The 144,179-nt window shown below is 44.4% G+C and overlaps 1 protein-coding gene across 1 annotated transcript; it reads left to right on the top strand.

Moving 5' to 3' along the window:
* The first annotated feature begins 77,314 nt into the window (after nucleotides 1-77,314).
* On the top strand, nucleotides 77,315-136,042 carry LOC141091145 (serotransferrin-A-like). Its single transcript, XM_073576542.1, has 17 exons — nucleotides 77,315-77,470; nucleotides 87,062-87,222; nucleotides 90,349-90,457; nucleotides 90,938-91,129; nucleotides 97,186-97,327; nucleotides 98,077-98,129; nucleotides 98,619-98,782; nucleotides 101,290-101,443; nucleotides 102,165-102,313; nucleotides 105,923-106,016; nucleotides 109,076-109,111; nucleotides 109,401-109,559; nucleotides 118,954-119,104; nucleotides 126,658-126,722; nucleotides 129,392-129,570; nucleotides 135,068-135,257; nucleotides 135,856-136,042. Exons 1-17 carry the CDS (start codon nucleotides 77,428-77,430, stop codon nucleotides 135,894-135,896), a joined length of 2,082 nt encoding a protein of 693 aa, XP_073432643.1. The 5' UTR covers nucleotides 77,315-77,427; the 3' UTR covers nucleotides 135,897-136,042.
* Nucleotides 136,043-144,179: the final 8,137 nt, after the last annotated feature.

Here is a 144,179-nt window from a genome sequence, read left to right as displayed (position 1 = left end):
GGTCGCGTAGGGTAATGTCAATGGGTTCTACCCCTACGCCGTCTTTCCGCTTGATGGCCGTGTATAACTCTTGGAGGACATTCATATACTGGGTGATAGTCTCCCCCTCTCCCTGCATTCGACTGAACAACCGGGTCCTCAACTCTCCCACATCTGTCGGATCCCCATGGGTCTCTTCCAGTATCTGCAAGACCCTAGCAAAGGTGTTGCGGTGTCCCAGGGGCCTCAACATTACTGAATCCCGGGCCTCCCCTTCTAGCGCCATGAGAGCTACCTCGGCTTCCAGGTCAGGGGTTATCGGATGAATTCAGAAGAGGCCTAGCATCTGTTCTGCCCAGCTCCACAGCATGGTGTTGGAGCCTGAAAACCTGGGCAGGTTGTTTAGCATAGCCCCCAGAGAAATGCTGGACCGTGGGCCCTGGTTGTTTGCTTGGTCTCCGGCCCCGCTCTGGCCTGGGGTGCCGCTGTCCGCTCTCAGAGACTGTATCCTGCCAACTACGCCAAACGTGGTAATAGCACGTACGCAGGATGCAGTGACGAGACGCGAGACAGATAAGACTTTCAACAGTAACTTTTATAGATAAATGCCATTAGGGCTATTTCAAGCAAACGATAGAATAACATTAGTTGTCCTCGCAGGGAGCCAATACACATAAACAAGGGTCGGGAGAACACGACTACTCCGGCATAGACCGGTCACTATCGGGCCGCGGAATGGCCGACTACGGGTCCTTAGTTACTATGCGTCACTTATCCGTCCTGACATCCCCCGGCGTCCTGTTCAACGGTGTGTCAGCATCGCAGCCACTGGGCCCAGCCGCTGAGGATCTGGCATAGTCTTTGGGCATTCCGACACCCAGGGAAAGTAGGGGCACAACAGGCCCGTGGAGAGTTCTTTGGCGGGATGTCCTCCAGCGGAGGCAGTGGGATACCGCCTAGGAGTGGGAGAGTGAAGGTCGCAACTCCCTCACAGGAGCTGGCAGCAGCAGTGATAAGTGGTGGTTGGTAGGCCACAGGCGCCGCACTGGACGATCTGCGGCAGGTGCCGGCCCAGCCTCTACCACGGACTGGAGCCGGGTGATGGCGGCTGCGGGCGGCAAAGGTAAAGTCACCGCCGTGGTCGGGAGTGAACCGGCAATGGCTGTGGGCAGCAGCGAGGAGGCTGCAGCCATGAGCTGGAGTGAGGTGGCTTCGGCCGCGGGCGGCTGAGGATAGGCCGTGGCCGAGAGCTGGCGTGAGGCAGCAGTCTTCTTGTGTCGGTAAGCTCGGCGCCGTCTCCCTGCGGTCCACTGAGAGTCTCCCTCCTGTTGCTGTGCTCCCCTCAGGAAGCTGCTCGTGGCTCCCGCTTTCTCGCCCTCCCCAAGTCTCCACCTCCTTTTCTCTCGTCCTGTCGACTCCCCTGGACTTGCCCTCTCCACCCCTCTTATCTGGACTCCTCTCCCAACTGCCCTGTCAGTCTCAGCGGTCCATCCCCTAGCTCTGCTCCCTGGAAACAGATACCCCAGGAACCTAGAAGACGGTCCCCTCGGTTCCGGCCCGGGTACCCGGTGGAGGCCTCTCCTCCTACACACGTAAGGGGTGAATCTCAAAGTTTGGTCGCCGGGTACCATCAGGGCTTTTGAAAGATTAAAAGAGTGTTTTATGTCCGCACCCATTCTGACCCAACCTGATCTCCAAGAACCATTCATTGTGGAGGTGGATGTTTCGGACATCGGAGTGGGGGCAGTCTTATCACAGGGGCCCAAAACTCTGACTAACCTGTGCTATTCTTTCTAAAAAAAAATTCACCAGTGGAGAGAAATTATGATGTTGGGAATTGGCCTTTGAGGAATTAAGGCATTTTTTGGAGGGGGCAGTTCATCCAGTTACAGTTATCACGGATCACAAGAATTTAGCTTACATTGAATCAGCTAAAAGGTTAACTCCTAGACAGGCAAGATGGTCCTTCTTTTTCTCTCAGTTTAATTTTTCTATTACATTGAGGCCAGGGTCTACGAATGTGAAAGCTGATGTTGTATCTCGGAGTTTAGATTCCATTTCTCCTCCAGAACCCCCATCCTCCATTATTCCTCAGGGTATGGTGGTGTCCAAATTATTTGTGCCTGTGTACCTAAGATTGCTGGTGTTGCAGTAATTTCATGATTCCATTTTAAGTGGTCATCCTGGGGTTACTGCCACAAGGAAAGTCATTGCTAGACTCTTTTGGTGGCTGTCCATGCACAATGATATTAAAGATTTTGTATATGCTTGTGAAGATTTTGTATCTGCACATACGCCAATGTCAGTTGCAGACTCCATTGCCTATTCCAGAAAGACCATGGACTTATTTGTCCATGGATTTCATTACAAATTTGCCTCTGTCTGATGGTAAGACTGCTATATGGGTGGTAGTTGATCGATTCAGGAAACAAGCTCATTTTGTTCCTTTGTCAGGATTACCTAATGCAGAAACATTATGAAGTGAGCTGGGACAGCTCAGGAAACACGTAGGCACCAATAAAGTTCCTTGAATTATACCTACAGCAGCGCAGTGTATCATTGCACCTTAAAGCCATTTTCATAAACTAGGGATTGTCATTTTCATCTGCTTATCAGCCTGAAACTAATGGTCAGACTGAGAGGACAATTCAATTATTGGAACAAAATTTAAGATGCTTTGTGGCAGCGCAACAGGAGAACTGGTCTTCGTTTAATAATAATAATAATAATCTTTATTTATATAGCGCCAACATATTCCGCAGCGCTTTACAGTTGAACAGTTTCAAACACAACAGTCATAAGTAACAACGTTAACAATACAATAATTAAAGAGAAATAAGACGACCCTGCTCGTGGGGCTTACAATCTACAATGAGGTGGGGGAGATACAAAGCACAAGTTTGTACAGTCATATGTAAAAGTTTGGGCACCCCTATTAATGTTAACCTTTTTTCTTTATAACAATTTTGGTTTTTGCAACAGCTATTTCAGTTTCATATATCTAATAACTGATGGGCTCAGTTATATTTCTGGATTCAAATGAGGTTTATTGTACTAACAGAAAATGTGCAATCTGCATTTAAACAAAATTTGACCGGTGCAAAAGTATGGGCACCCTTATCATTTTCTTGATTTGAACACTCCTAACTACTTTTTACTGACTTCCTGAAGCACTAAATTGGTTTTGTAACCTCATTGAGCTTTGAACTTCATAGCCAGGTGTATCAAATCATGAGAAAAGGTATTTAAGGTGGCCACTTGCAAGTAGTTCTCCTATTTGATTCTCCTATGAAGAGTGGCATCATGGGCTCCTCAAAACAACTCTCAAATGATCTGAAAACAAAGATTATTCAACATAGCTTTTCAGGGGAAGGATACAAAAAGTTGTCTCAGAGATTTAACCTGTCAGTTTCCACTGTGAGGAACATAGTAAGGAAATGGAAGAACACAGGTACAGTTCTTGTTAAGCCCAGAAGTGGCAGGCCAAGAAAAATATCAGAAAGGCAGAAAAGAAGTATGGTGAGAACAGTCAAGGACAATCCACCGACCACCTCCAAAGACCTGCAGCATCATCTTGCTGCAGATGGTGTCACTGTGCATCGGTCAACAATACTACGCACATTGCACAAGGAGAAGCTGTATGGGAGAGTGATGCGAAAGAAGCCGTTTCTGCAAGCACGCCACAAACAGAGTCGCCTGACGTATGCAAAAGCACATTTGGACAAGCCAGTTACATTTTGGAAGAAGGTCCTGTGGACTGATGAAACAAAGATTGAGTTGTTTGGTCATACAAAAAGGCGTTATGCATGAGCTGTATTGTTGACCGATGCACAGTGACACCATCTGCAGCAAGATGATGCTGCCGGTCTTTGGAGGTGGTCTGTGGATTGTCCTTGACTGTTCTCACCATTCTTCTTCTCTGCCTTTCTGATATTTTTCTTGGCCTGCCACTTCTGGGCTTAACAAGAACTGTACCTGTGTTCTTCCATTTCCTTACTATGTTCCTCACAGTGGAATCTGACAGGTTAAATCTCTGAGACAACTTTTTGTATCCTTCCCCTGAAAAGCTATGTTGAATAATCTTTGTTTTCAGATCATTTGAGAGTTGATTTGAGGAGCCCATGATGCCACTCTTCATAGGAGAATCAAATAGGAGAACTACTTGCAAGTGGCCACTTTAAATACCTTTTCTCATGATTTAATACACCTGGCTATGAAGTTCAAAGCTCAATGAGGTTACAAAACCAATTTAGTGCTTCAGGAAGTCAGTAAAAAGTAGTTAGGAGTGTGCAAATCAAGAAAATGATAAGGGTGCCCATACTTTTGCACCGGTCAAATTTTAATGCAGATTGCACATTTTCTGTTAGTACAATAAACCTCATTTGAATCCAGAAATATAACTGAGTCCATCAGTTATTAGATATATGAAACGGAAATAGCTGTTGCAAAAAACAAAATTGTTATAAAGAAAAAAGGTTAACATTAATAGGGGTGCCCAAACTTTTACATATGACTGTATTTACAATGATGTATTTACAATGATGGTCCAGCCATCTTCAGGGGGTGGGGGTAGATGGAGATAGTGAATGGACTACACACACACAAACATAACATGACTTTGATTACTGAATGTGATAGGCCGCTCTGAACAAATGTGTTTTGAGCGAGCGCCTAAAACTATGCAAATTGTGGATGGTCCTAATATCTTGGGGTAGAGCATTCCAGAGGATTGGCGCAGCACGGGAGAAGTCTTGGAGTCGGGAGTGGGAGGTACGGATTAGGGCAGAGGTTAGTCGAAAGTTATATGCAGAGCGCAGCGGTCGGTTAGGCAGATAGACAGAAATGAGGGAGGAGATGTAAGGGGGTGCCGCACTGTGGAGAGCTTTGTGGGTGAGAACAAGTACTTTGAATTGTACCCTGTAATCAATTGGCAGCCAGTGTAACAACTGGCGAAGAGCGGACGTGTCTGAGTAACGATTAGCCAGATGGACAACCCTGGCTGCTGCATTAAGGATAGACTGGAGAGGGGAGAGTCGAGTGAGAGGGAGGCCAATTAATAGAGCATTACAGTAGTCCAGGCGGAAGTGGATCAGGGCGACAGTGAGAGTTTTTGTTGTTTCCAAGGTGAGAAAAGGGCGGATTCTAGAGATGTTCTTTAGGTGTAAGCGGCACGAGCGGGCAAGAGATTGTATATGGGAGGTGAAGGAGAGATCGGAGTCAAACATAACACCCAGACAGCGCGCCTGCTGTCGGGGTGTTATTATGGTGCCACCCACAGAGAGGGAAATGTCAGATTTAGGGAGGTTAGTAGATGGTGGGAGCAGAAGAAGTTCAGTTTTGGAGAGGTTGAGTTTCAGATAGAGAGCAGACATGATGTTGGAGACTGCAGACAGACAGTCAGTGGCGTTCTGTAGTACAGCGGAGGTAAGGTCAGGGGATGATGTGTACAGTTGTGTGTCATCAGCATAAAGATGGTACTGAAAGCCAAATCTGCTGATGGTCTGTCCAATTGGGGCCGTATAGAAAGAGAAGAGAAGGGGGCCAAGGACTGAGCCCTGAGGTACCCCAACAGTGAGAGGAAGAGGAGATGAAGTGGAGCCAGAAAACAACACTGAAGGAGCGGTCGGAAAGATAGGAGGAGAACCAGGAAAGAGCAGTGTCCTTAATGCCTAGTGACTGGAGCCTAGAGAGTAGGAGAGGATGGTCAACAGTGTCGAAAGCTGCAGAAAGGTCGAGAAGAATGAGCAGAGAGTGGTCACCATTACGTTTTGCTGTCAGGAGGTCATTGGTCACTTTGATGAGTGCAGTTTCTGTCGAATGTAGGGGGCGGAAACCGGACTGTGAAGGGTCTAGGAGGGAGTGAGTGGAGAGGTAACGGGTAAGGCGTGAGTATATCAGGCGCACCAAGAGTTTAGAGATGAAGGGGAGATTGGAGACTGGTCTGTAGTTGTTTGTGCAGGATGGGTCGAGGGTGGGTTTCTTTAGTAATGGAGTAATGATAGAGTGTTTGAAGGAGGAGGGGAAAATGCCAGAGAAGAGGGAGAGATTAAAAATTGTAGTTAGGTGAGTTGTGACGACTGGAGAGAGAGACTGGAGGAGATGTGAGGGAATGGGGTCGGTTGTGCATGTAGTCGGACGAGAAGAGGAGAGGAGCCTGGAGACTTCTTCTTCTGTGATGGGATCGAATGTGGAGAGTGAGCCAGGGGAAATGCAGGGAGGGATGGGAGTCACTGAACTTGGTGATTGGGAGCGGATTTCCTGACGGATATTGTCTATTTTCTCTATAAAGTGGGAGGCCAGGTCATCAGCGCAAATGTCTGTGATAGGGGCTTGTGCTTTTGGCCTGAGGAGGGAGTGAAAGGTGTCAAAAAGTTTATTGGGGTTGTTGGATAGTGAGGAGATCAGGGTGGTGAAGTAGGTCTGTTTGGCGAGGTGAAGGGCAGAGTTATATGTCCTTAACATAAATTTGAAGTGCATGAAGTCTTCTGGTGTGCATGTTTTCCTCCATAAGCGTTCAGCACACCTAGAGCATCGCTGAAGAAATCGGGTTTGCGATGTGAGCCAGGACTGTTTCACTCTGTGTTTGGAGGTTCTGAGGGTGAGGGGAGCTACTTGGTCAAGGGTGCTTCTAAGAGTGTCATTGAAGTGATGTACAGCCAGATCAGGACAGGACAAAGAAGAGATTGGGGACAATGATGAGTGTAGGGAGTCTGAAAGTGTATGAGGGTTAATGGCTTGTAGATTTCTGACTGAATGGTAGGTAGGAGGGTGCTGGGGTGAGCGATGATTTGTGAGTGTAAAGGAGAGAATGTTGTGGTCAGAGAGGGGAAGCGGTGAGTTATCTAGGTTGGAGATTGAGCAGAGCCGGGCGAAAACCAGGTCCAGGGTGTTACCGTCTTTGTGTGTTTCAGAGGTTGAGAGCTGAGAGAGGCCTAGAGAAGTGGTTAGTGATTAGTGTTGAGCGATACCGTCCGATACTTAAAAGTATCGTATCGGATGGTATCGGCCGATCTAAAAAAAATATCGGGTATCGCCGATTCCGATACCGGAAGTCCCATTCAAGTCTATGGGACTTCCAGTTTCGGAATAAGAAAAACCATATTTTTGCCTTGTACAGCCTCTCTGGGGTCTGTACGGGCCTTTCGGGGGGCTGTGCCGGCCTGCCGGGGGGTCTGTGCAGGCTCCGGTGGTCTGTGCCGGGCTGCCGGGGGGCTGTGCCGGCCTGCCGGGGGGTCTGTGCAGGCTCCGGTGGTCTGTGCCGGCCTGCCGGGGGGGGCTGTGCCGGCCTGCTGGTGGTCTGTGCAGGCTCCGGTGGTCTGTGCCGGCCTGCCGGGGGGCTGTGCCGGCCTGCCGGTGGTCTGTGCAGGCTCCGGTGGTCTGTGCCGGCCTGCCGGGGGGCTGTGCCGGCCTGCCGGTGGTCTGTGCAAGCTCCGGGGGTCTGTGCAGGCATCGTCCGATGGGACTACAAGTCCCATCGGGCGATGCCTGCTACCATGACAGTGATTGACACATTAGCCAATGATGGGACAGTAGTAGTCCCATCATCCGGCTAATGTGTTGAATGTAAAAAAAAAAAAAAAAATTTACATGCTACATACATACAACATGCATACTACATATATACTACATGTAACATACATACTACATACATGCTACATACTACATGCATGCTACATACATGCTACATACATAATACATATATACTACATATATACTACATGCATGCAACATACATACTACATATATACTACATGTAACATACATACTACATACATGCTACATACTACATGCATGCTACATACATACTACATACATAATACATATATACTACATACTTTAAAAAAAAAAAAAAGTCCCGAGTCTCACTTTATGCCATTGCTGCGTGGGAAATTCCCACGCAGCAATGGCATAAAGTGAGACTAGGGACTTTTTTTTTTTACAGTGGTGGAGGAATACAGTGCGGAAGGATACCTACCTTCCGTCATTGTATTCCTGGAGCTGGTAGAGAACGGTAGCATCAGCTGATGCTGCTGTTCTCCACGCAAGATGGACGTGGGACCCTCGTGGACTTCTGCGGATCAGGGTAAGTATATTGGTGTTTTTTTATTTTGATATTTATCCCTCAGGTGACAATGGCTTCGGGGATCAAAGTGACAAGTGACGGTAAGTATGTACTCTATGTTATATGTACTGTATGTCTATATGTATGTATTGTATGTAGTATATATGTATGTTGCATGCATGTAGTATATATACAGTATATATGTAGTATGCATGTTGCATGCATGTGGTATGTATGTAGTATGTATGTAGTATGTATGTAGTATGTATGTTGCATGTATGTAGTATGTATGTTGCATGTATGTTGCATGTATGTTGCATGTATGTTGCATGTATGTAGCATGTATGTAGCATGTATGTAGTATGTATGTTGCATGTATGTAGCATGTAGTGTGTATGTATGTAGCATGTATGTAGTATGTATGTTGCATGTATGTAGCATGTAGTGTGTATGTATGTAGCATGTATGTAGTATGTATGTTGCATGTATGTAGCATGTAGTGTGTATGTTGCATGTATGTAGCATGCAGTATATATGTAGTATGTATGTTACATGTAGTATATATAGTATATATGTAGTATGCATGTTGCATGCATGTAGTATATATGTTGTATGTATGTTGCGTGCATGTAGTATATATGTATTATGTATGTAGTATGTATGTAGCATGTATGTAGTATGTAGCATGCATGTAGTATGTAGCATGTATGTAGTATGTATGTTACATGTAGTATATATAGTATATATGTAGTATGCATGTTGCATGCATGTAGTATATATGTTGTATGTATGTTGCATGCATGTAGTATATATGTATTATGTATGTAGTATGTATGTAGCATGTATGTAGTATGTAGCATGCATGTAGTATGTAGCATGTATGTAGTATGTATGTTACATGTAGTATATATGTAGTATGTATGTTACATGTAGTATATATGTAGCATGTATGTAGCATGCAAGTAGTATGTAGCATGTATGTTGTATGCATGTTGCATGTAGTATATATGTAGTATGCATGTTGTAAGTATGTAGCATGTAAATTTTTTTTTTTTTTTTTTTTTTACATTCAACACATTAGCCGGATGATGGGACTACTACTGTCCCGTCATTGGCTAATGTGTCAATCACTGTCATGGTAGCAGGCATCGCCCGATGGGACTTGTAGTCCCATCGGACGATGCCTGCACAGACCACCGGAGCCTGCACAGACCACCGGCAGGCCGGCACAGCCCCCCGGCAGGCCGGCACAGACCACCGGAGCCTGCACAGACCACCGGCAGGCCGGCACAGCCCCCCGGCAGGCCGGCACAGACTCCCGGAGCCTGCACAGACCACCGGCAGGCCGGCACAGCCCCCCGGCAGGCCGGTACAGACCCCCGGACAGTCGGCACAGCCCCCCCGAAGGCCCGAACTGACGGCGCATCATGCGCACAGACAGCGCATCATGATGACGTCATTTCGGCAGCCGATCAGAGCCTCAAAAGTGGCTCATTGCATTTTGGACTTCCGATTCCGGTATCCGATATGAAAAAAGTATCGGTACTCGATATCGGAATTCCGATACGGCAAATATCGGCCGATACCCGATACTTGCGGTATCGGAAAGCTCAACACTATTAGTGATAGAAGCTGGGATGCAGATGTGGAAGTGGGGCTGTTAATGGGGATGTTGAAGTCTCCCAGGATAAGGGTTGGTAGTTCTGAGGACATGAAGTGCGGCAGCCAGGCAGAGAAATGGTCCAGGAAGTGGGTGGGTGAGCCTGGGGGCCGGTATATGACCGCTACTCTGAGGGAGAGGGGACGAAAGAGCCTGATGGTGTGGACTTCAAAAGAAGGGAATGAGAGTGATGGAACTGGGGGGACGACCTGTAAAGTGCATTGTGGGGACAGGAGTATGCCGACTCCACCACCAGGTCTGTTTGTCGGTCTCGGGGAATCGGAGAATTGTAAGCCACCATGGGAAATGGCAGCAGGAGAGACAGTGTCAGAATCCTGAATCCAGGTTTCCGTGAAGGCCAACAGATTCAGAGAGTTTTTCGGAAAGTAATTGTGTAGGAAAGGAAGCTTGTTGCATACAGACCGTGGATTCCAAAGGGCACAATTGAAAGAAGGAGATGAAGGAGTGCAAATGATATTAGTAAGATTATTAAGATTATTCGTTTTTACCTTTTGCTGAGTTTGCTTTTAACAGTCGAGTAAATCAATCTACGGTAACCTCACCATTCTTCTGTAATTATGGTTTTCATCACCATTTTGGTGAATTTTCTAGAATTAGTTCTGAATGTCGTGCAGAGAGTTGGGTTTATTGGTTTATATGAGATCCTTGAGGTGGTCAATCCTGTGGCATTTAGATTAAAGCTTCCTCTATCCTTTCGCATTCCTAACGTATTTCATAAATCCCTATTAAGGGAGTATGTCCCTTCTGCATTATCTCCCTCATCCCCGCCTGCTCCACTTTCAGTAGACGGTGGACTGGAGTATGATGTTCAGGGGGTTGTGGATTCTCAGAGGGTCTGTAATTCCCTCCAGTACCTCATCCACTGGAGGGGATACGGACCAAAGGAGAGATCCTGGGTCCCGTCTCAAGATGCCAAGGCAAATTGGTTAGTCAGGGCCTTTCATCCAAAATTTCCTGGGAAGCCTGGGGGTTGGGTGGCCCCCCCTAGAAGAGGAGGTATTATAACGGTTCCACCACTCAGTGTGTCTGGTATGCAGTTACTGACAGCTTGGCCGTCCAATCTGGTATAGGGGTGTGCTGAAGCTGTCGGTACTTTGATTGACAACACAGATTCTGCAATATATCAGAACTAGAGATGAGCGAACATCGTCGGCTCCCTCCTTATTTGGCAAGCTATAGTGCTTACCAAAGAAGCTGCATCAGGAACCCGGATACCTGGAGTGTTCCTGTGTGACAGTCAGAACACACAGGATCTCCATGCATGTGCTGTGACGGTCACACAGCCGAGACACATGCAGCTCCGGCGCCGAAAAGCAGATCATCAGGACTGATGCAGCTTCTTTGTTAAGGTATAGACCTTGCCGAATAAGGAGGGAGTCGATGATGTTCGCTCATCTCTAATCAGGACCACAATGTAATCAGAACAGTTCAGCACAGCACGATCAACATTACTTATCAATTAACAACTGACAAGGCACCAGCAAACTTAAATAATATAATTAGCTAACAAAAGCAAAGTAAAAGTAACAAAGAAGGAAAGAAGCCTGCAACAATAGAAGAACAAGAAAAGGTCAGCAATAGAAGCATAACATTGACGTTCCATTAACAGGCTGAGATACTAATGTTAAGGTGATTCTTCTTACATCTGTGTAACAAAGAAGACAAGCAGGAAATGACAGTGCGAAAACACCAGTGGGTATCCAACAATCACATAAATACATGCACCATGGGCACAAATCACATCCAACATGTCACCATTATCCAACTACATTCTGTTTCCCTGTTTAAAAAAATGGACTTTTTTTAAATAATCCAGGAAGAAAAATCCCTCAGAAAATTGCAGAGTAAATTAACGGTAAAGTGTTGATAGAAACCTGAGTAATCTGTATTCAATGACTTTAACATCCCCAAAGTCCTCCTAATGGCTGAACTATTGACCCGGCCTGGGATTTTCCCCGCTCACATTTACTGGAAAAATCCAGAATTTCATGAGAGGCTCTTTGTGTCATGAACACAAAATACCTCAAGCACAAAATAAATTTGGTCAGCAGATGAAGAGGCGACTCTAGCAGGAAACAAGACACTGCCAGGAACAAATACTCATTACTCACCTTCTGTATTTGCTCATGTCAGCTAGCACCACTCGCAAAGAAATCTTCAATCATGAAGCAATGTACCATATATTAAAAATGGGTCAGATGATAATTTATGTCACAGAATAAGTTCCAAGTCCCAAAACTTAATCTATGTTTAAAAAGGAACCTGACACCTGATACATGCTGCCTGATCCACACGCACCATGTACCAGACGTGCCTGCCTGATTTATGCTGTACATGCTTTTCTCTGAAACCCTTCAGCTGATCTGCAGTTGATTTAGCTCTATTATGTAACTTAGAAGATTATTTTAAAATGTTTCAGAAGGGGACTTTTTGTGAAATATTACACTGTGGTGAAGGATATTATTCTATTACATCAGATATTAAATAATTTGGGGTTACAAAAAATAGTTTGTGCTAGTTGATGTTGTTTCATCTGTGTCAGAATGTTTTGGGGTGGGGGGTGAGCATCCTAGGTGTAAGAACACTAGTTTCTGGAAATGTTTTACATGTATGTGAATGTACAGGGCGGGCCATTTATATGGATACACCTGGGTGGGCCATTTTATGGATACACCTAAATAAAATGGGAATGGTTGGTGATATCAACTTCCTGTTTGTGGCACATTAGTATATGGGAGGGGGGAAGCTTTTCAAGATGGCTGGTGACCATGGTGGCTATTTTAAGTCTGCCATTTTGGATCCAACTTTATTTTTTCCAATGGGAAGAGGGTCATGTGACATCATACTTACTAAGAATTTCACAAGAAAAAACAATGGTGTGCTTGGCTTTACATAACTTTATTCTTTCATGAGTTATTTACAAGTTTATGACCACTTATAAAATGTGTTCAAAGTGCTGCCCATTGTGTTGGATTGTCAATGCAACCCTCTTCACCCACTCTTGACACACTGATAGCAACACCGCAGAAAAAATGCTAGCCTAAGGGGCTCAGATTCCTTGTACGAATGCTCAGACCTGACACCCATAATGTGGTGGTGCGCCATCTTGCTGGAAAAACTCAGGGAACGTGCCATCTTCAGTGCATCAAGAGGGCAACACATCATCATGTAGCAATTTCAGATATCCAGTGGCATTGAGGTTTCCATTGATGAAGAATGGCCCCACTATCTTTGTACCCCATATACCACACCATACCATCAATTATGGGCATCACGTCCGAACATTCCTACATGAACAATTTCCTGGAAAGTGGATTGGTCATCATGGGCCAACTGATTGGCCACCAAGGTCTCCCGATCTGACCCCCTTAGACTTTTATCTTTGGGGTCATCTGAAGGCAATTGTCTATGCTGTGATGATAAGAGATGTGCAGCATCTGAAACAATGGATACTGGAAGCCTGTGCTAGCATTTCTTCTGTGGTGATGCTATCACACTTCCTAGATTCCCTGTGCCTCTCATTCTGTGCTAGACTTCCCGCTTTCATTGGCCCGGGAGGGTCGTATGCAAGCATGCAGGAGGTCATGGCATCATGACATCACAACGTGTGCCGTGAGCTTCTCTTGTGCATGTGCAGAACCCTCAAGGCATGATGAAAGCCAGAAGTCCTGACACAGCTTGATATGCCGAAGATTCCACTGCGAGCACCCGGGAATCCAAAGAGTTGGTGAGGACCGGACTGGCTGTAGTGAGTAGCAGAGGGTGCAGAGAGGTGACCAAAAAGATTAGTATAAGGATTATTTTAAAGGGAACCTGTCACATCGTTTTGCAGTTATTCTATAATGCTGTAGATAAGCCTCCGGTCCGACCTGAAAGAGAAGAAAAACAAGTTTTACTAACCCGGAGGCAGTCCGGTCTGATGGGTGTCGCAGGTCCTGAGTCCAGCGACTCCCATCTTCAAGCGATGTCATCCTTCTTGCTTCGTGCAGCACTCCTGCGCTGGCGTACTGATCTACCCTGTTGAGGGCAGAGCATAGTACTGCAGTGAGCAGGCACCAGGAAAGGTCAGAGAGGCCCAGCGCCTGGATGAAATTTTTGGGGATGGCATGTGCAGCAGATTTTGCAGTCTGATCTCGAGTAGGGGTCACGACGGCAAACTTCATAAAGTGGTCCACCATTGCTAAACAATGTTCAAATCCCTGATGGGCCGGTCCGATGGTCAAATAATCTATCATCAACAGTTCTAGCGGGGCAGATGACATGGTCATTTGAATGGGAACTCTCTGTTCTGGCGGTTTTGCTACTTCACAAGTTCTGCAGAGCCGGCAAACTTCTTCCACCACAGCCCTCACTTTAGGATGGTAAACAAACCGCTGTAGCCACAGAAAACTCTTCTCCAGATCGAAATGTGCTCCCCTTTCATGTGCCTCGGTGGCCACCTCATGTAGTAGGGTTTCTGGGATCACTACCTGCCAGGTGGCTTCTAACTCCTTCTGTAACTGGATTTTACGGTACAACAACCCATTGAGTTTCAGTGATCTTATTTATGGATACCTCTCCTCTCTGGACTTTCCCTACTGGGACTGTCACCCCCTGTTCTTGTTCCCGGGTGCGACCTTCGCTCCCTATCTCAGAAAAAGTCAGGTAAGGGCTCCCGTAGAGTCTGTTTGGTCAGCACATCCCGTAAGCCCATCACCAACTGATCCCGCAACATTACGTCAGTGGGGCCTACACTGTCCTTTCTAACATTAGCAGTGTGTAACTCCTGGAGAGCATTCACATACTGAGTCATCGTCTCCCCTTCCCTCTGCCTACCACTAAAGAGGCACATCCTAAGTTTCCCTACATCTGTGGGGTCACCATGGGTCTCTTCTAAGATTTGTAGCACCTTACTAAAGGTATCCCACTCTCTGGGGGTTCGTAACATGACTGAGTCTGTGGTCTCCTCATCTAATGCCATTATGGCCACTTTGATCTCCAAAGCAGGCGTCATGGGATGAATCCTCATCATCCCCCTAATACATTCAGTCCAGCTCCACAACATAGTATTGTTCCCCATGAACTTATGCAGGTTGTTCAGCATCGCTTCCAAGGAAATGCTGGACCTAGGGCCGACCCCAACCGCTCGATCCGCCGCCTCCATGCCATATAAGCGATCAACCTGCACAAAATAAGTGTCCCATAGTGGGACACAGTGTAAAAGTTAGAATGAAATAAAAAAAATTAAATAATTGTAAAAATATTTTTAAAAAATAATAAAAAAGAATCAATATTTATTTCATCATTAAATCAATATTGAAATAAAAAAATCTAAACAATAAAAGTACACATATTTAGCATTGCCGCGTCCATAACAACACACCCTATAAAACTGTCCCACTAGTTAACCCCTTTAGTGAACACCATTAAAAAAAAAGATGGCAAAAAAGCAATGCTTTTTCATCATACTGCCGAACAAAAGGTGGAATAACACACGATCAAAAAGATGGATATAAATAAACGTGGTATGGCTGAAAACGTCATCTTGTCCTGCAAAAAAACAAGCTGCCGTATAGCTCCATCACCGGAAAAAAAAAAAAGTTATAGCTCTCAGAATAAACCGATGCAAAAATAATTATCTTTTCTATAAAATAGTTTTTATTGTATAAAAGCGCCAAAACATAAAAAAAATATAAATGAGGTATCGCTGTCATCATACTGACCTGAAGAATAAATATACTTTATCAATTTTACCACACACGGAACGGTATAAGCGCCCCCCAAAGGAAATTCATGAATTGCTGGTTTTTGTTCATTCTGCCTTCCAAAAATCTGAATAAAAAGCGATCAGAAAATGTCATGTGCCCAAAAATGGTGCCAATAAAAACATCAACTCGTCCTGCAAAAAACAAGACCTTATTTGACTCTGTGGGCCAAAATATTGAAAAATTATTGCTCTCAAAATGTGGTGATGCAAAAACAATTTTTTTGCAACAAAACATGTTTTTTAGTGTGTGACAGCTGCCAAACATAAAAACCCACTATAAATAGTAAATCAAACCCCCCTTTATCCCCTGCTTAGTTAGGGAAAAATAATAAAATTAAAAAAAATGTATTTATTTCCATTTTCCCATTAGAGTTAGGGTTGGGGCTAAAGTTTGGGTTAGGGTTGGGGCTAAAGTTAGGGTTAGGGTTGGCTTTGGAATTAGGGATAGGGTTGGAATTAGGGTTAGGGGTGTGTTAGGGTTAGGTTTGTGGTTAGGGTTATGGTTAGGGTTGGAATTAGGGTTAGGGATGTGTTGGGGTTAGTGTTGGAGTTAGAATTGGGGGTTTCCACTGTTTAGGGACATCAGGGGCTCTCCAAACGTGACATGGCATCCGATCTCAATTGCAGGTAATTTTGCATTGAAAAGTCAAGCAGTGCTCCGTCCCTTCTGAGCTCTGCCGTGTGCCCAAAAAGTGGTTTACCTGCATACATGGGGTATCAATGTACTCAGGAGAAATTGTACAACTTTTGGGGTTCAAATTCTCCTGTTACCCTTGGTAAAATAAAACAAATTGGATCTGAAGTAAATTTTTAGTGAAAAAAAGGTAAATGTTCATTTTTTTAATCATTACAAAAATTTCTGTGGAGCACCTGAAGGGTTAACAAACTTCTTGAATGTGATTTTGAGCACCTCCATGGGTGCAGTTTTTAGAATGGTGTCACTTTGGGTATTTTCTATCATATAGACCCCTCAGAGTGACTTCAAATGTGATGTGGTCCCTAAAAAAATAATGGTGTTGTAAAAATGAGAAATCACTGGTCAAATTTTAACCGTTATAACTTCCTAACAAAAAAAAAGTGTGCTGATGTAAAGTGGACATATGGTAAATGTTATTTATTAACTATTTTGTGTGACATATTTCTCTGTTTTAATTGCATGAAAATTTAAATTTGGAAAATTTTCAAAATTTTTGCCAAAATTCCGTTTTTTGCCACAAATAAACACAAGTCATATCAAATATATTTTACCACTATCATGAAGTACAATATGTCACGAGAAAACAGAGTCGGAATTACCGGGATCCATGGAAATGTTCCAGAGTTACTACCTCATAAAGGGACAGCGGTCAGAATTGTAAAAATTGGCCTGGTCATTAACATGCGAATCACCCTTGGGGGTAAATAATATTAATAATAATAATTTTATTTCTATAGCGCCAATATATTCCGCAGCACTTTCCATTTCAGAGGGGACTTGTACAGACAACAGACATTACAGCATACCAATAAGCACATAGATCAAAACAGATACCAAGAGGAATGAGGGCCCTGCTTGCAAGCTTAAGGGCCTGTCACACTAAGCGATATCGCTAGCAATATCGCTATAATGTCACTGGTTTTGTGATGTAGCAGCGATATCGCTATGTGTGATACTTACCTGCGACTGGCTCCCCCGCTGGTTATCACTGATCGCGCGAGAACGGCCTGGGCCGTTTCTCGTCATCAGCTTCCTGCTGGGCTTCCTGCTGTGGTGACAAGCGACATGTGGACGCAGGCAGGAGGACATCTTCATCGCCTCGTCTGAAGGTAAGTAGCGACCGCCGACCGCTGCTATGTCGCTGGTGAGATCTGCCTGTTTGGCAGCTCACTAGCGACCACTTAGCGATGCACCAGCGATCCTGACCGGGTCATATCGTCGGGATCGCTGGTGCATCGCTAAGTGTGACAGTACCTTTACAATCTATAAAGAAAAAGGGGAGACACGAAAGGTGGATGGTAACAATTGCTTTTGTTGTTCAGACCAGCCATAGTGTAAGAATTGGGTGTTCCTGTAATGGTGCATGAACCAGTTAACAGTCTAAATATGTAACAGTACAGACACAGAGGGCTATTAAATGCATAAAGCCTGGGAGAACATGATGTGAGGAACCTGGTTATGGTAAAAATTTTGAATGGGCCACAAAGGGATAGTTAGGTTAATGTGTTGAGGCGGTAGGCCAGTCTAAACAAATGTGTTTTTAGGGCAAGCTTAAAACTGTGGGGATTGGGGATTAATCGTATTAACCTGGGTAGTGCATTCCAAAGAATTAGCGCAGAACATGAAAACTCTTGGATACGAGAGTGGGAGGTTCTGATTATTGAGGATGTTAACCTCAGGTCATTCACAAAATGGAGGGCACGGGTAGGGTGGTTATCTGAGAAGAGGGAGGAGATGTAGGGTGGTGCTGAGCCATGGCGTGCTTTGTTTGTGATGGTAATAAGTTTATACTGAATTTTGGAGTGGATAGGTAACCAGTGCAAGGATAGGCACAAGGTAGAGGCATCGGTATAACGATTGGTGAGCAATATGATCCTGGCTGCAGCATTCAGGACAGATTGGAGAGGGGAGAGTTTGATAAGAGGGAGACCGATTAGTAGAGAGTTACAATAGTCCAAACGAGAATGAAAAAGAGGAACAGTAAGAGTCTTTGCAGAGTCGAAAGTAAGAAAAAGTTGAATTCTAGAAATGTTTTTTAGGTGCAGATAACAAGAGTGAGCCAGTGATCGGATGTGAGCGGTGAATGGAAGCTCAGAATTAAGTATGATCCCAAGACAGCGGGCATGTTGCTGGGGAGTAATGGTGGAACCACACACAGAAATGTCAATGTCGGGCATAGGTAGGTTAGCAGAGGGAGGAAACACAAGGAGTTCAGTTTTTGACAGGTTCAGTTTCAGATAGAGGGAGGACATAATGTTAGAGACAGCGGTAAGACAATCACTTGTGTTTTCTAAAAAGGCAGGCATGATATCAGGAGAAGTGTATAATTGGGTGTTGTCAGCATAGAGATGGTACTGGAACTCAAATCTGATTGCTTGACCAATAGGGGCAGTATACAAAGAGAAGAGGAGGGGGCCTAGAACCGATCCTTGAGGATCCCCATTAGTAAGGGGAAGATGAGAGGTGGAGAAGCCAGCAAAAGATACAGTGAAGGAGTGGTCAGAGAGATAGGAGGAGAACCAGGAGAGAACGATGTCCTTGAGGCCGATGGAGCCATAGTGAGGAGGAGCTGATGATCCACAGTGTCGAATGATGCGGAGAGATCCAAGAGAATTAGCATGGAGTAGTGACCATTAGATTAAGCTGTTAGAAGATCATTAGAGACTTTAGTGAGGACAGTTTCAGTAGAGAGCGGAAGCCGGATTGTAAAAGGTCGAGAAGAGGGTTATCTGAGAGATAGCGGATAAGTCGGGTGTGGATCAGGCATTCTGGGAGTTTAGAGATGAAGGAAAGATTAGAGACAGGTCTATAGATAGCAGCACATTTTTGGGTGAGGGATGATTTTTTAAGTAATGACTGTATGATGGCATGCTTAAATGAGGAAGGAAAGATACCGGAAGAGAGAGAGAGGTTGAATATTTTTGTTAGGTGAGTGGTGACAGCAAGGGAAAGGAACTGTAGGAGATGTGATGGAATGGGGTCACTGTTGCAAGTGGTAGTGCGAGAAGATGCAAGGAGCCTGATTACTTCTTCTTCTTAAAGGGGTTAATCTGATAAGCTTTTATGAAGAGGTAAGTACCGGACTGTACCAAGGGAATGCAGTGGACGTGGTGTACATGGACTTTTCAAAAGCTTTTGCTACGGTGCCACACAAAAGGTTGATACATAAAATGAGAACAATGGGGATAGGAGAAAATATGTGTAAGTGGGTTAAGAGCTGGCTCAGGAAACAAAGGGTGGTTATTAATGGAGCACACTCGGACTGGGTTACGGTTAGGAGTGGGGTACCATAGGGGTCAGTATTTGTCCCGCTTCTTTTTAACATATTTATTAATGACCTTGTAGGGGGCATAGAGAGTAGAATTTCAACATTTGCAGATGACACTAAACTCTGCAGGGTAATCAATGCAGAGGAGGACAATTTTATATTACAGGAGGATTTATGTAAACTAAAAGCTTGGACTGATAAATGGCAAATGAGCTTTAATGGGGATAAATGTAAGGTCATGCACTTGAGTAGAACAAACAAGATGTATAATTATGTGCTTAATTGTAAAACACTGGGAAAAACTGTTACTGAAAAAGACCTGGGTGTATGGGTGGATGACAAACTCACATTTAGTGGCCAGTGTCAGGCAGCTGCTGCAAAGGCAAATAAAATAATGGGATGCATTAAAAGAGGCATAGATGCTCATGAGGAGAACATAATTTTACCTCTATATAAATCACTAGTGCGATCACACTTAGAATACTGTGTACAGTTCTGGTCTCCGGTGTATAAGAAAGACATAGCTGAACTGGAGCGGGTGCAGAGAAGAGCGACCAAGGTTATTAGGGAACTAGGGGGTCTGCAAAACCAAGACAGGTTATTACACTTGGGGTTATTTAGTTTGGAAAATCGAAGGCTTAGGGGTGATCTTATTACAATGTATAAATATTTGAGGGGACGGTACAAAGACCTTTCTAATGATCTTTTTACACTTAGACCTGTGACGGGGACAAGGGGGCATCCTCTACGTCTGGAGGAAAGAAGGTTTAAGCATATTCACAGATGCGGATTCTTTACTGTAAGAGCAGTGAGACTATGCCATATGATGTTGTAATGAGTGATTCCCTAATAAAATTTAAGAAGGGACTGGATGCCTTTCTTGAAAAGTATAATATTACAGGGTATATACACTAGTTTCCTTAATATTGCGTTGATCCAGGGAGCTAGCCTGATTGCCGTATATGGAGTCGGGAAGGAATTTTTTCCCCAATGTGAAGCTTACTGTTTGCCACATGGGGTTTTTTGCCTTCCTCTGGATCAACATGTTAGGGCAAGTTAGGATAGGATGTTATGAATGAGTCACCAGAGGAGGAAAAAACAAAAACACAAGCTAAGTCCAGAAAACCGGAGAGGTTGGTAGCTAGCGGATTGCAGACCACTGATCCTATTCACCAGAACTAACAGTAGCAGTGGGGGGTTCCTACGGTGCCCTAGACCCCTCGTCACAGCCGGAGAGCTAAATAAGCCTAAAGAAAGAAAGGGGAAATCTAAACTGCCCCAGAGCAGACCCCAAAGCAATAGACAGCCCCCAACATGTATTGTCGGTGAAAAACAGATGAAAACACAAACACAGACAGAAAGACAGGCTGAGCAAATGATGGGGCCCAACTAACTAGATAGGAAAGGATAGAAAAGATGCTGGCTGCAATCACGCAAAAAACACTGCCAAAAATAATGTCCAACACGTCTGATAGAAAAGGCCCTGAAGTCACTAGACTTCAAAATCACTATATCAGCACTCAGGTGTATTCTTAAGACAGAGCAAAGAGATCAACTGATCAGAGACAAAAATGGAGTTCAGCCCGTCCCAACCAGGGCCGGCTAAACACAAACACTAAGTAAACAGACAAAATCTCATGTAAAAATAGCAGAGCAAAAACTTAGCTTTTAGTAGACAGGAACTAAACTGGATGCCAGAGCTCAGAGCAGAAAGGATCACCAGCAGCCCTGCAGGGCGTCGGCTGCCTTATATCCACTCAGAAATTCCAGATGTCCAATCACACTCCACCTGTTCAGATGACAGGTTCTTCCCATCCAGATCAATTTCACTACCTCCTTTCACCAGCAGAGGGAGTTCATCAGACATCAGAGGTGAAGGAGAAAATGAACTCATAACAATAGGATATGGGTTGAACTAGATGGACTTAAAGTCTTCCTTCAACCTTAATAACTATGTTACTATGTATTACATATTTGGATAGGCTCATGGAGCTAGGAATACCCATTAACCCCTTAGTGACTAAGCCAATTTTGACCTTAATGACTAAGCTAAATTTTACAATTCTGACCACTGTCACTTTATGTGGTAATAACTATGGAACGCTCCAATGGATCCCACTGATTCTGAGAATTGTTTTTCCGTGACACATTGTAATTCATAATAGTTATAACATTTGTTGGATATGACGCATTTATTGGTAAAAAAAAAAAATGAAATTTGGCAATATTTGGTAAATTTTCCAATTTTCAAAATTTTTATTTTTATACCCTTAAAGCAGAGTGTTATGTGACACAAGTAGTTAATAAATAACATTTCCTACACGTCAACTTTACATCAGAACAATTTGGGAAAATAATCTTTTTTGTTAGGACATTATAAGGGTTTAAAGTTGACAAGCAATTTCTAATTTTTCCAACAAAATTTAGAAAACCATTTTTTTAGGAACCACAAAAATTTGAAGTCACTTTGAGGGGTCTATATTTATAGAAAATACCCAAAACTGACACCATTCTAAAAACTGCACCCCTCAAGGTGCTCAAAACCAAATTGAAGAAGTTTAATAACCCTTCAGTTGCTTCACAGGAACGGAAGCAATGTGGAAGGAAAAAAATGAACATTTAGGGTGTGTGTGCACATTGTAGAAGGTGCTGCGGATTTTTCTTCGTGGATTTGTAAAAATCTGCAGGTAAATCAGCAGGTCAAAAGACCTGTGGTTTACCTGTGCATTAGCCTGCGGTTTTCTCCTGCGGTTTGACACCTGTACAATGGAGCAGGTGTTAAACCGCTGCGGATCCTGCACAAAGAATTGACATGCTGTGGATTTGAAACCGCAGCAAATCCGCGTGGAAAAATCTGCAGCATGTGCACTGCGTTTTTTTTACTTTCCATTGATTTTAAAGGTACTGTATACCGCAGTAAAAACTGCTGCAGATCCGCAGAGCCAAAAATGCTGCAAATCCGCAGCAGAATCCGCAACGTGTGCACACAGCCTTAGCTTTTTTTTCACAAAAAATTTACTCTAAGCCCTAAGTTTTATTTATTTTCACAAGGGAAACAAGAGAAAATGGACCACAAAATTTGCTGTGCAATTTCTCCTGAGCATGCCTATTCCCCATATGTGGGGGAAATCTACTGTTTGGGTGCACAGCAGGGCTTGGAAGGGAAGGAGCACCGTTTTATTGTTTGAATGCAAAATTGGTTGGAATCGAGACCTGACGCCATGTCACGTTTGGAGACCCCCTGATGTGACTAAACAGTGGAATCATCCCCACAAGTGACCCCACTTTGGAAACCACACCCCTCAAGAATTTTATCCAGGGGTATAGTGAGCATTTTTAACCCAAAGGTACGTCACAGAATTTGATAATATTAGGTTGTCATATTGAATACGTCGTTATTAGTTTTAAGCAAAAATGCTCAGTACTCCAGTTTGCATCGGGTGCTCAGGTATGCACCAAAAATATCATGGGTGCTTGTCAAGTGACATGCTCGAGTTCCTGCCCCGAAATGTTTTATGGCTGTCAGACACCCAAAAAAATATGCAGGAATCCGTGGTACTCTGTGCATACCTGATCACCCGATGCAAACTCGAGTAGCGAGCACTTGTGCTCAACACAAGCTGTCATATTTTCACCATTTTTTCTTTTTTTTACTTCTGAAAAAAACTCAATTTTAACTCCAACCCTAACAGAAAGCTATCCCCAACCTTAACCTCAACCCTAACCCCAACGGGAAGCAATGTAAAAAATTAAAAAATGTTTATTTTATCTAGCTGAGGGGATTACAAAGGAGGATTTTATTTAATATGTATTTCTTTTGATCACTGTGATAGGGTCTATCACAGTAATCGAAAGGAACCAATATGAAAAATTTCCTATTGTTGACGGGTACCGTCCAGCAGATCTCGTACTTGGAGGGCTGAGGGATGGAGGATGAGGGACTGTTGGATGGCTTAGGTACTGGGGAGGGCTTGGGGGACCTCATTTCTCACTTCTCTGATATGTTAGATCATATCGCAGGAGAGAGAAATTAGTTTTAAATCAGACTTTTTTATTATGAGATCGACATTACTTCGTGAATAATGGCAATCACAAGACAGGGTACCTTAAAAACCAGCCCCGATCATGTTCTCCACGATCCCCAAGATTTTCTGACACTGGGAGGCGCTATACCCTTATTTCTCGGTGCCGTTAAAAAGTGGTGCTGAGGAATAAGTACCCTTAACTGCCGCCGTTAAAAGGCGTATCGGCAGTCGTTAAGGGGTTAAGCTTTAAAATATATCACAATATAGGATCAAAATTTTAACGCAATTGGAAACATTGGTCAAAAAGTCTAATTTACGTTTGATATTCAGTGTCCTGGAACTCTACATTGCACAATGACAAAGAGCACATTGAGTTTTTCCAGTAAAACAACATTACAATAAAACAAGCAGAAAGCACACAGTAGGTACTCACTAGATATATGATCTTGCACTCTAATCTGTCTGTCCAAACAATAATAAAAAGACTTTGGTATACAAGGAAGGTAAATAGCAAAGCCATTGAAGAAGACTCAGGTCTTCAAAAATTCATTTATAACAACAAGCAAAAAGGCAGCAACACTTACCTGCCCAGGTCTAGAACAAATGCACTGCAGGGTGCAGCCAGCCCATATAGCAAGATGTCAGCAACACAGGTGCAAAATACCAGATTAACAGCCACTCTCCACATACCCATTCCTGGAGGGGGTGACTGCCCAGTATACAATTGCACAATGAGGGTCCGCATAGGGTACCGTTCACACAAGGGAACTGCATGGTGTCTGGTTCACAGCCTATTAGTAACGCCCCTACTATTCGATTAGGCGGGCTGGCCAGCACCCTCTCAATGCATCCCAGTGTGAACACCCCTCATACGAGACCAAACGTGTCTGGGCTCGGCTGCACCCCGAATAATGTAGTGCAAAAAATTTTTTACCAATTAGTGAGGTATTAGCTGATATTTAGTTTAGTGTAGGGACCCGTAAGCGTGAGGAACTTTGGCGCAGTTTACGGGCTCAAGTATTTTGGCCAAAATATCAGCTAATACCTCACTAATTGGTAAAAAATTTTTTGCACTACATTATTCGGGGTGCAGCCGAGCCCAGACACGTTTGGTCTCGTATGAGGGGTGTTCACACTGGGATGCATTGAGAGGGTGCTGGCCAGCCCGCCTAATCGAATAGTAGGGGCGTTACTAATAGGCTGTGAACCAGACACCATGCAGTTCCCTTGTGTGAACGGTACCCTATGCGGACCCTCATTGTGCAATTGTATACTGGGCAGTCACCCCCTCCAGGAATGGGTATGTGGAGAGTGGCTGTTAATCTGGTATTTTGCACCTGTGTTGCTGACATCTTGCTATATGGGCTGGCTGCACCCTGCAGTGCATTTGTTCTAGACCTGGGCAGGTAAGTGTTGCTGCCTTTTTGCTTGTTGTGGTATACAAGGAAGGCATTTAAGTAAGATGATTAATGCATCTTGTTGAATTCATTTGGCATTTCTTGCCTGACTGGGGATTAGACAGTGGCATGATATTATTAAAATATATTTATTATATTCTGATATGAAATACGTGCAAACTATGGTATAAAGTAAAAGCATTTTCTGTCAAATGTTAAGTTGAACCCACACACACTCCATAAGGTACACGTGCAGTGAGCTGAGGAGTAATTTGTAGCGCTTCAATGTATATATACAGTGCTAAGGAAAAGTTTTGGGCAGGTGTGGAAAAAGTACTGCAATGTAAGGGTACCGTTACACATAGCGACGCACCAGCGATCCCAACAACAATACAACCTGGTAAGGATCGCTGGTGCATCGCTACATGGTCGCTAGTAAGATGTCAAACAGGCAGATCTACTCAACGATGCAGCATTGATCCGGCGATCCATATAATGACCTCGGCGGTCATTGGGACCTTGTCACACAGCAGCTATTCTGATGACTCAGATCTCGATAGGCGTGTTTCAGCATTGCCTTTTCCATGCCCTTCTGCTTTGATTTGTGGCCACTACTACACTATCACTACGCGGCTTGCTTCAGCGTCCCTGTCTGAGTCGCTAGTGCGCTATTTATTTGTGGATCCATAGTCACTGACACAGGGACACACGATTATTATAACTGTACATGTTAAATGTTATGATTGCATATAATTGATAGCTGACCTATAAAAGGAAATGCTACAAAGTGTTAGGAGCGGCGGAATGCACTAAATAAAAATATAAATAAAGTGCGTTCGCCGCTCGGGGTCCACCGTGCAGTAGGTGAAATAACCGCTGCTAGGTGGTGGCAGGAGCAATATGGCGGAATTGCACACGGGCTTAAACTCCACCCAGGTGTGCAGAGCAATCTCAGTTAAACTCACGGAGATGCCAAAAATACAAACACAAATAACTGAGCCTGTTGTAGTCACAGAACTCAGTAAAAAACGCACACACGGTATACGGTCACAGGAGTAGCCCAAGACGGTGGCACTACGTCCGTCTAGATCTACCATGTGTGCAGCGTTGCAACTGCAAATGCAAAGGAGGCTGCTACTGCAGCGCGGCGTGGACACTGCCGCCAAACGACAAAGGCAAGGCGCAATGTCGGACACTAGCAGCTGTGCGAGTTGAAGCAGAGGAGCGCTGGCGCTGAAACTAACTCAGTCCCTATTCACATGCATAATATCAGAGGGAAGGGGTTTCAAATGAGTCAGTCACCAGAATCATGCATCCGTCCTCATACACACAGCAGCAAATATGACTATACTAGCGCATGGCGGAACAGCCATGCCCGCCTTTTATAGGTTCCGGGACCTTCTGCACGCTTCCATATCTCTGAGATGGACCAATAAGAACTGGAGCGGGACCTGAGCACATGACTCTCGATTTCCAATGGGAGATCGTCCCATGAGCATACCCAGTCAGAGGACAGAAGGACTCGGGAGAGATTTGCTGCAAGGCAATTTCCTCTGCAATCTCCTCTGCAGTGGCGAAATAAGAGGAGAGTGCAGAATGTGAGGATCTGGATCCCTTCTGAGTAAACGCAGGAATCCAACTCCTAACACAAAGATCCTAATTTGAGACCACCAATCGGAGCTGAGGGGGCATTGAAAAGACAAAGCAAAATCACGCCTGCGTCCCTGAGTTCTGAGGTCGCTCGTCGTTGTTATGGCGTCAAACACAGTGATGCATGCTGGCCAGCGGGACACCAACGATCAAAAAATGGCCTAGGACATTCGAGCACGATCAGTGACATCGCAGCAGGGGGCCGGTCGCCGCTATGTGTCACACGTAGCGAGATCGCTGGTGAGGTCGGTGTTGCGTCACAAAACCTGTGACGTTACAGCGATCTCGCTAACGATCTCGCTATGTGTGAAGTACCCCTAAGAATACTTTCTTAAATAAGAGTGTTAATATATCTTGATCAATTAAGAATTAAGAAAATGCAACGTGAATGAACAAAATAGAAATATAAATCAAACTAATATTTGCATTCAAAATGTCATCAAAAGATCATTTCTTCTAGGTAAACTTGCACACAAGTTTATGAAGGAACTCAACAGGAAGGTTGTTTCAAACATCGTGGAGAACTAATCACAGATCGTCTGTGGATGTAGAGATCAGGGCTCTGTGGAGGCCATATCCATCATTACCGGGACTGAAAGTTCTTAATCACATTGGCTGTATTTTAAGTTTCAATGTCTTGTTGCAGAATAAATTTGGAGTCAATCCGATACCTTACTAAGGCTATTTGCACAGGTTTCAGATTTGTTGTGGATCTGCAGCGTTTTTTCTGCACGGAATTGCACCAAATCTGCAGAGGATTGCTCAAGCAATGTTAATCAATAGGAATCCAGAATTGGTGTGCAGCGTTTTATTTTCCGCAGCATGTCAATTCTTTTTGCTGATCTGCAGCATTTCTGCACCCATTGACTTAGGCTGGTTTCACATTAGCATTTTTTTTAGTGCAGCGCACCATGCGCGTCCATGCGCATGCGCCATGCACCCCTATGTTTAACATGGGGGCGCATGGTCTAGAGTTTGCACGCGTTCGTATGCGTTTTTGTGCGCAAGCTTGCGCACAAAATGCACCAAAATAACACATTACAGTCTATGGTAACGCAGGCGTGCGCATGCACATGCGCACACCTGCGTTTAAAATTGCATGCATTTTAAGAGTTAACATGTCTAGAAACTGGTTAAAACGCATGCGCCTAAATAAAGCAAACACATGCAAAGCGCATGATGCGTTTTTTGCATGCGTTTCTATTGCGCACAAAGCGCAGCGCTAAAAAATGCTAATGTGAAAGTAGCCTTACATTGAGTCAGCCATATCCGCAGCCTAACCATAGATGTAAAAAGGTTTGTGGATTTGCTGCAGATTTGCGTGCCAAAAATGCTGCAGAAAGGAAATGATGTCAGAAGGAAGAAGAGTGTGTGGGTGTAGAATGTGTGTGAGAAGAGAATATGTGTGTGTCTGTCTGTGTATATGATGGGCCCCATGGATGATGCTCCATTGTATGATGGGCCTATATAATGCTCTATATATATAATGGGCCCCATATGATGCTCTAGTATATGATGGACCCCATATGATGCTCTAGTATATGATGGGCCCCATATGATGCTCTAGTATATGATGGGCCCCATATGATACTCTAGTATATGATGGGCCCCATATGATGCTCTAGTATATGATGGGCCCCATATGATGCTCTAGTATATGATGGGCCCCATATGATGCTCCAGTATATGATGGGCCCCATGGATGATGCTCCATTGTATGATGGGCCTATATAATGGGCCCCATATGATGCTCTAGTATATGATGGACCCCATATGATGCTCTAGTATATGATGGGCCCCATATGATACTCTAGTATATGATGGGCCCCATATGATGCTCTAGTATATGATGGGCCCCATATGATGCTCTAGTATATGATGGACCCCATATGATGCTCTAGTATATGATGGGCCCCATATGATGCTCTAGTATATGATGGGCCCCATATGATGCTCCAGTATATGATGGGCCCCATGGATGATGCTCCATTGTATGATGGGCCTATATAATGGGCCCCATATGATGCTCTAGTATATGATGGACCCCATATGATGCTCTAGTATATGATGGGCCCCATATGATGCTCTAGTATATGATGGGCCCCATATGATGCTCCAGTATATGATGGGCCCCATATGATGCTCTAGTATATGATGGGCCCCATATGATGCTCTAGTATATGATGGGCCCCATATGATGCTCCAGTATATGATGGGCCCCATGGATGATGCTCCATTGTATGATGGGCCTATATAATGCTCCATATATAATGGGCCCCATATGATGCTCTAGTATATGATGGGCCCCATATGATGCTTTAGTATATGATGGGCCCCATATGATGCCCCAGTATATGATGGGCCCCATGCATGATGCTCCAGTGTATGATGGGCCCCATGGATGATGCTCCATTGTATGATAGGCCTATATAATGCTCCATATATAATGGGCCCCATATGATGCTCTAGTATATGATGGGCCCCATGGATGATGCTCCAGTGTATGATGAGCCTATACACTGTGTGCAGAATTATAAGGCAAATGAGTATTTTGATCACATCATCCTTTTTATACATGTCCTACTCCAAGCTGTATTGGCTTGAAAGCCAACTGGCAATTATGTAAATCAGGTGATTTGCATTTCTGTAATGAGGAGGGGTGTGGTCTAATGGCATCAACACCCTATATAAGGTGTTATTAATTATTAGGTCACTTCCTTTTTTTGGCAAAATTGGTCAGATGAGAGATTTGACAGACTCTGAAAAGTCAAAAATTGTGAGATGTCTTGCAGAGGGATGCAGCAGTCTTGAAATTGCCAAACTTTTGAAGCGTGATCACTGAACAATCAAGCGTTTCATGGCAAATAGCCAACAGGGTCGCAAGAAGCATGTTGATAAAAAAAGGCTCAAAATAACTGCCCATGAATTGCAGAAAATCAAGCGTGAAGCTGCCATTTGACACCAGTTTTGCCATATTTCAGAGCTGCAACGTTACTGGAGTATCAAAAAGCACAAGTTGTGTGCCATACTCAGGGACATGGCCAAGGTAAGGAAGGCTGGAAAATGACCACCTTTGAACAAGAAACATAAGATAAAGCGTCAAGACTGGTCCAAGAAATATGTTAAGACAGATTTTTGAAAGGTTTTATGGACTGATGAAATGAGAGTGACTCTTGATGGGACCGAGGCTGGATCAGTGAAGTCCAGAGAGCTCCACTCTGACTCAGATGCCAGCCTAGTGGAGATGGGGTACTGGTATGGGCTGGTATCATCAAAGATGAACTTGTGGGACCTTTTCGGGTTGCGGATGGAGTGAAGCTCAACTCCCAGACCCAGTGCCAGTTTCTGGAAGACACCTTCTTCAAGCAGTGGTGCAGGAAGAAGTCGGTATCGTTCAAGAAAAACATGATTTTCATGCAGGACAATGCTCCATCACATGCATCCAAATGCTCCACAGCGTGGCTGCCCAGTAAAGGTCTAAAGGAAGAAAAAAAAAGACATGGCCACCTTGTTCACGTGATCTGAACCCCATAGAGAACCTGTGGTCCCTCATAAAATGTGAGATCTACAGGGAGTGAAAACATTACACCTCTTGTAACACTGTCAGGGAGGCTGTGGTGGCTGCTGCACGCAATGTTGATCGAAAACAGATCAAGCAACTGACAGAATATATGGATGGAAGGCTTTTGAGTGTCATTGTAAAGAAAGGTGGCTATGTTGGTCCCTTTTTTGGGGGGCGTTGGAATGTCAGAAATGTTTATTTCTACATTTTGTGTTGTAATATTGGTTTACCTGGTGAAAATAAACAAGTGAGATGGGTATATATTTGGTTTTTATTAAGTTGCCTAATAATTCTGCAGAGTAATAGTTATCTCCACAAACAGATATCCTCCATCTAAATCGAAAAAATCCCCACTCCAACTTCCAAAAATATTAAGCTTTGATATTTATGAGTCTTTTCAGTTGATTGAGAACATATTTGTTGTTCACTAATAAGAAGAATCCTTTCAAATACAACTTGCCCAATAATAATTATGCAAACAGTGTGTAATGCTCCATATATAATGGGCCCCATTTATAATGTTCCAGTGTATAATGGGCCCCATATATAATTCTCCAGTGTATAATGCTCCCCAATCCCCATATATTGCTCCAAACATGATAAAAAATGAAATACCTCTCCTCGCTGGGCGCTGCTCCACTCTAGACTCCTCAGCATCGCCATATTCAAGCTCTCTGCACTTGGACTGTTCAGGCAGAGGGCATAAAGACTTGACGCCAGCGCGCTCTCTGACCTGAATGTCACTGTCAGGAAATGCGGAGGAGCAGGGAGAGGTAAGTATTGCAAGTGCTGGTGCCCTGAGCAAGCGGGGGGGCCCACTCGTGGGCGACGGCAGTGGCACAGGGACCCTCATAGTACGACGGTGTCTGTGATGGCAAGTGGGCCCCCCACCATCAGAGACACCAGCGTACTGTGAGGGGCCCTGTGCCAGTGCCGTTGCCCACAAGTGGGCCCCCCACCTGCTCAGGGCCCCGGCACTTACACGGGTGCGCTAGGTGCTGACGCCGGCCCTGGGGGTGTACAGCTCAGATAGGGAGGTGGAAAAAATGGCATATGTTGAGGTGTAGGCTGGACAGTCAGCAGCTGTAAATGGAGGAATTGCAGAAGTCTGAGGAAGAGGAGGACAAAGTGAGCCATTTTGCTGGCAACCTATGTGTCATCAGGGGAAGGTGGTACAAAATCCTTTAAAACCCATGCATGGTTCATTTTAATGAAGGTGAGATCACCAACATTTTGGGTCGACAGCCGGGTCCTTCTTTCTGTCAGGATTGATCCAGCAGCACTGAAGACTCTTTCTGATAGCACACTACCAGCATGGCAAGCGAGCTCCTGTAAGGCATATTGTGCCAATTCAGGCCAGGTGTCCAGTTTAGAGGCTCAGTAGTCAAAGGGGAATGAACTGTGAGGGAGAACATTGATAGGGGAGGAGAGGTAATTTTGAAGCATAGTTGACAACTGCTGTCTCCTGTCTGTTGCAATCGATTCATTATTAACAGTCGTGTGAACGGTCCTCGAGAAATCAGTCCACAACATGGTCATGAAACCCCTGTCTCCAACGCCAGTTCGGCTGTGTGCACCACGAACACCTCTTCTGTTTGGCCCAGTATGGCTCGTGGTAGAACCTGCACTGCTGCTGTGTGCTGGGAATGCCGCTAACAAATGGTTTACCAGAGTTGCTTGTTTGTTCGCCAATATTAGCTCTAGGTTCTCCTGTGGCATGATGTTCTGTAATTTGCCTTTATAGCGTGGATTGAGGATGCTGGCCAACCAGTAGGCGTCATCATTCATAATTTTGGCAATGCGGGGGTCCCTTTTTAGGATCCGCAATACATAATCACACATGTGGGCCAATGTTCCAGGTGTTAATGATGCACTGACAGTGGTGGGTGGAGGAGCACTTTCTGCCAAATCCACATCCCTTCAGTAATGCACAAACCCTGTACCTGACCCTGGCAAGCCAACATTTTCTCTTGCCCCCCGAGAAGCATCCTCCTCCCCAAAATATTCATCCCCCTCATCCTCCTCCTCTTCCTCTTCCTCCTCCACCTCATCCAGGACAGTTCCCTGGGCAGACAATGTCTGACTGTCATCAAGGCTTCCCTCCTCCTCCTCCGCTGCAGATACCTGATACTTAATGTGCGTCAAAGTTTGCATGAGCAGACGCATAAGTGGGATGCTCATGCTTATGATGGCGTCGTCTGCGCTTACCAGCCGTGTGCATTCCTCAAAACACTGAAGGACTTTACAGAGGTCTTTCAGCTTTGATCACTGCACACCCGACAACTCCATGTCTGCCCTCAAACTGCCTGCCCGTGTATCCTCCCACAAATGCATTACAGCCTGCCTCTGTTCACACAGCCTGTCAACTATGTGCATGGTTGAGTTACACCTTGTTGCAATGTCTATGATTAGGCGGTGCTTGGGGAGGTGGAGCGATCGCTGCAGCTTCTGCATACGACTGGAGTCTACAGGCGAGCGACGGATGTGCGAGCACAGTCTTCGCACCTTATCGAGCAGGGCTGTTAACTCCGGATAATCATTTAGGAAGCACTGCACCAGCAGGTTCAAGGTGTGAGCCAGGCAAGGTATGTATCTGAGTTTTGCAAGGGTTATGGCCGCCACAAAATTACGGCCGTTATTATTGACTACCTTGCCTGGCTCAAGATGTAGACTGCCCAGCCATGACTCAGTTTCTCGCTGCAAGTACTCGGCCAGTACCTCCGCGGTGTGTCTGTTGTCGTCCAAACACATCATCTTTAAAATAGCCTGCTGACGCTTACCACTAGCTGTTCGATAGTGGGACACCTCATGTGCAACACTGGCAGCTGCGGATGGTGTGCTCGTGCGACTGCGCTCTGTCTACGAGCTTTCGCTTCTGGAGGAGGATGAGGGTCGAACGCCTACAGCCAACTGTTTCCTATACCTTGGGCTAGGCAGCACTGTCCCACCGTCGCTGTCCCCTGTGGACCCTGCATCCACCACATTAACCCAGTGCACAGTGATGGACACGTAACGGCCCTGGCCATGCCTACTGGCCCATGCAGCTGTTGTGAGGTGCACCTTTCCACTCACTGATTGTTTGAGTGCATGGACAATGCGGTCTTTCACATGCAGGTGGAGGGCAGGGATGGCTTTTCTAGAAAAGAAGTGCCAACTGGGTAGGTCATAGCGTGGGACAGCGTAGGCCATGAGCTCTCGGAATGCTTTGCTTTCAACCAAACGGAAGGGCATCATCTCTAATTAGATCAGTTTGGCAATGTAGGCGTTCAAAGCCAATGTACGCAGATGAGAGGATGAGTACTTTCTTGTCCTACTCAGAGTGTCTGGTAGGGTGAGCTGGACTTGAGAGCTGCATATGGGGGAACTAGCGGTGGACCTGACGGACTGAGAGGGGGTTGGTGATGGTGGTGGTGGTGATGGCCTAGATTCAGTCTTTCATTGCAAAAACATTGTGATTCCCTGACTGATTTGGCCTTGCGACGACACCTCAATATTTCTTGCTGGTGGTGTGCTTACCGGTGGTCTTACAGTGGGGGAAGCGATGGAGCGTTGCTGGCTACCTTCAGTCGGAGCAGGTGTACATGTGCTACCTGAGGTTTTGTAGTCCATCCATGCTTGCAAGTGCATGGTGGTTAAATGTCTAAGCATGCAACTGGTATTCAAATTTCGGAGATTTTTCCCTCGGCTAAAGGTCCTTCCGCACTTCTTACAGATAACCTTTGCCTCATCAATAGGATTTTGGTAAAAAAAGTGCCACACTGCACTCTTCCTAATATGGTATAAATTTTCAGGGCTTGCATTGCACTTGTGCTAATTTGACCGTCTGGCCAATTTGTCCTGCAACTGTTTTTGTTTTTTTACCACATTTTTGGACAGCTATGGGCCTGCCAGATAACCGCTGCTGCGATGACAAGGCCTGCTGCGGATCCTTCTCCTCTTCTGAGCTATTGCCAGCGGCACCCTCTTCCCCCAAAGGATGCCAATCCGGGTCAACAACTGGGTCAGCCATCACCTCCTCTTCAATTTTATCTGCACCTTCCTCTGTGTCACCGTGTAAGGTGGTATAGTATACAGGAAGTGGCACCTGAGTTTCATCAGGGTCAGATTCTGGCTCAGTACACTACGAGGGCAATGTAGTGCTCTGGGTCAATGTACCAGCAGAATCATCTAGCAGTGGCTGTGCATCAGTGCACTCCATGTCAGATTCATCTTGGACTGGGGAATTCAGGATTTGACTTGATAACCCAGGCGTGGTATGTGAAAAGAGCTCCATGGAGTAATCTGAAATGTGGCCTGCCGCATCCTTCACTTTTGGTGGAGGTGAAGGACACAAGGAAAGGTGTTGTTCCTCACCAGAAGCCTGCACAGTGCTTGCAGTTTTTGAAACTTCAGAAGAGGAGGTGATAGAGCTGGAGGCTGTTTCAGCAATGTAAGCCAAAACCTGTTCCTGATGCTCCGGCTTTAAAAGCGGTTTAACTACTCCCAGAAAAGGGAACCTTACAGGCCTTCTTGAGCCAGACGATGATGCAGGCTCAACATCTCCTGCCTTAGCTGCTATTGTGCTTTTGGCATAACCAACAGATGCACCACCGCCACCATCAGTATGTTAGGAGTGGCGGAAGGCACTAAATAAAAATATAAAGTGCCTTCGTCACTCAGGGTCCACCGTGCGGAGGATGGAAAACCGCAGCTAAGTGACGACAGAGCAGTCTGGCGGTAGTGTGCACGGGGTTAAACTACACCCAAAGTGCACAGCACAGACTCTGTTGAACTCACAGTCGTATAGACAAATAATAAATATAAGTATGCTGAACCTGTTAGGTGCACAGGAATTCAGCAGCACACAGACGGTAAATCATCACCGGAGTAGTTAAAATATGACAGCACTACACCCGCAGAGACCTACTGTGGAGACAAGTGTGCACAGTGTTGCAACCGCAAACGCGCTAATAAGCTGCTACTGCAGCGTGGCGTGGATAGTGCCTCCTAGTGACACTGCTGGTAACGCAGGCGCGATGTCAGACGCTAAGCTGCTGAGGTAGATGGAGCAAATGCGAGCTGGCGCTAGCGCTGCTACTGGCAGAACTCAAACACTCACACTGACGTAGTATCAGAGGAATGGGGGTTTCAAATGAGTCATTCACCAGTCCAAGCATCCATCAACAAACATACAGCAGCAAGTATGAATATACTAGCGCATGGCGGAACAGCCATGCACGCTTTTTATAGCGAATGGGTCCTTCTGGAAATCTCCAAGGTTCCAGGAAGAGCCAATGGGATTCGACACAGGACCTGAGCACCTGACTCCCGGACTCCAATGGGAGTTCGTCCCATGAGCATGCTCAGATGAGGGAACAAAGGACTTAGCCTCTGGAGAGAGTTGCCGCAGGGCAATCTCCTCTGCAATCTCCTCTACAGCAGGAAAGGTGCAGGAGACTGCAGCATGTGAGGATCTAGATTTCAGCAAGGGAGAGGCAGAAATCTGACTCCTAACACAGTACCAGCTGCCCCCCCACCCACGTTTGTGGCCTCTTCCACCATACTTCCTCATGTTTGGGAAAATGTACCAAAAATACCAGCAGATATATGGTACTGTATGAGGAGCATACAGCTGTATAAGGTGTAAGGAATCATTTAAATCTCCGCATATATTTCCTTAGTCACAGACGCTCCCCCAGTATGTATTTGACCATAATCCAAACAGCATATATATGATCTTGTATCAGAAGCGGAGAGCTCTATATGGTGTGTGGGAAAATGTAAATGTCCGTATATATATTTCCAGAGTCACACACACACGCTGTCTCAGTATGGATTTGACCGTAATCCAAACAGCAGATATACGATACTGTATCGGAAGCGGACAGCTCTATATGGTGTATGGAAAAATGTAAATCTCCGTCTATTTTTTTCTGGAGTCACACACACGCTGTCTTAGTATGGATTTGACCGTAATCCAAACAGCAGATATACGATACTGTATCAGAAGCGGACAACTCTATACGGTGTATGGGAAAATGTAAATGTCCGTATATGTATTTCCAGAGTCACACACACACTGTCTCAGTATGGATTTGACCATAATCCAAACAGCAGATATACGATACTGCATCAGAAGCGGACAGCTCTATACGGTGTATGGGAAAATGTAAATGTCCATATATGTATTTCCAGAGTCTCACACACACGCTGTCTCAGTATGGATTTGACCGTCATCCAACCAGCAGATATACGGTACTGTATCAAAAGCGGACAGCTCTATATGGTGTACGTATGGAAAAATGTAAAATCTCCATCTATTTTTTTCCGGAGTCACACACAGACACTGTCTCAGTATGGATTTGACCATAATCTAAACAGCAGATATACGGTACTGTATCATAAGCGCACAGCTCTATACGGTGTATGTATGGAAAAATGTAAATCTCCGTCTATTTTTTTCCAGAGTCACACACAGACGCTGTCTCAGTATGGATTTGACCGTAATCCAACCAGCAGATATATGATACTGTATCAGAAGCGGACAGCTCTATACGGTGTATGTGTGGAAAAATGTAAATCTCCGTCTATTTTTTTCCTGAGTCACACACAGATAGCATGTATTTGTCTGTGATACCAGCTGGTACATGGTAGTGTGAGAGGAGCGTACACCTCTATACGGTGTGGGAAAAAATGAACGCTCAGTAACTGTGCAGAAAAAAAGAATAAAAGTAGGAGTGCTGTGTAAAAAGCAGTCTGCACAGCAGTGTGCACACAGCAATGCAGCTATCAGGTAGCCTAATAAGGCAGCCAAATACCCAGCACTGCTGCACACAAAAAAATCCTCCCCTGTCACTGCACATTAACTGTACAGCATAATTGCTATCAGCACAAGCACAGAATGTTTTTTCTTCCCTGCCTATCAGTTTTCTTTCCTGCCTAACACTTTCCCTATTGAGAAACAGCGGCAGCAACCTCTCCCTATGCTAAGATCGGCAGAAGTAAAATAGCGGTCGACGGCCAGGGCTTTTATAGCCACTGTGATGCCACACAAAGCAAGCCAATCACTGCAATGCCCTTCTCTAAGATGGTGGTGGCCGCTGCCCATGTCATCGCGTTGCCCACAGTGTGCGTCCTTGATCATTGCCTGAGAAAAGGCGCTGGAAGCATTATAGGAAACGCGACTTTGGCGCTTGGGTCGGCGACCGCATGGCCGACCTTACGCTATTGTCGAGTTTCGCTCGGCGAAACCCGACTTTGGCGAAAGTCGGCGACTTATGAATCTGGCCCACCCATTTCGCTCAACTCTACTCAATACATATAAATTCCCACAGTGGATTTATGTAGCCAACAACCTAAATCTGACCCGATCTTGCACTTCTTTACCCTGCCCATATTTTATATCAGGGAACCACTGGTCTTTTTCGTCTCTGGGCAATGGTCATTTTTCTTCCCCATCAACTCAATCTATTATGTGACTACTTTTAATATGTCTTGCTCCACTATGTGTCCCTTTTGTAATTAATACAATTTAAATACTTTTGGTAGTTTTCAACTTTGTTCCTCCTTCTTTTCTTGCTAATATTGTCAAGTCGGCACTTTGCTTATTTCCATGGGTATATTCAGCACATAGATACGTGACACTTAAATATGCATTATTGGAGTATATTTTTATATCTGCTCTCATATTGCATAGAAAAGCCTGCTGACAGATTACCATTAATGAGAAATGCTCCTCTAGCAGCGGCATCTTCCTGCCCCTAAAAGAAAGGATTGAGCCATTGAATTCTAATTACTAGAGTTGAGCGACTTTGGTCGGATCGGGTTTCGTGAAACCCGAATGAAACAAAATTTGATTCGGATGAAAGTGGTCCGACCAGGGCAAAATAAGTCAGAGTTTCGTCCGAAACCCGACCCCAATGCAAGTCAATGGGGAATAAAAGTTGGCATTGAGTGGCTGAATGTCATCCGCTCAATGCCGACTTTCACGAAACCCGATCCGACCAAAGTCGCTCAACTCTACTAATTACCCAATAACTTTTGTCCCCACAATTTGCAGTTTTAAATATAAAAATTATATATTAACCCCTTTCCTACTAGGAGATTTTTTTCATTTTTGTGCTCCACCCCCCCACCTTTTTCCAAATGTCATAACTTTTTATTTTACTATAGATATAGCTGTATGGAGACTTATTTTTTGCAAGACAAGTTTTGAATTTCACTGTTCATTTTACCAAACAATAATGTGGATGACTGAAAAAAATGTAAGTGTGGTGAAAAAAAAACAACAAAGCATGATTCCACTATTTTTTTTTCATTCATTTTTTTGGTAGAAATGGCCTGGCAATATGATTTTACAGTTAAATATTATTATGGAGATGCCTAATTTAGACAGTTTTTTGTTATTTTTTGTCACCATTTTCCAAGATCCGTAACTTTATTATAATTCTGTTGATTTAACTTTATGAGAGATTATATTTTGTGTGGTAAGTGGAAAAATGAAAAAACAAAACATAGTTCTTATGTATACCACTATGGGGTACAACAATTTGGACACTTTTCATTACATATTTTTAGGGAGGAAAGGAGACCAAAAAAAACACAATTTTTCCATTTTAATTTTTTTCTTTTTCTATGCCACATACTGTATGTATTAAGGCTAAGTTCACACTTGCGCATGGCTGTCCTGCGGATGGCTGCATAGGTCTTCCCTTAAGCTCCACCTACGCTCCGCCTACTTCCGCATGCATCCTGCGTTGTTCTGCGTACCTATCTTTAACATTGGGGAAGAAATCTCCAGCACTGGATGGATGTTTAAAATGCGAACATTTATTGAAAAATTTTTTCTTTAAAAATTAAAAAAATAAATCCAGAAATACATTGCATAGATGGATGCAAGTGGGGTCTTCAGGTGGTATGATCAACGCATTTCGACCTAGCCTGTCTTATTCTGCGTTTTGACATGCCCGCTGAACGCACAGAAATGCAGCATGTTGCGCACCCGTGTGGTCGGCAGTCACGTCAAAACGCCGCATGTGGGCGCATCCACATACAACACATGTCCCTGTGTACCCAATGTTAAAGATAGGCATGCAGGACACATGCGGAAGTAGGCAGAGCTTAAGGGAGGACGTATGCAGCCATCCGCAGGACAGCCATACGCAAGTGTGAATTTAGCCTAATTAATTTTATATTTTTTGATACATCAGACTTTAATGGACTCCATTATATCAAATGTTTTTTTTGCTATTTCTTTATTTTTAATGTGGATTCCATTTTTTACCTATTCTCCATTTTTTTTTAATATTTTTAGTCACCTTTGGGGACTTGAATTTCTAATTATTTAATACCTTGTTCTATCAACTGCAATACAACTGTATTAGAGTACATAGTCAAAACGACCTTCTCTTTGGGCTTCATTGGAGGACTAAGGCTGCGTTCACACGTGGCGTTTTTTTCGCGTTTCCGCGGCTGTTTTAACCGCGCGATTTTGCCGCGAAAACGCGAAAAATAAGCATCCCATGCATTCCTATGGGATTCCGCAATGCTGTGCTAATGCTGCGGTTTTTACCGCGGCGGAATCGCTTCGCGGTAAAAACCGCAGCATGCTCATTAATTTGCGGAATCGCGGCGATCCCGCACCCATAGGAATGCATTGTTCCGCTTACTTCCCGCATGTGGCTGTGCCCACCATGCGGAAAGTAAACAGAACAATGGCGGATGGTACCCACGGTCCGGAGGAGAGGAGACTGTCCTCCGGGCTTTGGGTACCATATCCCTGTAAAAAATAGAATTTAAAAATAAAAAATATTGTTATTCTTACCTTCCGGCGTCCCGCGCAGTCTTTCCGCTTCTCTTCACGCTCTCGTTCCCAGTAGTCCTTTGCGAAAATGCCCGCGATGGCATCCATTCTCGCGGGATCGCGAAGTCTCGCGGTCATTCGCGCGACGTCATCGTGAATTACCGCGAGACATCGCGATCCCGCGAGAACGGACGTCATGGCGGGCATTTTCGCAAAGGATTTCTGGGAACGGATGCGCGGGACGTCGGAGGGTGAGAATAACACCATTTTTTATTTTTTTTTACATTTTATCTTTTACTACTGATGCTGCATAGGCGGCCTCAGTAGTAAAAAGGTGGTCACACTTGTCAAACACTATGTTTGACGAGTGTGACCAATCTGTCAATCAGTTCTCCCAGCGATGCTACAGATCGCTTGGAAAACGCTAGCATTCTGCAAGCTAAATACGCTTGCAAAATGCTAGTTTTTCCGCGGGAAAATCGCGGGAATTTAAAATGCGGTTTTCCCGCGGACTGGAATTCCAGAATTCTCGCGGTAATTTCCGCGAGAGTTCCGGTACGTGTGCACTTAGCCTTAGATTTTGCAAGCCCCCAGCTGCCATGATAACCCTTTGACACCCCTTGATCATAATGGTGGTGGAAGGTTAGTGGGATCCGGTGCTTGGGTGCACAAGCAGCTGCGCCATTTAAATGCACCTGCTAGTGATAGACAACACTCTTTAAATAGCAGCGATTTCAGCAATCTCTGTTCGCTGCTGTTAAAGTAAGTTCTCGGCTGTGTAGTACAGCCAGTATCTGCCAGGTGTGGTGTAGGATCAGCTCCTGAGCCCGCTCCATACAGTGACCTTCTACATGTGATGCTTATGTACATGATGCGTCAGGAAGAGGTTAATGGAAAAAAATGCTAAAATGAGACCCGTGTATTCAGTATTGCAATGTCCATACAGACTTTACTATAAATTATTATTTACTTAACACAGTGACTGCATTTTAAAAAAAAGAAAAGAAAAACAATAGAAATAGAAACAAACTGTTTTAGTTGCATCTGCCTCCCAAAAAAGTAATGTACCAAAAAATGGTATCAATCCAAACTATAACTTGTATAACAAGTGATGGTAGTATGTGAATTCATAATACGGTAATAGGGCACTTCGTCTTTACATCTTCAAATATTGATGGAAGGACTGGGATTAAAACACAACATTTTATGCAATTAATTTTAAATCATTTTATGTTTCCCCAAAAAATGAAAAAAAAAAGTTCAAGCAAGACTTACTTTTGCTCTAAATAGAGTGCTAACATCATGTTCAGGTCATTTAGCACTGAATAGAAGATACCTGCCTAATTTCATTTGCCTTCTAATAAGTAGGCTGAGAGCCAAACCTCCTAAAGTCTATGCCTCAGTGCTGTCTGTAAGCAGGTTCACCACTCTAAAAAGGGTAACCCCTTACCAACTGTCACTCCTAGTCCCTATTCAGAGCCTCTAACTATACAGTCATATGTAAAAGTTTGGGCACCCCTATTAATGTTAACCTTTTTTCTTTATAACAATTTTGGTTTTTGCAACAGCTATTTCAGTTTCATATATCTAATAACTGATGGACTCAGTTATATTTCTGGATTCAAATGAGGTTTATTGTACTAACAGAAAATGTGCAATCTGCATTTAAACAAAATTTGACCGGTGCAAAAGTATGGGCACCCTTATCATTTTCTTGATTTGAACACTCCTAACTACTTTTTACTGACTTCCTGAAGCACTAAATTGGTTTTGTAACCTCATTGAGCTTTGAACTTCATAGCCAGGTGTATCAAATCATGAGAAAAGGTATTTAAGGTGGCCACTTGCAAGTAGTTCTCCTATTTGATTCTCCTATGAAGAGTGGCATCATGGGCTCCTCAAAACAACTCTCAAATGATCTGAAAACAAAGATTATTCAACATAGCTTTTCAGGGGAAGGATACAAAAAGTTGTCTCAGAGATTTAACCTGTCAGTTTCCACTGTGAGGAACATAGTAAGGAAATGGAAGAACACAGGTACAGTTCTTGTTAAGCCCAGAAGTGGCAGGCCAAGAAAAATATCAGAAAGGCAGAGAAGTATGGTGAGAACAGTCAAGGACAATCCACCGACCACCTCCAAAGACCTGCAGCATCATCTTGCTACAGATGGTGTCACTGTGCATCGGTCAACAATACAGCGCACATTGCACAAGGAGAAGCTGTATGGGAGAGTGATGCGAAAGAAGCCGTTTCTGCAAGCACGCCACAAACAGAGTCGCCTGAGATATGCAAAAGCACATTTGGACAAGCCAGTTACATTTTGGAAGAAGGTCCTGTGGACTGATGAAACAAAGATTGAGTTGTTTGGTCATACAAAAAGGCGTTATGCATGCGCTGTATTGTTGACCGATGCACAGTGACACCATCTGCAGCAAGATGATGCTGCCGGTCTTTGGAGGTGGTCTGTGGATTGTCCTTGACTGTTCTCACCATTCTTCTTCTCTGCCTTTCTGATATTTTTCTTGGCCTGCCACTTCTGGGCTTAACAAGAACTGTACCTGTGTTCTTCCATTTCCTTACTATGTTCCTCACAGTGGAATCTGACAGGTTAAATCTCTGAGACAACTTTTTGTATCCTTCCCCTGAAAAGCTATGTTGAATAATCTTTGTTTTCAGATCATTTGAGAGTTGATTTGAGGAGCCCATGATGCCACTCTTCATAGGAGAATCAAATAGGAGAACTACTTGCAAGTGGCCACTTTAAATACCTTTTCTCATGATTTGATACACCTGGCTATGAAGTTCAAAGCTCAATGAGGTTACAAAACCAATTTAGTGCTTCAGGAAGTCAGTAAAAAGTAGTTAGGAGTGTTCAAATCAAGAAAATGATAAGGGTGCCCATACTTTTGCACCGGTCAAATTTTGTTTAAATGCAGATTGCACATTTTCTGTTAGTACAATAAACCTCATTTGAATCCAGAAATATAACTGAGTCCATCAGTTATTAGATATATGAAACGGAAATAGCTGTTGCAAAAAACAAAATTGTTATAAAGAAAAAAGGTTAACATTAATAGGGGTGCCCAAACTTTTACATATGACTGTATACTGAAGATGTCCTTTGCCTCCAACACATTTTCCCCACGCATAGTTCTTCAGCGAGACCATTTTGTAGGACATCACCTGTCAGATGTTAGCTGGGCACTGACTCAAATTATTATTATTATTATTTATTGTTATAGCGCCATTTATTCCATGGTGCTTTACATGTAGGGAGGGGTATACATAAAAACAAGTACAATAATGTTAAACAATACAAGTCATAACTGGTACAGGAGGAGAGAGGACCCTGCCCGCGAAGGCTCACAATCTACAAGGGATGGGTGAAAATACAGTAGGCGAGGGTAGAGCTGGTCATGCAGCGGTTTGGTCAATCGGTGGTTACTGCAAGTTATAGGGTTGTCGGAAGAGGTGGGTCTTCAGTGACCATTTTCTTATTCCACCCCATAAAGTTTTAATGAAAGTAACATAATGCATTGTATGCTCCCCAAAATATCGACTTTGAAGCTTACAACTTGGCCCACGAAAAAATAACCATTGTAGCAACATTGATGAAAAAATAATATAGTTATGGATATTGGAGATATTAAAATATGATGGAAAAAAAATCAATTGTGCTACATACGCAAAATAGGATCAGTATTGAATAAATCAGAGAGATTGTCCAAGATAAGTAAAAGATTATGCAGAAACAGCAACACTCTTATCCATTGGCCGATATTACAGTTCATCCATTCAATGAATGGGAGTGAACTCCACTGTGTTGCTGGGTGAGGGAGAAGTAAGGTGCACTAAACATCCCTAAATAGATTCCGCACCTATCGCCGAGCAGGAACCTAATACCTGCCTGACCCTAGCGATAGACCCTGGATAGGGAGGGGAGAGCGGTATAGACTAGTCAGCCCCCACTACAACTAAAGACAGTGAGGGTGGACCAAAGGGGGGATACACTTAGCTTGAGAAGACCACTGATATATCACGCCAGAAATCCTCCAAGGGAACTCCAACTAGATAGAGGGAAATTAATCTGACACCAGCACTCTGCTGAAGAAACTGAATGTATTTAAACCTTCAGCAAAGGTGAGTTAATTAGCGGCAGAAGGTGGAGGTAACTGTTGGATCCCCACGGCAGGAGAGGCCCCCATCCGGGAGCGATATCAGCAAATACCACCGCAGCTATACCAGAAAATGTAAACTCTATTAGCCCAAATGCTCCGGAAGGGGGTTATACGAGAAAGCCAGAGCCCTTGGGTGGCCCCTATTGTCCTGGTTCGAAAAAAAGATGGCACTCTGCGCTTTTGCGTGGATTATCGGAAGTTGAACGCCTGCACCATCAAGGATTCGTATCCATTGCCCCGCATAGAAGAGTCTCTGTCCGCCCTGGGGAACGCGACGTACTTCTCAACCCTAGACCTGGCCAGTGGGTACTGGCAGGTGCCGATGTCGGAGGGAGACAGAGCCAAGACAGCATTCATCCTTCCCATAGGACTGTTCGAGTTCAATCGAATGCCGTTTGGGCTGGCCAACGCCCCAGGAACTTTTCAGCGGTTGATGGAGCGGTGTCTAGGAGACCTCATCTTTGAAGCCACGTTGATATACCTGGACGATATTATCATCTATTCCGCCACGTTCGAGGACTACCTGAGGCGGTTGGGGCAGGTTCTCGGCCGGCTGCAGAAGTACGGGTTAAAGGTAAGACCCCAGAAATGTCACCTGTTCCGCACCCAGATCGAATACCTGGGGCATAACATCTCGGCAGAGGGCGTCCGACCATCCCTGGAAAAGATCGCTGCCATCCAGGGGTGGCCTACCCCCGAAACGGTGAAGGACGTGCGGGCCTTCTTGGTGTTGGCCGGCTACTACCGTCGGTTCGTGAAGAATTTTGCACGCCGAGCTCGAACCCTGCAAGACCTGCTGAAGGGGGCTCCCGCCGGGGCGAATGGACGGAAGATCCAGTGGCAGCAACCACAAGAGGATGCGTTTCAAGATCTCAAAGCTGCTCTCTCGGATGCCCCGGTATTGGCATATGCGGATTTCTCGCAACCGTTCAACCTGCATACCGACGGGAGCCTCCAGGGACTAGGAGCTGTGTTGTCACAGGTGCAGGACGGCCGGGAGAAAGTGATCGCCTACGGTAGCCGGTCGCTGCACGACTCAGAACGCAACCCGGACAATTACAAATCTTTTAAGCTCGAGCTCCTCGCGGTAGTGTGGGCAATGACGGAGTGATTCACAGAATACCTGGCGGGCTCCGAAGTAGTAGTGCGGACCGATAACAACCCATTTGCCCATTAGGAGAATGCCAAACTGGGCGCCCTAGAGCAGCGGTGGGTGGCTCGAATGGCCAAATTCAATTATAAGATCATCTACAAGCGGGGTGCTGAAAACGTGCACGCCGACGTGCTCTCCAGAATCTGACACACCACCCCAGGAAGAAGTCGAGACGACGAATTAGAAGCAGACGAGATGCCGTTCGCCCTCACCACCGCCGCGCTTACAGTCAACACGCAAGATGCGCCTCATCCGGGACTCCTAGGAGGGATTCTGGAACAGCCCCGTGACAAATGGATTCAACAGCAACAGGAAGACACAGAAGTTGGACTCCTACGCCGATGGATGGCCACCGGTAAATTGCCCACAGGCTCACAGAGACAGACTTTGACCCAAGATATGTTGCTAATGTTGCGCCAGTGGGAAAAACTAATCATCAAAAAGGGACTTTTATATCGAAAAACCATGTCACGAACCACGTCAGCTACGATATGGCAGGTGATCGTGCCCGGAGCCCATCTCAACCAACTGGCCCGGGAAGCCCATGAAAAGGGAGCTCATTTTGGTGCTCAAAAGACTTTACAATGGTTGCAGCAGATAGCGTACCACCCACGCTTGCACGCTGCTGTAGAAGAAGTTTGCCGAACCTGCCGCTCGTGCGAGCTTGCTAAACTCCCCCCCGCGCAACGAGCCCCGGTGCAAACTATTGTGACATCAGCCCCTCTGGAGCTTCTTATGGTGGACTATCTGACCATAGGTCCTGCCTATCAGGGATATGAACATTGTCTCATTATGGTGGACCATTTCACCATGTTCGCTGTGGTCACCCCCACTCGAGACCAAACAGCAGAGTCGTCCGCCTATGCGATTTGTAAGAACTTTATTCAAGTGTATGGCTGTCCACAGCGAATACATTCGGACCAAGGAGCGTACTTCCTAGGAAAAGTCATGGAAGAGCTACACCATCTTTACGGTATCGGTAAATTGCGGACTACGCCGTACCACCCGCAGGGAAACGGAGCCTGCGAACGATTCAATCGTACGCTAATCCAAATGCTGCGCACCCTGGAGAGCGACCACAAGGCCCGCTGGCCTGAATATATACCCGAGCTGGTGTGGGTATATAACAATCGGGTGCATCGAGTGACAGGTTACACCCCCTACTCATTGTTGTTCGGACGGAATGGCAAAGGAATTACGGAGGTGGAATTGAACCCGGAGGAGCCCCATCCTTGGACTGGGGTATCTTCGTGGGTCCGTAACCACCGGCACCGTCTGCAGACCCTCCACCGTATCGTCCATCTGAAGCTCCAGGATCTAGAACACCAAGGGGGAGCACTGCCCCCACCCATTGACTTTCAGACTGGGGATCGGGTACTCGTACTTGATCAACTTCCCCAAAACAAGTTAGAACTACAGTGGGAGGTGAACCCATACCGAGTGTTGCGCCGAATAAGCCCGACGGGCCTGTGTATGAAATACAATCTGAAGGAAACAATGTGCCCCTCACTCGGGTTGTGCACCGTAACATGTTACAGTCTTGTACGTCTACCGTTCCCCCCGCGGCTCGAACCAACCCTCCAGGTCCCCGACCCCCCGTCCATGGTCTGGGACCTGGATGACGAAGAGGACTTCCCCGTCGCAGATGCGGGTCACCCCAGTAGTGGCACTACAGTAGACCTGGGAATCCCACCAGAACCAACTATTTGAGCACCCTCCACCACCCCAGAAGACTCCACTACACCCGAGCTTCGACGCTCCGTGCAGTCAACAGCTGGCAAACCCCCTGAACGTTACGAACAGGACCCGTTCATATGGCGACAAGGACTGTCATCCCAAAAAACTAACCTGAGTCTACGAAAACCCTCACCCGATGACTGGCAAGCATACAGGGCGGGGGAGTGTGGGAGGAACGGCCCCCGTCAAGTGTCTGGGCCGGAACCAAGGGAGCCGTCATCTGGGTTCCGGGGGAAACTGAGTTTGGGGACGGACCGTTGTGACAGACAGATGGGCTGGGGGAGGGACCAGTATAAAGGAGGCGGGGAATTCCCAGGATGATGAGTCAGCAGACCAGGACAGAGGCAGCAGGAGACCGTGGGAGCGACTGAAAGCTAGAGCGACTTACCAGCAGGGCTGTGGAGTCGGTAAGCCACAGTTGTGACTCCGACTCCAACTCCGACTCCTGGATTTTATCAGGCTCCGACTCGACTCCGGCTCCGACTCCTTCATAAATGGCCAATTCATAACAACAAATTTACTGTTGTAAAATATTAAACATCGTGCTTATTCAGTTTCTCACCATCATATAAGTAATCAGACCACTTAGAGCAAAAACTACATTTATTAGAATACAATTAGAATATAGCAAATAACTTTTATAAACTTTTCTAAACTGTAAGTAAATATGCAATAAACACTTTTATGCAGTTAATAAGAAGAAATCTATAAATTTGTCCTCAGAAAAAGTATTGCCTCTGTCAGATCCTCCTTCATGGATGCCCTCAAATCTGATCTAATTATTTTGAGAGCAGAGAACAACCTCTCTACACTAACTTGTGTTGGTGGCAAAGCAGTAACCACTCGGGCAACATCTCTGACAATGTCAGGATACAGAGGAATCGCTTGTTGCACTGTTATTTTTGATGAACGGTCAAATTTCTCAATTTCTTTTAGTGCACATGAAAAATTCTGCTGAAATGTACTGGCTGTGTTCCTTGATGGGGATGACTCTTCTTCTAAGCGCTGAATCATTAAGTAAGTACTGCCCCATCGTGTGGCTTGATCAATAATTGCCCCTTTTCCAGCACGTCTCTTCAAAATTGAGTCAACTTTAGGGGTTCTGGCAACAGTAGCCAATTTTCTCACCTTGCCAATCAGTGCAGCAGCATGTCCTTCTTGCAGACTGTCTCTTATAGCCAGCTGTAGCGTATGCACAACACAGCACATGTGATGAATGAAAGAACATATTGACACAGTTTCAACAAGATCATCTAAACTATCATGTTGCTGTTCATCTGAAGCAACTTCAGTTTGCTCCTCAGTTACAATACTGTGTTCCTCTATTTCAAACATTTCTGTGTCTGTGGACCCAGAATGTTCTTCTAGCTGCTGGTCACCATCATTACTCTCATTCATTAGCTTAATAGTACTTATCATATTTGAAGCATTGTCAGTTACGACAGAAAGAACTTGCTCTTTTTTAAGTTCATAGTCTTGCAGAACCTTTTCCACCAAGACCTGGAGAAACTCACTGGTGTGATGAGCTTTGGTGTCTTTTACTGCCAATGTCTTGGTAACTATTTCATTTTTGTCACAAACAAATCGGACATTGATGGCAAAATAGTTCACTCTGTGACGTGTGCAGGCATCCATTTTAAGAAACAGAAAGCGTCCCTTGAGAGTTTTTTTAAGTTCTTCCTTTTGTTTAAAAGCTTCTTCGATTACTAATTTTCTAATACTCTCTCTCTCCAGAGAAACACCAAGCTTGCGGGCCATTTCCCCATTCAGACACATAAAAGCTGGTCGTGAAAATAATGAAATAGGCACACTATCCTTTACAACAAGCTCTATGATCTGTTTTTTAAATGTATCTACTGTCATTGTCACAGTAACTTTGTCACTGACAAAATATCTTGCAACTGATGGCTGCAAAGTTCTCTGCTCCTTTGTTTGGCTGGAAGAGCTGGGCACTGGTTCATTGGTTTGGATGCAGTCTTTCTCATCCACTGCTTTCAGTACTTCTGGATGAAAGCGCTGTAAATGTCTCTTTAGATTAGAAGCTCTGGTAGGAGCATTTTTATCTTTGCCTGAATATGCACTCATCTTGGCTTCACAGCATTTGTTTTTGTCTGGATCATTTGTCATACACTGACAGACATAATGTTTTCTATCTTGAGTGATGGTGAAATGTTCAAATACAGCTGATTTAATGTGATGCTTCTTTGACATTCTCAGGTTTTTAATTCTGCATTCACAATCCAAATGACAATTGTTTTTCCTAAAAACAATTGTACAAAATTATTGCCAGGTCGTACAACTGATATAGTGGTCAGTAATACTGTTATTATTCCTCATGTACTCACAGTTAACTGATGCAAAGTTTGTTGAAAGGATAATACTTCTTACAGTCTTCCTCTTCTGAGTAGCAGGCAGCTGTGAGATGCTTGGAAGACGCACACCTAGTATGATCTAGTCTAGAGGAGGAGCTTTACTACTAAGAATTTGCAACACATTTTCACTTTCAGTTTCATACATTGTAAGTAGGGGGGTTGGGGCAGCATGAGGTTAACCAAGTATAAGATTAGATAAGGGCAGAGGAGAACAGTGACACACAAGAAGTAAGAAATGTCTCTATCTCCAGCAGAACTGCTTATCACTGTTGTTCATAGTTTGATAGAACATATATATTTGAGTAACATTTATAAAATTCATATGAAAGTTCAATTATGAAATATTAATACATTTTTTTAAAGCTGGAGTCGGAGTCGGTACATTTCTACCAACTCCGACTCCGACTCCAACCAAAACTAACTCCGACTCCGACTCCACGACTCCGACTCCGACTCCACAGCCCTGCTTACCAGTGCCAGGGAAGACGCTCACTGAGGACTCCAGAGGGATGGCGCCAAGGCGATCATCCAAGATTTGCTGCCCCGCTCCAGCCCGTGGCCACTGCGGTCCCAGTTCGACCCGCGGCCGCTGCCGCCTCACCTCAGCCCGCAGCTGCGGCCTACCCGCGGTCGCCCACGGCCGCTGCCATCTCGCTCCAGCCCGCAGCTGCGGCCTGTTCCCTGCCACCCGCAGCCGCCTTGCTCTCACCAGTCCGCAGCAGGAGCCTAGCCTCTGCTGGCCGCGGACTCCCCGTCGCAGCCGTTAGCTGCGCAGGTGGCCTGTGATTCTCCACCCTACATCACTGCCGCTTTCCCCAGTATGGGGACTGTGGCCCATCCGTCCAAGGACTCCGTCGGGGCCTGTGGGGCTCCAGCGTCATCAGCGCGCCGGAGCGCGCGAAGACTTCGTCGACGCCTCAGCAACTGGGACCAGCGACTACTACTCCAAAAGACCACCATCCCAAACAGCGAGGGACATCTGGACGGCTAAGTTGCCTATATAATTAAGGACACGTAGTCGGCCATACCACGGCCCTATAGTGACCGACTATTGCCGGAAGTAGTCGTGATCTACCCTTTTGTGTTTGCTTGTATAGAGCCCCTGTGAGGGCAACCCGTGTTACCCCTTTTTGTTGATCAGGCCGTGACTGAGGAAAGTTCCCTCTAGTCTTATAAGCGTTAATATAGAAAGCACCAAATTATCTCGCGACTCGTCACTGCATCCTGCGTACCTGCAAACACCACACCTTCACAGCACAGAAAAGATAGGGAAGATGTGATTGAAATCTGCCACTGCTGTCTGTGCCAATGCGGCGACAATGTTGAAGGTTGGAGAACCACAAAACCATTCACAACAAAGGAGCCAGCAGAAGGTAAACATGGGGTCTCAGGTAAGGCAACTATATGTGCACAATTTATAGTGACTCTTCAGTGCCAACGTGGAGGGTTTACAGTGCTCACTTTGAAATTTAAATATGCTGTCAAGTATCTGCCGTAAGACCTATACTAAACCCTTAGAAGTTGCATAGACCAAATCTTTCTTCATGTGTGGCACTTAACGATGATCATGGTGAGAGATTTTACCCAGATATTTCAAATATGGAAATAATTCTACCAAGTAATATTTTCGGTAATTAATTACACTTAGAATTTTAATATGCATGTATTTTTTTCTTGGTGTTTTAAAGCATGCTTCCTCTTATAATTTGGCATGTAAATTCAAAAGCAGAATTAAATTCAGTTTGAAACATACTAATTGGATCACCTTCTTGAAATGACCGAAATTTTAGTTGCAGATGAATGTTAGCCTATAACCTTGGTATATGACAAATTATTTCATTGCAGAGATAAAGAAATATGTTATCCACTTAAACTCTAGAAGCAAAGGGAAAAGATAATTCTATAAATGTCATGCTAATCCTGAGCAATGAAGGAGTCCGCTCGGTATAGTTATAGTGTTTTCTGTTGATTTTTCTATATGAAATAAGGGACTTATGTGATTAACGTCCATCGATCCAACATTAGAGCTGAAGAAACACAAATGTTTCTGCTCATTCACACTGATGCCCGAAGCTGTTAATGTTCTTTTGTATTCTGTTACAGACAAGTTACTCACGCTGTGCAACCTCTCATCTCCCAGGTGCACACAACTGGATTCATGTTTTATACAAATAAATAATTTTAGGAAAGTTTCAGAGCATTCAATTTTGTGTCGAAAACAAGCCTAAGATTCGCAAAACAGGCCATAAAGAGTGTGCGAAAAAAGTGAAATGTATTTTTTTTTAGCATGGTAGCCTATTGGTGGCTAGTGGTTGACTGATTGCCAACTTTATCTTTTCGAGGCATCTTTCAAAGTCTTCTAGTAGAAAATGTGTATATATATCAAACGTAGACTTTCTTTTAAACCTGAGAAAACCTGGGTGACAGTTGGCCGGCGGATGGCATATGTTCAAGCATCTGTTAGAATTTTTTTTCTCATATTTATTTGACATCTTGGAATATGTTTGGCTTAGAGACAAGTTAAAGAAGATACATTTATAGGAGCAGTGTTGGACTGGAGTGCCAAGTTCCCACCAGTATTAAACTCCAGGGCTCCACTTTTCGGCTACGTGCAAATGTGACATTATCCTCAATCACAAATTTATATAACAATGAACTGGTAGATGGTTAAATTAATATGATGCTGCCTTTGTCTGTTCATAGGGATTCAAGTATATTGTGCCAAGAACTCATATAAGAGGGTGGTGGCCCACTCCCACACAGGGACCCATCAGAGGATTCCCCTGTTCTCCTGTTAGCCAGTCCAAGTCTGTATAGCAGGCACAACTGGCCTGGATTGATATCTATATCTGCGTACTATGACTAGTTCATAATATTAATTTCTGAAATTGATAAAGAATAGATTGCTGATTATTTTCAAGTGAAGATTAGTGTTATTGATTGCTACAGCAGGGAAATGAAGTACTGAGTCGAGCTAACAGTACAAAATGCTGGCGCTACTAATTAAGATTTACACATTAAAAAGCTTTGCTATAAGAAATTCTATAGTTTTGATAAAGCAATATTTTTAATTGCCACCGCTGTGCTTTTCCTCTCATTGGTAAGCTCGTCCTGTGTAATCTTCATTAGAGTTGAGTGAAACGGGTCGGTCATTTTCAAAAGTCGCCGACTTTTGCTGAAGTCGGGTTTCATGAAACGAAACCCGACCATAGCGTGAGGTCGGCCACGAGGTCGACCAGAGCGCCAAAGTCGCGTTTCAAAAGATGCTTCCAGCGCCCTTTTTCAGCCAATGATGGAGGACACACACTGGGCAACGCGATGACATAGGCATTAGTCACCGCCATCTTTGAGAAGGGCATGCAAGTGATTGGCTGGCTTTGTGTGGCGTCACAGGGGCTAGAAAAGGGCATGAATGCCGACCGCCATCTTATTTATAGCGATCTTAGCATAGGGAGAGCTGCTGATGATGATTCTGTAGGGAGAGCGTTAGGCAGGAAAGAAGAACCAAAAAACTGCTTCTGCTGTTAGCGATTTCCACTTACAACACAACACTTTGTGTGCAGTGACAGGGGAGGCTCTATTTTTGTGCATCAGCTCTGTTGGTTATTAGTCTGCCTTATAAGGCTCCCTGATAGCTCCATTGCTGTTTGCACACTGCTGTGCAAACTGCTTTTTTAAAAGCATAAATACTTTTCTTCTTTTCTGCACAGTTACCAAGGGTTCATTTTTTCACCCTTTTGTGTGTGCACTGTGCAGCAGTCCTGCTTATTAGGATGCCTGCGTCCATACTTGGACTGAGTGCATCATTGACAGCGTCCTCAAATCTCTAGTGAGATCCAAAATCTCACCAATCCTATAGACACCCTCCACCTTGTCATACACCATCCAATTTCAGCCTGTTACATTGAGGTGTTCTCTACTGGGCCAGAGACAATAGTTCTTTGTCCTCAAATCTATAGTAAGATTCAAAATCTCACCAATCCTATAGACACCTTCCACCTTGTCATTCACCATCCAATTTCAGCCTGTTACATTGAGGTGTTCTCTACTGGGCCAGAGACAATAGTTCTTTGTCCTCAAATCTATAGTGAGATTCAAAATCTCACCAATCCTATAGACACCCTCTGGAGCGCCCTCACTTACCAGGGCCGTGGGGTACTCGGTACCGGGCCGGTTGATCTTGTCAACGGGGGGTTGTTACGGCAGCAGTGACCCGGTCCGTGGCCCTGGGGCTCCATTACAAAAGGGGTTGTTTCAGTGTGCTTATGGTGGTGAAAGTTTATAAGTGATTCGTGACACCACCTGTGGTGTTCGGCAATGAAGATGTAAGCCGACGCTGCAGACAGAGCCTCTGGGACAGATGGTGTAGTGCAGCAATGATGTTATAGCCCTCCACAGGCAGGGCTGTAGTCCCAGGGCAGAGTAGGTGAAGTGACACTTAGATGGTGTAGTGTCGGACGCAAGGGATGTAGCAGTGCTGGACGGGTTGGCGCCGGAATAAGTGGAGGACACCAGGGCATGTAGTTCCAAAGCTTTATTCACAGTCTGTTGTGGTACAGGTGCCCGCATCCGTGCCGTGTCCTCCGAGTTAGGAGCTCAGCCAACTTCCAGGCAGGATGAAGTACTCCTTTCCAACACTCCGCCAACATATGTGCCTTTTCTGAACGTCTCCCTCTTAGCGCCTTTGAGTGAAGTACTCACAGTACTGAGTTACACTGGAGTTCCTCCTGTCAGATGTTCTTATGAACTCTACTTGTACGGCAGACAGCTGTAGCCTACTTCGGGGACTCCTTCTACCTAGTCCCGGCTCACTATCGTTGCTGTTATGCCCCCAAGTCTTGTGTGGGAATAAAGTGGTCACTACTTCTATTCCTTCGGTGTCTGCTGCAGGACCATTAGTATCCATACAACCTCGGGGACCGGACCCCGGCCTTGTGCTTAGAACTTGGGAAGGGTTCTCCTCTAATCCTGGTCCTTGTTCTCTTATTCTCCTCACGTTCCGTACTAATCCTTACCTTCTTATGGAGAATCAGGCTTTCTAAAATGTCTCTTTCCTGTGCCAGCAGACCCAGGTCACTGAGGTCTGCTGCAGCACTTCCATCAATCCATCCCTCTCCTGGGGATCTCTCAAACTCTCTCTCTCTGTCAGACTCTTTGACTGACTCCTAACTCTTCCCGCTCTTTTAGTGCAAACTCAGCTCCACCCACCTCCCAGCACGTTTCATGTTCCAAGCAGGGAGCCACCAAGGGTGCTATGCTACACTCCAAGCACGGAGCCGCCGAAGGTGCTTTGCTACACTACTTTGTGGTGTGGGGTGCAGGTGTTGGAGTGTGGTCAGGTGTCTCCACCTTACCTGGATAGTGGGGTACCACACCTCAGGAGGAGGTGCAGTACCTCTGTGGCGACTGAACCCTCAGGGGCACCACACCTCCACCTTGTCATTCACCATCCAATTTCAGCCTGTTACATTGAGGTGTAATCTCTACTGGGCCAGAGACAATAGTTCTGCGTCCACAAATCTATAGTGAGATTCAAAATCTCACCATTCCTATAGACACCCTACACCTTGTCATTCACCATCCAATTTCAGCCTGTTACATTGAGGTGTAATCTCTACTGGGCCTGAGACAATAGTTCAGCGTCCTCAAATCTATAGTGAGATTCAAATTCTCACCAATCCTATAGACACCCTACACCTTGTCATTCACCATCCAATTTCAGCCTGTTACATTGAGGTGTAATCTCTACTGGGCCAGAGACAATAGTTCTGCGTCCTCAAATCTATAGTGAGATTCAAAATCTCACCAATCCTATAGACACCCTACACCTTGTCATACACCATCCAATTTCAGTCTGTTACATTGAGGTGTAATCTCTACTGGGCCAGAGACAATAGTTCTGCGTCCTCAAATCTATAGTGAGATTCAAATTCTCACCAATAGTAGATACACCTTCTACCTTGTTTTACAGTACCATATAGCTGGTGGTATTTTGGGTACATTTTCACAAAAATGAGGAAGTATGGTGGAAGACGCCATGGAAGTGGGCGGGGGTTGCCAGCTGGTCCCGATGGTGGTGGTGTTGCATCTGTTGGTAGTGGCAAAAGCACAATAGCACCTAAGGCAGGAGGTGTTGAGCCTGCGTCATCGTCTGGCTCCACAAGGCCTTGAAGGCTCTTTTCTGGGAGTAGGTAAACCACTTTTAAAGCCGGAGCTTCTGGAACAAGTTTTGGCTTACAGTGCTGACACAGCCTCCGGCTCCCTCGCCTCCTCTTCTGAAGTTTCAAAAAATAAAAGCACTGAGTCGTCATTGGAGGCTCCTGGTCAGGAACAACACCTTTCCTTATGTCCTTCACCCCTACCAAAAGTCAAGGATGTGGCAGGCCACACTACCGATTACTCCATGGTTTCACATACCATGCCTGGGTTAGCAAGTCAAATTGTGAATTCCCCAGTCCAAGATGAATCTGACATGGAGTGCACTGATGCACAGCCACTGCTAGATTTTTCTGCTGGTACATTCACTCAGAGCACTACATTGTCCTCGCAGTGTACTGAGCCAGAATCTGACCCTGATGAAACTCAGGTGCCCCTTCATGCATACTATACCACCTTACACGGTGACACAGAGGAAGGTGCACATGAAATTGAAGAGGAGGTGATGGATGACCCAGTTGTTGACCCAGATTGGCATCCATTGGGGGAAGAGGGTGCTGCTGCCAATAGCTCAGAAGAGGAGGAGGAGGATCCGCAGCAGGCAACGACATCACAACAGCTGTTATCTGGCATGACAGTAGCAGTCCAAAAACGTGTTACAAAAACCAAAAGAGTTGCAGAACAGCTTGGCCAGACTGTCAAATTAGCACAGCGTGCAAGGTCTCAAAATGTCTTCCATAGCAGGAAGAGTGCAGGGTGGCACTTTTTTTTAACAAAATCCTAATGATCAGGCAAAAGTTATCTGTAAGAAGTGCGCAAAGACCTTTAGCCGAGGGAAAAATCTGAGAAATTTGAATACCAGTTGCATGCTTAGACATTTAACCACCATGCACTTGCAAGCGTGGACGGACTACCAAACCTCACGTACCACATGTGCACCTGCTCCAAATGAAGGTAGTCGGCAACGCTACATTGCTTCCCCCACTGTAAGCCCACCGGTTAGCATACCACCAGCAGCAAATGTCGAGGTGTCGTCGCAAGGGCAAAGCAGTCATGGAATCACAATGTTATTGCTATGAAAGACTGAATCTAGGCCATCAGCAACCCCACCAACACCATCACCATCACCAACCCTCTCTCAGTCCGCCATGTCCACAGCTAGTTCCACCATATGTAGCTCTCAAGTCCAGCTCACCCTACCAGAGACTCTGAGTAGGACAAGAAAGTGCTCATCCTCTCATCTGCGTACACTGGCTTTGAACGCCCACATTGCCAAACTAATCTCGTTAGAGATGATGCCCTACCGGTTGGTTGAAAGCAAAGCTCTCCGCAAGCTCATGGCCTACGCAGTACCACGCTATGACCTACTCAGTCGGCACTTCTTTTTGCGAAAAGCCATCCCAGCCCTGCACATGCATGTGAAAGACCGCATTGTCCATGCACTCAAGCAATCAGTGAGTGGAAAGGTGCACCTCACAACAGATGCATTGTCCAGTAGGCATGGCCAGGGCCGTTACGTGTCCATCACTGTGCACTGGGTTAATGTGGTGGATGCAGGGTCCACAGGGGACAGCGGCGGTGGGACAGTGCTGCCTAGCCCACGGTATAGGAAACAGTTGGCTGTAGGCGTTCGACCCTCCTCCAGAAGCGAAAGCTCGTCCACAGAGCACAGTCGCACGAGCACTCCATCCGCAGCTGCCAGTATTGCACACGAGGTGTCCCACTATCGAACAGCTAGTGGTAAGCGTCAGCAGGCTGTGTTGAAGATGATTTGTTTGGGTGACAACAGACACACCGCGGAGGTACTGGCCGACTACTTGCAGCGACAAACTGAGTCATGGCTGGGAAGTCTACATCTTGAGGCAGGCAAGGTAGTTAGTGATAACAGCTGGAATTTTGTGGCAGCCATAGCCCTTTCAAAACTCAGACACATGCAGTACCTTGCCTGGCTCACACCTTGAACCTGGTCGAGCAGCACTTCCTCAATAATTATCCGGAGTTAACACCCCTGCTCCATAAGGTGCGAAGACTGTGCTCGCACATCCGCCGGTCACCTGTACACTCCAGTCGTATATGCAGAAGCTGCAGCGATTGCTCCACCTTCCCATGCACCGCCTAATTATCAACATTGCAACCAGGTGGAACTCCACCCTGCACATGGTTCAGAGACTGTGCGAACAGAGGCAGGCTGTAATTCATTTGTGGGAGGATACACTGGCAGGCAGTTTGCAGGCAGACATGGAGTTGTCTGGTGTGCAGTTGTCGAAGCTGAAAGACCTCTGTAAAGTCCTTCAGTGTTTTGAGGAATGCACACGGCTGGTAAGCGCAGACGACGCCATCATAAGCATGAGCATCCTACTTATGCGTCTGCTCATGCAAACTTTGACGCACATTAAGAAGCAGGCGTCTGCAGCCGAGGAGGAAGAGGAGGAGGGAAGCCTTGATGACAGTCAGCCATTTTCTGGTCAGGGAAATCTCGTGGACGAGGTGGAGGAAGAAGAGGAGGAGGATGATGGAGATGATTATTTTGGGGAGGAGGATGCTTCTCAGGGGGCAAGAAAAAATGTTGGCGTGGCAAGGTCAGGTACAGGGTTTGTGCGTGACTGGAGGGATGTGGATTTGCCAGAAAGTGCTCCTCCACCCAGCACTCACAGTGCATCATTGACACCTGGAATATTGGCCCACATGTCTGATTATGCCTTGCAGATCCTAAAAAGGGACCCCCGCATTGCCAAAATGATGAACGATGACGACTACTGGTTGGCCAACATCCTGGATCCACGCTATAAAGGCAAATTCCAAAACATCATGCCACAGGAGAACCTAGAGCTAATATTGGCTAACAAACAAGCAACTCTGGTAAACTGTTTGTTTGAGGCATCCCAGCACACAGCGGCGGTGATGTTTTTCCAACAAGCCGTAGGTGGCAATATGAAAGAGGTGCTCATGGTGCACACAGCCGAAGTGGCGTTGGACACAGGGGTTTCATGACCATGTTGTGGACTGATTTTTCAAGTACCGCTCACACGACTGGTAATACTGCATCGATCGAAAGTGACAGGAGACAGCAGTTGTCAACTATGGTAACTACTTCTCCTCCCATATCAATGTTCTCCCTCACCGGTCATTCCCCTTTGACTATTGGGCCAGTAAACTTGACACCTGGCCTGAATTGGCACAATATGCCTTACAGGAGCTCGCTTGCCCTGCTGCTAGTGTGTTATCTAAACGAGTCTTCAGTGCTGCTGGATCAATCCTGACAGAAAAAAGGACCCGTCTGTCGACCCAAAATGTTGTTGATCTAACCTTCATTAAAATGAACCATGCATGGGTTTCAAAGGATTTTGTCCCACCCTCCCCTGCTGACACGTAGGTTGCCAGAAAAATGGCTTGCTTTTGTCCTCCTCTTCCGCGTACTTCTCCAGTTACTCCATTTGCAGCTGCTGAATGTCCAACATCAACATATGCCAATTTTTCTACCTCCCTAACTGGGCTGCCTCCCCCCACAGGGCTGGGGTCAGCACCTGGCGCACGCACCCGTGCAAGTGCTGTTGCCCTGGACAGGTGGGTGGGCACACTGTTTGGCAACGGCACTGGCACAAGGTCCCTCATAGTAGAATCAAGTGTCTCTGACGGTGGGGGTGCACACCCGCTGTCAGACACACCGGCGTACTATGAGGGGCCCTGTGCCAGTGCTGTCGCCAATGAGTGGGCCCCCCCTGCTTGCTCAGGATCACAGCACTTGCAAAGTTGCAATACTTACCTCTCCCTGCTCCACCGCCGTGACGTCTTCCGCATTTTCTGACAGTGACATTCTAGTCAGAGAGCGCGATGACATCACGTCTGTACGCCCTCTGCCTAAACAGTCCAAGTGCAGTGAGCTGGAAGATGGGGACGACGAGGAGTCCAGATTAGTACAGGGATTCCCTAGTGAGGAGACTTATTTAATTGTTTTCAATGTTGGGACAGCTATTTTTGGGGAGCACTATACTCTGGAGAATGATATTTGAGGCCCACCATACACTGAAGCATTCCAAAGGTGGGCATCAGATACTGGAGCAGCATTTACAGGGCCCTTTATGCACTGGAGCATTAGAAATGGGGCCCATTATATATGGAGCATTATTTGGGCCCATAACACAGTGGAGCTTCATCCATGGGGACCAACATATACTGTAGCATTATGTGGAGCTCATCATATACTGTTTCAAACATTATATGGGACCAAAGATTCTGTATGGAGAAATATATGGGCCTCATTACTCTGTATGGCGCACTATGTGGTGGCCATAATACTGTATGGAGTAATATACTGTCCGTTTTTGGAGCTATTGGAGAATTTAAAATGGATATCAGTCATGAGATGTAAGAAGTGAAGTATTTTTCATTGTACTATACCTCTATTTCTCTGCCGTATCAGAGGATCATGAATTGTGGTTTGTGTTAAAGGAGCCCATTGACACTCTTTGGCCCTGGGCCCACGAAAAAAGTAAATTAAGGTTGACAAGCTTAAGTAATAAGAATTGATGTTTTTGGCATTAAAATGGGCACTGTAGGTGTGTTTCCTGTCCTCCACTCACTGCCGACTTTTCTTCCCCATTGACTTGCATTGGGTTTCGTGTTTCAGTCGGCCTTCGACTTTTCACGGTAATCGGCCGATTTCGTTCGACCCAACTTTTGAGAAAGTCGGGTTTCATGAAACCTGTCTCGACCCGAAAAAAGGCAAAGTCTCTCATCTCTAATCTTCATTATTCATGATCTTAGATCATATCTGCTCCCATCATTTATTTGTAAATTCCTGCCAATGCACAGTGTAAGTAGCAAGTTGCCAATCAATAGTGTGGAAAGGGTAAGATAGAGCTCATCTTTGAGAAGACTAGAAGATAAAACAGTGATATTATCAAAATGACAGGAAAATGTCCAGTAAATGATACTCCACTATAACAGCGTATCAGTCTCTACTTTATGCTGCCCTTATGCCGGAATTAAGAAAACTAGTGACACATTCCCTTTAAGAATGTAACTAGTTGTGGCATCAAAAATCCAGCTAATTTGTTTTATCACATTTTAAGAACCATGATGTTTTCATTCATCCATTGATGTACCCATGTGAGCTTTCATTTTTGAGTATTTGTCACAATTGAATGTTTCTGCATGTCTTCTCTTATGTTTATTTGCCAAATTGATACGCATGGCCGTTTTCCGTGTCTAAGGAATTGCAACTCTTTCATGAGGACCATTTATGGCCAGACTTCTGAAAAACAGTAGATGGGTAAATGACATGAAATTGTCTTCCATAACCTCATCTTGGTAGCAGAGTTTGACTGTTCCTCACCTGGTTTTAAACATTCCACATTGTTTCTGTTTCAGTTTCCGTTAAAAGGGATATTTGGGGGTTTGAAAAATAAAAAAATGTGGTTTAACACTAACAGGCAGGTAGCTGCTACCTACCTGTTTGGTTTGCCTGGCTCTGTTCTTCGTAGGCACAGAGTGGTCACAGAACACTTCCGCCAGCTATTCAGCTGTCTAGGCTGATATGACATCAACAGAGCGGCAGCTTCTTGTCTGTTCTGCTCTGTTGACAGGGCAGGACTGCCAACATAATTCTGATTGACAGCCAGATCCCTGCTGCCTAAATAGAAGAGTCAGCTGTGTATCAGCATGATATCGGCCATCATGCCTGTTGTGAATGAGTCACCGAGGAGGAAAAAACAAAAAACAAGCTAAGCCCAGAAAACCGGAGAGGTTGGTAACTAGCGGATTGCAGACCCCTGATCCTATCCACAACAACTAGCAGTAGCCGTGGAGCGTGCCTACGGTGGTCCTAGAAGCCTCGTCACGGCCGGAGAACTAAATAAGCCTAAAGAAAGAAAGGGAAAATCTAAACTGCCCCAGAGCAGACCCCAAAGCAATAGACAGCTCCCAACATGTATTGTCAGTGAAACAAGATGAAAACACAGACACAGGTAGAAAGATAGGCTGAGCAAACGATGGGGCCCTCGCTAACTAGAAAGGACAGGAAAGAAAAGCTGCTGTCTGCAATCACGCAAAAAACCCTGCCAAAAAGAATGTCCAACACGTCTGACAGAAAAAGGCCCTGAAGTCGCTAGACTTCAAATCACTCTATCAGCACTCAGGTATATTCTGAAGACAGAGCAAAAGAGATCAACTCATCATAGACAAAATGGGGATTCAGCCCAGTCCCAGCCAGGGCTGGCTGAACACAAAAACTAAGTAAACCAGACAAAAACTCATATGAACAATAGCAGAGAAAACTTAGCTTTAGGAAGGCAGGAACCAAACTGGAAACCAGAAACCACAGTCAGGAAAAATCACCAGCAAGAAACTAGGGATTCGGCTGCCTTAAATCCAATCAGAAACTCCTGATGTCCAATCGCAGTCCTCTTCCTCAGGTGGCCGGTCTCTGCCATTTAGATCAGCTTCATTACCTCCCTTCACCAACAGAGGGAGTCCAGATAGAGAGCTCACTACTCCTCTGTCAGCACATCCAGCTCCATAACCCTCACCAGAAGCCAAAGGCAAACCCGAAAATGAGCTCACAACACATGCCCTGCTGACAGAGTAGGGCAGAAACAAAGCCACCACTATGTCAATGTGACGGCAGCAGAGATAGCTGAATATCTGGCACGAGTGGTCTGTGACTGTTCTGTGCTGGTGAAGAGCTGCTTCGGGCACAACAGGCAGCTAGGCAACTACTAACTGCCTGTTAGTGTTTAAACACATTTTTTTTACAAAGTTCTGAATATCCTTTTAAATGACTGTTATAGGGTTTCTACTCAGTTGCAGTTGAGAATAGGTAGGCAGAGGAAAAAGTTTCATTTAAATGTCCTGGCTGGATTATTAAGACTGCATAAACCACTCATCATAAACTGCTACATCTAGAATTTTGTACAAACTCCATGACCTTTAAGCACCGCACCAAGTCCTCTAGGCATGGAATAAATAAGTTGAAGACATACTGCAACATCTACCTTTTTCCATTGTTCTAGAACAACCTCATTTAGAGCCTGGATGTTGGAATCGAGAGTGATGACAACTTGTCTCTTCAGAATTCCACATAGGTGTTCGATTTAATTCAGATCAGGAGACATTCTAGGCCACTGAATCACTTCCTTCTTCAAAAATGAAACAGTGGCCTTACATGTGTGTTTTGGATCATTTTAAGCTGTAAAAGTGCACCTCAGCCAAGCACACATAGTGATGGTAGCACCTTCTCTTTAAATCTAGAGCAGTACAACTATGAATTCATGATACCATCAATAAAATCTAGCTCATCAACATCAGCAGCGCTCATGCACCCCCACTTAAGGACACTGTCATCCACCTGCCACCTCCATGTTTCACTGTAGGCACTATGCCTTTTTCTTTATGCTACTCACTTTTGCGACACAAAACAATTTTGAGCTACAGTTTCAGGTACAAAATCACTTATCTTAGTTTCATCACTCTAGAGTATAGAGTTCCAGTAATTTTCATATTTTTTAGCATGGACACCGCAAATTATAGGCGGGCTTTTTTGGGCTTTAGGAGAGGCTTTCTTCATGAATAACACTTATGCAAGTCATTTTTCTACAATGTACATCCTATAGTTTCATGTGAAAAACTCACCCTGGTTTGGCGGTCTACTTCTTTATCTAACTGCAATGAACTTGCACATCGATTTTCTTCAACTCTTCTCGTCCTGTTTAGGTGTTAACTTCCGTGGTCGGGCTAGACATTTTTGTGAGATGGTTGCATTTCCATATTTGTTAAGTTTTTGGATTACTTTTTCTCTGGTCCTGTGACATTTCTTTTCCTTGTGGTGTCATTTCTGACAGCTGGAAATGGGAAGGGGTTTTCTTTGTATAATAACACCCTTTATAGTGGACGGTATGCTAGACATCTGTTTACTGAATAATTAGACTTATTTGTGGTTGAATTCTTGTTGATTAGAATTTTCTAGTCTAAACTTTATCTTAACTTCTAAGACATTGAAATACTTTTATTGGGTTGTAATAACGTTTGCAATATAATAATAATAATAATATTAATAATAATAAATAATCTTTATTTATATAGCGCCAACACATTCCGCAGCTCTTTACAGTTTAACAGTTTCAAAACACAAGTCATAAGTAACAACGTTAACAATACAATAATTAAAGCAAAATAAGACGACCCTGCTCGTGAGAGCTTACAATCTACAATGATGTGGGAGAGATACAAGGAACAGGTGTGTATTTATAATGGTGTAAATATGGTGTAAATGGTGCAACATGTTCTTAAATCAATTTGATAGGCAGATTACTTTTTTGGATGTACAAAATGACAAGTCATGTTGCAATCAATGGCCCACATTTCTGGGAGAATATTGTAGTTTGCTATTATGGTACTAGCTATGAACCCGTTCTACGCCCGGGTGGCAAGCATTTTTATTGGTATATGGTCTCCCATCCTGGTATGTGCTGTCCCTCTCCTATCCTTGTATGCACGACACCCCTCATCTCCATCCTGCTATGCATGGTACCCATCATCCCTATCCTGATATGTATGGTAAACCTCATCTCTATCCTGCTATGCATGGTCCCCCCTCATCCCTATAATGGTATGCATGGTCCCTTCACCCCCTCCCCAATCCTGGTATGCATGGCATCCCATTCCTCATCCTGGTATGCATGGTTCCCTCACCCCCCAATACTGGTATGCATGGTACCCCTTCATCCTTATCCTGGTATGCATAGTCCCTTCATCCCCCAATCATGGTATGCATGGTACCCCCTGATCCATATCTTGGTATTCATGGTCCCCTCACCCCCAATCCTGGTATGCATGGTCCCCACACCCCCCTATCCTGGTATGCATGGTTTCCTCACCCCCCTATCCTGGAATGCATGGTCTCTTCACCCCCCAATCCTGGTATGCATGGTCTCCTCACCCCCCCAATTCTGGTATGCATTGTCCCCTCACCCCCCAATCCTGGAATGCATGGTCCCCTCACCCCCCAATCCTGGTATGCATGGTCCCCTCACCCCCCAAGCCTGGTATGCATGGTTCCCCCACATCCCTATCGTAGGTTGTATGGTACTCCCTCATCCCCAATTCTGGTATACATGGCACCCATTACCTCCCAATTCTGGTATGCATGGTCCCCTCATCCCCAATCCTGGTATGCATGGTACCCCTCACCCCCCTATCCTGGTATGCATGGTACCCCTCACCCCCAATCCTGGAATGCATGGTCCACTCACCCCCCCAATCCTGGTATGCATGTTCCTCTCACCCCCCATCCTAGAACGCATGGTCCCCTCACCCCCCCTAACCTGGTATGCATGGTCTTCTCACATCCCTATCCTGGTATGCATGGTCCCCTCACCCCCCTATCCTGGTATGCATGGCCCCCTCACCCTCTTATCCTGGTATGCATGGTCCCCTCACCCCCTAATCCTGGAATGCATGGTTCCCTCACCCCCTATCCTGGAATTCATGGTCCTCTCACCCCCCAATCCTGGTATGCATGGCCCCCTCACCCCTCAATTCTGGTATGCATGGTCCCCTCACCCCCCTTTCCTGGTATGCATGGTCCCCCTCACCCCCCTTTCCTGGTATGCATGGTCCCCTCACCCCCCTTTCCTGGTATGCATGGTCCCCTCGCCCCCCAATCCTGGAATGCATGGTCCCCTCACCCCCAATCCTGGTATGCATTGTCCCCTCACCCCCCTTTCCTGGTATGCATGCTACCCCTCACCCCCAATCCTGGTATGCATAGTTCCCTTATCCCCATATCCTGGTATGCATGGTCCTCTCACCCCCCTTTCCTGGTATGCATGGTCCCCTCACCCCCCTTTTCCTGGTATGCATGTTCCTCTCACCCCCCATCCTAGTATGCATGGTCCCCACACCACCCTATCCTGGTATGCATGGTTCTCTCACCCCCTATCCTGGAATGCATGGTCCCCTCACCCCCCAATCCTGGTATGCATGTTCCTCTCACCCCCCATCCTAGTATGCATGGTCCCCTCACCCCCCCCCCCCTATACTGGTATGCATGGTCCTCTCACCTCCCTATCCTGGTATGCATAGCCCCCTCACCCTCTTATCCTGGTATGCATGGTCCCCTCACCCCCTAATCCTGGTATGCATTGTCCCCTCACCCCCCTTTCCTGGTATGCATGCTACCCCTCACCCCCAATCCTGGTATGCATAGTTCCCTTATCCCCATATCCTGGTATGCATGGTCCTCTCACCCCCCTTTCCTGGTATGCATGGTCCCCTCACCCCCCCTTTCCTGGTATGCATGGTCCTTTCACCCCCCTTTCCTGGTATGTATGCTATCCCTCACCCCCAATCCTGGTATGCATGGTCCCCTCACCCCCAAATCCTGGTATGCATGGTCCCCTCACCCCCCTATCCTGGTATGCATGGTCCCCTCACCCCGCTATCCTGGTATGCATGGTACCCTCACTCCCCAGTCCTGGTATGCATGGTCCTCTCACCCCCCTTTCCTGATATGCATGGTCCTCTCACCCCCCTTTCCTGGTATGCATGCTACCCCTCACCCCCAATTCTGGTATGCATGGTCCCCTCACCCCCAAATCCTGGTATGCATGGTCCCCTCATCCCCCAATACTGGTATGCATGGTTCCCTCACCCCCCTATCCTGGTATGCATGGTCCCCTCACCCTCCTAATCTGGAATGCATGGTCCCCTCACCCACTTATCCTGGTATGCATGGTCCCCTCACCCCCCTTTCCTGGTATGCATGGTCCCCTCACCCCCAATCCTGGTATGCATGGTCCCCTCACCCCCCAATCCTGATATGCATGGTCCCTCACCCCCGTATCCTGGTATGCATGGTTCCCTTATCCCCAATCCTGGTATGCATGGTCCCCTCACCCCCCCAATTCTGGTACGCATGGTCCCCTCACCCCCCAATCCTGGAATGCATGGTCCTCTCACCCCCCTTTCCTGGTATGCATGGGCCCCTTACCCCCAATCCTGTTATGCATTGTCCCCTCACCCCCAATCCTGATATGCATGGTCCCCTCACCCCCCTATTGTGGTATCAATGGTCTCCCTCACCCTCCAATCCTGGTATGCATGGCTCCCTCACCCCCCAATTCTGGTATGCATGGCTCTCTCACCCCCCAATTCTGGTATGCATGGTCCTCTCACCCCCAATCCTGGTATGCATGGCTCCCTCACCCCCAATCCTGATATGCATGGAGCCCTCACCCCCCGTTCCTGGTATGCATGGTCCCCCTCACCCCCCTATCCTGGTGTGCATGGTCCCCCTCACCCCCCAATCCTGATATGCATGGTCCCCCTCACCCCTCAATCCTGGTATGCATGGTGCCCTCACCCCCTATCCTGGTATGCATGACACCCCTCATCTCCATCCTGCTATGCATGGAACCATTCATCCCTATCCTGGTATGTATGGTAACCCTCATCCCTATCATGCTATGCATGGCCCCCCCTCATCCCTATAATGGTATGCATGGTCCCTTCACCCCCCCAATCCTGGTATGCATGGCATCCCATTCCTCATCCTGGTATGCATGGTTCCCTTACCCTCCAATACTGGTATGCATGGTATCCCTTCATTCCCATCCTGGTATGCATGGTACCCCCTCATCCCTATCCTGGTATGTATGGTCCCTTCACCCCCAAATCCTGGTATGCATGGTACCCCCTGATTTATATCTTGGTATTCATGGTCACCTCACCCCCAATCCTGGTATGCATGGTCCCCACACCACCCTATCCTGGTATGCATGGTTCTCTCACCCCCTATCCTGGAATGCATGGTCCCCTCACCCCCCAATCCTGGTATGCATGTTCCTCTCACCCCCCATCCTAGTATGCATGGTCCCCTCACCCCCCCCCCCTATACTGGTATGCATGGTCCTCTCACCTCCCTATCCTGGTATGCATAGCCCCCTCACCCTCTTATCCTGGTATGCATGGTCCCCTCACCCCCTAATCCTGGTATGCATTGTCCCCTCACCCCCCTTTCCTGGTATGCATGCTACCCCTCACCCCCAATCCTGGTATGCATAGTTCCCTTATCCCCATATCCTGGTATGCATGGTCCTCTCACCCCCCTTTCCTGGTATGCATGGTCCCCTCACCCCCCCTTTCCTGGTATGCATGGTCCTTTCACCCCCCTTTCCTGGTATGTATGCTATCCCTCACCCCCAATCCTGGTATGCATGGTCCCCTCACCCCCAAATCCTGGTATGCATGGTCCCCTCACCCCCCTATCCTGGTATGCATGGTCCCCTCACCCTCTTAACCTGGTATGCATGGTCCCCTCACCCCGCTATCCTGGTATGCATGGTACCCTCACTCCCCAGTCCTGGTATGCATGGTCCTCTCACCCCCCTTTCCTGATATGCATGGTCCCCTCACCCCCCTTTCCTGGTATGCATGGTCCTCTCACCCCCCTTTCCTGGTATGCATGCTACCCCTCACCCCCAATTCTGGTATGCATGGTCCCCTCACCCCCAAATCCTGGTATGCATGGTCCCCTCATCCCCCAATACTGGTATGCATGGTTCCCTCACCCCCCTATCCTGGTATGCATGGTCCCCTCACCCTCCTAATCTGGAATGCATGGTCCCCTCACCCCCCTTTCCTGGTATGCATGATCCCCTCACCCCCAATCCTGGTATGCATGGTCCCCTCACCCCCCAATCCTGATATGCATGGTCCCTCACCCCCGTATCCTGGTATGCATGGTTCCCTTATCCCCAATCCTGGTATGCATGGTCCCCTCACCCCCCCAATTCTGGTACGCATGGTCCCCTCACCCCCCAATCCTGGAATGCATGGTCCTCTCACCCCCTTTCCTGGTATGCATGGGCCCCTTACCCCCAATCCTGTTATGCATTGTCCCCTCACCCCCAATCCTGATATGCATGGTCCCCTCACCCCCCTATTGTGGTATCAATGGTCTCCCTCACCCTCCAATCCTGGTATGCATGGCTCCCTCACCCCCCAATTCTGGTATGCATGGCTCCCTCACCCCCCAATTCTGGTATGCATGGTCCTCTCACCCCCAATCCTGGTATGCATGGCTCCCTCACCTCCAATCCTGATATGCATGGAGCCCTCACCCCCCGTTCCTGGTATGCATGGTCCCCCTCACCCCCGTATCCTGGTGTGCATGGTCCCCCTCACCCCCCAATCCTGATATGCATGGTCCCCCTCACCCCTCAATCCTGGTATGCATGGTGCCCTCACCCCCTATCCTGGTATGCATGACACCCCTCATCTCCATCCTGCTATGCATGGAACCATTCATCCCTATCCTGGTATGTATGGTAACCCTCATCCCTATCATGCTATGCATGGCCCCCCTCATCCCTATAATGGTATGCATGGTCCCTTCACCCCCCCAATCCTGGTATGCATGGCATCCCATTCCTCATCCTGGTATGCATGGTTCCCTTACCCTCCAATACTGGTATGCATGGTATCCCTTCATTCCCATCATGGTATGCATGGTACCCCCTCATCCCTATCCTGGTATGTATGGTCCCTTCACCCCCCAATCCTGGTATGCATGGTACCCCCTGATTTATATCTTGGTATTCATGGTCACCTCACCCCCAATCCTGGTATGCATGGTCCCCACACCACCCTATCCTGGTATGCATGGTTCTCTCACCCCCCTATCCTGGAATGCATGGTCCCCTCACCCCCCCAATCCTGGTATGCATGTTCCTCTCACCCCCCATCCTAGTATGCATGGTCCCCTCACCCCCCCTATACTGGTATGCATGGTCCTCTCACCTCCCTATCCTGGTATGCATGGCCCCCTCACCCTCTTATCCTGGTATGCAGGGTCCCCTCACCCCCTAATCCTGGAATGCATGGTTCCCTCACCCCCCTATCCTGGAGTTCATGGTCCCCTCACCCCCCAATTCTGGTATGCATGGTCCCCTCACCTCCAATCCTGATATGCATGGAGCCCTCACCCCCCGTTCCTGGTATGCATGGTCACCCTCACCCCCGTATTCTGGTGTGCATGGTCCCCTTCACCCCCCAATCCTGATATGCATGGTCCCCCTCACCCCTCAATCCTGGTATGCATGGTGCCCTCACCCCCTATCCTGGTATGCATGACACCCCTCATCTCCATCCTGCTATGCATGGAACCATTCATCCCTATCCTGGTATGTATGGTAACCCTCATCCCTATCATGCTATGCATGGCCCCCCTCATCCCTATAATGGTATGCATGGTCCCTTCACCCCCCCAATCCTGGTATGCATGGCATCCCATTCCTCATCCTGGTATGCATGGTTCCCTTACCCTCCAATACTGGTATGCATGGTATCCCTTCATTCCCATCCTGGTATGCATGGTACCCCCTCATCCCTATCCTGGTATGTATGGTCCCTTCACCCCCCAATCCTGGTATGCATGGTACCCCCTGATTTATATCTTGGTATTTATGGTCACCTCACCCCCAATCCTGGTATGCATGGTCCCCACACCACCCTATCCTGGTATGCATGGTTCTCTCACCCCCCTATCCTGGAATGCATGGTCCCCTCACCCCCCCAATCCTGGTATGCATGTTCCTCTCACCCCCCATCCTAGTATGCATGGTCCCCTCACCCCCCCCCCTATACTGGTATGCATGGTCCTCTCACCTCCCTATCCTGGTATGCATGGCCCCCTCACCCTCTTATCCTGGTATGCATGGTCCCCTCACCCCCTAATCCTGAAATGCATGGTTCCCTCACCCCCCTATCCTGGAGTTCATGGTCCCCTCACCCCCCAATTCTGGTATGCATGGTCCCCTCACCTCCAATCCTGATATGCATGGAGCCCTCACCCCCCGTTCCTGGTATGCATGGTCCCCCTCACCCCCCTATCCTGGTGTGCATGGTACCCCCCAATCCTGATATGCATGGTCCCCCTCACCCCTCAATCCTGGTATGCATGGTGCCCTCACCCCCTATCCTGGTATGCATGACACCCCTCATCTCCATCCTGCTATGCATGGAACCATTCATCCCTATCCTGGTATGTATGGTAACCCTCATCTCTATCATGCTATGCATGGCCCCCCTCATCCCTATAATGGTATGCATGGTCCCTTCACCCCCCCAATCCTGGTATGCATGGCATCCCATTCCTCATCCTGGTATGCATGGTTCCCTTACCCTCCAATACTGGTATGCATGGTATCCCTTCATTCCCATCCTGGTATGCATGGTACCCCCTCATCCCTATCCTGGTATGTATGGTCCCTTCACCCCCCAATCCTGGTATGCATGGTACCCCCTGATTTATATCTTGGTATTCATGGTCACCTCACCCCCAATCCTGGTATGCATGGTCCCCACACCACCCTATCCTGGTATGCATGGTTCTCTCACCCCCCTATCCTGGAATGCATGGTCCCCTCACCCCCCCCAATCCTGGTATGCATGTTCCTCTCACCCCCCATTCTAGTATGCATGGTCCCCTCACCCCCCCTATACTGGTATGCATGGTCCTCTCACCTCCCTATCCTGGTATGCATGGCCCCCTCACCCTCTTATCCTGGTATGCATGGTCCCCTTACCCCCAATCCTGTTATGCATTGTCCCCTCACCCCCAATCCTGGTATGCATGGTCCCCTCGCCCCCCAATCCTGGTAAGCATGGTACCCTCACCCTCCAGTCCTGGTATGCATGGTCCTTTCACCCCCCTTTCCTGGTATGCGTGGTCCCCTCACCCCCCCTATCCTGGCATGCATGGTCCCCTCACCCTCCTAACCTGGTATGCATGGTCCCCTCACCCCCTTTCCTGGTATGCATGGTCCCCTCACCCACCTTTCCTGGTATGCATGCTACCCCTCACACCCAATCCTGGTATGCACGGTCCCCTCACCCCAGAATCCTGGAATACATGGTCCCCTCACCCCCCAATCCTGGTATGCATGGTCCCCTCACCCCCTATCCTGGTATGCACGGTCCCCCTCACCCCTATTAAACAGCAGACATACAAAAAAAAAACATTTATACTCACCTTTCTTCCCTGTGTTCCAGCGCTGTCCCGTTCTGCTAGAGGCAGTGGGAGGAGTGTGGACGGAGTACACGCATGCCCATACTGTGCTGTCCGGAGCCATATTGCTGAAGACACATTTACAGTGTGTCTTCAGTAAAATGGCGTCGGATAGCGCTATGCGCATGCGCGATTCCGCCGCACTCCTGTCTTGGTCTCCGGCGAGAAGAAAAGCGCCACGGCAACGCTCCTCCTGGTCAGGTAAGTATGCAAGTATGGCGCAGGAGATCGCGGTATGCATTCAGTGTCTACGCGTACTGTGATCTCTGGCACCATACACATTCCTCTTACCTGTAACCGCTGGATGTCTCCTTCTGTCTGGAGCCAGATTGCGCAGGCACGTCGCGCTTGCGTAGTCTATAAAGGCTTCGGACAGAGTGACGCTCCTTCTGTTATATTATAGATATCCTAGAAAGGAAACTAAAAGCTTTCAGACAAATCTGTCATTTATGCTGAGAGCTGTATGTATATTGCATATAAACACACAAATTTACACACACACACACATACATACGTATATATATATATATATATATATATATATATATATATATATATATATATACACACACACACACACACACACACACACACACACACACACACACACACACACACACACACACACACAACACAGTGGGGAAAGTTAGTATCTGATACACTGCTGATTTTGCAAGTTTTCCCACCTACAAAGGATGGAGAGATCTGTAATTTTTGACATAAGTAAACTTCAACTGTGAGATACAGAATCTAAAACTAAAAAAAACAGAAAATCACATTGTATAATTTTTAAATAATTCAAATAATTACATTGTATTTTATTGCATGAAATAATTATTTGATCACCTACCAACCAACAAGAATTTTGGCTCTCACAGACCTGTCAGTTTTTCTTTAAGAAGCACTCCTACTCTCTCCCTGTATAAAAGACACCTGTCCACGCACTCTACCATGGCCAAGACCAAAGAGCTGTATAAGGACACCAGGGACAAAATTGTAGACCTACACAAGGCTGGCATGGGCTACAGGACAATGCAAACAGCTAAGTGAGAAAGCAACAACTGTCAGCACAATTATTGGAAAATGGCTAATATGGTACCACAATGTAATTTATTATTGTACATCATGGAAAATGGAAGAAACACAAGATGACTGTCAATTTTCATCAATCTGGGGCTCCATGCAAGATCTCACCTCGTGGGTTATGGATGATTCTGGAAAACGTCAGAAATCAGTCCAGAACTACAGAGTAGGACCTGGTCAATGACCTGAAGAGAGCTGGGAGCACAGTCTCAAACATTACCATTAGTAACACATTACACAGTAAGGGATTAAAAGCCTTTTAGGCACGCAAAGTCCCATTGCTCAGGCCAGCACATGTCCAGGCCCATTTGAAGTTCACCAATTACCATCTGGATGATGAAGCTCATATGGTCAGATTAGACCAAAATAGAACTTTTTGGTATCAACTCCACTTGCTGTGTTTGGAGGAGGAAGAAGGATGAGTACAATACTAAGAACACCGCTGTAACCGTGAAGCATGGTGGGGGAAACATCATACATTGGGGGTCCTTTTCTGCAAGGGGGACAGGACGACTGCACCATATTAAAGGAGTATGGATGGGGTCATGTATTGTGAGATTTTGAGCAATAATCTCCTCCGCTTAATAAGAGCATTGAAGACTGGGCCTTCCAGCAAGACAATGCCCTGAAACACATAGCCAGGGCAACTAAGGCGTGGCTCCATAAGAAGCATTTCAAGGTCCTGGAGTGGCCTAGCCAGTCTCTAGACCTGAACACAATGTTAACCAGTGACAGCCCCGAAACCTGAAAGATCTGGTAAAAATCTGTATGGAGGAACGGGCCAAAATCCCTGCTGCACTGTGTGCAAACTTTGTCAAGAACTTACTGGAAATGTCTGACCTCTGAAAGTGAAAACAAAGCTTTCTGTACCAAATAATAAGTTCTGTTTTTCTATTGTGTCAAATACTTATTCCATGCAATAAAAAGCAAATTAATTATGTAAACATTCTAAAATGTGCTTTTTCATGATTTTTTTTAAAGATTTTGTCTCTCACAGTTGAAGAAAAATTACAGACCTCATTCTTTGTTGGTGGGAAAGCTTGCAAAACCAGCAGTGTGACGGTCACTCACCATATCTCCTCCCCAAAGGTGTGGTTGGGGATGTTAAATGTCCAGCTATTGTTTTTTTTTCTCTGTTGTGGTTTGGGAGACATGGAAGTCTCCAGTCAGTAGCTCCAGTGGGGTCTGAAGTGTACTGTATCCCGGTGAATCCTGCAGATATATGGACTGTGCTGTAAACTATATTTTGTTTTGCCATTATGCCAGAAAGGCCTTGTCTATTTTGTTACATCCTGCAAAGGTTTATTCCGTGTTTTAATAAACCAGCAGAAGCTTAACCCAAGAAGCATTCCTGCGTCTACCCCTGAGAGCGGCTGAGTGAGTCAACCTATCACAGTTGGTGCTTTGAATGCGTGCAGCATTCCATGAACAAGTGTAGCTGCTACAGAGAACTTTGCACGTCCTTGGTAAAAGCCACCATCCAGCAACAGATGTCTGACAGCATGGAGGACATAATCAAACACCTGGTCCAGATGCAGCAGCAGGTACAACAGCAGGAACAATGACAACAGATGCAGCTTCTGGTGAGCACCATCAAGGGCAGGTCAGCTGCCCCACCCCCCAAGTCCGGCTGATGACTCCTATGTCCGGATGGTGGTCTTCTTTCCTTCAACTTTGACCATGTTTCCTGTGCCTTTGTAGCTCACACATCCCCAAAACATCAGCGATCCACCTCCATGCTTTACAGTAGGAATGGTGTTCCTTTCATCATAGGCCTTGGTGAACTCTCTCCAAATGTAAGGTTTATGGTTGTGGTCAAAAAGTTCAATTTTGGTCTCATCACTCCAAATTACCTTGTTCCAGAAGTTTTGAGGCTTGTCTCTGTGCTGTTTTGCGTTTTATAGGTGAGATACTTTGTGGCATTTGCGCAGTAATGTCTTTCTTCTGGTGACTCAACCATGCAGCCCATTTTTCAAGTGCCTCCTTATTGTGCATCTTGAAAAAGCCACACCGCTAGTTTTCAGAGAGTCCAGTATTTCAGCTGATGTTATTTGTGGGTTTTTCTTTGCATCCCAAACAATTTTCCTGGTAGTTGTGGATGGAATTTTTGTTGGTCTACCTGACAGTGGTTTTGTTTTTACAGAGCCCCTGATTTTCCATTTGTTAATCACAGTTTGAACACTGCTGACTGGCATTATCAATTCTTTTGATATTTTTTTTGTATCCCTTTCCTGTTTTCTTCAGTTCAACTAACTTTTCCCGTAGATCTGTTGACAATTCTTTTGCTTTCCCCATGACTTACAATCCAGAAATGTCAGTGGCTGGATGAAGGATGCAAGAGTCTGTCTGGATCCCAGAAACTCACTCAGCTTTTATGCACACACTGATTACAAGCAAACAGGTCACAGGTGAGGATGTTACCTTCAGTAGCCATTCAAACCCATTTGTGTCAACTTCTGTGCATGTTATCAGGCCAAAATCACCTGGGTATGAGAACATTTAATCAGGATCATTTGGATGTTTTGGGTTGGCATTATGATTTAAAAACAGAAAACACAGTAGTTTGACAATAAATGGCCTCACCCAAATACTAACCATGAGTGGAGAAAAAGTTTTGTTGCTTTGTTGTTATCATCCATATTCTCTGGAAAAAGGCCAAGAAAGCAAAACTTCTCCCGGGGTATGTAAACTTTTGAGCACAACTGTATATATATAATTTTTCATCTTTTTTAATTTTTATTTTTAGTTTATTTGATGTTTTCCTTAGAAGACCGGCACCTGATAGCAACAACCACAGTCTCCAAAGAAACACAGCCACAGACTGGTCTTCACAGGAGTATTATAGGTGTAGACACAGTGGTTATAAATGAGAAACTGGGTCTGAGCAGAAAAAGTAAATTAATGTGCATGCAAAATGTAATTGCATATGAACACATGACCTTTACACAGAGAAAACCAAAAGCAAAACACAAAACAAATATCCTGGAATAAAAAAGTAAAAAAATATATTGCAAAAATTGCATGAAGGTAGTAATAATAGTAATAATAAGGGTATTTAGTTAACATAATTTTGATCAAAATAATGTAGAAGCCATCCCGCCACGTCACGGCAACCCTTGTGGGACAGTCCTAACTCTTGTATTTAAAACCTTTCCACTTGTCAAGTGACGTAAATGTGAACAAGGACAGAGGGACTGAACCACCAGTAATAGTATAGGCCAGACAGGATGGATTTTCCAACTCAGAAACAGGGCGGTCACACCCTTATATGCACAGAATGCACAATGAAACAAATGAGAAACTGGGTCTGAGCAGAAAAAGTAAATTAATGTGCATGCAAAATGTAATTGCATATGAACACATGACCTTTACACAGAGAAGACCAAAAGCAAAACACAAAACAAATATCCTGGAATAAAAAAGTAAAAAAATATATTGCAAAAATTGCATGACGGTAGTAATAATAGTAATAATAAGGGTATTTAGTTAACATAATTTTGATCAAAATAATGTAGAAGCCATCCCGCCACGTCACGGCAACCCTTGTGGGACAGTCCTAACTCTTGTATTTAAAACCTTTCCACTTGTCAAGTGACGTAAATGTGAACAAGGACAGAGGGACTGAACCACCAGTAATAGTATAGGCCAGACAGGATGGATTTTCCAACTCAGAAACAGGGCGGTCACACCCTTATATGCACAGAATGCACAATGAAACAAATGAGAAACTGGGTCTGAGCAGAAAAAGTAAATTAATGTGCATGCAAAATGTAATTGCATATGAACACATGACCTTTACACAGAGAAAACCAAAAGCAAAACAGGGGTTATAGCAAGCCATTGGTGCCCCGCAATTGCATAGTGAAGGACCAATGGGCACGTTGAGCGTCTCCTAAACCTGCATCAGAGACAAAGAACAATCATTGAAAGTACCAGTACATCCAATATCGTGAATTGGTTGAAAAGCCCCAAGTTTGTCAGACTGGGCCTTATTCATCACGACGGGTATTTTGTATTCTAGTCTTGATGAACTGGGCATTGCACTAAGATGCACCAAATTCATTAAGAGTAATGTGCCTCTTAAAGAAATTAGACCATCTTTCAACTGACCTGTGCCACCTTCAGAAATTAAGCAGTTTCCTAGTAAATTTTTTGCCATTTTAGTGGCGTAAATTGTTTTGAATTTTTTTTGGCACTTTTGATCACATCTTGTCCCACTTCTACTCTGCTTACTTTTCTAAAAGTTGGGTGGGCTGGTCAGGTCTGGCATAGAAACATAAAAAGTTGCAAAAGTTTGTTGCAACATTGAGTTTTAGCTGTATTGCGTCACTGATTAAGCCACATTTTTTCCTCATTCAGCCACACTATTTTTCAGTGAGACCACACACCCTTGCCGGACAAATCGTAAACTTTTATGGCACACATCTTGCATGAATTCTGATGCATTTAGCTCGATAAATGGTTCCCATAGTTTGGCTGCACAGAGGAGCTATTCTCCTTTTCACAGTTTTGTATCCTTGCCAAATACAAGATGAAGACTGGGAATTTCCCTCCTTCTTCCCAGAGATAATCTCTTTAGTAAAGTAGACCAAGTTCCAACCCAGAAAGCCATTCACATTAGAGTGGACATATGCCAAAAGTTTTTGTCTACTGAGATTAGTAGGATGAAAACTAGGAGGAGGTTTTAAGTGTTGAGAAACACATCAGGTAAACATTGCAAAGACCAAATCTGTCCAGTCAGCTCCCCTGTGCTTGTATAAAAGGGCAAAGATAATCTGGACATCTCTCCACAAACTGAGCTCTGGCAGTTTGTGAAGGAGACACTGTGGTGACAATGGCGTCCACTTTCCTACTCACTCTCTGCCTTGGCATCCTGGGTAAGTAACAGACAATCCCTGCGGGTAACGCTATATTGTATGCAGAAAGTAGGAGAACTGATAGAAGAAGATCAGAATCCATCACAATTCCTCCCATTCACATAGACTAGACATATAGATAGAAATGAATTCTGTGCAGAAAATGACTCTTCAGTTTGATTCTCTGGTTGACTTAACCGCTCGTGTGCAGAAAGCATCAGTGCTGTATAATTGTGAACACAAATAATAGTTAACCTATTGTAACAGTGGTACTGATAATGAGGATTATAAGGCCATGTGCACACAATGCATTTTTCCTGCGGATCCGCAGCGAATTTTACCGCACATAAATGCTGCGGATCCGCAAAGTGATTTACAGTACAATGTAAATCAATTTAAAAAAAAAAAACGCTGTGCAGACGCTGCGTTTTTTTCCGCGCGGTTTTTGTGTGGTACAAAAAATGCAGCATGTCACTTCTTTTGTGCGGTTTTCCCCCTGCGGAGCAGGGGGAAAGCCGCAGTGGAAAACCGCACACAAAACGCAAGAAAACTGCACAAAAACAGGAAGAAATCCGCAGGAAAAATGCAGGTCATCTGACCTGCGGATTTCTTCAAATCTGCGCGGAAAAATCGCAGGAGGAAAATCCACGTGTGCACTTAGCCTTATATCTGTGTACTAACAAGCATTTTAACATATCTATCTATTATCTATCTAATCAATATCTATGTATCTATCTATCTATCTATCTACAGTATCTATCTATGTACCTGTTATCTATTATCTATCTCTCTATTATCTATCTATCTATCTCTATCTATCTCTATCTATCTCGCTCTATATCTATTGTATATCTATCTCTCTATATCTATTATTTATCTATCAATTGATCGATCGATCTAATGCAATAATAGGTAGCATCCCAGTAGCCTCAGTGAAAAAAATGGGTTCTTTCCATCAGAATGATGTTTTGGTTTTTCCAATCTGAACCTTTCTCAAAGGGAACCTGTCACAGTGAAAATGCCGTCCAATCTGCAGGCCTCATGTTATAGAACAGGAGGAGCTGAGCAGATTGACTTATAGATTATGAGAAAAGATTCAGTATAACCTGCAAATTAATCATTTAAACATCTGCTTTTTTGGTATTTTGGGTCCAGTGTGCGCACAGAGATAGCTGTCAGTCACTGATAGGACCGCCCCCCTGGACTGAAAGTCTCAAAAAAGCATAAGAATAAATTATGAAAACACAGATTACCCTGAATGGTTTCTCATGAAACTATATATCCTTCTACTCAGCTCCTCCTGCTCTATAACATGGTGCCTGCAGATTGGATGGCATTTTCATGGTGACAGGTTCCCTTTAAAGTGAATAATGTCATGCTGAAACATCTCGCAATAAATCACCTTCTTTTTTTTTCACCACAACATTTGAGGTGTTACCAGTTTTTATATTTTATGTGTTGGAAGGCATGGATTTGGACTCTTAATGACGGCACCCACCTACTTTCACTGTTTTACTTCCCTGAATTTTTCTTGAATCATTCTATTACAGATGAGCAAATCAATTAGATGTTAATCAAATTTGTGTCAAATCGTTAAAAAATTTGCTGAACGCTGCAAGTTTGAATAATTTGTGATTTCTTTCATGCAAATTGACTAAAATGGCTTACCAGCATTTTACACATTGCAAAAGATTGCATCATGCGAGGAAGGTTGACATAACCTCAAGCGCGGCAGGGTAGGCTTCTCCCATAATGACTTACATCACATGGTATGGCTCAGGAAATCAGGAGGGACTATAGTAACATTGGCCATTGATAAAGCCATAAACAGTGAGCAAATTATACAGATAGTGTCCAAGGCTGCCAACAGTCCTGGAATCCCTGGACAGTCTGTAAAAATATGGCACTTTTTTGCTCTGTCTGTAAAAAACATTTCAAGCATCCAGGATTTATTTAAACTGAAGAAGCTTATACAGATGATGTTGATTGTAATTATTATCATTTTACAATTTACGGTGAATGCAGCTGATGTATCTTTATCAGATTTATAGACTGTAGACATGGATCACTTATTATCACAATGATTTATTATGGTTTTTACGATGTGTCTGTAAAAATATTGTCTGTCCTTTTTTTTTGATAAGTCGTCCAGAAAAAATAAAAAGTTATGCTGGCAACAATAATAGTGTGTGACAGTACAAAAGGGAAGATTAGTGTGTGAGGAACAGGCTGTTGGTTGCCACCAACTTTAAACCCATAGCCCATGTTGAGGTCACCTTGACATTACCAAGGCTGTACTTGTGCAAACCCCTTCACACTGTGGCCATTTTCCGTTTTTTTGTTTTTGTTTTCACTTTTTCTTTTTCTTCTCCTTCTTCCAAGAGTTATAACTTCTTTTATTTTTCCATCAGTATGGCTATATGGTGGTTTGTTTTCAGCGGGACAAGTTGTACTTTTGAATGACACCATTCATTTTATCATGTGATCCACTGGAAAGTTGGGAAAAGCGCATTAAAATTGCAAAAAAAGTGCAGTTTCACAATTTTTTGGGAGTTTTATATTTGCTATAATAATAATCTTTATTTTTATATAGCGCTAACATATTCTGCAGCGCTTTACAGTTTGTACATATTTTCAACACTGTCCCTGATGGGGCTCACAATCTAAATTCCCTATTAGTATGTCTTTGGAGTGTGGGAGGAAACCGGAGTGCCCGGAGGAAACCCACGCAAACACGGGGAGAATATACAAACTCCTTGCAGATGTTGTCCTTGGTGGGATTCGAACCACTGAGCCACCGTGCTGCCCACAATCACTATTTGGTATAACTGACTTGGCGATAGAATTCTCCAGGGCAGTATGAGTACGCAGGTACCAAACAATATTACTTTGTATTTAAATGGTGAAAAAAAATTGAAAATTTGTAAAAAAATATTTTTCTTGTGTCGCCATATTCCAAGATAACATTAACAGGAATGTTTTATTATTTCAGGTTATGGGTCTGCGTGAGGGTTTATTTTTTGCACCCTGAGCTGACATTTTTATTGATACCATCTTGGGGTAGATGCGATGTTTGATCGCCTCTTGCTGCATTTTATTGCAATGTTGCGGCTGCCAAAAATAATGTAATTCCGGCTTTTAGATTTCTTTTCTCATTTTGCCATTTACCAATCGGATTAATTTATTTTTTACTTTGATAGATCACACTTTTACTAACGTAGCAATACCAAATATGTATAATTTTTATTTATTGTTTTATTTTTAATGGGGCAAAAGTGGAGAGACTTAAACCTTTATGTTATTTATTATATTTTTTAAAATATTTTTTTCTTATTTTCACTGTATTCAATAGTCTCCTTATGGGACTTGAAGCTGCCACCATCTGATCTGTTCTGCTATACAAAGCAGTGCTTCAATGCTGCAGAAATCACGATCTCCTAGGAACGCCAGCTAAATGATGACTTTCACAGGAGTATTGTAATGGCAGGCACGTGGATCTTCAGCAGACCTCCAGCAGAGGAGACTTCGGTTCACCCTTGTGGGGGTCAAGAGTTTGGGGCACCGTTATGCCTCATCATTTGCATATTGTGGTCCTTCCCCCACTTCTGATTGGCATTGCTTGCTCCCAGACTGTCTAAATGCTGCCAGCATTAGTCCGGCCGCGTGTACACAGTGGCATCAAGCTTTGCACCAATAACAGGGACAGTATGGTTGTTATAGGTTATAATTGCCCTCTTCTGGTTTGTGACCCTCCAGAGGGGGCCCCTAGTGCTGACTCTCAGGAGTCACAACCCCTCCTTTTGCTCAATAGTGCCCTCCTTTTTGTTGAAGAGAGGAGTTGTAGAGCACTTCCCACAGATCTCTAAGAGCACTTCAGTTTTGAGGATCTCCCTCTGTGGATAGGTGAGAAATGGCTCCTTTTTTAATAGAAACAGTATATGATTTTTTTTATTACTATTATATGTGGGGAACAACATATTAAAAGTTTTCCAAAAATTGATCACCACAAAGGTCCTAACTATGACGTCATAAGACGATGACAGCCATCGCACTAAAAATAACAAATATTTCCCTTTTTCAAAGCTGTAGCTTTAGGTTACAGAAGAGTTTGCATTTTGTATAATATCTATTTTCATATAACAATTTTTATACAAAGTTTTATACTAAATACATGGACAGGCGAGGTCATGATGTCATCAAATATATGTACATTTCTAGAAATTATAGAATTAATACACAGTGCATTTTAAGACCTACTTCATCACTGAATAAGCGTGTCAGGTCAATAGTCACTATTTTCATCATCAGACACTGCTTCCTCACTCATATTGTCACAATGCCCTTCTTGACATGGTCCGCATACCCGTGAACAGGTAAGCCCGTGTCTTTTGCAAGTGCACCGAAGTGTACTACAACCACGAGAACAATTGCAGTGAATTATTTTCAGAAGTGTTTCTGGCGCGGGTGAAGTATCCATCATCACTGGAACTAGACTGTTGTTCTGCAATTCCCATCCCCATTCAGTAGTGTCCATGGCCTCACCATTGTCCATCCAAAGCATCACTTGGAGGTAACTCCGAAGGGCATGATACTTTGTTGCAGAGGAGGTCGGTGGCAGTCGTTCAGGTGTAACAAAGATTTTGGCTGAACCAACTTTTTTGCAGAGAGTAGAATACCTCATTGCAGACATTGTCTCCAGGTTTGCCCCCGAACAATGCCACCATCGCTTTACACCCAGCGTCTTCAATCTCATCTCTGTTTTTGTTAGGTGTGGAAAAGATTTTAGCACAATAAACAACAAATCACACAAGTGCTTACCAAGCAATCAACACTAGTGATTCCCCAGCTGCTAGGTCTAGTGCAGGTCGGTGTCAGCCCACAGTTAGAAAACAAATGCAAAATAAACATTTTCATCTCCCGCCCTCCCCTGTGCCTGTGCAAACGCTTCTTATTTTGGCAGCACGCCGTTTGTGCACGGACTTCCTAGCACATTATCACACTGCATTGTGCTCCAGTCACCTCTGCTTGTATGCAACTCCTGCTGTTTTTGTAATTTATGTCCCTGTTCATTCCGGGACATGCTCTGCCTTTTTTTCCACAGCGGCGGTGCTTGTACAAATCAGCACTGATATTACATCTGTGGGATTCACCTTTTGCAGCTTTCATTATCATCATCATCATCGTTTTCTCTGGTGAGTGCATGCCTGTTCCCTTGAGGACGAGTATTTAATGATTACTGTTTTATGTGCAACTATCTATTGCATTTGGAGCTTGCACTTTTGTTGAACTGGTATATGTTTACTTGGGGGGTGCCTTTGACTATCATTTGTTTACTTTTGTAGCCTCGATTTAACCCTTTTAGCGCAGGTCTTCCTGTTTATTTTAGATTTTAGCACAGCTATTTAAGACCGAGTCTCCCTTCAAAACCTTGTGTAGACCAAGTTTTTTTCCGATTCCAAAAACCGCGGAAGTGGTATCGCAACCCGTGAATGCATAAAGAAACAGAAGACTGCTGAAGACATGGTTTCCCAGGAACATCTTCATAACCTTAATGTCGTATACTGTTGCAGAACTCCATTTATCCGATTAGAAATAAAGCTTGTTGCCATCGCTGGTTGACACGTGATGAAGTAACAACACCAAAAGATCTGTATCTTCGCCAATGAGACTAGTACATTTGTTGGATGACATTGACACTGCAACCTTAACAATCTCCACATCTGCATCCCCCTCTGATTGTATTACGTGCCAACCTCTGTCATTCATGCGCTGTGAAACGAGATTGATAAGAGACTGTTTGTTTTCCACATTCGAAAGGAAGTCCTCCTTTTTCCCGACAAATTTCGTTCCTTCAGCAATGTTCACTTTGTTACTTGTTCGTTTTTTGCGCCGTCGCCGATGGGTAATGTCTATAGTGTTTGGTCCTCCAATGTAACCATAGTGCTTTAGTGTGAAAGATGCATAGTCTTCAGCGATTGAACAATTTGTCTTTCCTTCTGACCACTTCAGTCGATGGAGAAGAGAACCTCCGTCAAGAACATAATGTTCCACTTCTGGTACATCCTTAAGTACTGCGTCATCTGAACTCTGTTCTTTTATAGCAGCCATCAGTTGTGCATTGTTTGGTTTGCGTAAGAGATGTTTTGCCTCAAAGAGGGATGGTAGGTATGGTGAAAGTTCATAGGCCATCACCTCATCAAGGGAAAGATCAGCAGTTTGAGACACCACAAGAAACCTTTGGAACAAAAGAGCGGGGTCTATTGTTTTGTCCTTAGCAACGTCAATAGCCTCACTGGATGCCAGGGTCTTGGCTTTCATTGACCGCTTGTACTTAACTGAAAACAGTGATTGACCCTCCATTGTTGCCACTAATTTTCTGCCAATGGTGAACAGGTTATGGACATTCACATCCTTATTTGCATTGACACCGGTGATAATGTTGCAAAGAGACACTTCATCAGAGAAAGGTGAAAAGGTCTCGAGTTTATCTGCAATTTTCTCCAGGTCTTCATGATCTCTTCTCGTCCTTGACGTTCTTGCCTCCTTGTGTTGTTCACTGGTGACAAAGCTCTGGCGAGTGAAACTCTGCATTGCATCACTGTAGGAAGAGGACACTGGCACAGACAGAGTCCACAAGGCCCTCTGATGTTTGGACATTCCACTTACTCTGGTGAGTCCTCCTGCAGTTTTTAGGGAGCGCATCAGAGCTTGCTCGATGACTAGGTCGCAACCCAGGCCTGCCCAGTACTGATTAGTCCGCCTTACAACATGCAAGCCATTCAAAAATCTATGGAAGACTGATGGCATATCATCTTCCAGAGTGGTCATAGACTGGAGGTAAAGGTAGGCGGCCTTCACATGGTTCCCATTCCCAGCAGCTACAAGAATGGGCAAACATTCAGCTACAGCATGAAGGTGCATCAGCCAGGATCCTGTACGATCGGCCTCGATAAGCTCCCATCTGTTGGTAATTCAGCCATAGTTTACTGGTGTGAGAGTGAGCGGATAATCCGTTTCTTTTGGTGGACGAGAGGTGGACAATTTCACTAAGGCAGGTAGAAGTGATGGCCGAATTCAAGTCACTCTCCCTGTCAGTGTCCGAGCATACAGCTGTTCAAGTTCTTGCAACAGGTCTGCAAAATCGGGATGGTCACAAAGTACTTTGTCTGCAACTTGCTGAGTAAGACACTGATCAAGGAGGAGATGGCCACGAACTGCACGCTGAAATGCCTTTCCAGTCATGATGTGTTGCACAGCATTGTCACCGTAAATTGTTCCCAAGATCTCTTTGATTCCACTCCCATCCATCAACGTTCCTATGGCACCCATAAGATTCATCAATGTGTGGAAGCTCCCAAGCATCAGGACAACATCTCGAACCGGGCTGTCTTCAGGCACCTCGTGTTTGATTTCTGACGCTTTCCAGTAGAGTGGCTGATCGAATGTAACAACTGCAGCGGATCGGTGTTTATCAGCAAGGTTGCACAGACACTCAAGAGTAGAGAAGATGCATGACTTGTCTCCGGAATACATGTCAATGATGGGCAGGAAGATTACCGAAGACGACCCCGGATGATCACAGTCTTTATGTAGCATGTGCATCATTCCATTCCAGCTCGGTGCAGGCTGTTTGAAGCGTAAAGACATCTCCCACAATACATCAACACGATGGTCAATGGCATCGAGAAATGGCAAGGGCTTGAATTTTATGTTTTGGCGAGTTTTGCGAAACGGTATTCCCTTACATCAACTCTGCTTTGTTCAACTATCTCCAAGTCCGCAGTCTTCCGTCTGAGAACAGTGCAACTGACCCTCCTTCCTGGAGTCACAGTAGCTACCATCCCCATGCCGTGGAAAGTCCTCTTCCCATCTAATGTGATCATATTATGATCGACGTTGTCCGCAGCGAACAGCAGTGCCGTATCTAGTCTGTCTATGGTACCACCGAGTACATCCTGGCCAACAGAAGCAGCAGCGTTTTCCTCGAATCGCTGAGCTTCCGAGTATGATGAACAATATCCCATGGCTGAGAGACTGCAAGAAATCGAGACCTGAAATGATGATGGAGCTGGACTGCTAACCCAAGCTGCAATGGAGCTACTACAGCCCTGGGACGTACAGCATGAACAACTGATTGTTCAATGCTTGCGACCTTCCTGTGAATGTCCTTTCCAACGAAGAGGGTTTCAAGCAAGCAAAGCAAGCTCAGCAGGAGATAATCTAAGGCAGACTGATATTCAAGCGAAGTAGTCTTCGGATATTCATCAGTTGAAGATGGGATCTTAGACTTGATATCGCTCTTGATTAGTTTGGCTGCAGTCTCTATGATGGCTATCTTCTGGGCTTCTTCATCCGTTTCCTGACTACGGAAATAGTCCCTCAGGATTATTCTGGTCTTTTCACGGAACGTTACAATGTTAGGCAACCCTTCACACTCTGCTATGAATAGCGAATCGCCATACCTCTCCTCCAGCCTATACCTCAGCCATTTATTACTATAGGCAGCACTGTCTCCTTCTACAAGATACTCCGTCATTTTCTTTGCAAGATCTGTGACAGTCAGTTGCTCTTCATCGTTGTCCTCGAGAAATGCACACATTCTCAAGAACGCTTGCTCTTGGTCCATGTTCATCGGCCTCCCTACCTTCCGCGGGTTCTTTGTAGTAGATCCACCACCATGACGCATAGGAATTCCGTAATTTGTCCGAAAGTTAATGTCACATGAACGATGATACAGACAGTCTGCAGCATGTAAGTCCTTCCCAAAGTACGCGATTCTCCCTTGAATGGTAATTGCACAGTCATCATTACGCTGTTTGCAGTGTGACAAGATGGACCTTACAAATCCATCCATTTTAACAAAGTTATAGTCATCGAACTCACTACTAGATCTTGTCTTCATCACTTCATGTCCACAGAACAAACACTGCGTCGTGCTATCATAGGATCCAGTAGACACCTGTGTACCTCTCTTGGCAGGTGAACGATGAACGGAAGTAGCTTTCTTATGCAAGTCTATTTGCTTCTTTTTTATGTAGTTCATACGACATCTCTTGTGCACCACTGCTCCAGCAGCTACCACAGTGCTAATGCCCCTCTCAATACTGGCTTTATTGATCCCTTCAGCTTCTTTCGCACCAATCACCACTCTTTCTCCGTCATCTTCTACTTCATGGCTACATAAGGGGCAAGTTTCTTGACTTTCCATCATTCTCAGCTCTGTAAAAGAAGATAAATAAATCGTTAAATAATAAATATAATAATAGTAGTAATTGTAAAAGAAATATGATAGACACTGAAAGGCGAGTCGCATTTAACATTTTACAGCTTTGGAGGCCATATTCTTTGACGTCACATTTGGACCCTTTGTGGTAACCCTATCTTGGTAAACTTTTAGTATGTTTTTCCCTACATGTAATACTACCAAAAAAAACAATAAAACGCTTTCTTGGAATTTGTTCAGGGTAAAGGATTTTTTTTTCGTATTTTGACTGGACTATAGCTCTGGACAAATCCAATAGGCTGCACTTTGCTAAATACTCCTAGAATTATATTCTTGTTACTGAAAAATACACCATTTTTACCAACTTTGTCCACTATTTTTCTCCATAGGTATGTGCCTTGCTGCCCCTACGAATAACATCCGCTGGTGTGTGAAGTCTGACAAAGAATTAAAAAAATGCAAAGAGTTAGGCCGAACCTGTGCTACCGACGAGATCTCTCTGTCTTGTGTCCATAAAGCCCACACTGATGAATGTTTCAAGGCCATTGCTGTAAGATTACGTAAAGCAGTAATAATTGCTAAGATTGGGAATTTTGCTATTATCATTGTATGTGCAATGTAATTTTTTTTTAGGAAACGTTAAAGAGGTGGTCCGAAACTAACACTGATTTAATTCTAAATCTCTGTCAATTTAATGTCATAATCTGATCTCTTTTCTAATACACTTAAATTAAAAATTCTCTACCGGGTCTGTCACTACTCTATCTAACTGCTCAATGTTTTACCTACTTCTCGGTTGATGACGCTTTGTTTGTTAATTTTTTAGAATTCCAGAACTCAAACAAGATGCCATCAAGGGGCAGAGGCTGCGGTCACTGCTGCAGCCTCTGTCTCCACCCTGTAATAAGTCATCAGTGACATTCATTTCAGGAGCTGAGCTAGTCCCTGCTCTACTGAGCATGCAATGGATGTAAATTCCAACATATGCTCAGTAGGATCTAGTCACAGTGCAATATTCTTTTTAATGCACAGTTACAGTGCATACACCGGCTAATGGCAGCACTGGTCTCTGCATGTTAGGTATTCTTACACCGCACACTGACAGTGCACTTTGTGTATAGTGCACAGGGACTAGCCCAGCTCCTTAAACGAAGGTCACTGATGAAGCTTCTTTCAGGGAGTAGTCAGAGGTTATGGCAGTGACCACAGCCTCTGCTCCCTGATGTCTCTTTGTTTAAGTATTCCAGCATGCACTGGGATTCTCAAATGATAAGGGAACAAAAACTAAAGTAGTTGCATAGTTTAATTACTGTAGGGAAGGATAGGGAATTTTTAATTCAAATATATTAGAAAATACTTTAGATTATGGCATTAAATGTATAGTCTTTAAATAGAATATCCAGGACTTTGTAAAAAAAAAAAAGAATGCTACTATGCAAACATCGTATAGCACTCGGCCCAGTGTTAATCTATGGGGCAACTCACATCAGCGTTTTTTTTCTCTGCCGTATTCGGCATGCATGTAAAATTACAGCTGTCATGATCCAGGACGGGGTTTCACTTTTGCCCATCCTGGTCAGACTGGAGGTTAATTGTTCCGCCTTTCTCTGGCAGAGGGCGGCTATTTAATGCTCACTGGACCTAGGTCCAGTGTCAGTTATACTCCTGTCCTCGGCTGATTTAGTTGACCTCTTGTATACGTGTGCCTTGTGCCTGATTACTTGTTGCTTGTTTGGTTGTGATCTGGTTCTGTCCCTGTTACGAGTCCTGCCTGTCCCTCTTGTACCGCACTGCTCTCTCATGTATGACTCTCTGCTTGTGACTCTACTGCTCTCTGCCCATCCCTTTGGCACCGCACGGCCCTTTTGTGTATGACCTTTGGCTTTGTCTGACCTCCCGTCTGTTTATCCCTCCTGTACCTTGTTGCCTGTACTGTGTATGACCTCCGTTTTGCCCGACTCTGAGTTTTCTACCTTCTCTGAAAGCAGGACGCTAAGCCTCGTCCCCTTGCAGTCACATGACCGTAGGTCCCGTGTCGGCTTGCTAAACTTCAGCGTTCAGGTCCTGTGCATCTGTATTTCCCAGCTGTTCTTGTCCCCAGGGGTCTCTACAGTACTGGTGAGTCCCTGCTTAGCGGAGGCTGTACGCCGGCGCTGTCAGGACCCTGATAACAGCATGCTGTGGTTGTCACAGAGACTTGACAGAGTCTCGCCGATGCAAGCCTATATGTGCGAGAAAAATCGCACAGCACTCAGACCATGCGAGTGTTGTCTGATTTTTACGCACCTGTGTCCTTTGAAAAGCCGGCAATTCATGTGCCGCATACAGTAAAATCACAGAGTGACACGTTAAAATAGAATAGATAGAATAGATATATACGCATAGAATAGATAGATATATAGATATAAGTGACACACATATACTGTATATATAAATATATATGTATATATATATTACATAGATAGAAGAAAAGCCTGCAATTCAGCAGCAGCGTATTGTAAAATCACAGCAGGAGCCGACAGGATAGAAGGGATGTATTACATACAGTAAATACATATAGAATAGGTAGATATACAGATGTCAGTGACAAATATAATTAGTGCAGTGTGTGTGCAGCTTACTGTACATGTATTTAATTAATAAAAGATTATTTTTCTGAAAAAAAATTACGTGGGCATATTTTCTTAACCAGCAGTGGGAAAGCCGATGGCTGGGGGCCAATGTTTATAGGCTGGGAAGGGGGTAATACCCATGGAGCTTCCCAGGCTATTAATATCAGCTCTCAACTGTATACTTAGCCTTTACTGGCTATTAAAATGGGGGACCCTGAAGAAAAGGAACTAGAGCCCCCCTATATTTAATAACCAGCAAAGGCTATGCAGACAGCTGCAGGCTGATATTAATAGCCTAGGAAGGGGCCTGGATACTGCCCCCACCCAAAGCTAAAAACTTCATCTCCAAGATGCGCCAATTCTGGCACTTAGCCTTACTGTTTCCACTTGCCATGTAGTGGTGGCAAGTGGGGTGATGGTTGGGGGATTGATGTCACCTTTGTATTGTCATGTGACATCAAGCCCTGAGGTTAGTAATGGAGAGGCATTAATAAGATGCCCCCATTAGTAATCCCATAGTCACATTGTATAAAAACACTCACACCCAGAGAGTCCTTGAATGGAAAGAATGACACAGACACCTTTAATAAATCTTAATAAACCATACTTATGACCTCGCCACCGATGCCATTGTCATCTGCAAAAGAGTTAAAAAACAAACAACAACATTCCTCACCTTTCTGCAGAGATGATGATAATCAATTTGTCCCATTACAAGTCTAGCTCTGCTACATCTAGATGGCAGACTGCATGGTTGCATGATGCGACCATACAGCCTGCCATCCAGCAGAGACACTGAGCAGCATGTGTTCAGTGTCTCCGTGTGAACTCCTATTCACTGTCTAAAAGCACCGCGAGCGTGAGAAAGTTCTCCTGCTCACGGTGTCGTTCACAGCCAATGAATTCACTTCGCCTTTCTGACGTCAGAAATTTTGAAAACTGTTATAGACAGGCCACTGCTATAACAACATGTTTGGCCATTCAGCTGTTTAGGATATATTTTCATGTTGAATTTTGTTGTCATGTGTGAACAAATCCTAATGATTTTTTTGTTTCCGTTTTAGGATGGATTGGCAGATGCAATCACTTTGGATAGTGGAGATATTTACAGGGCTTCTCTACATCCATATAACCTGAAGCCAATCGTGGCAGAAAACTATGGCACTGAGAAAGGTACAGTAATTGAATCGGCCAGATTTTTCAATGATGAGGTAATACAATTGGTACCAGTAGTAATAATGTTATTGCACACACTGAAAGTGGAAGAACATCTTAGATTTCTTTTGGCTGAATGTTCCTTTGGCCTACAAGTATTCGACCCCCTCGTTCATTTTTGCACTGAGCTCGGCCAAATTCATATGTGTGCTGAATCATGAGAGTGGACTTTCATGCTGCCAGACACCAATGGTGTTAGATCTTCCCTTTGACCAAAAGAATTGAGCATGTTGAAATCTTACAGCTTATTGTTTTTCTCTCAACTTTTGCTGCCACGGAAAAAACGAGAGGTTGAGAAACCACCATACACAGGAGATAGTTGCCAAAAATGGATAATTTGGAAATGTAAAGGTCTTTATATGTTATAAATGTGCAATGCCTTTATATACAGTATATGAACACATGGTGATTGCAGTCCTGCAAAATTTACTTTTACAGATGTGGATACTTGCTACTATGCCGTGGCTCTTGTGAAAAAATCCAGTAAATTCATGTTTAATGAGCTTAAGGGTAAGAGATCTTGCCACACTGGCGTTGGAAGGACAGCAGGTTGGGTTGTCCCCTTTGGCATACTACGTGCTGAGAGACAACTGGAGTGGGAAGGACCAGAAGAACAATCTATGGAGAAAGGTAAAATTCTTCCATTATCCATTTATTCATGTTAAATGCAACTGGCAATGACATAACAAGTGGGGCTGACGTCAAAAGGGAATCGGAATTCAACCCATGAGAAAATTTCCTTCCCAACTCCACATAAGGCAATCAGACTATTTCCCTGGATCAATGCCCCAATTCCAATATCTAGTACCCATAACTTGTAATATTGTACAAACTAGTCATCTAGACCCTCTTTATACTGTTTTAGTGCTGTGGTGTAATGACCACTGTGTCCACGAGGGGGCGCTGTGTGGATGTCCCAAGAGTGTGAGTGGTTGAAGAGCCATTAGGTATCTCAAGGTGGGTGACCTTGAGATAGAGACATATGTATGTTTATGAATGCTATTGTAAAGTATATATGTCTGTGTGAAGGACCTGTGGTGAGGTCATAGTCATGTGACCCGGTGGGCGTGGCTATGGACCATATAATGTGGCCAGGTTAGGTCACATGGAGTGAATGCTGGGACCTGATTGGTCCAGTTTGGAAGGTCCCCTGAGGAGAAGGATCTCCTCACTAACAGCAGCCTGTGGAGCGGCTGTGTGTGTAATGGCGGCCAGTATCTGAGAGTCCCTGAGGAGTGAGTGGACTTCTGCAGCCTGGAGAAACAGCCATATGGGAACCCTGACGTGGGTGAGATAACCCTGGGGCTAAATAGCCTGTATAATGGACGCTCTCCTGTAATGCGGTGTGTATTGCTGCTGGAGGTTTATGAAGGATGAATAAACCTCATAGACTATGATTTGTTGGAAAATCCTGTGCCGGATGTGTTTTTCGATCGCTGCAAGCGAGAACCCCTTACTTACATGACAGCGCTACCTCACATATGGTGGAGAAAGCAAAGGGCAATATTGTAGCCTTGTTGCTAGGGGCAACGGAAAAGGACTGCAGATTCGGTTGCTGGGGGCAACGCTGAGCCAGGAGGGCTGACGGTCTTAAAGCCATGTGATGTGCTGACAGGAGTCAGTGGCAAAGACTTATAGGATACCTCTGCGGTAGAGAGGTCCGAGAACCTGCGCGGCTAGCAGGTGCCGGTCGGGAAAGAAGAGAAAAAAAAAAAAAAAAAGTGTTTTAATGACCTGGGTCAGTGGTAAAGACTGTGTTCCTGGAGGGTTCAGTGAGCAAGGTCCTGGAGGGTCAGTGTTGGGAAGAGCCCTGGAGCACATGGTAGGACCTTGGACCTGGTGAGGCTTAAGTGTTGGGCAGTCTCAGGCCGAGACGGATGTCCTGAATAGCACCCGCTGAGCCCCTGGACCTGGGGAGGCTGGTGTGTTGGGAGACCCTGGGAGGAGGGCTGCTCCCTGAATAGCACCCGGTGCGCCCTGTGTGGTGGACGGTCTCAGGCGGAGACGGTACGTCCTGAGTGGCACACGAACAGGACACGTGAGAGACTGTGCATGTGTTTTTTTTTTTCCTTTTCCTCGTTTTCTCTGCAAAAACCTGAAAGTGCTTGCTGTGGCTCAGTGGGGTCACGAAGGTCTCGCAGCACAAGGACCTGGTGTTTTCTTTAAGGGATCTGCCCTGGGAGCATTGGTAGCAGACGCTGTCTGTCTACACCATCCTGCTGCAGCTTTATTGCATATGACTAAGCGGATACAGTAGTTGTGGCTTTACACAACTATTAAGGGTGAGTACCCTGTATTATTGCTGCGTAACCCATTATACCTGCACTGGTAAGGCCCTATGGGCGCACTTTTATGGTTTCTTTTATCTTTGAGGGTGACAAGCGGCTTCCAGTAACCCGGCGGGGTTACGAAGGTGACAAGCGGCTTCCGGTGGATCGGCGGGTCCACGAAGATGGCGCAGCAGGAGCTGCAGTGACACCAGCCGCTGTGTATGTGTGTGAACAGCAGCCGCAGGTGCCGGTGATCAGTGACAGCAGGAGCTGTGGTGGTGCCAACAAAGACTTGTGTGGTATCGTTAAAAGACAAACTGTACTGTGTGAACTGTGGCCTAAGAGGTTCTGCAGGACGGACATGGGGAAATCCCAAAAGGGGGCGGTGACCCAAAAGGGGGCGGTGACCCAAATTGGAGTGGTAACCCAAAAGGGGGCGGTGACACAAATTGGAGTGGTAACCCAAAAAGGGGTGGAGTCACAAAAGGGGGCGGTGACCCAAATTGGAGTGGTAACCCAAAAAGGGGTGGGGTCCCAAAAGGGGGCGGTGATCCAAATTGGAGTGGCAACCCAAAGTGGGGTGGTGGTCCAGAAAGTGGCCAAGTGTGAAGAAGTGACAGCACTGGGTGACTCAGTAGGTATGTCTGGAGTACCGCAGTGTATGTGCAGGTCTTTTTCAGAATGTGGAATATCCTTTCCAGGTAGTAATGATGGGCCACAGATGTGTACAGTGATGCTGCACCGGGAAGGAGCCTTTGGTCGGCTGGAATCAGAGAGTCAGGTGACTCTGACAGGAACTCCTCTCGTTTTCTCTCTGACTGAGAAAAACATCAGGGTTCGCTGTAAACACGGGGTCACGGTGAACTACGCAGTAGACAGAGTAGTGTTTGAGGGGACCAAAGATGGTGAGCCAAGAGCTGCACAAGACAGTCACCCGGTCTTGGCAGATACCTTGAGGGAAGTGTCCGTGGGGAACCCAGAGCCATCTGTCCAGGATGAGAGCAAGTCCACGACCTTCAAGGTTGTAATTGATGTACCAGAAGACATGCAAGAAGCCTGTGCTGAGGAAGGTGTGCATGAGGCTTTCAAAGAGGTGGTCAAAGCGTGTAAGGTGCACTGGGCACCTGAGACTCGGCAGTTGGTGATAGTATCAGCTAGGGAAAACACATCAAACCGAGTAGCTGTCCTGAAAGAGATGCATTTGCAGTGTCTACGTGTCAAACAATTGGTTAGGTGGAGTAATATGAAGGCTGCTCGACGCCTAGAGATAGCAAGAGAGGCTATGGATCGGTTGGGTTTGAGGAAAGATGTGGTTCCGGTACCCAAAGCTCTGATTGGGAGAATCATTGGAAGGTCCGGGAAGGTGATGCAGGACCTTGTGAATGTCTCCGGTGTGGTGAGGGTGAGGATCCCTCCTGATGACGAAGACCAGGTGTCTGGTGAAGTGGGAAGGATTCCCATGATGGTGGTTGGCTCCATGGAAAGCCTGAGGAACTTTCAATTGCTCTTGGAGTATAGAGTGGGGTACCTGCAAGAGATTGAACAGTTGAAGCTGGACCGCCAGCGGATTAATAAAGAAGTGCGGAATACCAGGTGGCGGCCGCCTTCATACCAAGATGTAAGGACCCCAGGGGTACCGCCAAGAAGTGACATGGCAGATGGCCGAAGAATGTCAGCGAGTGGCAATTCGACAGACCGTACGAGGTTGAAGGGCTGTAGTTCCTGTGAGACGTTGACTGAGTCAGACTCGTGCCAGACAGCAGGATCGACTAAGACTTATGACCGCACCAACCAAGAGAGACGGTCAATGAGAGAAAGATCAGGTGACAAGGGGCACTGTAACAGTGTGGTGACTAAACAGTGTCTGATGATGCAGACAGACCGTGACTGGAGGGTCAAAGACAATGACCGGTATTATGACCGCTGGGGGCGGGGGAGGCCTAATGTAGAGATGAGGCCGTATGACAAATGGAGACAGTTCTCTCGACCTGTGGGGCAAGGTGCAATACGTGCCCGGTCTCGAGACCCTGGTGTGATGTTGTGTGTTCAACCCCACAAGTTTGAACATAGGGGGGAGGTATGTGGTGTAATGACCACTGTGTCCACGAGGGGGCGCTGTGTGGATGTCCCAAGAGTGTGAGTGGTTGAAGAGCCATTAGGTATCTCAAGGTGGGTGACCTTGAGATAGAGACATATGTATGTTTATGAATGCTATTGTAAAGTATATATGTCTGTGTGAAGGACCTGTGGTGAGGTCATAGTCATGTGACCCGGTGGGCGTGGCTATGGACCATATAATGTGGCCAGGTTAGGTCACATGGAGTGAATGCTGGGACCTGATTGGTCCAGTTTGGAAGGTCCCCTGAGGAGAAGGATCTCCTCACTAACAGCAGCCTGTGGAGCGGCTGTGTGTATAATGGCGGCCAGTATCTGAGAGTCCCTGAGGAGTGAGTGGACTTCTGCAGCCTGGAGAAACAGCCATATGGGAACCCTGACGTGGGTGAGATAACCCTGGGGCTAAATAGCCTGTATAATGGACGCTCTCCTGTAATGCGGTGTGTATTGCTGCTGGATGTTTATGAAGGATGAATAAACCTCATAGACTATGATTTGTTGGAAAATCCTGTGCCGGATGTGTTTTTCGATCGCTGCAAGCGAGAACCCCTTACTTACATGACAGCGCTACCTCACAGTGCATTGACCATTACAACATCTCATGGCAAAGAACTTCATGCCTCTGCTCTTACGGTAAAGACTTGCCATTTGCAATGATGATTAAACCTTCTATCCTCCAGAGATATGGAATGCTCCCTCGTCATTCTTGCAGGCCTAGGTGTAGATTATTATAAAGAACATCCACTACCTTTCCCTGGTCCAGTCACAAAAACCTACATTGATACTATTATTATTATATGGTTGTTGTTATTATTATTAAGAAACTTCAGGATAGCATCTTAGATCATGCTCAAATATTTGGCCCGCTGAGGTTGATGTTACAGGCTCATAATTTTCAGGATTATTTTTTTTTCAATGTTGGTTAAGAAACACTGCCATACAATCAGGCCTCATCAGATAATCTAACTGCTAGCTGACATAAGGTACTGTCACACTTAGCGATGTACCAGCGATCCCGACCAGCGATATGACGCGGTCAGGATCGCTGGTGCATGGCTAAGTGGTCGCTAGTGAGCTGCCACACAGGCAGATCTCACCAGCGACATCGCTGGGGACGGGGGTGAGTCACAAGTTTTGTGACGCATCAGCAATCTCACCAGCGATATCGCTGTGTGTGACACTGACCAGCGACCGGCCCCCTGCCGGGTATCGCTGATCGTCCTGAAATGGCCAGGACATTTTTTTGATCGCTGGTCTCCCGCTGGCCAGCACGCATCGCTGTGTGTGACAGGCGGGAGACCAGTGATCAGCGCGCTGGTAACTAAGGTAAATGCAGGGTTTCTAAGCACCGGGCGGTGCTTAGAAACCCGATGTGTGCCTTAGTTACCAGCGCGCTGATGCAGGGAGCTGGTAACCAAGGTACACATCGGGTTTCCAAGTGACGCACGCCCCTTAGAAACCCGATGTGTACCTTAGATACCAGCTCCCTGCATCAGCGCGCTGGTAACTAAAGTACATAGCGACGCCGTGCGCTCGGCGTCGCTGGTGCTAATCGCAGGTGAAGCTGTCTGTTTGACAGCTCACCAGCGATCATGTAGCGACTCACCAGCGATCCTGACACGTTGATATAGTTGTGGGGATCGCTGGTGAGTCGCTATGTGTGACGGGGCCCTTAGATTTTACTCACCCCGGCGTCCGGTCCGGTCCGATGGGTGTTGCCGTCCAGCTCCTCCCATGTTCATACGATGATGTCCTCTTCTTTCCTTCATGTCGTGGCTCCGGCGCAGGAGCACTGCTCTGCCCTGTTGAGGGGAGAGCAGAGTCCTGCAGTGCGTAGGCGCCGGGAGAGATCCAACGCCTGCGCACTGCGGTATTCTGCTCTCCCCTCAACTGGGCAGAGCAGTGCTCCTGCGCCAGAGCCACGACATGAAGGAAAGAAGAGGACATCATCGTATGAACATGGGAGGAGCTGGACGGCAACACCCATCGGACCGAACCCAGGACCGCCCCTGGGTGAGTATAATCTAACGTGTATTTCTTATATTTCAGGTTAGATCAGTGACTTTAAATAGGAAAAGATGTGTGGTTAATCATAAAATCCAAATGTCCTGATAGGGCTAGTAGACAACAGTTGTTCTAAAGGAACAACTACTCCAACTAAGCTTCATAGGTTTACATATACTGTACTTTTATGTAAAATGACAGATACAGCATCATGAAATCACAGTATGTTGTGTCAATTGTTGTACATTTCAGAAGCAATACTATTGTACATATTCTTATTTTTAACCATTTTTATAGCTTTTTCAAGCTTCTTCTCAGCCAGTTGTGCCCCAGGTGCTAAAGAAGAAAAACTGTGTAGACAGTGTATTGGTCAAGGAAAGGACAAGAAGTGCACGTCGTCTGAAAATGAGCCCTATTATGGATATGCCGGTGCCTGCAGGTGAGTCCAAAGACAATTCCCTTACCTATAATAGATGCTTTATGGTCTTTTCTCCTCTAATGGGATATTTTCATTTAAAGAGATACATTACATTCCTGAACCTATGGACTTTCAGTGTAGGTGCATGCATTGAATAATGCTTAAAGTGAAACTGTATATTGTCTTAATTAGTAAAATACTAATGACCAACTAGAATCGCACTGCACTCTGGTGACATCCAAGTGCAGTTCCATGTTTCACAGGCACCTATAGACTTGTATGGGTGCGTGCGTTCCGATTCTCGCAGCCATTCACATCGCGCTGTGATTGTTTTCGAATGCTGAAGTCTACTTTATATCTGTTTTAATGTTTGTTTTCTGATTCGGGGCCAGAGTTTAAGGGTTCCATACATTTTCGCCTGATTCATCAACTGAGATTTTTTTTAAAAAGTCCCAAAATTTGATGCAAGTTCACTTCAGTCCCATCCTCACCCTGGTGTATTTTGGAGTATGCTCAACTTTGCCACAATGTTTGCAACTTTTGTAGTCACAAGCCAAATGAAGACAGGAATTTAGTTTTTTTTTGACTTGGCATGTGCCCATTTTGATGAATTTGGTGCCAAGAATGACAACTAATACCACAAGACAAAATAGGAAAGGGATGCAAATGAAGAATCAGGGGTCATGGTGTTCAAATTGGTTTCTCATGAAAATAATATATGATGTGTAGCAATGACTATATACTTCATGTATGTATTATTCCTCATGCAGGTGTTTGAAAGATGACAAGGGAGACGTGGCTTTTGTGAAGCACATTATACAAGGTAACTGAATGCTTTTATGATGTCATATCATTATGTTTGCATATACTTAGTACCAAAAGGTTAAAAGTACCCAACCTCGGTAGACGTCAATTTGATGGAGCAGATCCTATGGCAAGGCGAAACATCTAGGTGCTTTGGTACTGCAGGGCGTTATCATTACTATTTTGTAAATGAAGATGTTTCAGGGCGCTTCTTCAGAGGATCTTTAACCCGATTTTGAAAAAGAGGGTTGTATAGCCAAAAGACCATGTATCTCAGATGTTGGATCAGGCCATATTTTATTGGCTATGTGCAGCGAATAAAAAAACTTAAGAAAAGACTAATAGACAATAAAAATATTAAAAACACAACATGTTTCGGCCTTGTAGGCCTTCATCAGGTGTATACATCATTTCTGTTTTGTGTGATGTTTCCTGTGTTTAAAATAAAACAAAAATTCTAAAAATATTTGTATTTAAGTAATCCAACAACCTCCTCATTGTCTTCCAGAGGAATACCATAAGGATTATGAGCTGCTGTGCATAGACAACACAAGGAGACCAATCAGCGAGTATGCCACATGTTATTGGGGAAGAGTTCCCGCTCATGCAGTGGTGGCCATTCAAGATGAAGACAAGATTAAGCTCATTACTGACTTTCTCCAACAGGCTCAGGTAACAGAATACTTGTACCCGAGAATATCTTGTGCTTCATGTCTTCTTACTGCAGGAGTCAGAACTATGGAGAAAGCAGATTCCAAACTGAATCTATGGACAAGAACAATACCGTATCTTTCAGTGATTGTTGGTGTGAAATGAACTCCACAGTGGTCAAAAAGTGAAGAACCCTCTCGGAAGTGTGCATGTCATTAAAATGTTGTAACATAAAAATCTTTCTTAGGACCATACCGCCATAAAAATGTACCCTCCTTTTCTGGAATTTTGCTAAATTATATCACTTGACATTATAACAATGCAGTACAATATTGCACCATTCATTCAGTGTTTTATATGGTCACATATCCATTTTTTTAACATTTGAGTCTATATGTTACACAACTATCATCGTCATCCATAGCATCCATTATCGTCACGACAATCCAGCAGAAAACGTGTATGTTAAACATATAAGTTTAACATATATGGGGTCAGTAGTTTGTTGCTATGTAATCTGACAACAGCGTGATTTAGGGACAGAGACCTTTATTCCATTGATTCATCAGTTTTTTGGGTGCAACAGTTATGATAGAATCACAGTTTTCTTTGCTGCAGAGCTTGGAGTGCTGAGCTGTGCTTTCTATGTAGACTGTATATTGACAGAAAGCAGTGATTGGGGTGTAGTGGGACTAGGGGGTATGAGACATCTAGTGCTTTAGTGATAATTTCATCCTGATTTTATTGAAATGGCAAAATACAGCCTAGGAAGTGACACATCGCTTGAATCAGGATCTCTGCCCCTACATCATTCTGCTCTCGGATTACAAAAACCTGCTGAACTATTCCCTTTAAAATGGTAGCCCCTGGGTAACTATAGATCCTGCCCAGTGGCGTAACTGCAAAGTTATGGGCCCCGGTGCAAACTTTCAAATGGGCCCCCCCATGCCAAAATACACAAACATCTCCGCTCTGTACACATCGTACACACACGGCTGCGCTCCATACACTTCGTACACACACGGCTCTGCTCCATACACCTTGTACACACACGGCTCTGCTCCGTACACCTTAAACACACACCTCTGCTCCGTACACCTTGTACACACACAGCTCTGCTACATCTACCCTGTAAACCCCTCCTGACCCCACACATAAATTTACCCTCATCCAGCACCATGACAATCAGCACAGCAGGGTCCTGCGCCATACACTGAGGCCCCTGATCATGTGACGCTTGACTCCTCCCCTCCTGTGACCTCATCACAGGTCCTGCACGCACAGAACAGCCATCGCGTCAGGCCTATTACAGCCTGGCAGCCAATCAAAGCATGGAGCTGCACAGTCAATGAGCGTCTGCAGCTCCCAGAGGCTGCCACTCCCCTGACACGCCCACTACACAGCTCACCTTCAAAGTGCACTCCGGGCCCCGTCACAGCTGCGACCGTGGTAGTTACGCCCCCGATCCTGCCACAGCCATTCAGTAAGACAACCATGTTCATTAAATGCATACATAGTTTTGACATAGGAGCCAATGGGTGACAGAGCCGATATAAAAAAACAAACATATTGAACAAAAACATTTTTAACATGGTAGGCATTTACTAACAGATGGGCAACAGAAATCATACATCATGACATCATTCAAATGTGAAGACTTTTTTCTTTAACATCTAAAGTCATGCATCTCCATATATGCGGGGTTTACAATAGATTTAAAGGACATATAGTTTTGGTTAGTAGGAATCTCCATGTAATGTTGATTTTCTATTCATCAAATCGTATTGAGTAGCACGATGTCTGTAGCTTACAGAGAAAAAGCAGCATAAAGTCGGGGCAGGAATGCTGTACTGTGGCTCCTTACGACATCCAATTTTTTTTTTTTGCACACCCATAGACTTGAATGGATGAACCTTATCCAATTTATGGAAGAAACTAGTGCATGGTGCGATTATTTTTTTCACACTCATATTTGGTCAGTGCTCGTCTGCACTGCCGCATTGTATGACATTGGGTCGAGTGCTGTCTGTTTTTTCCGTGCACAGCACTCAGGCCGAAAATGAGGTCATGTGAACGTGCCCTTAGAGTGAGCTCATCATTGAGAAACAGTGATATTCTGAAAACTACATCAAGAAGCCAAGTAAGTGGCATATAGCTGGAATTAATGTCTGTGCCCCAGGTAAGGCAGCAAAAATCTGGTCACTGCTTTTTTTTTTTTTGAGTGTTTGCTATCCAAAATGTGCATGGGATATATATATGATGGACTATGTGTGATTATTCACATTTATATGCTGTAGATGTTATACTGATCACACAGGATGATTATTTTTTGTGTAAAATTGTTATACCTTTAAATTATATGACTTGTACACTTGTATTACTGCTTGAGAAAAGATCACACTATGAATTGAAACGTCGTCACATGGGCCATTAATGTCCTATGATTTGCACTATTTTTGGACTTCTACTTCCATTTTGTCTATATTTTGTAATTATACGTTTTATATTTTATCTTTCACTACTTTTAGAGCAAACAAAACTGCAAACTGTTTAGTTCCTCTTACGGGAAAGACCTATTGTTCAAAGACTCCGCAAAGAGCCTCCGGGTCCTGCCAAGCCAAGTTGATGCCCCCTTATACTTGGGAGCACGGCTCACCAATGCCTTTAAAGCATTGGAAAAAGGTATGAATTATATGTGATCAATGCTAAGAGCACGTCCAGAAACCGGAATATATATATATATATATATATATATATATATATATATATATATTGTAAATAACGGTAGGTAAACACCCAGAACTGACAGATCTCCTTTACATAAATATGCAACATTCTCCAAGATCCTATCCCAATATGTAGTAGGTGTAATAATAATAATATTAGTAAACACCTCCAATTAGAAATGTAGCATAGTTTTTCTGATTTACTATGTCTCTTTCCTCATGTGCAGGCATTGCAGGACCTTAGGTATCCATGGTTATGACCACTGATATATTGACAGCCAGCTGCTAGTGGTCGTAATCATGGATACGTAAGGTCCTGCAATGCCTGCACATGGGGTATGCGACATAGCGAATAAGAAAAACTATACTATATTTCTAATTGGAGATATTTGCTAATAATTTGCTAGTATTATTATTATTACACCTACTACATATTGGGATAGGATCTTGTAGATGGGAATACTACTTTAAGTATTGTATGTACACCGAGCCTAGAGGTCTTGCCTTCTTAAACTGGATCTGGAGAGATTAAATTAGGAGATTTATCTTCTATTTCTTGTTGGACTTTGCTTTTTGACTATTTCGAGTACTTCACCTTTAAACTCCAATGTCCAGATTGTCTTTTGAGTTTCATCACTAGTTTTATAGCTAGTTGTGTCTCTTGCTATACATTGCAGAGTTAGAAGAACCACCACAAGACAAGGTCCGCTGGTGCACACAAAGCAAAGAGGAGAAGTCAAAATGTGACACCTGGACCATAGCAAGTGAAGGAGCCATTGAGTGTGTGGAGGCTTCCTCAGCAGAGGAATGTATTACAAAGATTTCGGTAAGTAAGCCATAATGGCTGATTTTGCTTTATCTCTTGATTGTCATAATAAACAAGGATAGTATTGTAAATAATATATAAAATAAACTACTGAAAATTGTACTTTTATAACTAGTTTACAATCGACACTGTTTTTTTTTCGGTCCACATTTATATGCTGCATAGGAGCATAAAGCATTATCCCAACTTTTTCTTGTTTTCTTCCTTTCCTTAGTTAGGGATCACATATATGAGTGTAATGCATGTAGCTACATACTCACCAGTAACCGTCTTCATGCATTTTTAGCCCCACTCTGGTACCATGTGACTGTAGTTGTGACCTGCCAAATCACACAGCAGTTTCTATAGGAACTGAATGTCTGTTTTTTAAATCTTCTCAATGCAAATCTATGGAAATTCAGAACCAAGCTCTGTAGTATGTTCTGAGTCCCATAGACTTGAATTGAGAAAAGTGACCTCTGGAACACAAAGTGATTCGGTGGATTAGGAAAGCCGATACGTGGTGCTGGAGCAACTGCAGATGGGTGGAAAACAGATGACATCCACTTGTGCGAAATCAACTACGTGTATTACATTTTCCTCGGTCAGCTGAAGTGTATTGCTGCACATAGATTCATCGGGTCAGTGAGCGGCAGTACATGCTGCCAGCCAATCGGAGGTCAGCAGCTGACGTCGGCGTACACATGCCCGGGGCACATGGCAGTAACGTCATATGCTCCCTTCGCTTGCATGCTTAAGTCAGCTGCCGACTTCAGTAGAGGAGCTGTGTGGCAGAAGAGCGGAGAGGAGGTTATTTTTTTTTTAAATCAGTGAGTACACGGTGGCCATATTACTACATGTATGACAATATTCTGTGCATTATACTACATGGATGGCTATAGGGGTGCAATATACTATATGTATGACTATGGGCTGTGCATTATACTACATGTTTGACTATAGGCTATGCATTATACTACATGGAGGACTATGGGCTGTCCATTATACTATATGGATGACTATAGGGCTGCTTTATACTATATGGATGATTATAGGGGTGCATTATACTATATGGATGACTTTGGGCTGTGCATTATACTACATGGAGGACTATGGGCTGTGCATTATAGTACATGGAGGACTATGGACTGTGCATTATACTACATGGATGACTATGGACTGTGCATTATATATGGAGGTGCATTATACTATATGGAGGAATATGGGCTGTGCAATAAACTATATGAAGGACTATGGGCTGTGCATTATACTACATTTATGTCTATAGGTTGTGCATTATAGTACATGGATGACTATGGGCTGTACATTATATATGGAGGTGCATTATACTATATGGAGGAATATGGCCTGTGCAAATTACTGCATGGATGACTTTGGGCTATGCATTATATATGGAAGTGCATTATATTTTATGAAGGTCCATGGGCCATACATTTTTTTTATTTGAAGGATATGGGCTGTGTATTATACTAACATGGAGGACTATGGGCTTTGCATTATATATGGAGGTGCATTATGCTATATGGAGGAATATGGGGGGTGTATTATAGTATATGGAGGACTATTGCATGCATTATTCTATAGTATATGTATTGTAGAATTTACAATAGATATCACTCATGCAATGCAAGAAGTCAAATCTTTGGCATTGTACTGTATCTATATTTCTCTGCTGTATTTGTGCATCATGAATCATGGTATGTCTTAAAGGAACCCACTGAGACTCTTTCACGTGGGGCCTACAAAAACCTGGAGCCGTCTCTAAACCAAGGCATAAAGATTTGCAAGGTCCTTTGGGTTGTGTCTGCAAAGTAGCTACTGCCCAATTTAACCTAATAAGGCAGGTTGGTAGCGGAGAGATGGGAGCAAGGTCAAAGGCTTATTAAAAGCTGATATTTCACTTAGTAGCAGACTACAGTAAACAGTTAATATCTGTTTCTACAGTATATAGGAATGACCATAATCAGACCTCCTAACTCCCAGTAACAGATACAGTATATTCATTATGTAGCAGGTCAGAATGTGTGGAGCAGGCTCAGTAGCTGAGTCTGCTTGACTTGGGCAGATGTCAGCTGTATTACGCCGACACTACTTGCCTCTAATAGTAACAGTATGCTAACATTAGCTCCTTACTGTTATCAATTTTTGACAGCGCCATTTAAACCCAGTGATTCTACCCAGGCATCAACTGCCACCCACCCAACCTGTCTAAATTAACAAATGAATAATCATATTTGATGTTGCTGCATTTGAAAAAAAATGATATATAAGAATAGAAACTTGTTTAACCTGAGCATTAAACATTAGAATGAAAAAAAAAATTGAAGATCTGAAGTTGATAGTTTTTGGTCAATGCACCTCCCATAATATGCAATAAAAAGCAATCAAACGTTATCTATACCTTAAAATGTTACCATTAATTAATGCAGCTCGAAGAGTAAAAAAAACAAGTTGTCTTATAGCCCATCAGCAGAAAAATAATTAAAAAAAAACTTGTGTCTCAGAAAATGCCGACGTGAACAAAAAATTTATTTTCAAAGCTCACAGTTTTCGGAACTTTCACCGTAATTGTTCTGATCTGGAGAATCATTTTGAGAGGTTGTTATTATTATAACACAATGAATGTTGCAAAAACAAGACTTCAAAAATAATGGCCGGATTGCATTTTCTCATCATTTCACCTCACTTGGAATTTATTTCTCATTTTCACTTCGGTACATTGAATGGTAAAGTGATTGGTGTCTATCAAATCTACAACTTGGACTGTAAAAAAACAAGACAATGAAAGAAGAAAAAAGTTATAGTTCTTGGAAAAAGAGAGGAAAATGTAAGGGTAAAAATGAATAATTGCCTCATCATTAAAGGGAATGTCAGCAGGATTTCACATCCCAAACTATTTATATAGAAGACAAGTTCATCAATACCTTTACATGGCCAGCCTGTTCCTCCTTTCTTGAGAAATCAGTATATGAATTGACATGCAAATCACTACTGTAGATCTGAATCCTTTGTCACTCCAGCTCTATTCCCCGCCCATGCGCCACTTTCTCCTGCTTGTCTGATGGCTCTTTTGCCTGAGGTCACATAGCATAAAGGCTCTTAGTCAAATAGGAGATGGCGGCGCTGGGCAGGAAATAGAGCTGGAGTGAAAGAAGTTTTTGATCTACAGCATGCATATCAATTCATTATATAAAAAGATTCGACGGTGATCTCTGCTGACGGATACCCTTTATGTGGTTAAATGAAGACAGAATTTACACTTTATATGACTTAAACTGGTGTTACTATGTTTTTTTATTTTGAAGAGCACTTAGGCTTCTTTTACACTTGCATTAGGAGGCGCAGCGTACGCTCAGCGTGAAACTCCGCCCCCTGCCGTGCCTCCTCCGGTCAGCTCCGCCTATGGGCGCATGACGCTGCATGCGACCTGTGTACCCTATCTTTAGCATTGGGTACGCAGGCCGTGTGCAGGCATGCTTTTGCCGGCACATGCGTCCTTTTGACGGTGGGCCGACCTGCTGCAAACGCAACATGTGAAAGTAGCCTTACATGTAAAAATTGACATTGGTGTTTTTAAAACTGGACACACGAAGTGTTTTATTTTTTCAGAAAGGTGATGCTGATGCAGCTTCACTTGATGGAGGATACCTGTATACAGCAGGGGCATGCGGACTTGTTCCGGCGATGGGAGAGATATATGACGGTAAGCATTACAGAAAAACAAAACAAAATTGTCTTTATTGAAAAATATAATAATACACCTCAACTGTTCTGAAAATATCCACAAAACTGACACAAAAGTGCAAATAGACTTGGCTTATGCTGATAATAGCTCTGTAGATACAGGGGAGAAGCAGGAATAAATAAAAGCAAGAACGTTTCACTTTTGACCTGGGGTCAGGTCCTTTTTAATATCCGCACAACATGTAATGACTGAAACACAGAAAAACACAACAAAACGTGTAAAAAATACACCGTTGAAAAAAAGTAACAGTAAACAGCAAGTGCTAGTAAAAAGATGATGAAAAACAGGGTATTTGGTTGATACGTCCCTAACTGATGTATTTAAAAACCTGATCATGTGTTTAGTACCTATATGAATATGATTCAGACAGATAATGTCCGATGTGGACACACTGCAGAGAACAGCTTTCATGTGCATGGCCCACAAGGTGGGGGTGGAAACCTTCCTAATCTTGTAAAAACAGGAAATCAATTAAATACAAACACATCATCCTCCAGACTTGTTCACTGTGTGCATGGCCCATGTGTTTGCATTTATTTCTATAAGTGTAGGATTTTCATAAGCAGTTCTGGCACTGAATGTAGTTTTTTCCCCCACACTAAGAAATCACAGGTGTCAAGGACCTACTCTATGTGATGGGGTACAGTGGGGAAAAAAAGTATTTAGTCAGTCAGCAATAGTGCAAGTTCCACCACTTAAAAAGATGAGAGGCGTCTGTAATTTACATCATAGGTAGACCTCAACTATGGGAGACAAACTGAGAAAAAAAAATCCAGAAAATCACATTGTCTGTTTTTTTTTCATTTTATTTGCATATTATGGTGGAAAATAAGTATTTGGTCAGAAACAAAATTTCATCTCAATACTTTGTGATATATCCTTTGTTGGCAATGACAGAGGTCAAACGTTTTCTGTAAGTCTTCACAAGGTTGCCACACACTGTTGTTGGTATGTTGGCCCATTCCTCCATGCAGATCTCCTCTAGAGCAGTGATGTTTTTGGCTTTTCGCTTGGCAACACGGACTTTCAACTCCCTCCAAAGGTTTTCTATAGGGTTGAGATCTGGAGACTGGCTAGGCCACTCCAGGACCTTGAAATGCTTCTTACGAAGCCACTCCTTCGTTGCCCTGGCGGTGTGCTTTGGATCATTGTCATGTTGAAAGACCCAGCCACGTTTCATCTTCAATGCCCTTGCTGATGGAAGGAGGTTTGCACTCAAAATCTCACGATACATGGCCCCATTCATTCTTTCATGTACCCGGATCAGTCGTCCTGGCCCCTTTGCAGAGAAACAGCCCCAAAGCATGATGTTTCCACCACCATGCTTTACAGTAGGTATGGTGTTTGATGGATGCAACTCAGTATTCTTTTTCCTCCAAACACGACAAGTTGTGTTTCTACCAAACAGTTCCAGTTTGGTTTCATCAGACCATAGGACATTCTCCCAAAACTCCTCTGGATCATCCAAATGCTCTCTAGCAAACTTCAGACGGGCCCGGACATGTACAGGCTTAAGCAGTGGGACACGTCTGGCACTGCAGGATCTGAGTCCATGGTGGCATAGTGTGTTACTTATGGTAGGCCTTGTTACATTGGTCCCAGCTCTCTGCAGTTCATTCACTAGGTCCCCCCGCGTGGTTCTGGGATTTTTGCTCACCGTTCTTGTGATCATTCTGACCCCACGGGGTGGGATTTTGCGTGGAGCACCAGATCGAGGGAGATTATCAGTGGTCTTGTATGTCTTCCATTTTCTAATTATTGCTCCCACAGTTGATTTCTTCACTCCAAGCTGGTTGGCTATTGCAGATTCAGTCTTCCCAGCCTGGTGCAGGGCTACAATTTTGTTTCTGGTGTCCTTTGACAGCTCTTTGGTCTTCACCATAGTGGAGTTTGGAGTCAGACTGTTTGAGAGTGTGCACAGGTGTCTTTTTATACTGATAACAAGTTTAAACAGGTGCCATTACTACAGGTAATGAGTGGAGGAAAGAGGAGACTCTTAAAGAAGAAGTTACAGGTCTGTGAGAGCCAGAAATCTTGATTGCTTGTTTCTGACCAAATACTTATTTTCCACCATAATATGCAAATAAAATGAAAAAAAAAGCAGACAATGTGATTTTCTGGATTTTTTTTTCTCAGTTTGTCTCCCATAGTTGAGGTCTACCTATGATGTAAATTACAGACGCCTCTCATCTTTTTAAGTGGTGGAACTTGCACTATTGCTGACTGACTAAATACTTTTTTTCCCCACTGTATGTTCATGTGTCAGTCAAAAAAAATCTGTTTTTACTGTAATTTTGTGAAAGTTGCTGGAAAAAAAATGCTATTTATGACCATTACGTGTGGATTCACCCATAGAGAATCATCCATTCTGTATATCATAGAATGATAGAATGTTAGAGTTGGAAGAGTCCTCCAAGGTCAGTGTCCAACTCCCTGCTCAATGCAGAAGTCACTAAACCATCTCGGACTGATATCTGTCCAGCCTCTGTTTGAAGACTTCCATTGAAGGAGAACTCACCACCTCTCATGGCAGCCTGTTCCACTCCTTGATCACCCTCACTGTCAAAAAGTTTTTTTCTAATATCTAATCTGTATCTTCTCCCTTTTAGCTTCATACCATTGCTTCTCGTCTTTCAATGTGCAAATGAGAATAAGGATGATCCCTCTACACTGTGACATCCCTTCAGCTATTTGTAGACAGCTATTAAGTCTCCTCTTAGTCTTCTTTTTAGCAAGCTAAACATTCTCAGATCCTTTAACCGTTCCTCGTAGGACATACTTTGCAGTCTTCTCACCATCCTAGTAGCTCTTCTCTGAATTTGCTTCAGTCTTTCAATGTCTTTTTTAAAATGTGCCACAGTATTCCAGATGAGGCCTGACCAAGGAGGAGTAGAGGGGGATAATTACTTCACATAATCTAGAATCTATGCTTCTCTTAATACATCCCAGAACTGTGTATTATCATCATTTAGTACTTCATTGCTAAGTATTGCTTTTTCTGTTGTATATCCTTGCAGCTACTGAATGCAGAAAAAAAGGATCAACAACACCAGGTACAGACAATAATAAATATCTATCCTTCCATCTATATCTCTATCATCTCTTTATCTATCTACCATTTTTACTTCCTTCCTACATTGCATTGCACTGGTCCTTTTGTTTTTAATAAAATACCAAAATAGTGTTAAAAGGACACTCCCCCACTTTAGCATCTTGATGATTCTTTGCTAAGTTCTGCTCTTATGTTATGTGACAGAACGACATTCTTTAGGATTGTTGTTTTTCTATATAATAAATTTCAAGTAATGAAAATAAATAATTGACCTTTTCCTCTCTCCAAAGGCTCATATTACGCTGTTGCTGTCATAAAGGCAAGTGATACAAGCATCTCGTGGAATAATCTGGAAGGCAAGACAACTTGTCACACGGCTGTTGGACGCAGCGCTGGATGGAATATCCCTGTTGGCCTTATACACAAAAAAACTGGCAAGTGTGACATGTGTAAGTGTCCTGTAAAAACTTTAAAAGGTTATAACCGACCTTCATAAATGGTGCACATTGCTCAGTGGAAAAACAAGCAACTTTGCAAATAACTTATTAAAAATCGTCTATGTTCTTAAGAAATGTGGGATTTTTAATGTTATAATTTATTGCTCTTTCCTAGGTTGTCAGACACCTGTGCAGTCTATCAGCGGCGGCCGGTCTCCTAAGCAAGGAGAGCAGCACTCACAAGCTCTTTTGGATAGAGTTTGTAAAGGCTGTTCTCAAGCTGCCTCATGGCTGGAGCGCACTGTTAGTTACCGATCATGGTCGGCTTTCTTGCTAATGTGCTCCTCCTGTGCTGCAGAGGCAAAGATGCTTCATATAGCAACAACGATGCCGCTGGTGTCAAAAACGATGTCGCTGTTGTCCGAAAAGTTATACCATTTTAGAAAACAGCACTCCGCCACCTATTCAAAGCTGCTGTCAGGTAGTTTATTAGCCCTTCAGGAATTAATGCAAAGTGGCAAGACAGACAAGTAAAATGTTATTTTTACCATCAAAATGTTGCTGACTTCTAAACAGGTCACTACAGCTGGCAGACTACAACACCATTAATTAGGTTGAATTGCCATGACAACTATCAGGACCACACAATCAAGGTGTCAGGGTGCCAATGGGGAAAAGAGAGAGAAGCCACACACTCTGTTAAACACCTAGATGCAATAGTCACTGTTGACATTAGCATCTAAGGGGTTAAATGGCCATGACTGGTGCCAACACTGATCGTGACTGATGCAGCAGGGTGTCCGCTATAGATGTACATTGTGACGCTCACACATATCCGCCTAAGTTTGCCTGAAGGTCGCCAATAAAAAGAGAGAACCATCTAATGCATTTATATACAGTTGTGGCCAAAGTATTGACACCCCTGCAATTCTGTCAGGTAATACTCAGTTTCTTCCTGAAAATGATTGCAAACACAAATTCTTTGGTATTATTATCTTCATTTAATTTGTCTTAAATGAAAAAACACAAAAAGAATTGTCCTAAAGCCAAATTGGATATAATTCCACACCAAACATAAAAAAGAGGGTGGACAAAAGTATTGTCACTGTTCGAAAAATCATGTGATGCTTCTCTAATTTGTGTAATTAACAGCACCTGTAACTTACCTGTGGCACCTAACAGGTGTTGGCAATAACTAAATCACACTTGCAGCCAGTTGACATGGATTAAAGTTGACTCAACCTCTGTCCTGTGTCCTTGTGTGTACCACATTGAGCATGGAGAAAAGAAAGAAGACCAAAGAACTGTCTGAGGACTTGAGAAACCAAATTGTGAGGAAGCATGAGCAATCTCAAGGCTACAAGTCCATCTCCAAAGACCTGAATGTTCCTGTGTCTACCGTGCGCAATCATTTTCAGGAAGAAACTGAGTATTATCTGACAGAATTGCAGGGGTGTCAATACTTTTGGCCACAACTGTATGAGTAAGAAAGTAAGAAGGTGTTTTTCTGCTCATAATCATACCTCATTATTTTATGGAGGACCACGTAAGTGTATAAGGAGAGGACAGGACTGTAGTCGGGACCTGAATTGCTGAAACCTCTATGTCCAATCCTTCCCCTACAGAAAACTGTATTCTTCTCTTCAGCATACCTGCATCTCCAAATCCAACTTCCCCCGGGCGCTTCCCAGGCAAGGACGGTCCCTCTGTCAGGCGATCCCCAGCAATGGAGACACAGTCCAAGAAAACTTTAACATTCTCTTTTCTTAATATTTCACATGTCACATCCACAGTTGGTACATCATGGAATTCACTTGTTCCCTCATCTTTCCCTGCGTTGCTGTCTCTTCTGTGCAGTACACGCCCAGACCAGACTGTCCTAGACAGCTCCCCAATTCCTTCCTGGCCTAACCTCGCCATGATGACAATTTCTCATGCCTGTTTCACCCCAGACTCGAAATCATCAGTCACCAGGTTTGGTTGCCTCTGGTAAACCATCCAGCCCATCTGTACCATTCTCGTCGAAGCTCCAACTTCCTTCATCTCCTCAGTCCAACCATCTCCTGCCCTAAAGGCATCCGCCCAGGCGATTAATCGCCACATCTTTTCTTCCCTGTTATGACCCACTGCTATGAAGCACAGTGGCCGTGGGTAATGTGGGCTGCAGTGATTTAACGTTACGTGGCTGCCAAGCTGTCCGGGCCTATAGCCCATGTGGACACTTTAGGCACCCTAGCCCTGTCTGAACTAACTTCCTACAAACTCCTGTCTTACCACCCAGAAGCCCCTCCTACTTAACCCTCTGTAAGCATACTATAAACTATACCTACAGTGCACACTAGTATGCCCCCATCTAGTGGCCCACAAAGGAACTACAACTACCCTTGTTATAAGAACTATATACTAAGGTGCCCTCCTCTAATGTCCCAAGGGAAAGCACCTTACTTTCCCTAAATTGTACATGAACATTAGTACACATCACATTTATTATATACAGTATGATACTAAAGGAACACAACATAATATAATGCAGTTCTCTAAAGAATGGTAACACATATATGCAGGGCCGGTATTAGGGGCAGGCAGACTACGCAGCTGCCTAGGGCCCCTGCTCCCCCCAGGGGCCCACAGCTAGTGGCACATCACGCAGCCGCTATGGGACCCCTGTGAGGCATGGGAGCCCGCCTGCCCCAAGCGCCGACTCCCCCCGCCGCTGCATTGAACTATACCGGCATCATAGATGCTGGTACTGTTCAAAGCAATGATGGAGGAGAGCGCGTCAGCTGACACTTCCTATCTCATCACTCCCCGCTCTGCCTCTGACATAGCGGGTGTGCGATGATGTCATCACGCACTCACTGTGTACCAGGCAGAGCATGAGACAGCCGGGAGCAGCGCGGGCACGAGGAGAAGGTGAGAAGTGTTTTTTTTCCCCAAACATATCAGTGTGAATACTGGACTGTGGGGCCATTCGGGGGTTGGCTATATACCATGCTGGGCTATATACCATGTGGTGTGCTGGGCTATAAACCATGTGGTGTGCTGGGCTATATACCATGCTGGGCTATATACCATGTGGTGTGCTGGGCTATATACCATGCTGGGCTATACACCATGCTGAGCTTTATACCATGTGGTGTGCTTGGCTATATACCATGTGGTGTGCTGGGCTATATACCATGCTGGGCTATATACCATGCTGGGCGATATACCATGCTGGGCTATATACCATGTGGTGTGCTGGGCTATATACCATACTGGGCTATATACTATGCTGGGCTATATACCATGTAGTGTGCTGGGCTGCATACCATGTGGTGCTGGGCTATATACCATGTGGTGCTGGGTTATATACCATGCTGGGCTATATACCATGTGGTGCTGGGCTATATACCATGCTGTGCTTTATACCTTGTGGGGCTGTGCTACAGTGGGGAAAAAAAGTATTTAGTCAGTCAGCAATAGTGCAAGTTCCACCACTTAAAAAGATGAGAGGCGTCTGTAATTTACATCATAGGTAGACCTCAACTATGGGAGACAAACTGAGAAAAAAAAATCCAGAAAATCACATTGTCTGTTTTTTTTCATTTTATTTGCATATTATGGTGGAAAATAAGTATTTGGTCAGAAACAAGCAATCAAGATTTCTGGCTCTCACAGACCTGTAACTTCTTCTTTAAGAGTCTCCTCCTCTTTCCTCCACTCATTACCTGTAGTAATGGCACCTGTTTAAACTTGTTATCAGTATAAAAAGACACCTGTGCACACTCTCAAACAGTCTGACTCCAAACTCCACTATGGTGAAGACCAAAGAGCTGTCAAAGGACACCAGAAACAAAATTGTAGCCCTGCACCAGGCTGGGAAGACTGAATCTGCAATAGCCAACCAGCTTGGAGTGAAGAAATCAACTGTGGGAGCAATAATTAGAAAATGGAAGACATACAAGACCACTGATAATCTCCCTCGATCTGGTGCTCCACGCAAAATCCCACCCCGTGGGGTCAGAATGATCACAAGAACGGTGAGCAAAAATCCCAGAACCACGCGGGGGGACCTAGTGAATGAACTGCAGAGAGCTGGGACCAATGTAACAAGGCCTACCATAAGTAACACACTATGCCACCATGGACTCAGATCCTGCAGTGCCAGACGTGTCCCACTGCTTAAGCCTGTACATGTCCGGGCCCGTCTGAAGTTTGCTAGAGAGCATTTGGATGATCCAGAGGAGTTTTGGGAGAATGTCCTATGGTCTGATGAAACCAAACTGGAACTGTTTGGTAGAAACACAACTTGTCGTGTTTGGAGGAAAAAGAATACTGAGTTGCATCCATCAAACACCATACCTACTGTAAAGCATGGTGGTGGAAACATCATGCTTTGGGGCTGTTTCTCTGCAAAGGGGCCAGGACGACTGATCCGGGTACATGAAAGAATGAATGGGGCCATGTATCGTGAGATTTTGAGTGCAAACCTCCTTCCATCAGCAAGGGCATTGAAGATGAAACGTGGCTGGGTCTTTCAACATGACAATGATCCAAAGCACACCGCCAGGGCAACGAAGGAGTGGCTTCGTAAGAAGCATTTCAAGGTCCTGGAGTGGCCTAGCCAGTCTCCAGATCTCAACCCTATAGAAAACCTTTGGAGGGAGTTGAAAGTCCGTGTTGCCAAGCGAAAAGCCAAAAACATCACTGCTCTAGAGGAGATCTGCATGGAGGAATGGGCCAACATACCAACAACAGTGTGTGGCAACCTTGTGAAGACTTACAGAAAACGTTTGACCTCTGTCATTGCCAACAAAGGATATATCACAAAGTATTGAGATGAAATTTTGTTTCTGACCAAATACTTATTTTCCACCATAATATGCAAATAAAATGAAAAAAAAACAGACAATGTGATTTTCTGGATTTTTTTTTCTCAGTTTGTCTCCCATAGTTGAGGTCTACCTATGATGTAAATTACAGACGCCTCTCATCTTTTTAAGTGGTGGAACTTGCACTATTGCTGACTGACTAAATACTTTTTTTCCCCACTGTATATACCATGTGGTGCTGTGCTATATACCATGGTGGGCTATATGCCATGTGGGGCTGGGCTATATACCATGTGGGGCTGGGCTATATACCATGCCATGCTATATACCATGTGGTGCTGGGCTATATACTATGTGGCTGTGTTATTTACCAAGGGGGTACATTTTACATTATATTCTATGGGTGAGGCTGTGTTATATAATATGGGGGGTTACTTTATATTCTATGGGGGACTAGATTATATTGTATGGGGGCTTTATTATACTATATGAGGGGGCTGCATTATATTCTATGGGGGGCTGCATTATACTATATGAGGAGGGCTACATTGTATTCTATGGAGGGGCTGCATTATACTCTATGAGGGGGTTGCCCTATATCCTATGGAGGGGGGCTGCATTATATTCTATAGGGGTTACATTATATTATATGGCGAGGCTGCATTATGCTCTATGGGGTGGCTGCATTATACAATATGTGGGCTGCATTATATTGTATTGAGGACTATGGGGAATACATTATATGAAGAACTGTGGGGTGCATTATACTGTGGAAAGTGAATTGTACTACATGAATGACTATGGTGGTGAATTATACTATATGGAGCAGTATGGGGAGTGTATTATACTATATGGAGGATTGAGCAGTGTATTTTAATATATGGAGGGCTATGAGGAGTGTATTATACTATATAGAGGACTATCGGGAGTGTATTATACTATATGGATGACTGAGGAATGTATTTTACTATATGGAGGACTATGGGGCACTTTATATTATATGGAGGACTATATGGAGTGTATTATACAATATGGAGGACTATCGGGGACATTATATTATATGGAGGACTATGGGGTGTAAACTGTAGATGTGCTGCTGATAACATGATACTGTATGGTGATATATTAGTGATCCATTAGCAGGGCCGGCGTTAGGGGCAGGCAGACCAGGCAGCTGCCTAGGGCCCCCGCTCCCCCAGGGGCCCCCAGCTAGCAGCACATCACACAGCTGCTATAGGGCCCCTTGAAGCAGGGGGCCCGCTTTCCCCCAGTGCCGACTCCCCCCGCCGCCGCATTGAACTATACCGGCGACTGCCAGTACAGTTCAAAGCAATAATGGAGGAGAGAGCGTCAGCCAACGCTCCCTCTCCCATCATTCCCCGCTCTGCCACTGACACAGCGGGGGCGCGATGACGTCATTGCGCTCTCACTGTGTGCCGGCAGAGCAGGAGACAGGAGCAGCCAGCAGCGCGGGCACAAGGAGAAGGTGAGAATATTTTTTTGTTTTTTTTTAATATATCAGTATGAGTACTGGACTGTGGGGCCATTCTGGGGGGGAGCGACTATATGCTATGCTGGGCTATACTCTGTGCTGGGCTATATACTATGGTGGCATTGGTGGGCTTTATACCATGCTGGGCTGTATACTGTGCTGGGCTATATACTATTGTGGCATTGGTGGGCTATATACCATGCTGGGCTATAAACTATGGTGGGCTGTATACTATGCTGGGCTATATACCATGCTGGGCTGTATACTGTGCTGGGCTGTATACCATGCTGGACTGTATACTATGGTGGGCTATAAACCATGCTGGGCTGTATACTATGGTGGGCTATATACAATGCTGGGCTATATACAATGCTGGGCTGTATACTGTGCTGGGCTGTATACCATGCTGGACTGTATACTATGGTGGGCTATATACCATGCTGGGCTGTATACTATGGTGGGCTATATACTATGCTGGGCTATATACAATGCTGGGCTGTATACTGTGCTGGGCTATATACCATGCTGGGCTGTATACTGTGCTGGGCTATATACTATGCTGGGCTGTATACTGTGCTGGGCTGTATACTGTGCTGGGCTATATACTATGCTGGGCTGTATACTATGCTGGGCTGTATACTATGCTGGGCTATATACTGTGCTGGGCTATATACTGTGCTGGGCTCTATACTATGCTAGGCTGTATACTGTGCTGGGCTATATACTATGCTGGGCTATATACTATGCTGGGCTGTATACTATGCTGGGCTGTATACTGTGCTGGGCTGTATACTATGCTGGGCTGTACACTGTGCTGGGCTATATACATGTGGTGCTGGGCTATATACCATGATGGGCTATATACCATGTGGTGCTGGGCTACATACCATGCTGGGCTATATACCATGGTGGGCTGTGCTATATACCATGTGGTACTGTGCTATATACCATGGTGGGCTGTTCTATATACCATGGTGGTGCTGTGCTTTATACTATGCAGCTGAGTTATATACCAAGGGGGTACATTTTACATTATATTCTATGGGGAGGTGGGCAGAATTTTATTCTATTTGGGGCTACATTATATTCTATGGGGGGCTGTATTATATTTATTATATTCTATGGGCGGTGATTGCATCATACTCTATGAGGGGGCTACATTATACTATATGAGGAGGCTACATTGTATTCTATGGGGGCGGCATTATCTGTGGGGGCTAGATTATATTGTATGGGGGCTGCATTATACTATATGAGAAGGGCTACATTATACTATATAAGGGTCTGCATTATACTCTATGAGGGGGTTGCCATATATTCTATGGAGGGGCTGCATTATATTCTATGGGGGGTTACATTATATTCTGTGGAATAGCTGCATTATACTCTGAGGGGTAGCTGCATTATGCTCTAAGGGGTGGCTGCATTATACTATAAGAGGGGGGGCTGCATTATATTCTATGGGGATTACATTATATTGTATGGCGGGGCTGCATTATACTCTGTGGGGTGGCTGCATTATGCTCTATATGGGCTGCATTATACTGTATTGAGGACTATGGGGAATACATTATATGATGAACTATGGTGTGCATTATACTATGGGAAGTGAATTGTACTACATGGATGACTATGGCGGTGCATTATACTATATGGAGCACTATGAGGAGTGTATTATACTATATGGTGGACTGAGCAGTGTATTTTAATATATGGAGGACTATGGGGAGTGTATTATACTATATGGAGAACTAAGTGTATTTTAATGGAGGGCTATGAGGAGTGTATTATACTATATTGAGGACTATGGGGAGTGTATTATACTATATGGAGGACTGAGGAGTGTATTATACTATATGGAGGACTATGGAGTACATTATATTATATGGAGGACTATAGGGAGTGTATTATAAAATATGGAGGACTATGGGGAGTGAATTATGCAATATGGAGAACTGAGGAGTTTATTATACTATATGGAGGACTATGGGGCAGATTATATTATATGGAGGACTATGGGGTGTAAACTGTAGATGTGCTGCTGATAACATGATACTGTATGGTGATTTGTTAGTGATCCATTAGTGATTGTTCTGTCCCCATCATTCTTTCTCAGACGGTGGAAAGAGGCCGGGAAACAAGTGTTGAACGACTTCAATATTGTCGATCACACTCATTTAGCGGCCTGAACTCAGCGCATATAAATACAACCGAAATGCTTCTGTGTGATGTCCAATATGTTAACTTTTGGGGCCCCATTTTAATCTTTGCCTAGGGCCCCACTTTGCCTAAAACCGGCCCTGTCCATTAGTGATCGTTCTATTCCCATCATTCTTTCTCAGATGGTGGAAAGAGTCCAGGAAACAAGTGTGGAATGACTTCAATATTGTTTAATCACACTCATTTAGCGACCTGAGCTCAGCGCATGTAAATACAATCAAACTGCTTCTATGTGATGTGCAATATTTTAGCATTTGAGGCCCCATTTCAAACTTTGCCTAGGGCCTCACTTTGCCTAAAACCAGCTCTGCATATATGAATGTGGCAGTACCATAAATGTGAGCGATAATACATCTTATTATGTAGCAGTACCGCAAATATTTATCATAGACATTATCAACATTAGAATATATAAACATCAATGCACTGAGAACAATTGGAGGAAGGGAAGCAAGGAGGTAATTCTATCCCAAGTATGGAGCAGTAACATGTACGCACCATCAGCTCAAATGAGGTATTATTAAAGCAAACAGAACATCAAGGCTTAACCTTCCAACCTCTGGAGAAATCTGGATCAGTCCACAAAGGTGGCTGTGACCTTGGCATGATCATATGACTGCGCAACAAAATACTGTGTATGTTATCAGTTAAAATTAACAGCCCTCTATGGGATGAGGCACAAAGGTTGTGATTTCTTGTGGACTTTCAGACCTTTTTATCTGATGAGATGAGTAGATGAGATCCATGTAACTAAAGAAGTGGCTCCATATGAAAACAAAAAAAACATGCTATGTTGTGAACATTACCGGTGGACATTATACTATTTGCAGTGATTGCTAGAACATATCTGACCTCTATTTATGTTGTTCTACATTTACAGCCACTTTCTTTAAGGAGAGCTGTGCCCCTGGGGCTGATGTTAATTCTAACCTCTGCAAACTGTGCGTTGGTGACCCACAGAAATCACTGGATGGCACAAAGTGTTCCCCAAATAACAAAGAATTGTACTACGGCTATCATGGAGCATGCAGGTATGAGTCAGAGATGTGGTGGCTCTCAGACCCTGGTACCAGAAGTTTTTGTAATGTTTTTTGCAGACTTTTTTTCTTACAATTTATCAATTTCCTTAAGAGATTACTGTTTTACACATTTTTATTATCTCCTTCCCAACATATAAAGTACTATAATGTCTCATGTTAGGACTCAGTTTTTGATTTAAGCTCAGAAACCTAGCTTGTATTAATACCGGCAGATAATGGCTGCTTCTGGCAGGGTCTGCTTTTGACAGCAGCTGGTGGAGCTAAGCTCTGCCCACTCCTTAAACACCACTGTCAATTTTTGTCAATGAGATACAAACTTGGATGGAAAGTGGATATATATATATATCCATGTTTCCAGAGGTCCAATAAACGATGGAAGATAGTATAGATGTGGTTTTTATTTGTTAACGCGTTTCGATGTTTTCATACCTCTTCATCCGGACAAACCACAATGATCATTATAAAACAATTGCAGGGACCTGATTGGTTGCCATGAGAGCAAGGGGTCTGCTGAAGGACCCCATGACTATCATGACAGTGCTCCTTTGACGACCAGCCTCTGTTATTCATAGGCGTGGTCTTCACTAAATACTGTAATATTGTGTTATGGCAGTGTATAAGGCAAGGTAGACAACAAGCCCTAATATATCTACAGTGGCATGTAAAAGTTTGGGCACCCCTGGTCAAAATTACTTTTATTGTGAACAGTTAAGCAAGATGAAGATGAAATGATCTTTAAGAGGGCTAAAGTTAAAGATGACACATTTCCTTTGTATTTTAAGCAAAAAAAATTGTATTTTTTTCCTTTTGAAAATTACAAAAAGGAAAATGGGCTAATGTAAAAGTTTGGGTAAGTTGTGTCCTCAGATAAATTTAGCCAAGGTTTCAGACCATAATTAGCCTGTTAGCATTATGACTTGTTCATTATTATCATTAGGAAAGGTCAGGTGATGCAAATTTCCCAGCTTTATAAAACCTCATGCTCCTCTAGCCTTGTGCCTAAAAACAACAGCCATTGGATTCTTCTATGCTGCTGCCTAGTGCTCTAAATATGAAACTGGTGGAGGCCCATAAAGCAGGAGAAGGTTAAAAGAAGATTGCAAAGCATTTTCAAGTTGCCCTTTCCTCAGTTTGAAATATAATTAAGAAATTAAGAAATGGCAGTTTACAGAAGCAATGGAGGTCAAGATTAGGTCCAAAAGACCAAGCAAAATTTCAATGAGAGCTGCTCAAAGCATTTCTAGAGAGGCAAATCAGATCCCCCGACTTGACTGTAAAAGACCTTCTGAAAGATTTAGCAGAATCTGCAGTTGTGGTACATTGTTCTACTGTTCAGATACATTTGCACAAATATTGCCTTCATAGAAGAGTCATGAGAAGAAAACCTCTCCTGCGTCCTCACAATAAAATTTAGCCATAGAAGCATGCAAAATAACATCTAAACAAGCCTGATGTATTTTGGAAACAAGTCCTGTTGTCCAATGAGGTTAAAATAGAACTCTTAGCCCACAATGATCAAAGGTATGTGTGGAGAAAGAAGGGCACAGAATTTTCAGGAAAAGAACTTGCCTTGGAATTATGTTGCAACCAATGGCACGGGGAACATTTCACAGGTAGACTGAAGAATGGATTCAATGAAATTTCAACAAATTCTTGATGCAGACAACACCATCTGTAAAAAAGCTGAAGTTGAAAAGAGCATGCCTTCTACAAATGGATAATGATCCCAAATACAGGACAAGATCCACAATAGACTACCTCAAAAGGCACAAACTCTAGTATTTACAATGGCCCTCACAGTCTCCCGATCTGAACATCATCTGAGGCTAGACCTCAAAATTGCAGTGCATGCAAGACGACCCAGGAATCTCACAGAACTGGAAGAATTTTCCAAGGAAGAATGGCTGAAAATCCCTCAAACAAGAATTGAAAGACTCTTGTCTGGCTACAAAAAGCGTTTACAAGCTGTGATTTTTGAAAAAAGGAATGCTACTAGATACTAACCATGCCAGGGTGTCCAAACTTTTACCTCTGCCCATTTTCCTTTTTGTAATTTTTAAAATGTAAAAGGTGAAAATGAAAATATATATATATATATATATATATATATATATATATATATATATATATATATATAATATACATAATACATAATATACATACCGTATATACCCGAGTATAAGCCGACCCCCTAATTTTGCCTAAAAAAACTGGGAAAACTTATTGACTCGCGTATAAGCCTAGGGTGGAAAATGCAGCAGCTACTGGTAAATTTCAAAAATAAAAATAGATACCAATAAAAGTCAAATTAATTGAGACATTAGGTTAAATGTTTTTGAATATCCATATTGAATCAGGAGCCCCATATAATGCTCCATACAGTTCATGATGGGCCCCATAAGATGCTCCATACAAAATACACCCCATATAATGCTGCACAAAGGTAAATGATGGCCCCATAAGATGCTCCATACAAAATGCTCCATAGAATATAATGCTCCATAAAGGTTACGGCCCCATAAGATGCTCCATAGAATATGCCCCATAAGATGCTCCATAGATTATTCCCCCATAAGATGCTCCATAAGATGCTCAATAGATTATGCCCCATAAAATGCTCCAGAGATTATGCCCCCATAAGATGCTTCATAGATCATGCCCCAATAAGATGCTTCATAGATTATGCCCCTATAAAATGCTCCATAGATTATGCCCCATATGATGCTCCATAGATTATGCCCTCATATGCTGCTCCATAGACTATACCCCCATATGCTGCCCCATAGAATATGCCCCCATATGCTGCTCCATAGAATATGCTGTCATATGCTGCCCCATATGCTGCTCCATAGACTATGCCCCATATGCTGCCCCATAGAATATGCCCCATATGCTGCTCCATAGACTATGCCCCCATATGCTGCCCCCATATGCTGCTCCATAGACTATGCCCCATATGCTGCCCCATAGAATATGCCCCCATATGCTGCCTCCATATGCTGCTCCATAGACTATGCCCCCATATGCTGCCCCATGGAATATGCCTCCATTTGCCGCTCCATAGAATATGCCCCCATATGCTGTTCCATAGAATATGCCCCCATATGCTGCCCCATAGACTATGCCTCCATATGCTGCCCCATAGAATATGCCCCCATATGCTGCTCCATAGAATATGCCCCCATATGCTGCCCCCATAAGATGCTCCATATATTATGCCTCCATATGCTGCTGCTGCAAAAAAAAATGCCATGCTCACCTATACTGCTCAGGACCCGGCACCTGAGATATTCACCTGTCCGGGGTCTATTGCTGCTCACCGCTGTCTGCCGCTTCCTGTGTCAGTGACTGTTCAGCCAGCAGAGGGCACAGTGCGCACTAACCACGTCACCGTGTCCCCTGCTGCCTAAACATCACTGACACAGGACGCAGCAGACAGCGGTGAGCAGCGATGGACCCGGGACAGGTGAATATTGGATATACTTACCCCCTCCTGGCGAGGTCTCTGCAGCCCCACTTCTCTGACTCCCACGGTCTCTTCCTTCCTTCAGCGGTCACGTGGTACCACTCATTAAACTCATGAATATGCGCACATCCATAAGTTTAATGAGCAGTACACATGACCGCTGAAGGCAGGAAGGGAGACCGTGGGTGAAGCGGGGGGCTGCAGAGACCACGCCAGGGGGGTTAGTATGATCTCTGACACCCCCGCTCCCCCTCCCCGCTGACCCCCAGGTATATGACTCGTGTATAAGCCGAGGGGGGGTGGACTTTCAGCCCAAAAAAATGGGCTGAAAATCTCGGCTTATACACGAGTATATACGGTATATATTTTACCTAAAATACAAAGAAAATACACTACCGTTCAAAAGTTTAGAGTCACATAGAAATGTCCTTATTTTTTAAAGAAAAGCAGTTTTTTCCAATGAAGTTAACATTAAATGATTCAGAAATACACTATATACATTGTTAATGTGGTAAATGACTATTCTAGCTGCAAACGTCTGGTTTGTAATGCAATATCTTCATAGGTGTATAGACGCCCATTTCCAACAACCATCACTCCAATGTTCCTATGGTATTTTGTGTTTGCTAACTATGTAAGAAGGCTAATGGATGGTTAGATTACCCTTGAAAACTATTGTGCAAGTATGTTAGCACAGCTGAAAACAGTTTGGCTGATTAGAGAAGCTATAAACCTGACCTTCCTTTGAGCTAGTTGAGAATCTGGAGCATTACATTTGTTGGCTCCATTAAACTCTCAAAATGGACAGAAAAAAAGAACTTTCATGTGAAATTCGACAGTCTATTCTTGTTCTTAGAAATGAAGGCTATTCCATGCGAGAAATTGCCAAGAAACTGAAGTTTTCCTACAACGGTGTGTACTACTCCCTTCAGAGGAGAGCACAAACAGACTCTAACCAGAGTAGAAAGAGAAGTGGGAGGCCCCGCTGCACAACTGAGCAACAAGACAAGCACATTAGAGTCTGTAGTTTGAGAAATCGAGGCCTCACAGGTCCTCAACTGGGAGCTTCATTAAATAGTACACGCAGAACGCCAGTGTCAACGTCTACAGTGAAGAGGCGACTCCGGGATGCTGGCCTTCAAGGCAGAGTGGAAAAGAAAAAGCCATATCTGAGACTGGCTAATAAAAGGAAAAGATAAATTTGGGCAAAAGAACACAGACATTGGACAGAGGAAGATTGGAATAAAGTGTTATGGATAGACGAATCCGAGTTTAAGGTGTTTGGATCACACAGAAGAAATTTGTGAGATGCAGAACAACTGAAAAGATGCTGAAAGAGTGCCTGACACCATCTGTCAAGCATGGTGGAGGTAATGTGATGGTCTGGGGTTGCTTTGGTGATGGTAAAGTGGGAGATTTGTACAAGGTAAAAGGGATTTGGAATGAGGAAGGCTATCACTCAATTTTGCAACACCCTGCCATACCCTGTGGACAGCGCTTGATTGGAGCCAATTTCATCCTACAACAGGATAATGACCCAAAGCACACCTCCAAATTATGCAAGAACTATTTAGGGAAGAAGCAGGCAGCTGGTATTCTATCTGTAATGGAGTGGCCAGCGCAGTCACCAGATCTCAACCCCATTGAGCTGTTGTAGGAGCAGCTTGACCGTATGGTGCGCAAAAAGTGCCCATCAAGCCAAGCCAACTTGTGGGAGGGGCTTCTGGAAGCATGGGGTGAAATTTCTCCAGATTACCTCAGCAAATTAACTGCTAGAATGCCAAAGGTCTGCAATGCTGCAAAGGGAGCATTCTTTGACGAAAGCAAAGTTTGAAGGAGAAAATTATTATTTCAAATAAAAATCTTTTTTTCGAAGCTTTCACTTTCTGGAATAGATTTTAAATTTATTTGGCAACTCGTTTGATTAATAAAAGTATGAGTTTTTATGGAAAACACAAAATTGTCTGGGTGACCCAAAAACTTTTGAACGGTAGTGTATCTCATCTTTAATCTTACGCTATTTAAGGCCCCGTTACACATAACGATGTCCCAGCGATCCCACCAAGGATCCGACATGGATCGGATCGCTGGGACATCATCAGGCTGATCGCTGGTGAGCTGTCACATAGACAGCCCCTCCAGCGATCAGGACCAGCGAGCAAGCTGGTTTCCAATGTAAACAGCGGGTAACTAAGAGCCGTGTGGCTCTTGGATACCCGCTGTTTACCCTAGATACCAGCGTGAGGATTGGCATAGAATAGGGACCTGGAAAACGAGAAATGCCTTAACGTGGCTTCCAGGTACACATAACTTGGCCATTTTATGTGCTAAACTTTCTCAATTTTTCATACTTCTAATGCAGTAATGCAATTCAATATTCATTTTTCATGTTTGCATGGTTTGGCGCTACACTGTGCTTCCTTTTTTTCTTGAATGTATATGAGTTGGTGACTCTAGGTTAAGCACCTGTTCACACTATGTTTATGCTTGGATGTGACAGTCAGTTTTTGAAATTTTTCAACGATCAAAAAATGGCCTAGGACGATCCTGCACGATCAGCGATCCCCGGCAGGGGGGCCGGTCGCTGATCCATGTCACACACAGCGATGTCGCTGGCGAGATAGCTGTGGCCTCACAAAATCAGTGATCTCGCTGGCGATATCGCTGTGTGTGACGGGGCCTTTAGAGACCATTTTATCTTCAACTTGCTTAACTGTTAACAATGACAGTATTTTTGACCAGGGGTGCCCAAACTTTTACGTGCCACTGTGTGTCAATGGCTCTTGGAAAAAGGAGAAGAAAAAAACAAAAGTTCAAAAATGAAATTGTCTGGTTAGGCTTAGGGGTTAAACCTATACTGTATGAGTAAACTTATAATAATACATCATCCGCTTTGTCTTTATGACATACACTGATGTCAGGACAGCATTTAGAGTCATTTTTATCATTCAAGACCTAAATGCAGAGTGGATTCTCAAGCCTGCAAACACACCATGTGGAAACTTGATGAACCAATCAAAGGGGGCATCTGTCCATGGATACCCTGTACTGTGGCACCCAATGTTTTAAACAGCTGGGATAATATCCGTACCAAGCCATTATGGCAGCATTAGGCCCATAAAAGCATGACAGCTTTATCTGGCCATACTATATGTAGTTAGGACAAGCTAAGGTAATAAATAAATGACTTCAAATGCCCCTCTGTAAGGAAAAGATGTGCCAGGTCCACTAGGTCTGGAGCCTTTCTTACACAATGGCTTTCTATGACAGCTCATAGAAGGGGGTTCACAGTTCTGGACCCCCCCACCCTATAAAATCCATATGCTTTGATTTGTACGACAACGGTTGTTATCATAGTATAATTAAACAACCAGTAACAGAAGATATCCATTGTGTTTGCCTAGTTTTAAAGTGAAATGTGTCCATGTGACATGTCATGTGAAGTCCAGTTGGTCAGATTTATCTTATCTCCTACTAGCTCTCTTTGAAAAGAACATACCTCAGGAGAGGTGAGAGAGGGTGAGAGTTTTGGTAGTGCTCACTTGGGGGTTGTGTAGAGGCACAGAAACCTATAAGAGCCTTTTCCGGTCAAAACCAAAGCTTGCAGTCACTCGGTGACATGAGCGCAGCCACCGGACTGGAAGAGAAATTTTTCCAGATAGCAATTCATTTTAGTTAGCGTAACTTACCTGGGCTGCCTTTGCGGAAATAAAGAACTAAGGTGATGATTAAGTATTACACCAACGTGTTTTGGCACCAAAATTTTATACCACTGAGGATTCTTCATTCCTGGAAGTCAAGTCCAGGTACTGTGATATCTCCAATAATGTGAAGACTTTGATTTTAAGCGTAGCTTTCTTTAATAAGTGGCAGTGATGACATTTTTCTTATTTTTTTTTTTACATTATAGCGAGCTATTAGTCTAACTAACTTCACAACTAAGCTTCTCACGCTACGAACACTAAGACAGGGCAGATAATGATTTTTTTTATATTTCATGTATTATAGAAATACTGCAATCCCACTGTACACGTTTTACTGGAAAAAAACATGATATATTTCTTCTGCTCCTCCCTAGATGTCTAGTTGAGAAAGGAAATGTTGCATTTGTGAAGCACACAACTCTATATGAGGTCCTCAATGGTAAGTGAGATACCCTATAATTACAGTACATACACACTTTTGAGAATTCAATCTCAGCAGTCCCTGTTGTCCGGATCTGCCATGTTTTTGGTATATATTCATGTTTATGTAGCATATCATAGTATATCACATCTTCTGCTGGTAAGCAGACTGGCAGAGACTTTATATCACAGACATTACATTAAAGCGAACCTGTCACCAGGTTTGGCCGATATAAGATGCAGCCACTGCCTCTCAGGGTTATCTACAGTATTATATAATGCTATAGATAAGCCCCCGATCGGATCTGCAAAAGAAGAAAAATAAGTTTTATTATACTCACCCGGGGGGGGGGCCGTCCGGTCCAATAGGTGCCGCAGCTCCGGGTCTGGCGCCTCCCATCTTCTTGCCATGCCGCCCTCCTGTTGCTTCATAGCTCCATGGCATCACGCTCCTTTGCAGGCATACTTAAAGTACTGCAGACGCCGGAAAAAGTCAGAGAGGCCCAGCGCCTGCGCACTGCAGTACCCGCAACAGGGTAGATAAGTATGCCTGCGCATGAGCGCCATGCTGGGGAGCGATGAAGCAAGCAGGAGGGCGGCATCACAAGAAGATGGGAGGCACCGGACCCGAGACACCCACTGGACCGGACCACCCCCTGGGTGAGTATAATAAAACTTATTTTTCTTCTCTTGAAGGTCCAATCAGGGGCTTATCTACAGCATTATAGAATTTATAGAATGCTGTAGATAAGCCCTGAAAGGCAGCAGCCACAACTTATATCGGCCAAACCTGGTGACAGGTTCGCTTTAAGCATATGCCAGATGCAGGTGAAAGTTATTTATTTCATGAGGCTTGGAAAACACAAGGAAAAGCATCAGATTACATTATTATTACTGATGTGTGATCACCACTTAAAGGAGGCATCTCATTAATTGTGATTGACAGCTACTTCTGTATCACTCATAAAAAGAGAGCAGTCAATAATTGGTAGGACCGCCCACTGTTCCGAAAATCTCAGAGCAGAAGTTTATGTGATGAAAGCAGCGGTTACACTGAATCTTTTCTGACAAAACTATATGTCAGTCTACTCCTCTCCCCCTGCTCTATAATTTTCATGTTGGCAAGTTTCCTTTAAAGAAGAAATAACTTTATTAGTGAAATCCAAACAAATATCATGACATTTTGGCCCCAGTTAGGCCTTCGTCAGATGGATTGACACAGTAAATATCTGAAGAGAAGTACTATATGTTGAAGAGCAGTATTGCAGGAGCAATATGAAATATCACTTCCAGGGTCGCTGGTGTCTGCTTTTCCTTCCTGCACACCAGTTATTTTCTGACAGTGCGCCACTATGCCCGCTCGTTAATTCTGGTCAGAGCCAGTGAAAGAGCGCACTGTCACTGTGCAAATTGCGCAATGTCAATAATCTACTGAGCAAATGTCGAAATGGACAACCAACGCAAGCTTAGTAGATCAAAGACTAACCCATTCCTGAAATAGAGGTCATTGATGACGCTTTGCCTCTCACCCCCCCCCCCCCCCCCGATGACGACTCATTTAACTATCCCAGCATGCACTGGGATTCTCAAACAAAACGTCAAAGAGGATGTAAAACAAAATAAATAAATAAACCAATTAGAGTAGAGAGGGAATGGTGGAGAATTTTTAATAAAAGTACGATATATTAGAAAATAAAATAGATTATCATATTAAATAGATAGCCATTTAGGATTAGAGTAAGACTTAGGGTACCGTTACACCTAGAGATGCACCAGCGATCCCGACCAGCGATATGACGCGAACAGGATCGCAGGTGCATCGCTAGGTGGTCGCACGTGTCGCTCATCGGCGCCACAGGAAGCCCAGCAGGAAGCTGACGACGAGAAATGATCCAGGAGCTTCTCGCGCGACCAGCGATGAGCAGCGGGGGAGCCGGTTGGAGGTAAGTATCACATGCAGCGATATCGCTAGCAATATCGCTGCTACGTCACAAAATCGGTAACTTTACAGCAATATTGCTAGCGATATCGCAGTGTGTAACGCGGGCTTTAGTTTCAGACCACCCCTTTACGATTACAATGTGTGTCAGCCCTCACCTGCTTGATTCACAATGGCTGGTACCTTTCCCGTACATCCACCACTACAAAGTGACATATATCCAACACTCCAGGTCTAAACTCCAGGACCAACCTGCACTGTCCTCCTGATCATAACCAGGTCACTCGATAAAAATAAGCCACTTTTTTCTCTAGGCCAGAAAAACAAATGATTCATGATTTTATTGATTCTGGAGAAAACTGCACAAATTATTATTGCTTGTTATTCTCATCAATTAATTACTGACAGTGAATGTAGCTGATGTCTTCATGTCAGAGTTATGGGCTGTAGACTTTTATCGTTTGTAATCTTAATGATTTATTATGATTATGTGGCCAGAAACAAAAAGTTTTCTGTCCGTGATTTTTTGAGAGGCTTTCCAGAAAAATTTTTAAGAAATCAAGCTGTCAATCCTGATCATAGTGTCCGATATTTAGGCATTGCATAGTGGTATTACTTGAAAAATTGCTTCATTTGGACATTAAGTAGTTGTAATATATCGAAAATACATGGAAGCACCTAAAAGTATCATAAAGTCAATTCTTGGCAGAATAAGAACCAGAACTCTAAAGAGTGGGATTTCTTTCCAGATAACCCTGAATGGCTAAACAACATGAAGGAAGACGATTTCCTCCTCCTGTGCAGTGATGGCACAGTCAAACCCCTGTCTCAATATAAAGTCTGTAACCTTGCCGAGGTTCCAGCTCACGCTGTTGTGGCCACACCAAGCAGAAAAGAAGTGGTTGTAAGGATTCTTAAAGATCAGATGGTAAGATAAAGGTCTAAAGCCATGTGCACACAGCATTATTTATATTCCAACTTACCCACTGAGTTTTTAATACATAACATGGGTCGCCCTCCCAGGGCTGTGGGGTACTCGGTGTCGGGCCGGTGTCAGCGGGATGTGTCACAGCGGCGGTGACCCGGTCTGTGGCCCTGGGCGCTCAAGTAATGGGGGAATTGAAATGGTGGAATGTAATTGATTGAATGAATAGTTCGTGACGCCACCTGTGGTGTTCGGCAAGTGAGATGTTAAGCCGACGCTGCATGCAGATCCTCTGGGACTGGTGGTGTGTTGCAGCCAAGATGGTGAAGCTCCCCACAGGTGGAGCTGTAGTCCCAGGGCAGTGTAGATGTAGGGGTAGAGGAGAGGCACAGGCAGTGTAGAAGCTGGTACCCAGATGTAGCGGTACAGGGTGTGTTGGCGCAAGAATAAATGGAGGACACCAGGGCTTGTAGTTCCAAAGCTTTACTCACAGTCTGTAGTACACACAGGTGCCTGCCTCCGTGCTGTGTCCTCTGGGTCAGGGACTCAGTCAACCTCCAGGTTAGATGGAATGCTCCCTTCCAACACTCCGCCAACATGTGCCTTTCTGAACGTCTCCTCTTATAGCGCCTACGTTCCGTACTAGTCTTTCCTTCCCATGGAAGATCAGGTTTCTGTTCAATGTCTTTCTCTTTCCTTTCCCGTGCCAGCAGACCCAGGTCACTGAGATCTGCTGCAGCACCTCCTTCCTCCATCCCTCTCTCAGGGATCCTCACTCCTCACTCTTCTCTGACTGACTCACTGACTGACTGACCTGAAATCCTAAACCTTCCCACTCTTTTATGTATTCTAACTCCACCCGCCTCCCAGCACGCTTCGTGTTCCAAGCAGCGAGCCACCAAAGGTGCTCTGCTACACTCCAAGCAGGGAGCCGCAATGTGGCTTTGCTGAACTACCGTGTTGTGTGGGATGCAAGTGTTGGAGCATGGTCAGGAGCCTCCAACTTACCTGGATGGTGGGGCACCACACCTCAGGAGGAGGTGCAGTACCTCTGTGGCAACTGAACTCTCAGGGGCGCCACAAACACACTTCAGAAAAATGCAGGCAGAGTTATTTCTTAAAGCGTCTGTGACGCTAGTCACAACCCACAGCTAGGCCGTGAACTAGCGCAGTCAGACGTTCCGGGGTCAATATCAAAAGATTATGTAGTAAACCATGGGAAAATAAGAAGTCATGAGTCAGGTCACATGCCAGCGTCAGAATACCAGAGAAATAGCGCATAAGCAAAAGTGTAATAACAAATGGGTAGTCTGAACACGGTGCAAAGGTCAGCAACGGGATATCAGATGCAAAGGAGCAATAACAAACGGGTAGTCTGAACCCAGTGCAAAGATCAGCAGCGGAATATCAGATGCAAAGGGGCAATAACAAACGAGTATTCTGAACATGGTCCAATGGTCAGCAACAGAAGAAGATCAGAAGTTACAGCACAGGGTACAGGGTAGAGGCAAGCACACCAGAGAGCACAAGTTTAGAAAAAGCTTTTGACTGGCAGTGATCTGGGCCAGACAGCTCACCTAAATAACAGGGCAATTACCAAGAACATGGAACACCTGTGGAAATCTCTGCACCTTCTGGTCAGATAGTTCAACCGAGCTGTCAATCAAAGCACCGACATCTCAGCACGCCCCAGCACAGGATAGGATGAAAGAGCTGTCCATCACAGGATCCCAGACATTCTGAGCAGAGGAATCATGATAGCGTCTTTTTTTTTCATCTTTCCAACATCTTTTGTTATTACATCGGCACCAGCATTTTTTTTAGAAGTTGTATATATTAATAGTGAGCCTCTTCTATTTAGAAGCCATCCAGAAAAATAGTCAGTCACTAAAATTTTTAATCACTTGGCACCTTTGGAAACCCAAAGGGGTTGGAAGATGTTCAAAAAGACTGAACAGCAAATTGGTTTTACATTGTCTGGAAAAAGTCACATATCTTAAGGAGGTTTTCCAATAAAAAAAGTCACCTTTATCTTAAGCTAGAATTGTGCGCTACTCCCCACCACACAAACTATGTGATCTCCTTGTGATGCCAAGTCAATTTCTCAATGGCCATGGTAGTCATCTTTTTTTTATTTTATTCCACATTTTATTTCCTATTTTATCGACCATATATTGAAATATACAGTATATTCCCTTGGAGGGACTCACAATCAAAATTCCAACTCATACAAACAGGGAGGACATATAAAATTACCCCAAAATATGCCTTTTGTTGGGTTTACAGAACCAAGAGAACTTTCCTATCCACTAAGCCACTATGGTCTCTGTTTTTATTATCCCTAGTCATGCCTATAGTACGCTCACATTTCTGCACTGGAAAAGTTTTCAGCTTGTAGAGGCTAACTCTGTAATGATTCCATCACATGAAGGATTACCCCAATAACCATTCAGATTTTCTTTCTATTAAAGTAATCAATGAAGTTATAATAATAATAATAAATTTTATTTCTATAGCGCCGTCATATTCCGTAGCACTTTACATTTCAGAGAGTATGAGGTTTGAATTTAGGTTTCTTATTGATTCAAAACAAGCTGAAAAACCATAGGAGAGTAAAGCCGGTTGACACGCGCTTCACATTCCATATACAGACCGCCATTTTCAGATCATCTGCAATTATCCTGACCTGAACACATCAGCCTCATAGATATACTATAGTATAGATATACTGTATGAGGTTTGAATTTAGGTCAGAAAACCCACAGCCAGTCTGTTAATCAGACAGCACATGAAATGTGAAACTCAGATGTGTGAAAGTGACCTAATATATAATATGTGTGTGTGTATATATATATATATATATATATATATATATATATATATATATATATAGGCAAAAAAATTGGAACAGCACCAGAAAATACCTTACTAGTGTGCACGCTTTTCCAACCAATGATCAATTGACAGGACAGGATACAAAAAAAAATGGGGAAACAGCAAATAGATTCAAAAAAATGAAGTTTAATGCCAAATGGCACGGCGACATTTCGGATATGAAATCCTTCATATCAGAGGCAGATGACCGCGCTGTTGCCAAAAATAATATATATATATTCCATTATTGCGGCGTCAGTGTGGCCCCTCAGTGCGCGCCGCAATAATGGAAGAGAGAGCGTCACATGACGCTCCCTCTCCCATCATTACCCTCTTCCTCTGACACACAGCGGGTGCGCGATGACGTCACTTCATCGAGTCCCCGCTGTGTGCCGGTCTGACTGCAGCGCAGCTCCCAACATCAGAGTAGAGTCACCACCGAAATCAGCATGGGAGCGAGGAGGAGAGGTGAGTATAGTGTTTTTTTTTTAAAATTTATATTGTGAGTCCTGGTTGCATGATTATGATACCCCGTATGGGGGGGAGGGAGCATGATATACCCCGTATGGGGGGGAGGGAGCATGATATACCCCGTATGAGGGGGCAGCATGACATACCCCGTATGAGGAGGGGGCAGCATGATACCCTGTATGATGGGGGCAGCATGATACCCCGCATGAGGGGTGGCAGCATTATACCCCATATAAGAAAGGGCAGCATGACACCCTATAAGGAGGCTGCATTATATTCTGAAGGGGTTACATTATATTCTTTGGGGGGCTGTATTATACCATATGAAAGGGGCTACATTATAGAGAAAGAAAGAACAGAGAGAGAGAAAGAACAGAGACAGAGAAAGAGAAGAAATAAAGAACAGAGAGAGAGAAAGAAAGAACAGAGAGAAAGAAACAATGAACAGAGAGAGAAAGGAAGAACAGAGAGAGAAATAACAGAGAGAAAGATTAGAGAGAGAAAGAAAGATTAGAGAGAGAAAGAAAGATTAGAGAGAGAAAGATTAGAAAGAAAGAAAGAGCAGAGAGAGAGAAAGGAAGAGGGGAAAGAAAGAACAGAGAAAGAAAGAACAGAGAGAGAAAGAAAGAACAGAGAGAGAGAAAGAAACAGAAAAAGAAAGAAAGAAAGATTCTATAAAGATACTATAGCAGCCCAGCTCCCATTGTAGTGCCCACCTGAGCCTCCCGGTGCAGGACATATCATGATCCACTCACATGGCGGACATCTCCGAGTCCAAGGCAATCCTGCTGTCCGTGCTGTCGGAGGAGACGGTGATGGATCTGAAGCATTCCCTGAGGTGCCTCCATGGTTCTGTCACAATCTCCTCCCAAAATTACCTCATTTCCAGTCAGCTTCCAGCACGTCACTTCCGGTGGAACGTCACGTGCAAATTTTAAAGTACTCCTCGGGGCTCTGCCGTGTACTCCTGTGTCCGCAGGAAAAGTAAGCTCCCGACCGGGGCAGACTCTCTCAAAATGGAGACGGTTGGAAGGTATGACTGCTCCCCACCATAACCTTGTACACGTATAGCTCCGCACACCTCATACACACACGGTTCTGCTTTTTATGCCTCGTACACACATGGCTCCACTCCGTACACCTCGCGCACACACACGGCTCCACTCAGTACACACATGGCTTCACTCCGTAAACCTCGTACACATGCGGCTCTGCTCCATAAACCTCATACATGCGCGGCTCCACTCCGTACACCTCGTACACGTGCGGCTCCGTACACCTCTTACACGCGCGGCTCTGCTCCATACACCTCGTACACGCGCGGCTCCACTCCATACACCTCGTACACACGCTGCTCTGCTCCGTACACCTCATACACGCGCGGCTCTGCTCCGTACACCTAGTACATGTGCGGCTCCGCTCTGTACACCTCGTACACGCACGGCTCCGTACAACTCGTACACGCGTGGCTCTGCTCCGTACACATCGTACATATGCAGCTCCGCTCCGTAAACCTCGTACACACGCGGCTCCGCTCCATACACCTCGTACACACGCGGCTCCGCTCCGTACACCTCGTACACACGCGGCTCCACTCCGTACACACACGGCTCTGCTACATCCACCCTGTAGACACACGGCTCTGCTACATCCACCCTGTAAACTCCTCCTGACCTCACACAGAAACTTCCCTTCATCCAGCACTGCAGAGTCCTGCATACACTGAGGCCCCTGATCATGTGACCTTGACTCCTCCCCTCCTGTGACCTCATCACAGGTCCTGTGGCAGAGGAAACATAGCACGGCAGAGCAGGGAGATGATCGCTTCTCCTTGCTCTGCCACAGATACAGTTACCGCAGCGTAGCCCGAGTGGGCCCCCTCAGAGCACGGGGCCCCCTCTGCCCCCCCGGTAGCTACGCTACTGCTTTATATGCAGTATATAAACAATATTAAATCATGACACCCCTTTACTTGAAAGCACCAAAACATTTTTTATAAAGCTTTGTTTACTATTGTACATTTCCATTATTTTATATTGGATGATGGACACTTACAATAATTTAACAAGACTAAGCTACTAGAATTTGCCTCCTCCTCCTACTATACAGTATATATCCATTAAACTTTTATCCTACTTTGATATCCTGATTTCAGCGCCAATTTGGAAAGAATAAGGATAAATCTGCCCAATTGTTCTACATGTTTGATTCTGAGGGACGCAAAGACCAACTTTTCAAAGACTCTACAGAATGCTTACGTGAAATTACAGTGGAGCACATGAACGATTTCCTTGGACAGCAGTACACCGAATCTGTGGCTTCTCTTAACGAATGTTCACAATCAGGTATCTAACCTATCTACCTTTTTCACGTTGATGATTTTTCTCGGATTCTTAGATTCTATTATTCTAGATGAACCAACATTGATGTAGTCTTTTGAAACACAATAAGATTTTTCTTTTCGAGCAGTAATGGTCAACCCAAAATATACCCAAAGCAGCCGTTGACTTCATTACAGCTTGAACATCCCATTTAGCATTTCCTCCATATATTTAGACAAAAGAAAAATTCAGGCAACCACCAGACTGCAGTCATAAAATAAATAGATATATACAGAAATATACACAACTTTTGGGTATGGAAACGATGCTGTAGAACTTCATGAAAAAGAAGAATGTAGTAGTTTAACAGGGCAAACGGAACCACAAGAGGATCCTCACATGGTCCCTGACATTGATAAAGGCTAAGCAGAAGACACTATATATTACTTTGCCTTCCCCTATTAATGATCAGGCAAGTGATGGTCACATATAGACCCAGATACAGTTGGGCATGATTGTCTTATGATATTTTAGACAATTTAGAGGCACACTTATTTATGCTGCTACAATGACTTTCCTCCACCTCTATCTAACTTGTCCTTTGTGTCTTTTTCATTCACAGAACTCCTGAAAGCCTGCACCTTCCATACCTGCAAGTTCTAAATGTCTAGTCCTGGTGAAGGATTGTCATCTATATATCTTCACTTATCTCTTTGTTCTTTTCCACATACAAAGGAATATTCCACATTCACAAACGTGACACATGTCTTTCATCTTTCAATAAATAGATTGAGATTTTCTTGTATAAATTGTTTCTTCATCCTTTGATCACCATCATTACCATACTGTGTAATCACTTCAATCTACAATCTTCAGGATATATGATTAGAGGGCCCAGTTCATAACAGCAATTACACCAGAATTCTGGCATAAAAAGCTTCCAAAAGTCATAAAATTTAGGCGCAACAACAAGCTGTGCAAAATTGTGTAACTAATGGTGTTCTTGTGCCATTTTCTCCCAAGGGGTACAGGAGTCTGGCAACCCGATCGTCAAATTAATGATGAGCAGCGGCGATCTTTATGTCACAAACCTTACTCCAGTCATCGAATGAAGTGAGATTTGTGGAATCATAGAATCATAAAATGATGGAGTTGGAAGGGACCTCATGGGGTCATCTGGTGCAACCCCCTGCTCAATGCAGGATTCACTAAATCATCCCAGACAGATGTCTGTCCAGCCTCTGTTTGAAGACTTCTATTGAAGGAGAACTCACCACCTCTCTTGGCAGCCTGTTCCAATCATTGATCACTCTCACTGTCAAAAAGTTTTTTCTAACATCTAATCTGTGTCTCCTTCCACTCAGTTTCATCCCATTTCTTCTAGTCTTTCCTTGTGCAAATGAGAATAAGATGATCCTTCTACAATGTGACAGCCCTTGAGATATTTGTAGACAGCTATTATGCCTCCTCTCAGTCTACTTTTTTGCAAGCTAAACATTCCCAAATCCTGTAACCTTTCCTCTTAGGACATGGTTTTCAGACCGGTCACCATTCTGGTTGCTCTTCTCTGAACTTGCTCCAGTTTGTTGATGTCTTTTTTAAAATGTGGCGCCCAAAACTGAACACAGTATTGCTGATGAGGGCTGACCAAAGAGGAGTAGAGGGGGATAATGACTTCACGTGATCTAGACTGTATGCTTCTGTTAATACATCCTAGAATTGTATTTGCCTTTTTTGCTGCTGCATCACACTGTTGACTCATGTTTAGTTTATGATTTATTAGTATACCCAAGTCTTTTTCACATGTTTTGTTGCTTAGCCCTATTCCTCCCATTCTGTATATGCTTTTTTCATTTTTATTGCCCAGAAGTAGTACTTTGCATTTTTCCCTGTTAAAAACTATTCTGTTAGTTGCTGCCCACTGCTCCAGTTTATTTATATCTTTTTGAATCCTCTCTCTCTCTTCTCTAGTATTAGCTATCCCTCCTAGCTTTGTGTCAGAGGCTTGCAAGGAAGTTCACATCACTTGTCAGATGCTCCTAATTCATTAAAATGCATACATTTCTTAATGAGTCTGGAAATGTACCAGTGAGAAATACACCATTCTTGATAAATTAGGGCTTGAGTGTTTGGTAAAAAAATAAACCTATATTACTTAAATGGAGCAGTTATTAAAGCCTTAAAGAACCTGCTGTATTCAAATTTTAAACTTCATTACTGCCGTTCAACATAGATTGAATGTTCTTTATGGTGAAATTTTCAACCATTGATTTAATGCATTTAACAAAAGAAGCAGCTTTGCAAAATAATTGTCTTTATTCAAGGGAATATGTCAGCTGGATTTTGCAATGGAATCTGAGAGCAGTAAGACATAGGGGCTGAAAGCCTGATTACAGGTATGCATCACTTACTGGGCTGCTTGGAGCAGCTTTAATAGAATCCCTGTTTCTCTTCTGTAGATGTAGCAGAGCTATGACTGCTGAGCTCTGTAAAACCCCGCCCACAGCCCTAATTGGCAGCTTCCTGCGCACACTGTGCATTTTTAGTAAGCTGGCATTCAGTGATGCAGCGGGGATATATAGATTAGCTGATCTTTTTTGCACAAGACATCGAGTCTGGCAGTGATCTTTCTTGCTGATGAAACACTGTTTTTATTGAAACAAGAGCAAGATGCTGAGCTAGTGACACATCACTGGAAATAGGCTCTGTGCCCCAACATTATGCTGCTCTCTGAATAAATAGCAAAAACCTGGTGACAGATTCCATTTAAAATTGTCTTATTGCTTTGTGTTAACAGTTCCTATGAATGTTTATGCATCTCCATGGTAACAGACATCAGGCCAACTTTGCATAGACTGATCCAACAGTCCAACTACTCTGTTTCCTTTGCCCACTACGTCTTGCTAACCTAAAAAGAAAAATCAATGTTAGCAAAAACAAGTAGCAAATATGGAAAGGAATATGACTGCAGGATGGGGTATATGTAGGATTTGTATGTAGTCTGTTAACATAGAAACAATTAGATCTAAATAGGAATATATACAAAATGGTCCTTTTTCATCAAGGCCTAGTCTAAACTGATTTTTTATTTTAGATCCTCTAGGACATTAAAGAAAAAGGTATACCTGGAATGGGCGTAGCTAGATGTCCGGACATGACATTAGTTTGAAAGTAGGCCGTAAGTAATGGGTTACCTAGTAGTTTTACCTGTAGACATGAAGAAGGGAGTGAAAAGAAGGCATAGGTTGAGGGTTAGGTGATAAGTAGAGATGGGCGGATCCCTGGATGTTCGGGTCCAGCAAGTTCGGCCTGACAGTTAAAATAAAAGTTTGGGTTCGGGTACCAGAACAGTACTCAAACCATCTATTAGATGTGCCAGTTCTGGCACTTTGCCCAGCTCTTCCGACTTGCCCTGTAACGGTGGCAAGTGGGGTTCATATTTGTGGGGTTGATGTCACTTTTGTATTTTCCGGTGACATCAAACCCACGGCTTAGTAATGGAGAGGCATATATAAGATGCCTCTCCATTACTAGTCTTATAGTTGTATTGTAAATAAACACACAGCAAGTATAAAGTCTTTATTTGAAATGAAACAAAACACATTTTTAGTTTTTTATTTAAAAATAACATTCACAGTTATAATCACTTAACGCCCATTACATTGAAGCCATGGTCTCCTGTAATAAAATAAAAATAAAAAACAAGCATATTCCTCACCTGTCTGTTGTTCTGTCCCATGCCGTAATCCTTGTCTGGGGATTAATCATTTTCAACCTGGACGGCGCCAAGATGTAACCGTCCAGGCTGAGAGCCAGTAGGAGAATGGGAGATCTCTAAACCCAGATGTCCCCCCAAGACATGTAAATGGGCTTTGTCTAAAACCCTCTGGTGGTAGGGTCCTGGAATCAACAGCTGTTCTATTACCTCCACTCAGTTTGGTCACCTGATATAATAACTCCCCATTAATAGCAAAGTGTGGGAACTGGGTGTATGGCTCAGCTCTTGAGCAACCCTGCTACTGAGGGTAACTTTATCATATGCCCCCTTTAAGGTAAGGTCCCTAAGTTCTCTTCGGACCCTTCTACTCAATGAGGTTGGGCTCCTCAGTCACCGTCTTGTCCTCCTCTCCAGCAACGATACACAGGGGAAACTCCTCCATCTTTGAGTTCAATGGAGTTTCTTCCCGAGGGATCTGGCTTTGTCTAACACACTCAGTACAGCCTTCTTTTTTCCACAAGTCCCAAAACAAGGAAATATCCCGACGCAATATGACAGGATTTATCAAGTCGTTTACTACCCTGACCTCGTGAGACTTGGCACCGCAGTCTGTTCCCATGGTCACTCTGGCCACACGGTAGTTCTTGGCATCATGCCCATGAACTTGACAAGGATCAAATGGTCGGGAAGTGTAGCAGCCCATCAACGGATTTACAGTCCACGCTACAGGCCGGATAGGTGAAATAGGAAAACCGCTGGTCTCGGCTGCAGTTCCTTGGTTCAGAGGACATATGACATCAGGCGCTATGTGTCCAGGATTGTGACATCGCCAACAGACCAAATCCTTAATAACAGCCTTTGGGGGACCCTCAGCGGGATTGGGAAGTCCCCCGTGTGTGGCTCTATTCCCTCTCCATGGTGAGCCTGCCCCCCTTTGGATATTCCAGTACAGGGAAGAGATGATGTCCAGTTTTCCGAGGAATATCTAGACAACCTGATGCCTATCTACTAGGCTAACCAGGTTGTCTGCATTCCGAGGGTCACCCTGAGCAACCCAGGTTTGTATTGGCCTGGGAAGGGAGTGGATGAATCTGTCCATCACCACAAGCTCGACCGTCTGGGCAGGAGTGGAAGAATCTGACTGCAACCATTTTTGAACTAGATGTAACAAGTCAAACATCCACGAGCTAGGGGGTTTCTCGCCAGCATACTCCCAGTGGTGGACTTGTTGGGCTCTAACCGACATTCTTACTCGCAGGTGTGCAACGATCTTGGTCTTTAGCTTGGCATCTGCAGTGCTAAGTCATAATATGCTGTTGGCGCTCCCCGGAAGAAGTCAGCGGTGAAATGGGCGTTGGGATGGGAAGTCGCCACTATTGTTTTCAGGTAACCCTTACACATAGTCCATTGCTTGTACCCTTTGATATAATAATTTTTTCCCCTTCACTTGAAGTGTCATTTGCTTTTACAGCAATAAGGGGATCATCTAGGGCCACTTGGCTGCTATTGATTACTCTGTTACAACATTGTTGGGGAAGGGTATACAGTGCCTACAAGTAGTATTCAACCCCCTGCAGATTTAGCAGGTTTACACATTCAGAATTAACTTGGCATTGTGACATTTGGACTGTAGATCAGCCTGGAAGTGTGAAATGCACTGCAGCAAAAAAGAATGTTATTTATTTGTTTAATTTTTTTTTAAATTGTGAAAAGTTTATTCAGAGGGTCATTTATTATTCAACCCCTCAAACCACCAGATTTCTGTTTGGTTCCCCTAAAGTATTAAGAAGTATTTCAGGCACAAAGAACAATGAGCTTCACATGTTTGGATTAATTATCTCTTTTTCCAGCCTTTTCTGACTATTTATGACCCTCCCCAAACTTGTGAACAGCACTCATACATGGTCAACATGGGAAAGACAAAGGAGCATTCCAAGGCCATCAGAGACAAGATTGTGGAGGGTCACAAGGCTGGCAAGGGGTACAAAACCCTTTCCAAGGAGTTGGGCCTACCTGTCTCCACTGTTGGGAGCATCATCCGGAAGTGGAAGGCTTATGGAACTACTGTTAGCCTTCCACGGCCTGGACAGCCTTTGAAAGTTTCCTCCCGTGCCGAGGCCAGGCTTGTCCGAAGAGTCAAGGATAACCCAAGGACAACAAGGAAGGAGCTCCGGGAAGATCTCATGGCAGTGGGGACATTGGTTTCAGTCAATACCATAAGTAACGTAATCCACCACAATGGTCTCCGTTCCAGACGAGCCCGTAAGGTACCTTTACTTTCAAAGCGTCATGTCAAGGCTCGTCTACAGTTTGCTCATGATCACTTGGAGGACTCTGAGACAGACTGGTTCAAGGTTCTCTGGTCTGATGAGACCAAGATCGAGATCTTTGTTGCCAACCACACACGTGACGTTTGGAGACTGGATGGCACTGCATACGACCCCAAGAATACCATCCCTACAGTCAAGCATGGTGGTGGCAGCATCATGCTGTGGGGCTGTTTCTCAGCCAAGGGGCCTGGCCATCTGGTCCGCATCCATGGGAAGATGGATAGCACGGCCTACCTGGAGATTTTGGCCAAGAACCTCCGCTCCTCCATCAAGGATCTTAAGATGGGTCGTCATTTCATCTTCCAACAAGAAAACGACCCAAAGCACACAGCCAACAAAACCAAGGCCTGGTTCAAGAGGCAAAAAATCAAGGTGTTGGAGTGGCCTAGTCAGTCTCCTGACCTTAACCCAATTGAAAACTTGTGGAAGGAGCTCAAGATTAAAGTCCACATGAGACACCCAAAGAACCTAGATAACTTGGAGAAGATCTGCATGGAGGAGTGGGCCAAGATAACTCCAGAGACCTGTGCCGGCCTGATCAGGTCTTATAAAAGACGATTATTAGCTGTAATTGCAAACAAGGGTTATTCCACAAAATATTAAACCTAGGGGTTGAATAATAATTGACCCACACTTTTATGTTTAAAATTTATTAAAATTTAACTGAGCAACATAACTTTTTGGTTTGTAAGATTTATGCATCTGTTAATAAATCCTGCTCTTGGCAGGAGACTGGGCAGTACAGGGGCTGTAGTGTAAGGTGTCTGCATGGGGAAAGGTCATAAAATGATAAGGAAACACCTGCACTCCACCACAGATGGCACATTTGCTCCATACTTCCAACTCATTCCTGGACACCTGCCCGATCCTTAGCCCTGCCGGATTTTCATGAATGGCCTCTAGCCCTTTCTGTATACTCACTTCGCTGTGGCCTCTCCTGTTTCTAGAAAATAGGGGGGGAAGCCAGCACTGCTTAAGGTTAGAACGCATGAATTGAAGTGCATATGCACATAATATCCAGCTGTATTCAAAAATGAGATATTTGGCAAAAAAATTGATCAATTCAATTGAGCCACCCCGCCGCGCCAAGGCAATCTCATGTGGGGGGTGGCTCAATTGAATTGATCAATTTTTTTGCCAAATATCTCATTTTTTAATACAGTTGGATATTATGTGCATATGCACTTCAATTTATGCGTTCTAACCTTAAGCAGTGCTGGCTTCCCCCCCTATTTTCTCTCCTGTTTCTACCTTGTGTTCTGCCTTAAGTGAGGTTTGAAAAAGACACGACACGGGGTCGAAACGTTACCTCAACACTTTATTACTTCTGTGGTGACTTCAATAAATTCTTTCATTTGCATTGGAGAAACAATATTTTGAGTGTGGCTGTTTCCTTATCATTTTATGATTTTTCTGGACTAGTTCCAGGTTCAGCCTGCACCTGCCTCCTACCTACAGAGTGCACGCCTTTCTCTAAACAATTTGCATTAGGAAAGGTGCAGCACTGAAAGACACCTAAAGGGAATTTGTCACCAGATTTTTCTGCATTTTCTGAAAGCAGCATAATGTAGGAAAAGAGACCCTGATTCCATCAATGTATTACTTAGTTTACTGTGTGCAACAGTCATGACACAATCAGAGTTCTTAGATGCTCTTTGTAGCACAGCTCAGAAAGCTAATCCCACCCACACCATAGCTATCTATGTATATTGTCTACAGACAGTGAGCTGCTTATCAGAGGAGAGTGGTTGCAGTCAGATGACTTGTCACAAGGCAGCTAGTAAACAACAACACACAGCCTAATAAGTGGCGCATAGCTGAATTCAGTGTTTTATCCCCTATCTTATGCTGTCCGCAGTCATAGCTAATAAGGGTCAATATTATGGCAGTTATAGCTAGTAAGGGTGGACAGTGTAGCAGTTGCTAATAGTGGTGGTGTGAAGGCAATATTTCATAGGAGAGGACAGTGTGAGGCTATGTACCATAAGAGGGAGAGTGTGATGATCATATTTTGTGCAGGGAGCACAGCAATTAAATTATTACATTGAAAGGCAATAATTTAATGTCAAAAGTTAACAGTAACCTCAGCTATTTAAGATAAAAAAGTAAGGCAAGAAAAGCCAAGTATTAGAGAAATTCAAAATTGGCATGAGATGTCATCTCTCAAAATATTACATTATCATTGTTGCAAACTGATTCAATGCATCACTGTTTTTTTTAGGTAAACATACAAAAAAGCAGCACCACATAATCCTCTCCAAACAGCAGCCAGGCAGACAGAGATCCAAAATGGCGAGTGCATGCAATGTCAGGTTTAGACTCATACAGTTGTGGCCAAAAGTATTGACACCCCTGCAATTTTGTCAGATAATACTCAGTTTCTTCCTGAAAATGATTGCAAACACAAATTCTTTGTTATTATTATCTTCATTTAATTTGTCTTAAATGTAAAACCACAAAAAGAATCGTCCTAAAGCCAAACTGGATATAATTCCACACCAAACAAAAAAAGAGGGTGGACAAAAGTATTGGCACTGTTCGAAAAATCATGTGATGCTTCTCTAATTTGTGTAATTAACAGCACCTGTAACTTACCTGTGGCACCTAACAGGTGTTGGCAATAACTAAATCACACTTGCAGCCAGTTGACATGGATTAAAGTTGACTCAACCTCTGTCCTGTGTCTTTGTGTGTACCACATTGAGCATGGAGAAAAGAAAGAAGACCAAAGAACTGTCTGAGGACTTGAGAAACCAAATTGTGAGGAAGCATGAGCAATCTCAAGGCTACAAGTCCATCTCCAAAGACCTGAATGTTCCTGTGTCTACCGTGCGCAGTGTCATCAAGAAGTTTAAAGCCCATGGCACTGTGGCTAACTTCCCTAGATGTGGACGGAAA

The sequence above is a fragment of the Dendrobates tinctorius genome, unplaced genomic scaffold, assembly GCF_039654945.1.
Source record: "Dendrobates tinctorius isolate UK_male_01 unplaced genomic scaffold, ASM3965494v1 ptg000049l, whole genome shotgun sequence".
NCBI classification, from domain to species: domain Eukaryota; kingdom Metazoa; phylum Chordata; class Amphibia; order Anura; family Dendrobatidae; genus Dendrobates; species Dendrobates tinctorius.
The sequence above is the reverse complement of the archived record's forward strand: the minus strand, read 5'-3'. Positions and strand labels throughout refer to the sequence as shown.

Bases quoted from the DNA above. Each gene is read 5' to 3' on its own strand.
- LOC141091145 (XM_073576542.1), top strand. From the start codon at position 77,428: ATGGCGTCCACTTTCCTACTCACTCTCTGCCTTGGCATCCTGG. The intron at 91,130-97,185 runs GTAAAATTCTTC...CCATTTTTATAG, and splicing joins AGAACAATCTATGGAGAAAG to CTTTTTCAAGCTTCTTCTCA. The intron at 109,112-109,400 runs GTACAGACAATA...CTCTCTCCAAAG, and splicing joins AAAAGGATCAACAACACCAG to GCTCATATTACGCTGTTGCT.